The sequence below is a fragment of the Ceratotherium simum genome, chromosome X, assembly GCF_057802395.1.
Source record: "Ceratotherium simum simum isolate JZ-2026a chromosome X, ASM5780239v1, whole genome shotgun sequence".
Taxonomy (NCBI): domain Eukaryota; kingdom Metazoa; phylum Chordata; class Mammalia; order Perissodactyla; family Rhinocerotidae; genus Ceratotherium; species Ceratotherium simum.
In genome coordinates this window covers 16,650,337-16,794,515 of record NC_141940.1, presented here as the reverse complement: position 1 = coordinate 16,794,515, position 144,179 = coordinate 16,650,337, and the positions used below count along the sequence as shown (strand labels likewise).

The 144,179-nt window shown below is 40.6% G+C and overlaps 2 protein-coding genes and 2 pseudogenes across 5 annotated transcripts; 2 read left to right on the top strand and 2 right to left on the bottom strand.

Annotated features, from left to right (window-relative positions):
• Positions 1-3,667: 3,667 nt before the first annotated feature.
• LOC101407298 (myosin regulatory light chain 12B pseudogene) lies at positions 3,668-4,531 on the bottom strand (annotated as a pseudogene).
• Positions 4,532-55,740: 51,209 nt separating this feature from the next.
• On the top strand, positions 55,741-109,406 carry INTS6L (integrator complex subunit 6 like). Of its 4 annotated transcripts, none has more exons than XM_014796209.2 (18): positions 55,741-56,193; positions 56,335-56,412; positions 80,063-80,212; positions 81,024-81,113; positions 81,351-81,534; positions 81,798-81,926; positions 84,174-84,337; positions 86,562-86,714; positions 89,769-89,901; positions 96,404-96,498; positions 97,497-97,607; positions 99,850-100,068; positions 100,969-101,092; positions 102,118-102,260; positions 103,885-103,987; positions 106,676-107,050; positions 107,938-108,031; positions 108,413-109,406. In XM_014796209.2, the coding sequence occupies exons 1-18, from the start codon at positions 56,083-56,085 to the stop codon at positions 108,519-108,521; spliced, it is 2,565 nt and encodes an 854-aa protein (XP_014651695.1). In that variant the 5' UTR covers positions 55,741-56,082; the 3' UTR covers positions 108,522-109,406. The 4 variants fall into 4 exon arrangements, with proteins under 4 accessions (XP_014651695.1, XP_004441674.1, XP_087282803.1 ...); XM_004441617.3 differs by having other exon boundaries at positions 103,885-104,119; XM_087426677.1 differs by lacking the exon at positions 97,497-97,607.
• A 10,802-nt stretch (positions 109,407-120,208) lies between these two features.
• Positions 120,209-126,034, top strand: LOC147911754 (integrator complex subunit 6-like). Its single transcript, XM_087427540.1, has 5 exons — positions 120,209-120,421; positions 122,050-122,152; positions 124,731-125,105; positions 125,486-125,579; positions 125,962-126,034. Exons 1-5 carry the CDS (start codon positions 120,209-120,211, stop codon positions 126,032-126,034), a joined length of 858 nt encoding a protein of 285 aa, XP_087283666.1.
• Positions 126,035-142,011: 15,977 nt separating this feature from the next.
• The window catches only part of LOC147911753 (integrator complex subunit 6-like), a 4,510-nt pseudogene continuing 2,342 nt past the window's right edge, over positions 142,012-144,179 (bottom strand).

Sequence of the window (144,179 nt, the reverse complement as noted above, 5' to 3'; positions counted from 1 at the left end):
CCCCTATCTTTCAAATCTGGCTTTAAGCAGAGCAATAGAATAATTACAGTTAAAATTATGCCAGAAAGGGGGCCAGCCTGTGGCGCAGCGGTTAAGTTCCCGCGCTCTGCTTTGGCCGCCCAGGGTTCACTGGTTTGGATCCCGTGTCGACATTATGCGCCGCTCCTCAAGCCATGCTGTGGCGGCATCCCATATACAAAATAGAGGAAGATGGGCACAGAAGTTAGCTCAGGGCTAATCTTCCTCAGCAAAATAGGAAGATTGGCAACGGATGTTTGCTTAGGGTCAATCTGCCTCAAAAAAAAAATTATGCCAGAAAGATGGTAACAAGGCATAGTTGGAGGGGAAAAAATGGGTTGGACAAGGAGAGGCTTTTTTTTTCTTTTTTCTTTTTTTTTTTGGTGAGGAAGATTGTCCCTGAGCTAACATCTGTGCCAATCTTCCACTATTTTGTATGTTGGATGCTGCCACAGCATGGCTGATGAGTGGGTGTAGGTTGGCACCTGGGATCGCAACTGCAAACCCTTGGCTACCAAAGCAGAGGGTGTGAACTTCACCACTAAGCCACCAGGCTGGCTGAAGTAGAGGCATTTTACAGTCATCTCCTCGACCATTTCCCGAGTCCAAGTTGCCCCCCTGTCTTACTTGGACGACGGTGACAGCCTCCTCACTGGAAGCCTTCTTGCTCTATTCTTACCCCTCCATTCTATACACAGCAGCAAGGCTGAATTTTTAAAAACACAAATCATGTTTCTTTCCCGCCTAAAGCCCTGTGAATTCACACTTAGGCTCCACCGCAAATCCTGTTCGTGTGGTGTTCTCTTGTGCTCTCCCAATGATCCTGCCACATGTGCCTCGGGAGGAGCCACCCCTTTTAAATGGAAAGCCTCACCCTGATTGCCTTGATCATCTCATGGGACCTCCTTCTCGTCGTTCAGACCTCAGCTTAGTGTGATATCTCAAAGAGGCCTTTCCTGACCACCCTCTGCCACACTTGCTCAGTTCTGCATCACACAGCAATTATTTGATATTGCTTATTGTCTGTCTCTCACTGGAGAATTTGAGCCCCTGGAGGGCAGTATCCTTGTCTGTCCTGTCCCCCAGTTATCCCCAACTCTTAGAACAATGCCTGGCACATAAATGATAAATATTGATTTAATGATGATCAAGGTGATCCCACTATATTTTCCCCTGTCCTTAAACACACAGTGATTCTCCATCTGGTTTTGTGACACTTCATGGTGACTTGAAGGTTGTAAGTGGAAAAGGGACCCAGGTGTGGACTTGTGTACTTGAGAAGCCTTGGATAAGTGCCTTGGCTTTTCTGAACTTCAGCTCTGCTGAAGCCCTACTTACTTTGAGGGCTGTGAGGATTAGATAATAAATGTGAATGCTCCTATGAACTGCAAAGCACTGTACCAGACTACAAGGAAAAGGAAGCGAGGAAACAGAGATTTGCCTACTGCACCAAACTGTAAAGCACAAATATTAAACGATATTTAAATGCATTGATTTTAAGCAGACAAAATACCAATACAACGCTTTTAGGAGAGGGAATAGGTGTTGAACAACATTGGGAATTTTTTTAATGGATTTTTTTCCTTTTTTAAAAATTTTTTCTCAATATTTCTCAAATTGCTTGGCCTTGAGGATTTCAAATGAACTCACAGCACCCTTGCCTGTCTGATTTTCAGTCCTTCCCTGCAGTCTACACTACATGAACTACCTTCAAACATACAATAGTATTGCTTATAATCTGCTGTCTTCTATTTTTTTTACCTGGGATAGAATTTTCTGAAATTCTGTTTAAATAATAATTTACCCCAATTTATTATTTTATTTTGTTTTATTTTTTTAATTTATCTTTTGTCTGTGGCCCTAACCACTAAGTAATACTGCTTCTCTTCTGAAGCAAGGTCTACGATATATGGTAGTATTCCTTGTGTTCGAGATTGTAAATTGTCTTCCATTATCCATTCTTACCAGTGCTATTTTGTATTTTTAAGTCACATGCAGCCAGATTGAATCATACTTGCTTTTTTTAAAATTGAGATATAATTGACTTATAACATTGTATTAGTTTTAGGTGTACAGCATAATAATTTGATATATGTATGTATTGTGAAATGATCACCACAATAAGTTTAGTTAACATCCATCACCACACATAGTTACAATTTTTTTTCTCGTGATGAGAACTTTTAAGATCTACCCTCTTAAATTTCAAATATACAATACGGGATTGTTAACTGTAGTTGCCATGCTGTACATTACATCCCCAGGATTTATTTATCTTATAACTGGAAGTTTGTACATTTTGACCCCCTTCACCATTTCACCCACGTGCTCACTCCCCACCTCTGGCAACCACCAATCTGTTCTCTGTATCTATAAGTTGTTTGTTTGTTTTAGATTCCACATATAAGTGAGATCATATGGTATTTGTCTTTCCCTGTCTGACTTTTTTCACTTAGCATAACGCCCTCAAGGTCCATCCATGTTGACACAAATGGCAGAGGATTTTCTTCTTTTTTATGGATGAATAATAGTCCATTGTTTATAACACATCTTCTTTATCTATTCGTCCGTTGATGGACACTTAGGTTAGTTCCATATCTTAGCTATTGTAAATAATGCTGCGATGTCGTCTTTTTTTTTTTTTTTACCTGGAATAGAATTAACTGAAATTTTATTCAAATAATCAATTACTTCAATTATTTTAAATTTCAAAAGTGACTACAGAATTATGTTATAATGTAATGGAAATGTCTTGACTCTTTTAGGCACTTGGGACTTTTCATAGAGACAGCACGGCGGTTCCAGCACTATAAGGTCTGGAGTTAGGTGTCCTAGGTTGGAACTCCAACTCTCACCTACTAAGAATGACTCTGATCAATTACTCAGCTACTCGGAGCTCGGTTCCCCTATTTGAAATGCAAGGTGAATGAAAACCTATCTATCTCACAAGGTTACTGAGAGGATCAATAAAAATTGTATATATGCAGTGCTTCACACACAGTAAATGTTCAATAACTATTCTTTTCTGCAGAATGTTGCCTCTTCTTAGAATCTTAGATCAATAAGATGTTTAATATTTTCTCAGGTACATTCTATGTTTATCATTCAATAATTTAAACATCTGACGACTTAGAGGCCTGAAAAAAAGGCGTAACTAGTTTTTACTGCATAATGATGTTAAAATGTACTTAAATGTTTTGAAGGCCACGGTCCCATATATGTGAAATATCAGTTTTACCATGAAATCTGAATTAATGAAGTTGAAAACTTTAAAAAAGGGCTATCTCCAACTACCCCTGATTTGTTTATCTTGCCATCATAGTCCATGTGAGTCAGAATAATCTTTATTTCAAAATATCATTTTCATCATATGAAAATATAAAAGTCCAGCAAGACCAGAAATATGGATGTATTTTCCTGGGATTTCACGTTTGTTGATTTTTATTTGCAATCTCTTTTTCAATATAATTTACAACCTCATCCCCATTTCCAGTCTCATTGTACAAGTGCTAAGTGGCAGAAAGGTCAGGAATAAATACATAAAAAAAAAAGGCAAAGCTGTGAAACTAAGCTACATTCAACAGGTTTATGAGGGTGGGAGTAAGTGACTGGGAAATAAAATAGAGTAAGACACAGTAATTGGAAGGTTTTAGTTAAAGTTCTTTCCATGATCTTTATCTTTCGCTCAGTGTTTAAGGATGCGCACGAAGTCAATGTAAATGAAATTTCTCTTTTTGTCAGTAGTCTCTGTACAGCTCATCTACTTCCTCATCTATAAACTGATCTCTCATTGTTGGCAGCTCTCTCAGATAATCTTCCTGAATGGTGCCTGTTGCTTCTTCATCAAAGCAAGCAAAAGCATTTCTTTTTTCTCAATGGATTGTAATTAGTCTTTGGGTGGTGAACATGATGTAATCTATGCAGAAATCAAAGTATAATGATGTACACCTGAAATTTATATAATGTTATAAACCAATGTTACTGCAATAAAAAAAAGAAAGAAAATAAAAAAGGAAATATAATTTCTCCTTGTGATGAGAACTCAGGATTTACTCTCTTAACTTTCCTACATACCATACAGCACTGTTAACTATAGTCATCATGTTGTACATTACATCCCCAGTACTTATTTATCTTACAACTGAAAGTTTGTACCTTTTGACTATGTTGCAAAAGAATTTCTGATGACATCTTCTGCATCTGTGCCGTTTAACTTCTCACCAAACATCGTGAGGAGCAACGTGAAATTTATGGGCCCTGGGGCCTCATTCATCATAGCATTGAGGTATACATCAGTTGGATGCTTTCCTAGAGAAAAAAGCATATCACACAAATTTTTCTTGTTGATGAAACCATCTTTGTTTTGATCAGTCATGTCAAAGGCCTCATTGAATTCCTGAATCTGTGGCTGGTCAAACATGGCGAGCACGTTGGATGCTGAGTGTTGAAAGTACTTCTTGGTGGTCTTAGTCTTTGCCTTTTTGCTTGACATGGGGGCTGTTTAATTCTGGGAATCTATCCTTCAGAAGTTGCAGTCCATCTTGTCCAAACTCAATCTCATTAAAGCATAAATGAGTATCGAGTAAGCCATCATGGAAATTGTTTCGTTCAACAGAGCCCAATGCCAGACACTAGAACCAGGGCTGCCCTGTGCCCTAGTTTTTTAAGTTCCTATCAGTTGGATATGAAACAAGATTGACAAAAAGGTGGTACTTGCCGAAGCTGGGTAGTGGGTACATGCGAGTTTGTTATACTTTTCTTTCAAATTTGGTGTATGTTTGAAAATTTCTATAATAAAAATAGGTTAAAATATGCCCTCCCCAAAAGGGCTATATTCCAATGCTTTTCAAGCTCTTTTTAAAAAATAAACAAAGACTCCTTTTATTTTGCAAATAAAAGCTTAGGTGGAACCCTAATACACAAAACAAATCAAAGGCAAGCTGCTCTGTCTGAAGCTGGGGTGAGGGTGGTGACTAGAGTCCTGCCTTCTGGCCTCCCATCTACACCAGCAGAGAGAGCCCTTGAGCCACTTCTGCAGCTTGCTTGCTACTCAAAGGGTGGTCCAGGGACCAGAGGCATCGGCATCACATGGGAACTTGTGATGCCGAGGCCCCCATCCCAGATCTACTGAATCAGGACTTGCATTTTAACAAGATGTCCCTAGTGATTCAAGTACACATTATAGTTCGAGAAGCACAGCTTTGTGGTAGCTTGAGGCTCCAGAAGTTGACATAAGTGAACTTTATTTTCCAAATGAACTAATGAATGCTCACAATGATGGGCACAAAGCCACACAACCAGCAAGCGGGAGAGCCAAGGATAGCAGCTAGGTTGCCTGACTTTCAGGCCAGGCATTTCTGCACCGTTTTGTCAATTGCACCCTGTGGCAAATCCCCCTCTAGTCCCCAGAGAACAGGCTCATGCTTTGTTTCTGGGACCAAGCCCCAGCCTTATGCCTGGTGCCTATCACAGGGCCCCTGTCTCATGTCCTTGCATCTAAATCCATGACTTGCTTCCTTACCTAACACCAAGTTCCTCCAGAGCTGGGGTGAAACCCTGTCCCCACTACTCTCCACTCCCGACACATTCCTCACCCCAGTCCTTGCTAGAAACTATCTTTGGTGAGTCTGGAAGCCTAATGGGAAAAGTTCTAGGAGGGTAGACATTTGGCATTGTGAAGTTCCCCGGCTGGATTCCAGTTTCTGGGGAGGACTGGGATGAGCAATGTGTGGACTGCTGCCTCCTTCTCCTGCTCCTTGGTTAGAACCCTCTTTGGACATGTGACTATCAACTGCTTCTGCTTCTGCCGAAGCTGTCAGGCAAGGCAGTTGCCACTGAGAAGAAACACTTCAGCCCTGTTCCTTCTAAAGACCATTTTAAAATATAATGGATACACCAGAATATTCTTAAATAAAAAGCACTAGTTTCTTGATTCCTGATCCCAGAACCATTCCCACTGAGGCTGGGAATGCTTGATGTAGCCCTCGTATTGGGCCACACTGGCCTGGATAAAACAAAGAGTAGGGGTTCATAGTTGTTGTGGTGTGTCCTGACCCAGGACTGCAGGAATGGATTCTTCTATAAAGTCCTGGCACCCCGTTGCCAGCAACAAGCTGGCACTGTATGTGTAATTGAACTCTCCATACACATCTGAAATGCAACAGTCTACCAGCAGATGGAGGTGAGGAGGGAAGAAAACAAATATCACACTTTCTTCCCTCCTCCTGGGCTTCATTCTGTGAAATTTAAACGTCTGAGTCCTTTGCCTCAGGACTCTCAGAACTCACTCAAGTAGAAGGACAGGCTGGGGAGGAGCCTTCTGCCTAGTACCAAGGTATATTTTTCTCAGCATGAATGGGATGTGAGTATGTATCAGGCGAGGAACACGTTACATTTTGAAATGACTTGAAGCTTTTTTGGACATGATTTGCTGGAGACAAATGATTCACGTTAAAGAACTTCTGTGAAAGCCAGCCCTGTTGGTCTAGTGGTTAAAGTTTGGCACTCACCACTTCGGTAGCCCAGGTTCGTTTCCCGGTCGCAGAACCACACCACTCACCTGTTCAGTTGCCATGCTGTGGCGGTGGCTCACATAGAAGAAATAGAAGGAATTACAACTAGGATATACAACTATGCACTGGGGCTCTGGAGAGGAAAAAGAAAGAGGAAGATTTGCAGCAGATGTTAGCTCATAGTGAATCTTTCCCTGCAAAAAAAAAAACTGCTGTGAGTATTTTCAAAGCTCAAGTCCGTGCACGTGTTCAATCATGGAAGTAAGAAAGAAGCCAGCAAAATGTGAATGTTCATGGGGTTCTTTCTATACCTTTCCTAGACAGAATGAGGCTATCTCATATACAGTATCCATGAATGCAAGATGCATGACTCTGCTGGGGAAGAAGACAGAGGTTCTCACGATTGTGAGATGAACTGGAGTGGGTTATTACCAGCCAGCTATGGCTGCTGATCAGCAGAAGCATCCTTCATCTGTCCAGTGAGGTTTTAAGAATTTGAGATAAATCCCAGGATATTTTAGGTGTTCCTGACGGATTTCAGCACACAAAGCAGAGTGTGACTGGGGACATGGACTGCTTAGAGTTATGTCCCTTGTTGTCTGTGTCAGGTTACTAGAATAAGATAGAAGTGGCTGCTGAAATCTCTACAGCCCCTAGATGAAGCTTAGGAATAATGATCCTTTAACAAGAGTCATTTCTGCAGGCCTCTGTAAATTATGTGGGCCTACTAGTATCCTGGAGGGGATAATAAGTGCTACTCTGAAAAAAAATTCTTTCCTCACCACCTTGCCACTTCTCAACAACTACCAAGAATGAAAGACTTCTGGTTTCCATGGATCCTAGAAGATGTTTGTGAAAACTAACTCCATTATTTCAAATCTCCTTAAATGTCCTGGATTAAGGGTGTCCATTCTGAACTGGAGTCTTGGCAAGGAAAGGGGCAGGCTAAGGATAAGAAGGACAAGGGTCAGGAGTCTGGGAACAGGTTAGCTAGGTCCTCTGCTCTAGGTATGAACCAGACTGCAATTTTCGTCTGAGGCCCAGAGTCCTCTTCCAAGCTCACTGGTTGTTAACAGAATTCCTTTCCTATGGTTTTAGGACTTTCTTGCTGGCTGTCAGCTGGGGGTCACTCTCAGCTCCTAGAGGCTGCCCGTAGTTCCTTGATAAGTGGCCCTCATACTTTTTAACAAGAGAGCAATACAAAAGGCTTGGACAGTGGAGGGAGGGTGAGGACCTCCATAAATCTGCTCCTCCATAAAAGCAACGAAAACGTGGCAGAAATTGTCAATGTGTTCAGAACTCTGGAAATTAATGAAAGGCTTGCAACAATCTGAGATGCTTTTATCCAAGAAAAACTGCTGAATCTCAGTAACAGCAGGGTTTATGGCTTTTTAACTTGGACTATTCCCATCCCCTTCTCCCCAGCTTCATGGGAGCCTTAAAATCCAGCAGCCTCGCAATCACTGTAGCTGTGAAAACCATCGACCTGAAAAATGAACAACAACAACAACAACAAAAAGCCAAAATAGAAACAGCCCAAATGCTCTTCCACTAATAGTGATTATCTCTGAGTCGGAAGTGAGATTAGAGAGCGTTTTGCTTTTTACTTTATAGCGCTTCTATACAATTAAATTGTTACAAGAGTGTTACTTTAAAAATAAATAACACTAATAAAAATAAAACAGAGGAAGAGAGGGTTTCTTAAAATGCTTTAATGATTAAGGCATGGTATATGGAAATTGTACAGGACTATTTATGACTATTTCTAATATATGACCTATACAAAACTTTGACATTCTTTTTATTTGATGTGCCATCTTTTTTTTTTTTTTTTAGTATATATATATTTTTTTATTGATGTTTTAATGGTTTCTAACATTGTCAAATTTTGGGTTGTACATTTTTGTTTGTCCATCACCATATATATGACTCCCTTCACCCCTTGTGCCCACCCCCCACCCCCACTGCCCCTGGTAACCACAGTCCAGTTTTCTCTGTCCATGTGTTGGTTTATATTCCACATATTAGTGGGATCATATAGTGTTTGTCTTTCTCTTTCTGGCTTATTTCACTTAACATAATACGCTCCAGGCCCATCCATGTTATTGCAAATGGGACAATTTTGTCTTTTTTTATGGCTGAGTAGTATTCCATTGTATATATATACCACATTTTCTTAATCCAATCGTCAGTCGAGGGACACTTAGGTTGCTTCCACTTCTTGGCTATGGTGAATAATGCTGCAATGAACATACAGGTGCATAAACCTCTTTGGATTGTTGATTTCAGGTTCGTTGGATAGATTCCCAGTAGTGGGATGGCTGGATCATAGGGCATCTCTATTTTTAATTCTTTGAGGGATCTCCATACCGTTTTCCATAGAGGCTGCACCAATTTGCATTCCCACCAGCTGTGTATGAGGGTTCCTGTTTCTCCACATCCTCTCCAACATTTCTTGTTTTTTGTCTTGGTGATTACAGCCATTCTAACGGGCGTGAGGTGGTACCTTAGTGTTGTTTTGATTTGCATTTCCCTGATGATTAGTGATGTTGAGCATCTTTTCATGTGCCTATTGGCCATCTGTATATCTTCCTTGGAGAAGTGTCTCTTCATTTCCTCTGCCCATTTTTTGATCAGGTTGTTTGTTTTTTTGTTGTTCAGTTGTGTGAGTTCTCTATATATTATGGAGATCAACCCCTTTTCAGATGTATGTTTTGCAAATATTCTCTCCCAGCTGGTTGGTTGTCTGTTCATCTTGATTCTGGTTTCATTTGTCTTATAAAAGCTCTTTAATCTGATAAAGTCCCACTTGTTTATTTTTTCTTTAGTTTCCCTAGTCTGGGTAGGCATGTCATCCGAAAAGATTCCTTTAAAACCAATGTCAAATAGTGTGTTGCCTATATTTTCTTCTATGAGTTTTATAGTTTCAGGTCTCACCTTCAGGTCTTGGATCCATTTTGAGTTAATTTTTGTGAATGGCGATAGCACAATGTCCACTTTCATTCTTTTGCATGTGGCTGTCCAGTTTTCCCAACACCATTTATTGAAGAGACTTTCCTTTCTCCATTGCATGTTCTTAGCACCTTTGTCGAAAATTAGCTGTCCGTATATGTGTGGTTTTATTTCTGGGCTTTCAATTCTGTTCCATTGATCTGTGTGTCTGTTTTTGTACCAGTACCATGCTGTTTTGATTACTATTGCTTTGTAGTATGTTTTGAAGTCAGGGATTGTGATGCCTCCTGCTTTGTTCTTTTTTCTTAGGATTTCTTTAGCTATTCGGGGTCTTTTGTTGCCCCATATAAATTTTAGTATTCTTTTTTCTATTTCTGTGAAGAATGTCACTGGGATTCTGATTGGGATTGCATTGAATCTGTAGATTGCTTTAGGTAATATAGACATTTTAACTATGTTTATTCTTCCAATCCACATGCATGGGATATCTTTCCATTTCTTTGTGTCATCATGGATTTCTTTCAATAATGTCTTGTAGTTCTCATTGTATAGGTCCTTCACCTCCTTGGTAAGATTTATTCCTAGGTATTTTATTCTTTTTGATGCAATTGTAAATGGTATTATCTTTTTGAGCTCTCTTTCTGTTAGTTCATTATTAGCATACAGAAATGCAACTGATTTTTGTAGATTGATTTTGTACCCTGCAACTTTGCTGTAGTTGTTGATGGTTTCTAATAGTTTTCCAACAGATTCTTTAGGGTTTTCTATATATACAATCATGTCATCTGCAAATAGTGAGAGTTTCACTTCTTCGTTACCTATTTGGATTCCTTTTATTCCTTTTTCTTGCCTAATTGCTCTGGTCAAAACCTCCAGTACTATGTTGAACAGGAGTGGTGAGAGTGGGCAGCCCTGCCTCGTTCCTGTTCTCAGAGGAATGGCTTTCAGTCTTTCCCCGTTGAGTATGATGTTGGCTGTGGGTTTGTCATATATGGCCTTTATTATGTTTAGGTACTTTCCTTCTATTCCCATTTTATTGAGAGTTTTTATCATAAATGGATGTTGTATCTTGTCAAATGCCTTCTCTGTGTCTATTGAGATGATCATGTGGTTTTTATTCTTTGTTTTGTTGATATGATGTATCACGCTGATTGATTTGTGGATGTTGAACCATCCCTGCGTCCCTGGTATAAATCCCACTTGATCATGGTGTATGATCTTTTTAATGTATTGTTGTATTCGGTTTGCCAATATTTTGTTGAGGATTTTTGCATCAATGTTCATCAGCGATATTGGCCTGTAATTTTCTTTCTTTGTATTGTCTTTGTCTGGTTTTGGTATCAGGGTGATGTTGGCCTCGTAGAATGATTTAGGAAGTGTTCCATCTTCCTCTATTTTTTGGAATAGTTTGAGAAGGATGGGTATTAAATCTTCTTTGAATGTTTGGTAAAATTCACTGGAGAAGCCATCTGGTCCTGGACTTTTATTTTTTGGGAGGTTTTTGATTACTATTTCAATCTCTTTACTTGTTATTGGTCTATTCAGATTCTCCATTTCTTCTTGGTTCAATTTTGGGAGGTTGTATAAGTCTAAGAATTTATCCATTTCTTCTAGATTGTCCAATTTGTTGGCATATAATTTCTCATAGTATTCTCTTATACTCCTCTGTATTTCCGTGGTATCCGTTGTAATTTCTCCTCTTTCATTTCTAATTTTATTTACTTGAGCCTTTTCTCTTTTTTTCTTAGTAAGCCTGGCTAAGGGTTTGTCGATTTTGTTTGTCTTCTCAAAGAACCAACTCTTTGTTTCATTAATCCTTTCTACTGTTTTTTTGGTCTCAGTTTCATTTATTTCTGCTCTGATTTTTATTATTTCTCTCCTTCTGCTGGCTTTGGGCTTTGTTTGTTTGATGTGCCATCTTTGACATTTCATTTTGTTGAGAGACAAAACATGTTTCTAAGAGCTTTTATAGATTCACATTTGACCTTTGGTTCCTGAATCTACTTTCCCTATAAGGTTCTAAGTTGGTCAACTTCAAAATCTTTTACCACAGTGGTTTTCAGGGACATAGCCATAACAAGTGGGGTGAGAGCTTTGTACGGTATAGGGCTTTATCTGTCAAGCTTGCTCTACTACTCTTTGTAAAAATAACTGAGTTAACTCAGCTATAATCTTAAAAGCTAACTAGAAGCCATCATAAGCAGGTTTTTGTTCCCGATGTTATAGCCCAATCTGGAGCCTAAAACTGTTTTTGACAGTGCAGAGTAATGCATCCTGTGCCCAAGAGATACATTAGCAGTAAGACTTTAGGTAGCCACCAATTGTGATAATGTCCCCACGATTATTTAGGAAGCCATCTGTGTGAATGAGCCTAGGAAAAATCCTGCCATGAATAAAATCCCCCACCTCTCACTCCAGACACAACAATTACCCATGTTTTTTTGAGGCAAAGAAGTAACCTGCAGGGTTCAAATTCTCCCCATAATTATTAGAAAATATCTCTGCTTGAGACCAGGAAGTAACCCCTGTGATCAAATCTCCCACAATTATCTGTTAATCATGAATGGGATTCAGATGGTCTTTGATGGCCCTGAAATTGTAGATATAATTTTGTGCTAATGTGAATTTGAGAGAGTGTCCATTGCTTTCATCAGTTTCCTAAGGTAGCCTGTGGCCAAAAGAAATATAAGATCCACTGATCTGAGAGTTTCCTGGATTGAGACTAGGAAATAACAGACTGATAAAAGACATTCTTTCACCTCTACCTCCCCACAGATTCTTCAAAGATCGCTCTGAGTCTGGGGTAATCCCTGTACCTTCAGTTTCTTTGACATCATCCTCCAGGCAGAGGATGGAAGCACTGAGGGGAGAGCTGGAGGCAGGAAAACGTGACAAGACAGAGGAGTGCTTCCAAGCTGCTGAGCTGAAAGGGTCTTCAGGAGAAGGATCTATCCCAGCTTTGAGAGTAACCCCAGTCTTCACCAGGTTGTGGAGCCTAGAGGAGAGGGAAGCTGGATGTTTCTGCATGTGAGGACCAGACAATGAGTAACTGCCATGTTAGGAACCATCAGAGGTCCAGTTTCTATAGCTGGATTCAGGGGAATTGTCCCTGGAGCTCAGCCAAGATAGGACCAGGGGCCAGAGCTGAGGGAGATAACCTGCCAGTCTAGAATGAAATGGACTGGAACAAGGCAGCAGCATCATCTACAGGGGGAACTGAGTGGAAACACAAGTCCAGAAGTCTCAGTCCTTGGCTAACTGTGTGCACTTGGGCAAGACCCTTAACCTTCTGAGATCTCAGCTCCTTCTCTGCAGACTGAGTTTTGGACTAATGACACTCACAAGCATGTAGCATTTAGAGTTTCAGGTCTAAAGCCTTTGTTTATGTCTCTAAAGCTCGGAAAAGCCCGACTTAGGAGCTAATTTGTGCCAAGTAAGATGTGACTAAGCTGATCACCCATATAGTCTACTTACCTGGGAACCTGAGATGCCTCACACTGTAGTAGAGTAGATTTTGATGTCTCAACTGCTATCTCAAAGTGTTCGGATTTGAATGAAATGCCAGGCAGGAAAGGGCTGGAAGTAAAATGATGCTCTGAGTTAAGCCAGAAAATCATTGTCTTAAGAGGAGAAATGAAGGCATTAATCCCTTTGGTGGAGGCAGCAGAATTGATCAGAGGGAAACTGGGAGAAGATCCTGTTTGGGGGTGCAGTTTTATCACATGGGTCAAAAAAACCTTTGTGGGATGATTCTTGGTCAATCTATGTAGAGGATCACGATAGAGACTCACCTCTACCCTCAAAGCTGAAGGATATATTCGTGGAGCATTAAACTTCAGAATAAGTGGATGAAATATATAGGAATAGTCTCCTGTGTTACTGGTAGGAATGTCAATTGCTCCAACCCTCTTGGGGAGCAGTTTTCAAATATTTAGTAAGAGCCATGAAACTGTATATACACTCTTACCTAGCAGTTCCCATTTTGGAGACTCTATCCTAAAGGAAATGATCCAAATGCTTGAAAATTCATTGTGCACAGATTGTCATCAGAGTGCCACTGATCTTACCAGAATATGGGAAAATGATGCACAAAGTATGAAAAACAACTGATGTTCACTGTAGTCCAACTCCACCCCACTTCCCCAGCCCCCACCAGCTGTCCAACATCCACACACAGTATTCTTTCCACTCATTTACTTGCGAAAATGCCCTCTAACATAATGTTACTATCTCATCTGCATTATGCCAAAGGCACTCACCCCCTTCCTAAAGGAGACAATTCAAAGTTTCATCCTTGTTTTACATCAAGCTTAAAGTGCAGTACCTCTTGGTCATGATCCTTCCTCTTGTTCTGGATGTGGCACATCATAATTCAAAGATCTACAGTTAAAGGATAACATTAACCATCCCCAGCAGTCCCAATACAAGATGAGAGTAAGATGACAGAATACCTGCAATACGGTTCCCATCTAGAAAGGAGGAGAGGAGAAATCGCCTTTGGTGGTCACCCCTGAGTTGTCGCATATCTCACATTCTGCTGGAGAGGAGAAGCAGGGACTCCTCACTCGGACAGAGGAGTGAGTTTCTTGGGCGACGTTTCTGTTGCCCCTGGTTTCTGCTCTCTGGGAGGATTGACCTTGTCCATTTTCTTCGTGGCCACATCTGAGGAGAGAGCTGGGAAGGAGTCCCCTTCTGGGGGTGTAGCAGCCTGCTTCCTGGTGGTAGGCTAGGCGCATGATGGGGTAAAAACTCACACGTCCTTGATGGTGAGGCTGGAGGTTTCTCCAGCAAGATGACCCCTTTACCAACTTAGGAGGTTGGGGATCTCTTTGCTTCTGGTCAATTCTATAGACTGATAACTAAAGTGGACAATTACCAAACACTAAAGTCCAGACTGGGTGGTTTTGTCTCTTAGCATCAGTCCTTGTTGCTAAGCCCATTCCCCTGGCTCTGAGCTTAATGACCTCCTTGGTTTCTGCTTTAGGATAATTCAAAACAATAGCTTGAGATGGAGAGGCTCCATGGGGATAATTGGTATTTTTCCTAGGCAGGGAATGTTCAGCCTAAGGTGCTTGGGAAAGGCTGGGAGGATCAGGGTCTGTTTCCTCCTAGGTCTCTGCCTTCACTGGCCCTACCTTCACCTTGGGGCAGATAATTGGGCTTTGTCCACCTTGCACAGTTGTCTGACTCAGCCATCTTGGAGTGTAGACTGCAGGGCTTCTATTAGGAAAGTCGTACTTTCTTCCCTCTCTGCTTTCAGATAGATCAGCTTCATCACTCAAAACTTGTCTTTTCCTTGTAGAACCTTTCTAAATGCCACAAGGAGAAACCAAAACGCCTATATCTTAATTCTCTACAAAACCCCATGAGGCCCTAACCTCTCTAGGCACACAGTTTACAAAAAATGACCACTTTGAAGCCATCTAACAAGGTTTGCCCATTTTCCCAACTCAAGATAGAGGCCTTTTCACTGCCAACCACCCAACCTTGCCTTAGTCAATTCCACATTGTTTGGCTTGCCCCTTGCCAGACCCCACTTCTAGGGACCAATTTCTGCGTGGGATTGCTTCAGTTGCCTATGACAGAAAAATCTAATCGCTGTGTTCTTGTGATAAGCTCAACTGACTGGGTGTTGAGTAATGCTGGATGATGAGGTGGGGGTGGAGGGGTGAAAATTTTCCATACTTCAATTCTAGTCTTTTTGATGCCTGCCAGTGCTTCTTATGCCCCAATATTTGGGCAGCTTGGAAGTGTCAGTGCCCTTCAGCCAATGACCACCAGGAATACACCTGTAAGAACAAGTTTTTAAGAATGAACACCATGGGGGAACAATGAAGTCTTTCATTAACAGAAGTGTGATGGGGTTCTTCCAAACTGGTAAGACTAAAGGGGAAGGGGGGCCAAAAAGTGATGATATTAGTAAGCAAGTAACTGAAAGATTGGATCTTGCAGTCCAGTCTGGATAAGAAGTCATGTCATAGAAAGATAATTTTGAGGGCAGAGGGAGAGGAGGACAGGTGTCAACAGTGTCCAATACTGTGGAGATGACCAAAAAGAAAAAGACTGAATTTTGTCAAGACCAATATCAATTGTGCAATGCGAGTAGAAGCCAGATTGCAGTTGAGGAGTGGATGGGAGAGCAAGATGTGGAGGCAGCAAATATAGACAATTCTTTTGTGAAGTGTGACCTTGAAGGAAGAAGAAACGGCAATAGCTAGAAAGAGACAGAGTCAGCGGTGGTGATTATGTTGGTGTTGTTTTGATGGGAAAGACTGGAGTTTATTTAAATGTTGATGAGAAACATTAAAGAGTGAAGAAGGGGTTGAAAATAGAGGGTAAAGGGGGGAAATGGAGGAAAGGTCAGGAGGGGATTCATTCAGTGAGTCAACAAATGTTTGAGGGGCTACCATATTCCTCATACTATATAGGTCCTGAAAATGCAGTGGTAATCAAAACCCAGAGCACAGATGGTGAGACTGGGCTCAGAAGGAACAACTCCTCTTCCTCTCTGACAAGAAACAAGGAGGCAAGGATGGCTGCTGAAGCGGGTGGGTTTTTAGTGGTGTGAAGGTGGAAAGCTGAGGAGCCTCCTGACTAAAAATGTCCACTTTCCCTGAAGAATAGGAAGCAAAGTCCGTTTATTACGACTGAGGGTTACAAGTTGAGAAAGTTTCAAATAGTTCCTAAGGGGCATGGAAAAATGTGATGGTTAATTTTATGTTTCAACTTGGCTGGGCCACAGTACCCAGATATTTGGCCAAACACTAGTCTATATGTTGCTGTGAAGGTATTTTTTAGATGAGATTAACATTTAATTCAGTAGATTTTGAGTAAAGCAGGTTCCCTTCCATAATGTGAGTAAGCCTCATCAACTGAAGGGCTCAGGAGAAAAAGACTGAGGTCCACCAAGGAAGAAGGGATCCTGTCAATAAACTGCCTTTGGACTCAAGCTGCGACATCAGCTCTTCCCTGGGTCTTCAGTCTGCTGGCCTGCCCTGCAGAATTCCGACTTGCCAGCCCCCACAATCATGTAAGCCAGTTCCTTAAAATCTCTAGATAGATAGATAGATAGATAGATAGACAGACAGACAGGCAGATAGATAGATAGGTAATAGTTAGAGATGGAGATATATCCTATTGGATCTGTTTCTCTGGAGAACCCTGACTAATACAGAGAGAGACTGGGACTGCTGGCTTTGGATCAGAGAAAGACTGCTGGATGGCATCAAGGACTGAGTCTGGGTTGGAGACTATGAATTTGTAGTGGCTGGCACCCGCCCACATGGTTGCAGGATTTCCTCTTGCAGCACTCAGCAGTCCTAGAGTAAGAAGGCAGAAAGAAGGCAGGTGCAGTTGTATTGATCCAGGATTGGGGTTTTCTTCTGGGAAACTGTAATGGAAATATAAGGGGGATAGGGAGTCACTGAATGATGTACCACAGATCCAGTCTGGATTGGGAAGGAACTGAAGACAGAAAGGGGTTAATTGACTAGGAGAACACAGAAGGATCAGGGAGCTGAAATCTGGTGAGATTAAAAACCCAAAACAACAACAAACAGGTATGTTATGGGTTGAACTGTGTCCCCTCCAAAAAAGATATGTTGAAGTCCTACTCTTCAGTACCTCAGAATGTGACCTTATTTGGAAATAGGGTCTTTACAGAGGTAATCCAGTTAAAACGAGGTCATTAGTGTGGGCTTGTCTTGACATGAGTACAGCCATGTTTGGCCGCTCCGTTGACCTACAGCCACCAGCACAAAGAGAAATATAAAAGCTGCTTTCTGCGTGGTGGGAACTGGCCCTTCTCTCACGGAGGGAGTTGCAAGTTGTAACATTTCAAGGCTCTTGGAGCGTCGTAGCACGGGATAGACTGGCCATCTGTGCCGGGCTGGGACGATAACCAAAGAGAACAATGCATGTACACAACTACTGGGCTCGGACGTTAGCCAGGGGGCTCAGTGCACGTACGCCACTGATAACCATTTTGTGCATGGAAACACTAAATGCTTGCTCTGCAAACTCTGTAATTGCTTACTCTGAAAATTACTGATGGTATAAAAACTGCTGGAAACTGAGACCCGGTGAGAGTTCCACCTGTGGAAGGGACACCTTGCCCAGGACGTGTGATCCTTGCCCAGCCGCGTCGACTGACAGGGCTCTCCCGGCAGTGGGGCGTGGATGTTGTGAGTAATTGATTTGATGTGAAGTAATTGATTTGATATGAAGTAATTGATTTGATGTGTTCTCTTTCCGGTCAACCTCTTTCCGGTTGATTTGTGTCATTTCTCTTCAGCTGATGTGGGTGTTTTCCCTTTCCAGTCGGGCTGATGTTTCTTCCCTCTTAATATTTGACCTATTTGGATCTGTTTGCAGACTATCGCCTTTACTATCCTCTATATAATAAAATATACCTTCAGTCCATTTGTGTGGAGTGGAAAGTGTCTTTTACGTCTCTGATCGAATCCCCGAACCTCTCATAACAGGGCTCTAATCCAATATGACTTTATATGTCCTTATAAAATGGGGAAATTTGGACACAGAGACAGACATGTATAGAGGGAAGACAATATGAAGACACAGGAAGAATGCCAAGTGAAGACAGAGGACTGGAGTGATGCATCTATACTCCAAGGAACGACAAAGATTGCTGGCAACCCACCAGAAGGTAGTAAGAGGCAAGGAAGGAATCCCTTAGAGGTTTCAGAGGGAGCATGATCCTGCCAACAGTTTAATTTCAGACTGCTAGCCTCCAGAATGTGAGGCAATAAATTTCTGTTATGTAACAGACCCAGTTTGTGGTACTTGTTACAGTAGCCCTAGGAAACTAATACTAGGTATATGGAGAGAAAGGGAGTCAAAGAGCCTGAAGGATAAGACTTGATTAGAGAGTAGACTCTAATTGAGTCCAGACCCCTGAAGCAGTTAGGAAATCTTGAGAGGGTATACAGAATAATCAGTTCCCCCGGGATTTCTGAAAAACCCAGGTTTGTAGAGGGTGATGCCAAGTAACTAGGGGGCTTCATTGGACCTACTGGACTCTCCTATCTCAACCAAATCTCGCTGGTGGTCCTAGGGCACCCCAGAGCTAACCAGGGGTTCACAGCATAAGACCTCCCCAAGGTAACTGTTTTGAGATCAAATGAGCACTGTATTGCTTTCACCAAACATTGCTACAAGGTCGTTTTGTGTGAAACTGTAATGGCAAACAGACTTGTGGTTCACCATAGGGTGACTTCCTTTGGCTGTCACTAGGCAACAAATCAGGATGGATCCATCTGTAGCCAATTACACGCTCTCCATAAAAAGACACTTTCTTCAGGAAAGAAACCTAAAAGTCCTGTACAATACCATACTCACAGCAGAAATCCTTTACTTTGCTAAAAACACTTTCACCTTTTGGAATTTCATCAAAACGAAGGCCAAAAACTTCATGCCATACATTGGGTTATGAGGGTAGTTAAGACATTTGTTATTGTATGAGAAGTGTCTGATTTTGTTTTGTAAAGCTAGGGTGGCAGGTGACCCATTTCATTGACCTACTTTCAGTATAAATAGAAAGTGTCAACTAAAACCCGCCTCATGTCAGTTGCAGAGATCTGTCTTTCAAAATTAATGTATTAAGGAAAAACATTGCTTCAGGTTTCCTCATAATCAACAACAAATGTCTATTGGACATCGACTCCAAAGATGAATAGGACAGTTCCTGCCCACAATGGTATGTGCTACAATCTTGTTGGGAAGACAGTACATGTAAACAGAAAGATAGTAATACAAAGTAGCATAGGGATTATCTGATTTAATACTTACAACAATCTTGTGAGGGAGGTACTATTATTATGGCCATTTTACAGATGAGGGAATCAAGGCACAGAAAGGTTAAGTAAATTGCCTAAGACATCATATCTACCAAGTAGTACCTCCAGTGTTTGAGTCTAGGTCGTCTGCTTTCAGAGTCCACAGTTAAGACTACACTAGAGGAAAAATGAATGAGTCTTTGAATGGCAGCCTCTCAGGTGTTCTAAGTCTTGAACTAGGATGAGAGGATGGACAGTTGAGAGAGAAAAGCCTTTTGAACAAAATTGCACATTCGGGTCCATAGTGGCTATATACTATGGATAACTTTTGCAAAGTACACTAGGTTTTATGGAAGGTCAGCCAGTACTAATCAATTATTATAAAAATCCCCAGACATAGGTGAGCTTGACAAAGGCTCTAGGTCATCCATACCTCAGTGGAGACTCTCTGGCTTCTTGGCTTAATCATTTCCATCATCATCCTCTGACTCCACTGTGATGGTCTGCCATCTGGCCAGTTGAGAAAATATTACAACTAATAAGGGACATGGAACCTTACATTTACATTTAAGGAACAGTAGCTATTATGTATTGCACACTATCGTATATCAGCCTGTTTGTATCTATTGTCTAAATCTTCATCAAAAACGTATGGAATTAGTATTATTACTCCATTTCACATCTGAGGAAACCGAGGCACAGAGAGGTTAAAGTACACACGGCTAGCAAGTGGTGGCTAGGACCTGAACCAGGTCTAACTGACTACAGTCTGTTCTCTTAAATGCCACACCCTAATAAGTTCTGTATAATACTGAATGAGAAAATTATGTCTACATGTCAATCGACCATGTTATTTTATATTCCTATTAATGTTTATACTTCTGTTCTGGATATATCTGTTAGATGTCATTGCTCTAGGATTCACTGTCATTAATTTTTGTTGAGAAAACAGAACTCCCCTATTTCTATATTATATGGCGAACTTCTCTAATTTGAGCTAACTCATTCGGTTCATCCACTCTTCCTATTTAGGGGTGCACATGTGTATGTGTATGTGTGTGTGTGCACATGTGTGTATGTGTGTGTTAAGCAATAATTCAGCTCAGGATATCTATCAAATGAAGGACTGTATCTATAACAGCCTTGCATTTCTAGAAGCCATGGCTGTGAAAGAGCTACTGCACACACATACACACACACAAGCACACACGCAAACACACACACATGAAAAAACAACTTGTGTCAAGTCAGCAGAATCATCCTTACCTTAAGGCCAATTGGGAAGGTGGCTTTGGGAGCCCCACCTTGCTGGAACTCATGTAAAGGGAGTGCTGGGAGAGGGAAAAAGTCTCTGACACAAAAATAAAAATTACTGGGGCTCATAAAGTGAGACTGTAAAGTGGTGAGACTGGCTTCCCCGGCAGCCACCCTTCCCCAGCCACCCTCAACCATTCTGATCTGTGACTCCTTTTCCCTTTAAGACTATCTTGGTGTGCACTTTAACTTGGTTTTTTTTCTGGATTTGAAAAATAGACTGCAATGATCAGAGAAGGCCTTGTGAGGTGATTTTCCCAGGCTCCTGTTAATGATAACTTAAAATGTTCTATCACCATCTATTCTTCTCCAGTCCCACCACCTCCATCCTAGCCCAGGCTCTCATTTTCTCCTGCCTGAATGATCACTAGCTGGCCTGGATGACCACAATGACTCCCACCTTCCATCCATTGCACACCACATACCGATAACAGAGTAATTGTCCTTAGACATTATATATGACACTCACTTCCCTGTACTAAACTTTTCAGTGGCTCCCCGGATTTCCAATAGCAGAAAGTCTAAACTTATCTGTTAGCCTATCAAGACCCTTCCCCATCAGGCTTCATCCTGGCCCCCACCCACCCTTATTTCCCACAACTCCTAACATACCTCTTCTACTCTGATCAGGCCTGTCCTATTGGTGTCCCATGAACCCAGCAAGATCATTCATTCACAAATTGTCATATTACAATGAGATACTGTATTAATTTCATTCAAAAACGTATTGTAGGCCTACTTTGTGCCAGGATCTTGATAAGATGCTAGATCACAAAGGTGAACAAGACAATCTCTAGCCATCTGGTGGAGGCAACAGACAGCTGAACAGGCAATCTGATTGTAACATGATAGGTGGTGTGATGAAGGAGGCCCAGGGAGCTGTGGAAGCCCAGAGGAGAGGCACCTAACCCAGACTTGGGAGAGCTGGGAAGGATTCAAGAAGTGATGTCATAATCCTGAGACATGAAGAATGAGTAAGAGCTAGCTAGGCAAGAACCCAGTGAGGGGAAGTGACAGTCCCAGCAGAAAGAACAGCATTGACAAAGGCCTCGAGAGAGATCCTGACCTGTTCACAGAAGTGCAAGTAGGTCAGCCTGGCTGAAGGGTTGAGAGTGAGGGGGGAGGCAAAAGTGTTATGAGAGCACACAACAGGAAGCATTTAGTTCTGCCCATTGTGTGTATGTGGGGGGCAGAGCGTGGAAGGAATCAAAGAAGACAACAGAGACATTGAGAGTTTGAATATGTTTCAGATATCTTTGCATTGTGCATGTACCTAGCACTCTCTTGGGCACAGAGAAAGCACTTGGGAATTGATTCTTAGTTGACCATTCTGCCTCTTCACCTGTTAGGCCATTTAACAGGTTCATTTTGGCCAAGGGATGCTGTATCAGTTACGCTGTAGTAACAAGCCAAAATTTCAGTGGCTGACTACAACAAAATTTAATTTCCTACTCTCACAAAGTCCATTGCAAGTCCAGGTGACACTCTGGGGCAGCTTTCCTCCATGTGGTAACTCAGTGATACTTGCTGCTCTGATTTTGTGGCAATTATGTCACCACATATGCTTCCATAATCACTATGAGAAGGAGAAGAGAAAGTGGAGGGTCTCACACAGGCAATTAAATGCCCCGGTCATGAAATCATCACTTCATCTTTCATGGGCCAGAATGAGTTACACAGCCCCTTCCAACAGCAAAGGAGCATGGGGAAGTGGAATCCTCCACTGTGCTGAGAAGGAGAAGAGAACCAGTTAGACTAACACCAGTGAGGTGAGTGGTAGACTTCTCTTAAATAGATATTATTTGTGATTATTGTGTGCTAAGTCGGTCTGTTGGTTTTTCTGTTCAGAAAGCTAACTACTCAAATGTTTGGGCTTAGATGGTTTTGTTATAGTTGTTACTTTTCCTGACTGGAATCTATGCCATCATCTATTCTTGAGTTTGAGCCAACAGTGCTAAGTCATTTGGCAAAGAGATTACATTGCTTGAGCCACAGTATTAGTGAAGTTGTTGTCACCATTTGGAAAATGTGATTTGTACATGGTGAGACTGAAACGAGACAAACAGCCAAGTGGCAGACCCAGGACAGACCTACTACATTGCCTAGGTCTTGGTTACCTGATCAAGATTTTCTTCATTTGTGTCTTTTGATGGGTGGTTCAGCTATTTCCTTGGATCAGACTAATGTGCAACCTAAGTCACACCCATTATCCAGTTCTATCATCTATATTTCCTATGTACAAACTCTACAGAGTAACCTATACCAGACATATGTCTTGGTGTGTGTTCCCAGAGTGGGTATGCAACATGCCAGGCCCTGAGAAATGGCTTTAAGAACTTTTTGAAGATATTTGCAGGTTATATGGAAGAATGATAAAGGCTGGTTAACACTAGCTTTCTAATTCACCCTAAATATGGGTGCTTAACATATATTGATTATTGGAACAATAATATATCCTTTTTTGTCCATCATAGTAGGAAAGGTTTAAAAGTTTGATAGTATTGAAGAGGATGTGGACAAGCCAGCACACTTGTGCTGAAAATAGAAATTGATAGAACAATTTCAAAGAGCAATTTGAATATCTGTTAAGGGATAACTTTTTAGACCCTATGATCCAACATTTCCAGTGCTAGAAATTTATCCTATAGAAATATTGCCCCAAATGTGCAAAGATTTATGTACAAGGATGTTTATTGCAGTATTGTTCATAATAGAAAAAAATGGAAACAACTCAAATGTCTGTTCATAGAGGAACTGAGAAAATATACAATGGTGCGTTATTTTTAAAAAACTAAATGGATCTACATGTACTAATATGGAAAAGTTTCCACGCTGTATAGATCAGTGAAGAAAGAAAGTTAAAAAATAGCATGAATAGTTTGCTTAAAAATTGTTTTGTCTTAATAAATGCTACTATACAAGAAAAAAAAATGTTTGGAGGAATATGTACCAACTTAGTAATTATCTTTGTAGGGTTGGGACTATGGGACACTTTCACTTTCTATAATACTTCACTTTCTATCAATACTTCTGTAATGATAGAAAATTTTGGAATCAGGAAATGATATTAAATTTTTGCTAATTTAAAAAACAATGTAAAACCTTCCTCCAAGAAAACATATAATAAAATTCTTTGAATAAAAGCTGACTTCTGAGAAAATCCTGGTTTACTCTATAGCTCAGGGAATAGATTTGACAGCTGTTAACTTGAGCAGCCAAGTGTAACAGAGCGGAGCTTAGCAAAAGGCTCTGAGCAATTAAAGCTGCAGAATACTTACCAGCCATCAGAATTTCTGATGGAACCCAGGCCTTTGCACTGTCGTCTTTGATCTGCTCTCAGGGCCTGACGTTCTAAGCACTTAGCACTTTGGGGACGAGAGCACAGTTCTCATCAGACTACACTCTTTAAAACTTTCTGTGGCTACCATTTGCCTACAGAATTAATCCAAATCATTTAGCACGGCATCCAAGGATCTATGCCATTTCCCAACCCTAAATCCCAACCTAGTCAAAGGCCTTATACAGCATAATGTTTAAGATTTCTAGATCTAGGATTGAATTTTCTGTCTCATCTCCATTTCAACAAAGCCTAAACTGTTTGTCTTTCAAAGCCAAGTTCACCGGTCCTTTCTCCATACCCTGCCCTTCCCTAATCCCTATCAGAAAGCATTAAACTCTTTCCCCTAAACTCCTGCGTGGCTGTGTCTATACTGCTTTTATGGCACTTACTTATACTTTCTTACAAAGTAGTTTTTTTTAACAACCTCCCTAATAAAACGTCAGCTCCATGAATGTAAAAATCCCCATAGCATGCAGCACATTGCTTGCACATGCCAGGCTGATAGTAAATATTTATGGAATTGAATGATAAACGAATGAATTTCCCTTTTAACAACCGCCTGCCAATTTTCACATGCTGCCAGCAAGTGGCAGTAGTCCCCTTTGGCTCTTCTACAATTCAGCACACTGCGGCTCGTCAGAGCCTAAAATCATTCTGCAAGTAGAGCAATTCGCAGTTCAAGATCACTTGCCAGAGTTGAAAGTGCTGAACTCAGAGTCAGGTAACCTGGCCTTTTAGCCCCAGATCTGCCACTAACTAGATAGGTGACTTTCAAGCCAGTTACTTCATTTTCTGAATCTGTTTCCCTGTCTTCAAAATGAAGGGGGTAGGATTGGATGATTTCCAGAGTCTAGCATTCTATGATTTTCATACTCTGCAAACTCAAGATAACTAGAGCTATGAGATCCTTGGATAGTTGCCACCATCATTTCTCATCCATTCTAGAATGTACTTATGATAACAATATGGACAGAGGCATTTCCTTAGAAATCCTCTCCAAATGTTCTTTCCTTGTTTGGATATAATGGGACTCACCAGAGCCCGACCATTCCAACTCTCTGATTAGTGTTGACTTTCAGCAGAAAACTGAGTAGTGATCCTTAGAAATGCGGGAAAGAAGAAGATGAGGGGAGGAAATTCAGTTCAAGAACCATGGAATCAGCCAAAGCCCCTAACGGTGGAGAGGAACTCTGTTGTATTTATTTTGAAACCTCTCTTTTTCTTCTGCATAAATGTGTTTAAAAAGTTATATTCTGGGGAAAAGGAGTAGTTATTTTTTATCACTACTATTATAATTCAGCCTTTTAAATTTATTAAAACCACAGTTCTATAAATCAATAAAACACTGTCCCTGCCTTCCCAGTTGAGCAGACACGAGGCCAAGAGAAGTGCAGGTAGGCATAAGGAGAAGAGAAATTCTTATTATCTAGGTCAGGTTTTAAAGGCAAGAAGGGGAAAAGGGCTACCTAGTTACTTAGAAAAAGATGTCCATAAATAGGGCTTTATATTTGGTTAACAGATTTAATGGATATTTCATTTAAAGTTTGGGTACTCATAAAGTTGTAAAAAAAAAGATATATTCTTTTGAACAAGTTGAATTTGGGGGTCCGGCCCCATGGCCTAGTGGTTGAGTTCAGCATGCTCTGCTTCGGCAGACCGGATTTGGTTCCCGAGCACGGATCTACACCACTGGTTGGCAGTCATGCTGTGGTGGCAACCCACATACAAAATAGAGGAAAACTGGCACAGATGTTAGCTCAGGGGAAATCTTCCTCAGCAAAAAAAAAGAAAAAAGAATAAAAGGTGAAATTGGTGTAGGAGTCTGATTCTAGCTCCAAGGGAAAATATTTGCCCTTTCTCCGTTACCTAGTGGCAGAGGGTGCAAATTACAAGAACAATGATGAAATTTGGAATAAGGGTCACCTCTGAGAGGGAAACTAAAAGGTGGGAAAAATGTTTCCTAGTTACAAGGAACAACAGCTTTAACTTGAGTTGAGTCAATGATATTAATGCATGTAAAGGAATAATATCTATAGAAGACAGCATGAGAGAGAGAGATTTTGTTTGCGCATGTGCAGCACTAAGGGGAGAGAAACTGAATCTCATAATATTAAGTGAAATAAACCAGATTTCAACCTCTATACACAATATGATCCATTGTCTTTAATTGTAGTGTATACACATAGAAAGATTAATGGCAGAAAATATACAAAATCACAGTGGCTATGATGGAATTATAGGGAATAAGGAATTTTTACTTTCTTCTGTATAATTTTCTGTATCATTTCAATTCTCTATGGAAATTGTAGAATTTTTACAATGTAAAAAGTAAAATTAATGTCAAGGCCTATTATGTTAATAGTGAAAAAGGCAGGTATGATTGAAGTTCTCTGGATCCTTGAAGCCCATCTTGCTGCCCAACCTGCACAGATTCCTGGGGTAGGATGTGATCACAAAGATGCCCCGGGAAAGAGCCTACCTGGTACTGAATGGCTAAGTAGTTACATCTCCTGGTAAACTGGCCTGCACCATGTGTGAGGTGAAAGGACCCGTTGTGTCCCTTGAGCTGAAAGGGATTTAGGCTAGACGTGGGCCTAAGGTAGGCTTAAGATTGGCCTGCTTTTTTCTCCTTGGCCCACTCTTGTTTCCTCTTTGGGTAAGGTCAAGATTGCCTGCTCATAACAGGAGCTGGTCCTGGTCTGTCTCGTCATAACAGCCACATGAGATGCAGGGGTTAAGGGAGAACATGAAGAGAACTTGCACCACACCAAGGAGCTGGCCCCAGTCCTGTTCTAAAATCACTTTACTGCTCCCAGAGAAAGCTCTAACCCCTAGTAGAGGAGGGGAAGGGGAGAAGCAGGAGCTGTCACACTTTGATGACAATCCCAGTACACACATACCATACACTCACACACACACCTGAAATAAAACATTCACAAACAATACCTTACAATCAGGGCTGGCTTCCTAGGCGTGTGACCTGTACGGTAGCACAGGGCTCCATGCTCGGGCCCCATGCTTGGTTTAATGCTCTGCTGTCGCTGACTTGAAATTCTTAATAATTTTATTTTTGAACTTGTGTTTTGCAAGTGAAGTCAGATGGAACAGTGGAGCATGCCTGTGAGCAGATGAGATCCGGGCACTATATGTGTCTGCTGCCATTTCTTGCTGCCCCATTTGCATGTAGCATCTGTGATGCCCCATGAGCACAGAACTCTAGTGGACCCACAATGCGTGGGAGTTCAGCAAGACTCAAAGTGAGGACAAGGTCGGTGTGTTGCATCTACAACTAAGGAAGGTGGGGGAGGGGTGGGGGGGTGGTGGTGGTGACAAACCAAAGAGGCCACACTTTCCTTTCGAACCGGAACTTGTTTCCAGTGCAGAAAGAATGCAATAGTGTTCTGAGAAACATGAAGATCAAGGAACCCTATCACATCCTATTGTGTTACTTTCCTGTATTAGCTAACCACTTATGCTGAAAATGATGACATAGAAGGAAAGGGAAAGATAACCCAACCCTTTCCCCTTCATCCTTCCTTACTCATCAATAATCTGAAGGTAGAGACTGTTGGTAGAATGCATGTCTATCAAGAAATGAAATAGTTTTTTTTTGTTTCGTGATGAGAATATCAAATCATCATGTTATACACCTGAAAGTAATATAATGTTATGTGTCAATTTTACTACCTCAATAAAAAATAAATTAAAATTAAAAAATTAAAAAAGAAATGAAATAAAATCAGTTGAATTCATTATGTGCAGCATGTCCACTGTTCTAGCAAGAACGAAATACATACTATATATGGATGTATGAGCTACAAAATATGAATTATGTCATTTTGGTGATTCTGCATGTAAGTTAAATGGTCTTACATTTGCATTTTAATCTGGCATTGCAAAACATAAATATGTATGGTAAAATTCATGTTAACAATTTTTAATTTTTTTTACTTAGGATGATAATAGATAAATAGCAAATAAAAATATTATAAGTCGAGAGAGACTGCAAAAGAAAGGAAAAAGCTTTCTATTTGAATACCTTTAACGACACTCCTTTCCTGCTTTTTGATCATGGAGTCCCACATTTCCATTTTGCACTGGGCCCTGCAGATTCTGTAGCCCGTTCTGCTTATAATGCATGAGGCCGTGTGATGCTTTCTACTCAGGTCTTCTCTATTTGTTTTTAACTGTTGCTCATGATCCACTAAATTGATTTCATGACCCCTAAAGGGTTGTGATGGACGGTTGGAAGAACACTGCCCCAGAGGTTAGAGTACATGGTTAACATTCCCCCAACATATTTCTCCTCAACTAAAGCAAAGGGCTTAACAGCCAGGCCTGGGGTCAGTCAGAGGTGGTATTGTTCCCCATTGGGGGAGATAATCAGAGGTATCAGAAAAGTCCTGCCAGCACCTTCACAAGACTGCTTGATTAATTATTGCCATGGTTTCTAGAACCAATGAGATGGGTAATTTGGTCCGCCAAGGCCTTATACATATGTCTCTTTGATCTTACCTCAGAAGTCTCTGTAATCCATCAAAGTAATGCTTCAATTAAGTTTATCCCAAAGCTATCCCAGGTAGTAGGTCAAGAAATCACCCCCTATTCTATTTCCCATCTAAAATCATGCACGACTCTATGATCCAAACAAGGTCATCAGATAGGATTATACAATGTGTGCCAGATATTAGCATCTCACAGAGGAAACTATATTTCTAACAAAACTAATACTACAGTGGTTTAGAGCATAAGGTTAGGAGTCAATTAGATGCAGATACTAATCCCAGCTCTACCTCTCTCTTGCACACGTGACTTACTCTGTCTGAGTTTTGATTTCCTCATCTGTGAAATGGGAATGTTAATACCTACCCCATAGTGTTGCTGTGAGGATTAAATTAGTTAATGTTTGCAAAGTTCCTAATAGCAGTTAGTAAATGATAGCTGTTCTTGTTGTTGTTGTCATTTGTATTTCCAACATAGAAATTAAGTAAAGTTATCTACAAAAAACATCTTCCTTACTCAACTTTCATCCTGAATTGTTCAGTCCAGCCAAAAAGGTCTTTCTTGAGCACCTGTTCAGTGGTTCTTAATCAGGGGCGACCTTGCCACACCAGGGGATATTTGGCAATGTCTGGAGACATTTGTGGTTGTCACAACTGTGGGGGAGGTGCTACTGACATCTAGTGGGTAGAGGCCAGGGATGCTGCTAAACATCCTCCCCCCACCCCAACACACAACAAAGAATGATCCAATACAAAATATCAATAGAGCTGAAGATGAGAAACCCTGCCCTGGCTGAAGCCTGGACCAGCATCTATAGGGAAGAATATAGCTTCTTCAACACCTCCAAAATTGGATTACTGCAACCCCATGGCTCCTATTTTCCAAAGTTCCCAGAGCTATCAGAATATGTGGCACATGGTACAGTATCAAAGAAGAATATCTATAATTATCTGAAAAAAGTTATTAAAATACACCTCTTTTCTCCAACTACATATCTATGTGGGTCCTGATTTTCTTCACATACCGTAACCAAAACAACATATGGCAACTGATTGAACACAGAAGCAGATTTGAGAATCTAGCTGTCTTTTATTATACCAGACATTAAAGAGATTTTCAAAAATGCAAAACAATGCCATTTTTCTCAGTAATTTTTTTGTTTTGGAAAATGTAAAGTTTTTAAAAAATTCATTTTACCAGTCTTGAGAACTACCTATACTGGATATGAAATTAAAATTGCAAATCATCACCTACCTGGATTACTATCACACCTGTGAATCATCATTCCAGAGGGAAATATATTCTAAATAAGAATCTAACTGACTTTTATCATCTGTTTTCTAGGGATAGATACACTGGAGTGAGAATATGAGGATTCCTGGAAAATGTGTAACTGGAACTGTTTTGCATAAAAACAGAAGAGTATTCCCATAAAAACGGTTAAAAATTTTAAGGAAGGGAATTGATGCATAGAAGGATAAATATGTAAGAATGGAAATTTGAAGTAGAAAATGATGAGACAAGGCTAAAAAGTGAAAAGTGAATTGAAGCTGTATCTTAGTCTACTGGTGAAACTGGAGTCAGAGTGAAAGTTAACCAATGGGAAACTATTCAAATGGCCATTAACAGGAGGATGGATAAACAAATTGTGGTGTATTCATACAATGGAATGCTATTCAGCAACAGAAAGGAGTGGACTGCTGATACACACAACATTGGATGAATCTCAACAACATTATGATGAGTGAAAAAAGCCAGACACAAAAGAATATATACAGTATGATTCCATTTATATAATGCTAAAGGAAAGGCAAAAATAACTGATGGAAGATAATGAAACTGTACACTCAAGATCCATGCCTTTTACTGATTAAATTGTATATCAAGAAAAAAATAAAAATAAGTTAAACCAATGGATCAACCACACTTTGGAAGAATCTGTCACTGATTTCAACTAAGATGCTTGTTTCTTTCCAACTGAATGGTTGAAGCAAGGCTGTCACCACCTGTGGTCTGTTCTTGTGCACCTGAGGCAATCTGCCCCACCCTAGAGTATTTCTAACCTTACATGTATATGCCCCAGTGTCCTACCATGGAGCTTTATATGATTTCTCACTCTCAGAGTACAGAGAGGCCCTGGATGGGGGAAAAGACTTGTTTCTACAGCAAAAACATCCCAAATCATCTACTTCTCCTCACCTCCACTACTCCACCTGGAGTACACGAGGAGCCTCTCGTGGACTCCCTGCTTCCCATCCTGCCCTGCTACAATTATTTGTCTACACAGCAACTGCATCAATCAGATCATGCCATTCCTCCACTCAAACCTTCCAGTGACTTCCCACCACATTCAGGAAGAAATCCAAGCTCTTTCTTCTCTCCTACAAAGCCCTGCATGAACTGGTCCTGCCCTCCTCACCAGCCCCTCTGCCACTTATTGTTGTGTTCTGGCTACCCTGACCTTCTTTCAGTTCAAAAGCAGCAAGTTCTTTCCTGGCTCTGGACATACAGAGGCTGTTTCTTCTGCCTACAAAGCTATTCTCTGTCCCTCATCAACCACTAACTTTCACCCATTCTACAAGTCTGCTGGAATGCCACTTCCTCAGAGAGGCCTTCCCTGATTCTCCAGTCTGTTAGGTTCTCTTGTGATTGATTCTTTATAGTACATCACGTTCTTTTCTTTCATGGAACTTCTCATGGTTCATAGTTATATACTTATTAGTGTGTTCATTTGTTTATTGTGTGTATTCCCTACCAGAATACTGTTTTTCCAGGGTCTAGCACTTATTCACCAATAAATATTTGGTTAATGAATGAATGAATGCTCTCATCCTGTTAACTACCTAGAAAGGGCTTTATAATGGAGCTATAGCAGTGGCTGTACCCACTCTATCTCCACCCCACAATTAGAAGCCTGGCAAGTACCAAGATGTACCAGCCCAGCCTGATCACGTTGCTTCTCTCTGCTTTCTCACTATTTTAAACTAAATCCTGATCAGGTCTCAGCGTTTTCTATTTTCACTGTTTCCCAACAATGGCTGCACAATGGGACTATTTGGCAGCTTTTAAAAATACTGATACCCTGGGCTCCCCTCCCCCAGACATTAGGTTTTAATTGTTCTGGCGTGTGGTCTGGGCAGGTGGATTCTTTTAAAGTTCCCAAGGTGATTCTGATGTGTAGGGAAGGTTGAGATACTACATTAGAAAGAATACTGCAAGATACACCAAGGCTTGGACATCGGTGATTTTTAACAAGCCCTTCCCCTTGGCTGAACACTTCAACCCTAACCAGAGGTTCTCAATGTGTGGTCCTCTGAGTGCCTAAATCTGCTGAAGAGCTTGCTGAATGCAGACTTCTTGATTCTACACCCAGAGTTTGAGATGAGGCTCGTGAATCCACATTGAAACAAGCATCTCACGGCTCTTAGGCACACTACAGTCTGAGAACCTTGAGTTCTAGAGATTGGCCACTCCCCCCCAACTAGGGGTGCAAAACCCCGCTCTAGGTGATGTAGTGGTTTAGAAAAAGAAAGAGTAAGTCAAGGACCTCACAACATAGTATGGGAGAGGAAAGCTGGACATGAATAGCTCAAAGTCAAGGTACAGTAAGGGGAATGCCATGGCAGAGATATTTAGGTAGAAAAATATGAGGGGCTGGCCCCACGGCGTAGTGGTTCAAGTTTGGCTTGCTACACTTCGGTGGCCTGGGTTCACGAGTTCAGATCCCAGGCACAGACCTATACCACTCACCAGCCATGCTGGGGTGGCGACCCACATACAAAATGGAGGAGGATTGCTACAGATGTTAGCTCAGGGCTAATCTTCCTCAAACAAAAAAAATATAGGGCCGGCCCTGTGGCTTAGCGGTTAAGTGCACGTGCTCCGCTACTGGCGGCCCGGGTTCGTATCCCGGACGCGCACCGATGCACCACTTCTCCAGCCATGCTGAGGCCGCGTCCCACATACAGCAACTAGAAGGATGTGCAACTATGAAGTATAACTATCTACTGGGGCTTTGGGGGGAAAAAATAAAAATAAAAAATAAAAAAAGTGAATTATTTTAAAAAATATATATATATATGAAATTACTAATATTCAAACATTTTAAGGATGGGCAAAACTTTAATAGGTGGAAATAGGGCTAGAGAGGGGCAGGTTCTCACACCCTCCCCATCCCCTTTTCCTGGTCTGGTACACTGGGTCTCAATAGTGCCAGGTCTTAAGTGTGGAGCTTTCTTCTCTCATGTGTCATATGAGAAGTATATGTTTAGTTATTAAGAAATTTCCAAACTATTTTCCAGAGTGACTATACCATTTTACATTCTCATCAGCAATGTATAAGTGATTGACTTTCTCCGCATCCTGGCAAGCATTTGGTGGTGTTACTTTTTTTTTTCACTTTAGCCATTCTGATAGGTGTACTGTAGTGATATTTCATTGTGGTTTTAATTTATACTTCCCTAATGGCTAATGATGTTGAACATATTTTTATGTGCTTATTTTCCATCTGTATATCCTCTTCAGTAAAATATCTATTTATGTGTTTTTCTCATTTTCTAATTGAATTGTTTGCATCTTTACTGTTGAGTTTTTAAAGTTGTTTATATATTCTAGATACCAGTCATTTGTTAGATGTGTGGCTTGCAAATATTTTCTTTCAGTCTGTAGCTAGTCTTTTCATCTTTTTCACAGGGTCTTTCACAGAGCAAAAGTTTTTCCACTTGATGAAGTCCAATTTATTGGTTTTTTTCTTTTATGAATCATGCTTTTGGGGTCATGAGTTAATTTTTGTATAAGATATGAAGTTTAGAACAAGATTAATGTTTTTGCCTATGGATATCTAATTGCACTATTACCATTTGTTGAAAAGACTATCTTTCCTCCATTGAATTGCTTTTGTATCTTTTTAAAAATAATCAGCTGGCTGTACTTATGTGGGGCCATTTCTGAGTTCTTTATACTGTTTCATTGATCTCTCTCTCAACTAACACCACACAGTCTTGATTACTGTAGCTTAACAAAATATTAGCAAATAGAATTCAGTAATAAATAACAATTCTACACCATGAAATTGGGTAGGCTGGTTCTTCCCGTTTCATTTTTTTCTCAAAATTGTTTTGGCTATTCTGATTCATTTCCATTTCCATTCAAATTTTAGAATAATCTTGTTTATATCTGCAAAAAATCTTGCTAGGATTTTGAATTGTGTTAAATCTGTACATCAATTTGAGGAGAATTGAAATATTTACTATGTTGAGTCTTCCAATCCATGAATTTGCTCTCTCTCTCCGTTTATTTAGATAGTCTTTGATTTCTCGATCCGTCTTGTGTAGTTTTCAACATAGAAATCCTAGTCTTGTACATGTTTTGTTAGATTTACACTTAAGTATTTCATCTTTGAGCAATTGTAAATGGTATTGTATTTTTAATTTTGGTGTCCATGTATTCATCGCTAGTATATAGAAATGCAATTAATTTATATGTCTATCTTGTATCTCATGACCTTAATGAACTCATTTATTAATTCTAGGAGTTTTTTTGTAGATTCCTTGGGATTTTCTACATAGACAATCATATCATCTGCAAACAGAGACAGTTTTACCTCTTCCTTTCTGATCTGTATGCTTTTTGTTTCCTTTCCTTGCCTTATTGCACTGTAGAGAACTTCCAGTACTATGTTAAACAGCAGAGGTAAGAACAGACACCCTTGCCTTGTTCCCAAACTTAGGGGGAAAACCTTCATTCTTTCCCCATGAAGCATGAGTTAACTGAAGGTTTTTTGCAGATGTTCTTTATCAACTTGAGGAAGTTACCCTCTATTCCTATCTTTTGATTGTTTTTTAAAATCATAAATAGGTGTTGGATTTTGTCAAATTTTTTTCTGCAGTGATTGATATGATCATGTGATTTTTCTTTTTTAGTCAATTATTATAGGGAATTATATTGATTCATTTTTTAAAACTACTGAACCAGCCTTGCATTTCCGGAATAAAACTCATTTGGTTATGGTGTAGCATTATTATATTGCTGGATCCTATTTGCTAATATTTTCTTGGGTATTTTTGCATCTAAGTTTATGAAGGATATTGGTCTACAGTTTTTGTTTTTGTTTTTGTCATATCTTTGTCTGGTTTTGATATCAGGGTAAAGCTGGCCTCATAAAATGAGTTGAAAAAGTGTTCCCCTCTTCTATTTTCTGGAAGATATGGTGGATTATTAGTGTTAATCGTTAGTTAAATGTTTGGTAACATTCTTTAGTGAAACCATCTGGGCTAGGAGATGTCTTTTTAGGGAGATTTAAAGTTATAAATTCAATTTCCTTCATTGTTACAGTGCTATTCAAATTATCTATTTCATGTTGGGTGAATTTTTGTAGTTTGTGCTTTTCAAGGAATTGGTCCATTTTTTATCAAAGTTCTCAAATTTATGTGTGCAGAGTTGTTTATAGTATTCTCTTATTTTCCTTTTAATGGCTACAGAGTCTGTAGTGACATCCCCTGTTTCATTCCTGATATTAGTCATTTGTGCCATCTTTTTTTTGTTGACTCTTGCTAGAGGTTTGTTAATTTTATACACTTTCTCAAAGAACCAGATTCTTGTTCACTGCCTTTCTGTAATGTTTTGTCTATTTTCAACTTCATTGATTTCTTCTCTTTATGATTTCCATCTTTCCCCTTGTTTTGGGTTTATTTTGCTCTTCTTTTTCTGGGTTCTTAAAGTAGGAGCTTAGATTATTGATATTATACTTTTCTTCATTTCTTTCTTTTTGTTTTATATGTGAAGACTTTTATTTTTTTTCTTTTTTTACATTTTTTATTTATTGCAGTAACATTGGTTTATAACATTGTATAAATTTCAGGTGTACATCATTATACTTCTATTTCTGCATAGATTACATCATGTTCACCACCCAAATACTAATTACAACCCATCACCACACACATGTGCCGAATTATCCCTTTCGCCCTCCCCCCTCCCCCCTTCCCCCTTCCCCTCTGGTAACCACCAATCCAATCTCTGTCTCTATGTGTTTGTTTATTGTTGTTATTATCTACTACTTAAGGAGGGAAATCATACGGTATTTGACCTCTCTCTGACTTATTTCGCTTTGCATAATACCCGAAATATCCATCCATGTTGTCACAAATGGCTGGATTTTCTAATGTAAGCATTTAGTGCCATAAATTTCCCCTTTAACACTGCTTTAGCTGGGTCTCAAAAATTATGATATGTTGTATTTTCATTTTCATTCAGTTCAGTGTATTTTTTAATTTCCCTTGAAACTTCTTTGATCTATGGATTATTTAGAAGTCTGTTCTGTAGTTTCCAAGTGTTTAAAAACTTTCTTGTTATCTTTGTCTTATTGATTTCTAGTTTTATCTCATTGTGGTCAGAGAAAACTCTGTATGCTTTTAATTCTTTTAAACTTGTTGAGGTTTGCTTTACAGCCCACAATATTGTCTATCATGGTATTAAGTTCCATGGGTGCTTGAAAGGAATGTGCATTCTGCTGTTGTTGGATGGAGTATTCTAGAAATGTTGATTAGATCTTTTTGGTTGATGGTATTGAATTCTTCTATAGCTTTGCTGATTTTGTGCCTGGTTGTTCTATCAATTGTTGAGAGAGGAGCATTGAAGTTTCAACTATAATTGTGGATCTATTTTTCCTTTCAGTTCTGTTGGTTTTTGCTTCACAACTTTCTCAGCTCTGCCGTTTGGTGCATACATTTAGGATTCTTAGTGGACTGGCTCTTTTATCATTATGTGATGATCCTCTGTCCCTGATACTTTTCTCTGTTTTATTGTTCCTGCCTTCCTGTAGGTTATGTGAACATTTTTAGAATTCTATTTTAAGTTATGTATAGTGATTTTCAGTGTATCTCTTTGTATAGCTTTTTAGTGGCTGCTCTAGGTATTATATTATACATACATAACTTATCACAGTCTGCTAGTATCATCATTTTACCAGTTTAGGTGAGTGTAAGAACTTTATATCCCTTTATCTTCCCCTTTTATAATATAATTGTCTTAAATAATTGACAACCAGGTCAAGGTAGTATTGTGGTTTTTGCTTCAACCATGGAACATAATTTAGAAAACTCAAAAGAAGACAAAAATTCTATTGTATTTACCCATATTTTTGTTCATTCTGTCATTCTTCCTTCCTGATAATCTGAGATTCCTTTTATTATTTCCTGTCTGTTTATAGACGTTCCCATAACCATTCTTTTCCACTGGCATCACATTCTCTTAGTTTATCTTCATCTGAGAATGTCTGGATTTCACCTTCATTCCTGGAAGATATTTTTGCTGGATATAAAATTTTGGATTTCCAGTTCTTTTCTTTCAGTAGTTGAAAATGTTGCCACTTCCTTCTGTCCTCCATGGTTTCTGATGAGAAATTCACTGTTATTTGAATTGGTTTTCTCCTATTGGTAAGGTTTCTCTCTTTTTGATTGCAAGATTTTTGTTTTGTATTTAATTTTCAGAATTTTTACTGTGATTTGTCTTGGCCTGAATTTCTTTGGATTTATCCTGTTTGGGGTTTGTGCAGCTTCTTGGAGTTGTAGGTTTGTTTACTTTGAGGAATTTTGGGAGTTTCACCCATTATTTTTTTGAATAATTTTTCAGTCCCTTCCTCTTTCTCCCCTGTTGGGACTCTATTGACATGAATGTTAGATCTTTTGTGATAGTCCCACATATCTCTGTTATACAAGTTGTTTTTTTTTGGTTTTTTTTTTATAATTTTATTTATTTATTTTTCCCCCAAAGCCCCAGTAGATAGTTGTATGTCACAGTTGCACATCCTTCTAGTTGCTGTATGTGGGACGCGGCCTCAGCATGGCCGGAGAAGCGGTGCGTTGGTGCGCACCCAGGATCCGAACCCGGGCCACCAGCAGCGGAGCGCGTGCACTTAACCGCTAAGCCACGGGGCTGGCCCTCTGTTATACAAGTTTTTATAAAAGGAAAATTTTATTGCTCTATTTTCAACTCCAATGCTTCTTTCCTCTGTCCTGCCCATTCTGCTGATAGGCCATCCACTGAATTCTTTATTTTTGTTTTTATATTTTTCAATTCTAAAATTTTCATTTACTTTTTCTTTATATCTTTAATTTCTTTTCTGGGATTTTTCTATTTTTTATTTCTTTCAAATATATCCACAATTGCTCCTTGATGCATTTTTATGATGACTCCTTTAAAATCTTTGCCAACTAATTCTAACATCTCTGTCATCTTGATGTTGGCATCTACTGATTGTCTTTTTGCATTGTTAAGATTTTCCAGGTTCTTTGTATAACAAGTGATTTTTTTTATTGAAACATGAACATTTTTGCATTATGTTGTGAGAGTTTGGCTCTTATTTAAACCTTATGTTTTAGCTGGTTTCTTCTGACACTGCTCTGGCAGGGGAAGGGGAGACACTGCCTCCTTACTGACAGGTGGAGGTAGAAGTCCAGGTTTTCCGCTTGGGCTCCATTGACACCTGGGCTGGTTCCTCATTGCTGTTATGCAGGGATGGTAGTTCTGGCTCCTCATATGGTCTCCACTGATATTTGCTTGGCTGGAAGAGGCTGGGGTATCTTGTTACTGTTCCTCACATGGCCTTCACTGATGTTGGGGAAATGTGGGTCGTATGAGGTGACTTATTTTCCCCTGAGCACTAGTAAAGTCCTGCCTCTTCACTAGGCCTCCCCTGACTCCACCCTAGCAGGGGGATCGGGATGCCTTTTCACAGCCTGTTGAGGGTGGAAGTCTAAGTCCCACACTAGGACTTCACTAGCATGGGTGGGTTGGGGCCACAGTGTTTTCTGTGGGGTTTGGCTGGAGTAGAGTGATTATTGTCTAACAGGTTTCTCTCTTGCTAGGCTGCCCCTCCTCCTGTCCTTTGGCTAGAGAGAGCAGGCTTTCCTGTCTGTGCCTTTTCGCATTTGAAGTTGCCAGCTTCTCCAGCACCCAGTCTAAAATATAGGAGGGAAAAAGAAAACTGAGAGAATTCACCATTGCTTAGTTCCTTGCCTTCTGAGTTTCCTACTCCATCTGCCTTTTTTTCTCTACCTTTCAGTGTCTTCTTGGGTTTGTTTTATAAATAACGTCCAGAGTTTTTAGGTGTACTTAGTGGGAGGAATAGGGGAAAGTACACTCCATCTTTCTGGAAATGGAATTCCCCAAATGTGTTTTGAAATTCAGAATTTGGGGGATTTTAAGATGGTAATGTGATGCACAGTGGTTCTCAAACATGAATGTGTATCAGAATTGCCCACAGGGCTTGTTAAAGCACAGTTTGCTGGATGCATCCCCCAGATATTCTGATTGGGTAAATGTGGGATGGGGCTTGGAAATTTGCATTTCTAACAAGTCGTAGCCAATACTGCTAGTTCAGGGACCACATTTTAAGACCACTCTCTTAGGGATATCTAGCCCAATAATTCTTAACTCTGGATTCTCATTAGAATCACCTGGTGAGCTTAATTTTTTAAAAAGAATGTCCAGGCACCAAGTGTCCCCTACATCTCAGATACTTTTATTCCATTGGTTTGAGGTGAGACCTGGGAATTTGGTAGTTTTAAGAGCTTCCCAGACATGAATGTTCATAGCAGCATTATTCATAATAGTCAAAAAGAGGAAATAACCCATATATCCATCAACTAATGAATGGATAATGAAAATGTGTTATATTCATACAATGGAATAATATTCAGCCATGAAAAGGAATGAAGTACTAATACATGCTATACCATGGATGAACCTTGAAAACACTATGTAAAGTGAAAGAAGTCAGATACAAAGGGTCACATATTATATGATTCCATTTATATGAAATGTCTAGAATAGGCAAATACATAGAGCCAGAACTTAGATTATTGGTTGTCAGCGCTGGTGGGATTGGGAGGAAATGAGGAGTGACTGCCAATGGCCATAGGGTTTCCTTGTGGGGATGATGAAATGTTCTGAAGTTAGAGAGTGGTGATGGTTGCACAAGCTTGTGAATATGCTAAACACCACTGAATTGCACTCTTTAACAGGATGAATTTTGTGGCATGTGAATTCTATCTCAATTTTTAAAAATTCCTCAAGTGATATCCAACATGTTCCAACAACTGGAACAACGCAGCATCATAACTCACACGAAGTTGCAAATGCTGACAGGAATCACAGAGATTTTTAAATGTCCACATAAAGAGTTTATATTTATTTCCCTAGGTCACAAATTTCGTTTTCTAAATTTTTCTGATTAGAAGAATCACCCGAGAGCTTGTTAAAAATATAGAGTTCCAGATCCCTTTGGTGAGGACTTAGATTCTGGGTTATAATTAGATTCAGGTCTGGGATGGTGCCTGAAAAATCTGTTCCTTTAACAATACCTGGAGTGATTTTGATGTTCAAGCAAGTATGGGAAACAGTCTTAATGATGGGGAGCCACGGAAGGTTTTTTCTCTTTTAATTGAAAATTATGTTATTTTCTGAAATATCTCATTGTTTCAGTAGCTTATTAGAGTTAATTTAATCAGAATTTTGATTTAGCACACATGTTTGCCAAAGAGCAATTAAGCGTTCTTATATTTCAGCTATGTTAAACAATGGGAAATGGGCTGTGTATTTGTAAAGTCCATTGGATGTAAAGTTTAATTATGTGTCTGTAGTCAGTTCCCATAGTTAACAGATGTGAATTGATGTCAACTGTGGATTTCTAACTGCTTTCTCGTTGTTTCCCCCATCTTGTTCCTTTGTCCTTTTATTCATGTGTAGCACGTTTCTAACAGTAACATCATTTATGCAGTGTTTTTCAAAATGGAAAATATCTTTCCTTTCTGATAATATTTTTAAAAAAGCTTTTAACTATAAAGAAAAAAATTAAAGTTCTCCATAGACTTGCCTACATCCCAGAACTTCTGTTAATGCTATGGTATATACACTTCCAGACACTCTATGCATATATACAAAAATGAAAGCATACTATACCTTTTGTCTTTTTCACTTAATTTGGCGAACATCTTTTCATGTCAGTGCTTTAAAGAGCTACCTTATCTATGTTAGTGACTGTATGGTGTGTAGGTATATACTATAATTTACTTAACTAGTAACATTTTGAGAGACAAGTTGTAATCCATTTTATTGCTAATGTGGATTTTTTTGCCTTTGGAATAAATATTTAAACATTTAAAAATAAAACCACGAGGGGCTGGCCCCGTGGTGTAGCAGTTGGGTTCGCGTGCTCTGCTTTGGTAGCCCGGGGTTCACAGGTTCGGATCCCAGGCACGGACCAATGCACCACTTGGCAAGCCATGCTGTGGCTGCGTCCCATATAAAGTAGAGGAAGATGGGCACGGATCTTAGCCCAGGGCCAATGTTCCTCAGCAAAATAGAGGAGGATTGGCAACAGATGTTAGCTCAGGTCTGATCTTCCTCACAAAAAAATAAAACCATGAATGTACTAGGAGAAAATATAGAACATTCTTATAACCGTGGATTAGGGAGAGCTTCTTAAACCATGACGAGAAACCCAGAAACCGTAAAGAATGTCAATCAAACTTGACAGCAGAAAAGTTAAAACTTTTAACTGACACCATTAAAAAAAGTTAAAACATGTATTAACAGATTGGATTAAATAGTTAAAACACACGACAGAATTAATAGTCATATTATGTATAAAAAGCACATAGAAAGTATTAAGAAATATTCAAAATTCAATAGGAAAATGGATAAAGGATATGAGCCAATTCATGGGAAGGGAAATATAGGGGGCCTGTAAACATGAAAAGCTGTTCAACTGCACTAATTAAATAAATACAAATTAAAACAACAATGCAGTAGCATTTTTGCCTATTAGGTTTGCAAAAATTTTAAAAATTAATAGTACCCTGTTTTGGCTAGAGTTTGGGAAAATTGGCTAGAGTTTGGGCATTGACATATTATTATGAGGGTGAAAATTGGTACAACCACATTAGGACAATTTTGCATTCCCTATCAATATTTAAATTGTCCATAGTCTATGATCCAATGGTTGCATTTCCAGGACTCTAACCTACAGAAATGGCACAAGTACATAGAGACATTTGCACAACTGCACTCGTTGCAGCACTATTAGATAGCAAAATGTAGAAACAACCAAATGTTTTTCAATAGGGAAATGGTTCAATAAATTATGGTGAAATGCTGTGCAACTTTTAAAATGAATGAAGTAGATCTACAGGTGCTGTCATGAAAAGATAACCAGGAAGTAATGTTTGGTAAAAAACAAAACTGCAGAACGATTTGTGTGCTGTGATCCTATTTTTGTAAAAAATGTTTCTTAAACATATCTGTATCTATTTTATATATTAAATCTATTATATATATCTATTATATATATATCTATTATCTATTATATATGTATCACAAACACACCCCTAGAAAAATGTCTAGAATGTAACATAGCAAATGTTAACAGTAATTACCACTTGTGAGTGAGACATTCACTTTTTTGTACACGTCTATATTGTAACAAATCTGAATTTGTTACAATGAACAAGCAAAGCATTATATATATATAATATTCCAAAATATATATATATGTATTCATACATGTATTCCACATGGAATTATATAATCCTGTCTGGAAGTTGTGTTTCTGTGAAAGTTGATGTTTTTAGAGCAGGCAGTAGGAAAATGATTAGAGATGGGCGTTAGTTTAATCTGGAGAGAGACAAGTACTAAGGAAAATGATAGATGGCATAGAAACTGTAGAAAGGAAAATCTATAGGACCTGACAACTAATTATATGTAAGTGGAGAGAGAAGAGTGAGTTAAAAATAGCTCAGTCCCTGAAAGAACTTGGAGATACCATTAACCTGGGTAGGGAAGCTAGAGGAGCTAATTTTGAAGGGGAAATCATAACTTCAGAGTCTGGACAGATGTATTAGTTATCTATTGCTACAAAATAAATTACTCCAAAACTTAGTGGCTTAAAATAACAATAATCATGTATTATTTCTATGGTTTCTTTGGGTTGGAATTCAAACTAGGCACAGTAGGGAAAACTTGTTTCTGCTTCATGATGTCTGCACTCTCAGCTGGAAGATCCAAAAGCTGGGAGCTGGAATCATCTGATCACTCTTTCACTCACATGTCTGACAATTGATGCTAGTGTCGGCTGGAGGCCTAGCTGGGACTGTCTGCCAGAACACCAACATGTGGCCTCTTCATGCGGCCTGGCTTCCTCACAACATGGTGGCTGTGTTCCAAAAGTGAGCGTCCTGACAGAGAGAGAGAGAGAGAGAGAGATCCAGGTGGAAGCCATATTGCCTTTTATGACCTTTCCCTGGACATCTCCCAGCATTGCTTCCACTGCATGCCATTGGCCAGTGCAGTTGCAAACCCCTGTCCCTAGATTCAAAGGCAGGAAGCATAGACTCCATCTCCCAGTAGGAGGAATGTTAGTCACATTGTAAGAGCATGTGGGTGAGATAAATACATAGGTATGGCCGTCTTCAGAAAATACAACCTCTCACACTACATCATACCTTAAGGTGAATTAGATTATTAATGGCTCAATGGATTATCACTTTCAGAGAGATTTGCATTTAACTAAGGACTCCATGCCTTAACCTAAATGAGTAAGTCACTAAAGGTGGGGAGGCTACATCATTAAAGGTGGGAAGCACGATTTGAGGAAGAGTGCTTTAGTCTTCATTATTTTTTTTAATTTTTTTTATTTATTTTTTCCCCCAAAGCCCCAGTAGATAGTTGTATGTCATAGCTGCACTTCCTTCTAGTTGCTGTATGTGGAACACGGCCTCAGCATGGCTGGAGAAGCGGTGTGTCGGTGCACGCCCGGGATCCGAACCCAGTCCGCCAGCAGCGGAGCACGCGCACTCAACCGCTAAGCCACGGGGCCGGCCCCTTAGTCTTTAATATAAAAAGAGGTAATATAAAAACAAAAAAGACTCAAAGGTCTTTAATATGGCATGCAAGGTTGTCTATGATCTGGCTCTTGCTGAATTCTTGGGTTTAATTTTCCAATTATTCCCTAACTCACACCTTAAATACAAGGTATGCCAAAATGCAAAGTATGCCAAATTTCTAGAAGGTTTATCAAACATACTATCTTAGGTCAGGTTCCCAGAAGCAGAGCCAGAGACAAGGATCTGGGTCCTTGTAATTTACTGAGGGAGCGCTCTCAGGAAGAAGGGAGGGAGGGAAGCAGGAGAGGGCATGGAACTGGCTAAGCAATGATATGATCTCATTTAGAGTCTAGCTTTGGCCAGATCGCGAAAGCTGTGAAGCACGAATGACACCACAAGGTGATCCTCCTCTGAGGCCAGGGCGCTGTGTCAGTCAGTCATTGGCTGCAGGTTGGGGGAAGGGAGGTGGGCAGGCTGCCCATGTGGCATGGTGCCTAACCTCCAGGCCAAGGCAGCTCCTACTCCTGAGGGCAATTTTCCAGAGAAGGGGGAGCAGCTGTGAGCCTTTAGCAGCCCACATTCGCAGCAGCTGTGGGACCAGTGTGCTGGCCACATAAATGGGCCCTGGGCCAGCCACCAGCAGGGGCCATCATGCACCTTAATCTGTTTCAAGGCCTCAGACCCTGGCTGGTACTAGTCCTCTGTCCTGGGATACAACTGCCTCTCCTTTTCTTCACTGATATCACCTCCTCCAGGAGGCTTTCCCTAACTAGCTGGCTACAGCCTACCCGTTTGTGCTCACATAGAACCTTGTGCAACTCTCTCACTAGCTCAGTGTTTACCACATTGTACTGAAAGTATCTGTTTATATATCCAGCCTTCCCTAGTGGAGTAGAAGCTCACCAAGGCAGGAACCATGCCCTGTTCACCTTTTTGCCACGGGCACTTAGCAGAGTGCCAAGCAGAGTAAGCCTAAGTAAATATCTGGTGACCTGAACACCAGGTAAGTGACTTAGGGGGCAGTGCAAGGCCAGCCAGCTCTGCTGTGAAGAGCTCTTCCGTCCCCATGTGGTAGGAGGGAAAATGGGACAAATTAAGCGATTTATGATAAATAAACTAGCTGTGGGGGTTCTTGCTACACCTAAGTATAAATACGGTTCTACTATTGTTACATTTTAAAGGACATGTTCTAACATGGTTTAAATATTGTCAATTTTTAAAAAAAAATAGCCTTAAGAAGTGGGAAGAATTATGCAATCTATGCATTAGCAGGAATAAAAATCTTTCTTTTTTGATTAGTAGAAATGGCTTGGTGTAAGAGCTGTTGAAGAATTTTTCACAGCGCTAATACTCCTCAGAAGTTAAAAGGTAGTCAGTGGTATGGGCTACCTAAGATGCAAAAGGCCTAAACCAAGGGGAAAGGAGTGAGATGAATTTGAATAATATCTACAAGGTGAAAACTCACCAGCACTTGATGGCCTGGTGGATGTGGGGGAGGAGAGGCGGAGGGCTCCAGGTTGCTGGAGGCAGGAGAGGCCGAGGCTGGCCGTGGCAGGCACTGCCTTCCGCAGTGCTGTACTTGGAATCTCTCTCTGTGTATGACGTGCACCCGTGGAGCTCCACACACAGAGTGATGATGCTCTTGCCTTGGAAGTTCCTGACTGAAGTTCCATACCACAGGGGACATGAGGCGGTGGCCTCAGGGTGGAAGATATGAAGGGGAAAGGCTGAGATTCCAGGACCTCAGCCCAGAGGCTCCTATGTCCTGACTGGTGACAGGAAGTTACCCAGGTGGCAAAACCCACTGGGGAGCTTGTCTGGGGGCTGCCCTGGGCCAAGTTTCATCGCTAGCTATTTTTATTTTTAGCCTCCACCACCTCTCAGAGCAACCAGGTCTATAAATGTCCCTACAACTTGCTGTGCCTGGGCCCAAGACAGAAGGCAGCAGCTACAAAGGATTGTGCTAGGCCTTGTGCTGGGCACTTTGCTGCCCTCGATTGGCAGATGCCTGGATCTCAGGTGCCCCAGGTTACCTCCTAGGGTGCTCACCTCAATTCTCTGGGCATCCCACCATTGCTGCCACCCCTCACCAGCTCTCCTCCCAACAGGGTTTAGAAAGAGGGTTCCCTGAGCACAGGTAAGTCAACAGGTGTCAGTAGGCAGATGACAGCCCACCCAGGTCCCACACAACCCCTCAGGATGGGTTATCCCAGGCCAATGTTTTGGGGAAGGAGAGGGCAGTCTTCAGGCCTGTGGTGCTGGCTGGGGCTGGTGGACTCGCTCACGCACTCCTCTCTCTTCTGGCCCCTCTGCATCCTGCTGGTGAGCTGCTTCCATGCTGGGCTGCTTCTAATGCGTGTCTGGGCTCTTGGGCATGCAGCACACACCCTCTCATTCTAGTATTGTTCCTGCAGAGTGGGGAAGGAGAGCTTGGGCTCTGGAGTCAGGCAGCTGAGCAGCTGAGGGACCTCAGTTTTCTCCCCCGGAAAAATGGGAAGAAAAACAATAGGCCTTACTCCCAGGACTGCTGCCCTGAGATCAGGTGTGCCAAGTGCCGAGCACCTTGCCTTGCACGTAGTGCTTAAGAAATGAAGCCCTTCCCTGCTGAATTCTACCAAACATTCAAAGAAGACTTAATACCTATCCTTCTGAAACTCGTCCAAAAAATTGAGGAGGGGGGGAAGCTCTCTAACTCATTCTACGAAGCTGACATTACCCTGATACCAAAATCAGACAAGGACAACACAAAAAAAGAAAATTACAGGCCAATATCACTGATGAACATCAATGCAAAAATCCTCAACAAAACACTAGCAAATCGCATACAACAATATATTAAAAAGATTATACACCAGGATCAAGTGGGATTTATTCCAGGGATGCAGGGATGGTTTAACATTCGCAAATGAATCAATGTGATACACCACATTAATAAAATGAAGAATAAAAATCATATGATTATCTCAATAGATGCAGAGAAAGCATTTGACAAGATACAGCATCCATTTATGATAAAAACTCTGAATAAAATGGGTATAGAAGGAAAGTACCTCAACATAATAAAGGCCATATATGACAAACCCACAGATAATATCATCATCAATGGTGAAAACTGAAAGCTATCGCTCTAAGAACAGGAACCAGACAAGGATGTCCACTCTCACCACTCCTATTTAACATAGTACTGGAAGTCCTAGGCAGAGCAATCAGGCAAGAAAAAGAAGTAAAAGGGATCCAAATTGAAAAGGAAGAAGTAAAACTGTCACTATTTGCTGATGACATGATTTTATATATAGAAAACCCTAAAGAATCCACCAAAAAACTTTTAGAAGTAGTAAAGGAATACGGTAAAGTTGCAGGATACAAAATCAACAAACAAAAATCAGTGGCGTTACTATACACTAACAACAAAGTAGCAGAAAGAGAAATTAAGAATAAAATCCCATTCACAATTGCAACAAAAAGAATAAAATACCTAGGAATAAACTTAACCAAAGAGGTGAAAGATCTGTACACCGAAAACTATCAAACGCTGCTGAAAGAAATTGAAGAAGACATAAAGAAATGGAAAGATATTCCGTGCTCTTGGATTGGAAGAATTAACATAGTTAAGATGTCCATACTTCCTAAAGCCATCTATAGATTCAATGCAATCCCTATCAAAGTTCCAACAACAATTTTTACAGAAATAGAACAAAGAATCCTAAAATTTATATGGAACAACGAAAGACCCCGAATAGCTAAAGGAATCCTGAGAAAAAGGAACAAAGCTGGAGGTATCACAATCCCTGATTTCAAAATATACTACAAAGCTATAGTAACAAAAACAGCTTGGTACTGGCACAAAAACAGACACACAGATCAATGGAATAGAATCGAAAGCCCAGAAATAAACCCACACATCTATGGACAGCTAATCTTTGACAAAGGAGCCAAGAACATACAATGGAGAAAGGAATGTCTCTTCAACAAATGGTGTTGGGAAAACTGGACAGCCACATGCAAAAGAATGAAAATAGACCATTACCTTACACCATACACAAAAATTAACTCAAAATGGATTAAAGACTTGGATGTAAGACCTGAAACAATGAAACTTCTAGAAGAAAACATAGACAGTACGCTCTTTGACATGGGTCTTAGCAACATATTTTCAAGCACCATGTCTGACCAGGCAAGAGAAACGATAGAAAAAATAAACAAATGGGACTACATCAAACTAAAAATCTTCTGCACAGCAAAGGAAACCATCAACAAAACAAAAAGACAACCTAACAATTGGGAGAAGATATTTGCAAACCATACATCTGATAAGGGGTTAATCTCAAAAATATATAAAGAACTCATGCACCTCAACAAGAAAAAAACTAACAATCCAATTAAAAAATGGGAAAAAGACATGAACAGACATTTCTCCAAAGAAGATATACAGATGGCCAACAGGCACATGAAAAGATGTTCAGCATCATTAATTACCAGTGAAATGCAAATCAAAACTACAATGAGATATCAACTCACACCTATCAGAATGGCTGTAATTAACAAGACAGGAAACATCAAGTGTTGGAGAGGATGTGGAGGGAAGGGAACTCTCATACACTGCTGGTGAGAGTGCAAACTGGTGCAGCCACTATGGAAAACAGGGTGGAGATTCCTCAAAAAATTAAGGATAGAACTACCATACGATCCAGCTATTCCACTGCCGGGTATTTACCCAAAGAACGTGAAAACACCAATGCGTAAAGATACATGCACCCCTCTGTTCATTGCAGTGTTATTCACAATAGCCAAGACTTGGAAGCAACCTAAGTGCCCATCAAGGGAAGAATGGATAAAGATGTGGTATATATACACAATGGAATACTACTCAGCCATAAGAAACGATGAAATCCAGCCATTTGTGACAACATGGATGGACATTGAGAGTATCATGCAAAGTGAAATAAGTCAGAGGGAGAAGGTCAAATACCATATGATCTCACTCATTAAGTAGTAGATAACAACAACAAACAAACACATAGAGACAGAGATTGGATTGGTGGTTACCAGAGGGGAAGCGGGGAGGAGGAGGGTGAAAGGGATAATTCGGCACATGTGTGTTGTGATGGATTGTAATTAGTATTTTTGTCGTGCACATGAGACTATGATGTAATTATGCAGAAATAGAAGTATAATGATGTACACCTGAAATTTATACAATGTTATAAACCAATGTTACCACAATACACCAAAAAAAAAAAAAAGAAGAAATGAAGCCCTCACAACTCTAGTGTTTCCCCCCAAAACCTGCCCGAGGAGGACAGCTTCTCCCCACTCTGAGACTTATATTTATACTCTACTCGGCCAGCTTGTCGCCTTGCATGCACACTGACTCTTTCCCCTACTTTATTTCTCTCCATAGCATTTATCACCATCTGACATACTAAGATATTAGTATGTCAGATATTACTAAGATATAAGATATCTTATTATAAGATATAAGATAATACTGAGATATTAACTTGTTTATTTATCCTCTGTCCCCAAGAGCAGGGATTTGGGCCTGTCTTGTTAACTGATGTATATCTGGCTCCTGGAACAATGCCCAGCACATAGTAGATGTTTAATAAACATTGGTTGAATGAACCCCCCTCCAAATATTCTTCTCCACTCCTTTGTCCCCTGTCTCTGTGAGTGGCTCCATAATTTCTCTATTGCTTAAGCCAGAATACCGGTTCTCCTTGACTCCTCCCTTTTCCACACACCCCATATTCAATCAATGGTTGAGACCTGAGTATCCTACCACCTAAGGGTACCTGGCATCCATGTGCTTCTCTCCATCCCCTTGTCACCACTATAACTTGGCACACTTAGATTAAAGTAATAGACCCCAACTTGTCTTCTGGATTCCATTTTTGCCCTCATCTAATCCATTCTCCATGCTGAAGATAAAATGATATTACCAAAACACGATCTGCTGAGAATCCTTCAATGGTTTCTCACTGCTCCCAGGATAAAATTACAACTCCTTAGCAGAGCCTACTAGGCCCTGCCTGACCTGGCTTCTGTTCACCTCTCCAAACTCACCTCTAGCCACCTCTCTCGCCATCCTACTCCCCGCCCCCAGCTCCCCTACACTCCAGCAATAAAGAACTTTCCTTTTTTTTTCTAATGAGTCTCTTTCAATGACTCTCACCCACCTCACCATTCCCTGTCTAGAACACTCTCCCTCCTCCCTTGCACCATTCCTCACCTCCACTAGCCCTCCTTCACCAGGCTACTTCCTACATTTCCTGAGAGTGACAGCTCCAAAGTCATATCCTTCCAGAAACCTTCTCTGTATGCCCCCCTCACCTGTCCACCCCTCTAGATTAAACACTCCTTCTCAGTGCTCCCAAAACACCACAGATTTCCTCTCTCATAGAACTTAATATAACGTTGCATCTACTCTTTTTTTTTTTTTTTTTTGATGAGGGAGAGTGGCCCTGAGCTAACACCTGTTGCCAATATTCCTCCTTTTGCTTGAGAAAGAGTGGCGCTGAGCTAACATCTGTGCCCATCTCCCTCTATTTTTATATGGGACGCCGCCACAGCATGGCTTGATGAGTGGTATGTAGGTCCATGCCCGGGATCCAAACCTGCGAACCCTGGGCCGCCAAAGTGGAATGCACGAACCTAACTACTATGCCACCAGGCCGGCCCCTTCATCTACTCTTTTGACTATTTTCCCCACTAGAATGTAATCTATGAGCATATGGACTATATCTACTCTTGTTTTTATGTAACACTATTATATAGAGCTTACTCTGTGCTAAGAACTTCTATAAACTCTTTACAAATATTAATTCTTTCAATCCTCATAACAATCCTATGAGATACTATTGTTATTACCATTATACAGATGATGAAGCTGAGGTAGAGAGAGGTTAAGTAACTTGCCCAAGGTCACATAGCTAGTAAGTGGCAGAGCTAGGATTTGAACCCCCAAGTCCAAGCTCTTTACTGCTACAATATGCTGTTTCCCTTGTTCACCAATGTTTCCTCTTTGCCTGTCATATAGAAGGTCCACCCAAGAAATATTTGAATAAAAGAAAGAATGACTAAATGAATAAAGATAGTGGAAATAATAAAGTCCTTTGTGGAGCAGTGTGAAGAAAAGAGGTAGCCACAGACCGAGGCAGAGATTAAGTTTAGGAGTCAGAGAAGTTGAAAGCAAACAGTCCAAGGGGTAAGGAAGACGCCAGGAGAAGTGGCAGGTGATGAAAAGCAAGGTGGCGGGGGCAGGGGGAGCTCAGAAAGGCAAGTGACAAATCGCTCTGCAGTCAACAAAGGAAAATATAGAACAGACCATTGGATTTGGCCAGGAGCTGGCCCCTGGGGACCTCAGAGCAGTTTCCAAAGAGTGCTGGGGAGAGAAACCAGATTGCACAGACTTGAGGAGGGAGTGGGTGGTGGAGAAACCAGACAGTGAGAGTTTACTCCCCTCTGAGCCACGAAAGGCAGGATTTGGGAGGGGGTAGTAATCAGTTAAGTAAGGTCTTTTTGTCAAGATGTGGTCATTAGGGCCTGCTTAAAGGCAAAAGGTAACAAATCTTTGGAGAGTGAGGAGTCAAACCATCCCTCACCAAAACAAAGGGTCTGCTGTATGGTGGTGGACCACATCACGGCCAACTACACAAAATGTAAACATGGGGCAAAGTATGCTAACATTTGTTGCAAAGGGAATGAAGGCCAGGAGCAGTGCTTGGTGGGAATTCCTTCCTGAGAGATGTCTGGTAACTCCAGACATGAAGTAGAAAAGTCTGGAATGGGGGAGTATGGTGAGGAATTAAAGTGAATTGATTTAGAGGCTACTAGTGAAAGAAAAGCTGATAAAAAGCAGAGACATGAAGAAGCAAGAGGAAACTATTTTCAAGAGCTCACGAGTTCAAAAAGCATGAGAAAACCGGAGAGAAGACAGGATGGTTAGTGCAGGTCATAGAGCTGCAATGGAGAAAAGAATTCTGTTAACTGGCCAGAGGCCTGGCCATGAAAATGGGCCTGAAATTTGGAAGCACTTGGGAAGAGGATTTGGCCGAGGGAGCCAAACAGCAAGCAGTGGCCCAAAAAAGAGCCATTTCATAAGGAAGTGTGAGTAGCACAAAATGGAAGCCGCAGAGGCTCTCGGGAGGAGGAGGGGTCAGCTCAAGGGCTTGGCCTGAAGGGGTCTATTGGGACCCAAATCCAAAAGGCCCTGCATCCACAGGGACAGGGAACTAGGCCAACCGCTCTGCTCAGGTGGGGGATGGCAGGCGGCGGCAGCAAGGCAGGGCTGGGAAAGGAGAACTGAGAAGACAGTGCAAGAGTGGCAGCCATGGCATATTCAACACTTCTTTCACCAGACATTTATGGAGCAGGTACTTCGCACCAGGCGTTGGTTATAGGCTCTGCCTGCTCTCCAGGAGTTTCCATTCCAGTAGGAGACTAAGCCAAAGCACAAATTAACCTACAACACCAGGGGCTGATGTTCTGTAGCAGAGAAAGACGTAGAAAGGGCTCTGAGGGTTTTAGTGTTGATGGAGAGGTCTACACACACTCTAGCATAATGCAGGGTTTCCTTTCCTCCAGGAAGTGAAGAAGAGAAGCTTCATGCTGAGGGCTTGGGGTTTGGTTTAATCTGAATCAGCTCATACATGCACCAGATGGTTATTTTTTGTATCTTGTCACTTTTGTAGTTTTATAATGAGACACGGGTATTTTTCAGATTCTATATTTACATCATTTCAACTCCATCTGAGCTTATGCCGAAAAGGATCAATAACACGCCTGTTAGAAAAAACATACACTAAAAGGCATTCACCTGCATGGGGAGCACATCCTGAGGGCGGTCCCGTGGGTCCTGCGTGCCCTCAGCTTCTGCAGCACCGGGTGACTGAGACCATTTGTGCTTCCCTAACACTGGTAAATCATTTCTGAAAACGGTTTCAATAGTATTCACCTGGGAGGTCTTTTTTTTTGATTACTTTGTAATCAAAAAAATTGTGATTTTTTAACATATTACATTTTTAACATAAAAAATGTAATTTTTTAACATAATCTCTTTCCTGATTATAAAAGTAAAGCACACTCATTGTAGAAAAGTTGTGGGGAAAGTATAAAGAAGATTTTGTTTATGTCATCTTAAAATACCATTTGTGAAGTGGGGCATATCACAGTGCATATATATAAATTTATAATACATAATATTACATGGTTATCATATCTTATTCTATAATATTTATGTTTATAATTACTTATTTAAATAAATATGTTTGTTTATATATATAAATATATAAATAAGGACTGTGATATGCCCCACTTCACAAATGGTATTTTATATATAAATATTTATTATATATGTTTACTTATTATTTTATTTAACATTTAATATTTAATTAATTTACTATATTTATTTATATATTTACAAATAAATATATATTTATTACTATTTATATATTTATTAAAATAAACATTTATATATTTATTAATATTTAATTAATTTATTTACTATTTATTTAATATTTTATATATATTGTATATAACATATAACGTATTTATATTTATTATATTTTATATATTATACATTTATATTTATTATAGAGATATCATACATATATATGTAATAAAATATAAACGCCTAATAGGAAATCTTGTCCTCCTTCAATCAAAGGATAATTTAAGCAACCAATCAACCCCATGCATTTATCTGGTGGGCTGAAAGTGGTATATTATTTCTTGGAGTTGACTTTAACAAAAACTGAACTAGGCAAAGTTTGTTTCCAGGTAATAATCCCATCCCCACCTAATGTTAGGCAGAATTCTTAGATGGTTCCCATGATTTTCACCCAGTGGTGTTACTTCCTATATAATCTTCTCTCTTTGAGCGTGGGTGAGACCTGTGACCTGCTTCTAGTCAATAGACTATGGCAAAGGTGATGGATGGCACTCTCATGATTAAGTTACATTATACAAGGCTCCATCTTAGCTGACTGGAGTCAATGATGTCCCTGCTGGCCCTGGAGAAGCAAACAGCCATGCAGTGAACAGACTATGGAGCAGGCCACATAGCAGGGAACTGCACCTGCAAGTAGACCTGAGGGTGGCCTCCAGCCAGCAGACAGCCACAAGGAAACGAATACTGCCAACATCCTAAATGAGCTTGGAAGTTGATTCTTTCCCAGTTGAGCCTCCAGATGAACACACAGCCCGGCTGATACCTTGATTGCAGCCTTGTGAGACTGAGCAGAGAATCCGGCTACACTATGTCCAGATCCCTGACTCCCGGCAACTGTGAGGTAATAAATGTATATGTTGTTTCAAGCTGCTGAATTTGTGGTAATTTGTTACAAAGCCATAGAAAACTAACACACCAGCCCTGACCAGTCCCGCGCTTTTAGCACCCTAGCCCATGTAGGCATTACCCTTCTCCAGTATTATTCGTATCAGAACGGAAATGGGAACTTCTAGTGTCTTTTTCATCCTTATCTCCCCATTAATTCCCACCAGGTGTTATCCCACCAGACTGGCCTGAAATACGCCATGCATATTGTTATCTCTGGCTGAATTTTTGTTCACACCATTCCTTCCAACCCAGAATCCCTCCCTTCCCACTTTGTGCCTCATCCAAGAAACCTTCTGAACTTCTAGAACCATTGCTTCCATTGCATTTTTTATTTGCATCACTTGTTTGTCCCTGATTCATATACTGCCATGTGGCCTCTTCTGAAATCTTATTTTTCTGAAAATATTATTGAATGTGTATGTGTGTGTATATATATATATATATAATACAAACAATATATAAAAGATTATGTATATTATATATATATATCTTCTGTCTTCAATGAAATCATAAACTCACTGAAGCTCAGGATTCCACATGGTGCATAGCATACTTCTAGGAATACACACCTCCATATGTTAAAGGAAAACAGTATGGAGATTTCTCAAAAAATTAAAAATAGAAATACCATATGATCCAGCTATCCCACTACTGGGTATCATGAAATCAACAATTCAAAGAGATTTATGCCCCCCTTTGTTCATCGCAGCATTATTCACAATAGCCAAGATGTGGAAGCAACCCAAATGCCCATCAACAGATGAATGGATAAAGAAGATGTGGTGTATATATAGACAATGGAATACTACTCAGCCATAAAAAAGACAAAATTGTGCCATTTGCAACAACATGGATGGACCTTGAGGGTATTATGCTAAGTGAAATAAGCCAGACAGAGAAAGACAAATACCATACGATTTCACTCATATGTGGAATATAAACACATGGATAAGGAGAACTAATGATTTGAAAGGAAGTTGTTTAGTTGTTACCAGAGGGGTAAGGGGTGAGGGGAGGGTGAAACTGGTAAAGGGGCACATATGTATGCTGACCGATAAAAACTATAATATTGGGTTTGAGTACAATGCAGTCTATACAGAAACTGATACATAATAATGTACACCTGAAATTACACAATGTTATAAGCCAATATGACCTCAATAAAATAGTTTTATTTAAAAAATGTGTTACATGAAGTAGTCAGCCAAGCGTGGTTGGCCACTTATTGAGCCTCTCCATAGAGCCAGACCTAAAAGCCTCCCTCACCGTTGCCCTAATCTTGCTGAGCTGCACTTTTCTTTACTGAAGATTGAATATAATACCATCTACCATAATTATTTCAAAGATTACGTGGGCACCTGGCACTTCATAGGTGCTTAATAAATGTGAGTTTACCCTGAACCTGAGTTGGCAAACCTCCATGTATGAAGGCTGTGCAGACACAACAGTGGGTGGAATTACCACAGGCAGGCCAATACTTCAAAGAGCTCAATAAACTGAAGAAGCTAGTACATTAAAGAAGGCCAGTTTAGGTAACTGAGTTTAAGCTTTAGTTTCCTTTCTAAGTAGATAGATATACATGGAATGCAAAGCCAGTAACTCACTTACAAATACTAATCAAGAGTGGGGAACGATCTAAAGGAATGTGAGTAGGTCTTGCCAGGAAAGAAGTTTGCTGCTTCTGAAATGTTTTGGTCTTAGCCACTGGCAGGATTGATCGATTGCAGTTAGCAGAGCGTTTTCTGTGCAGCCTGTCCAAGCATCTGCTTCTGTGCTTCTGTACAACTGTTGCTCAAATTCACTCTTCCTTTCAAATCATCATCTTCCAAGAGCAAGAGAAAATCCACCCAAACCACCCTAAGTATCCTAACAGCTTCCAAGTCCTTTAAAAGATGGTCCTTAACATTTCCCCTTACCCCCTGCCTGGGTTCAAACTTCAACTCCCAGGGTTCGCACAAGTCCCTCCCCTTGCCCTGTCATCTAATGAATATGCAAATACCACATAATTGGCAGCCAATGGCGTGGGTTCTGGTCACATGGTGCCGATGGTAGGTGAGCGGACAGAAGTTGTGTGTCGGTGACCAGAGACAGCTCTCAGTCTGGGGCGAGCGCTTGAGTGAGCGCGGACGGGTGCTTGGGCAGTAGTCCCTGCGGCGGCCGCGGCAGCAGTAGTGGTGGCAGGAGAGGAAGGGGGAGGTCCCCGAGGGCTACACACGCTCACACTTTCAAGTTCCCTTGAAGGGAGAGGAGGTGGGGCTGCAGAAAGAGGAGGACGCGAGCAGTTCCATCCGTCCTGTCCCGTCTCCCCCTCTTCCTCTTGCTCCCTGCACCCTGGCTCTGCGAGAGTTGAGGGTTCGGGTGGCAGTACGCGGCAGTGAGGGCAAGAGGGCCAGGAAAGTGGGGAGCGGAGCTAGGGGTACAGGGGAAGATGCCCATCCTGCTGTTCCTCATAGACACGTCCGCCTCTATGAACCAGCGCACTGACCTGGGCACCTCCTATTTGGACATTGCCAAAGGCGCTGTGGAGTTATTCTTGAAGGTAAAGGGAGGGGAGCGGAGAGATGGGGAGACCTCCCGAGGGATGGGGGGGTTGGTGGATTTAGGTGCTTCTGTAACGTTTGTATCGCCCCCTCCTCCCTCCTTCCCTTCGCGGCCCCCTCCGTCATCCCTCGTCCCGCAGCTGCGCGCCCGGGACCCGGCCAGCCGCGGAGACAGGTACATGCTGGTCACCTACGACGAACCCCCGTACTGCATTAAGGTAAAGGGGCCATCAAGGGGGGTGGGGTGGGCGGGAAGCGGGAGCAAGTCGCCAGAGCTGCTTACCCCCTTGCCCCCACCCGAGGCGGTCCTGCGTCGCCCAGCGGGGCGTGCGGGGCGGCGGGGGGGGCGCGCAGAGGGCGGGCGGAGTGGTGCAGTCGGCGGCTTCCGAGGAGCTGCTGCGCCCAGGGTCGGGGAGAGGGGACGGGGGAGGGGCAGCCCCGGGGAGAAACCACAGGAGGGCCGAGCCGGTGGCGGCGACGACCGCAGCCGCCTGGAAGATGGCGGACATTTTGCTTTTGTATGAGCCAGAGAGGGAGACTGAGGGCGCTGCTGAGATGGAAAGGAGGGAAGGGAGGGAGGAGAGGGGAAGGAGGGCCCGAGCCCCGGAGGGAGGCTGCGGGGCGGGCCCGCCCCTTCGGGGCGCACCACGCGCGGCTGCGGCCCAGGGGCCGGGCGGAGCGTGCGACTCCGCCCCGAGGTCCTCTGCGCCCGGCGCGCGGGCTTTCCTGGAGCCCGGGCTCCTCCTCCGGCCCCTCCTTCTTCCCCCTCCTCCCGCTCCTCGCTGCTTCTCCTTCGCCCCCTCTTCCTCCTGCTCCCCTCCCCTTCCTGCTGAGAGCGTGGCAGAGCCAGCCGCCGGCCTTCAAAGATTAGACTACTGCGTTTGCACTTCTGTGGTCTCTGACCCGCCCCCACCCAATGGAAAATCTGTCCGCCGAGCAAGCCTCCCAACCCCCAGACCCGGCGAAACTCTTGCCATTTCTTCTCCAGAATTGGTCCGGTTAAGCCAGGCTCTGTTACCTTAGCTACTGTTAGTGTTTCATTGGAGACTCCACCGAAGCCGCGATGGGGTGGGGCGGGGAGATGCCCAGTCGGAACCCACAAGGGGCAGAGCTTTTTAGAGACCTGGCCTACCTATTTACATCGTAAATTAGGTTTGTGTTGGCCACGTAGGGATTTGTCCTGGGAAAAGAAAGGAAGGAGAGGACTCGACTGCGCGCAGTTATAATGGTCAAATTCGATGATTTGATTCACAGGATTCTGACCTACAGGAGAAAAGTGGGGAGGACTTAACCTCCGTGGGATAGTTAATTTATGTTCCTAATGGTGAGGAGATAAAGAACTGCTTTGCCTGCAGTGGCCCGATAAAAGAGAACGCAGACTATTAAATCAACCTGCTTAAGCCCTGCTTGCGTATTGAAATTCAAAAAATATATTACCATAATCCTTGACGTCTTTTGCTAGACGCCCTCTTTTTCTCAGAATTGTCTTAATATTGCTGGGGAGGCGCAGCCTGGACGTGTTGTAATCCATTGCAGCAGCGTGAGGTGTTTAAAAGAATGGAACCTACCAAACTGAATCGTTGGCCAGAGGGAGTGTTCCTTCAGAAATAAAACCAAAGGGAGGCTTTAATTTTGTAACTCGTAGCTTCCATTAACAGTTTGGCTAGGAGGTTCCCCTTAAAACTGTTTTGGTTTCCATGCTTTGTTTTCTGTTTTTGATTCATCTATTTAGAAAAATCGAGCAAGTAGACATCTTTCAAAATGCCATAAGCTTTTTAAAAATGTCAGTTTGTCGAGAGGGTGTGACTGTTTTTTCCACATAGAAAAGCAGATGTTTGTACATCCTAAGTCTGCAAGTCTACACCCTTTGGGTACTAATACAGATAAGAACCCGCCATTTGTACTGTGGCCATTTGAAGTCCTCCTTAATTCGAAGTAGTAAAAAGGATAAATTACAAAGCAGTGTGCCTTTTTTTTTCTTTAAAGGAATAACTTAGTTAACATTTTTCTGAATGCCAAGCCTCCTAGTTTAAAAATGGTTTTTGATCTATAAAACTTTCATGGCAATATCTACAGAATCTTTGGAAAGGAAAAAGAAAGTCGCACTCCCTCTTAACAACTGTAATTACATCTTTTTACCTAGCATTTTAATCACAGTGTGCGTATTACTTTGTGTTCTGCTTTTTCCACCTATTTTGTCTCATGAATTATTCCGGATTTCGCATAGTCTTCATACTTAAAATTTTAGTGGCTGTGCAACTTATCCATGGTATTTTAGAGGCTCCAGAGAGTTCTATGAACAGAGGGGAAAAATTGGATTTTGTTTTTAGTGGAAATTTCATCTGTTAGCTCTTTTTATCTTGCCATCTTATATACTACATTTTTTCCTAAAGTAAAAACCATTCTTCCAAATTGAATTTGATCTTTTTTTCTTCTGTAGGTCAGGTATGGGAAGATACTTCGCGTAATATTTTTAATTACTAATCATTCATTATCTTCTTATTTAGTCTTCATGCTTTCCCAAGGTTCTTTAGGTTTTTCATGTTAATCTAACGTGATAATTCCGTGTGCTAGGAAATGGTTAATAACCTTAGTGATGTTCTTGTCATTTTGCTATCTCTACCTGAATTACTAATGATATGCCAGATTTTGGTAGCCTTGTCTTTTTCTGAGTCTCTTTGAGCCACTCCCTCTTGCCCGCCCCCAACCCTTCCTCAGCGTGTGGTAACTATTTGTTCTTTTGCTTTTGGGATTTAGCCATTTTGGAAGATCTGAAATTTTAGAACATCTGGTGAATTTTCCTTAAAATTTAGTCTAGTCTTTCACTTGCTAATAGCTCGGAGCCATAAATGTCTATTTTCTGTCACACTGCTTATCAAATAGGTCTGTCTTTGATTGTCAGCAGGCATCTTAGTTCCTACTTAAAACTTCACTCTTCATTAGGAGCCTGGGGTTCTTTCAGCAGAGTTAGATGCTAAGAGTTTTATTTGTAGCTTATTTTTCTGAAGAATAAGGTGAAGTGTATTCTTCAATTTCTCTATGGTTGGAGGGCCATTGTTTATCTCTTCTCAAAATAACTGCTTGTTTCTCAGGTCTTGGTTATATCCAACACTGCAAAACAAATTCTTATCCTACTAGAAGATTCGATTCTATTGGTGGTGTGACAGACATGAGTTGTGCATTTGGTGGGGAGGGCTTTTTTTCCTAATAGGCGTGGAACTATTCCCAGTATATCCACTTACAAGCTCTGACAATAAATCTTGTTGTGAAAAGTTACTGTGACTGGAATTTTTCACTAACATATACTGTTGAGTATGTGAATATAGTATTTCACCTAGGACTTAGTAACTTCTTACTGAATACCCCTTAGGACATGGCTATGTGCTCTTTTAAAATTAGTCATACCTGTTGTTTGCAGTCAGCTTTGCATGGATGGAATTAAGTTTGATTTGGGGACCATATAAAAAACATGAAATGCAACCATTTTGTGCTGCATGAAACGTGTTGCTTCGTAGACAAGTTTTATACATAGTGTCACAAGTGTTAACATTACATTTATACAATGGGATCTTTAGTGTACACAGCTAGGATGAAACCCAGTTTAATACTTTAAAATCTCCAGTGTATCCTTATAAGACTAATATGTGGTTTTAAAAAGTGGAGTTTTTTTATATGATAGTTCTTAATAGCTTTGGCTGAGGTTCTGCTGTTTCGTATGTTTTGTTTTGCTATGAATCATAATTTCCTTTTATTCAGTGAATAGCAGAGGTAAGCTTGTCACTACTACTAACTCAAAGCACTTTGAGGGCACTGAGAAGAAAGTGAGCCATGAGACTGGGGTGTATAATAATATAAGTATTCAGAATAGTTTGGTGTCTGAATCCGCATTCTTAAAATGATTTCTTTTTTTATTGAAGGAAATGCTTTTTTAATATAAACCGAGTCACTTTTCTAGAAATAGCTGAAACACATGTATAAATAATGGACAGAAGTTTTTTTTTATGAATAGGAAGAGATGTTTCAAAGGAATGTCACAAGTCTGTAATTTGAAAACATAGAGCCTTTGAAAACGTGAAAATTTCCCTTGAGTGTTGCTTTTTCACATCCTGTAGCTAGCTTTGCTTACTGGTATCTGCATGCCTTTGTCGACATGTATCAGCAAAAGGCAGCATTTTGGCTTATAAATTTAGGAAGTAAACTTATGCTTTTTATGATCTGTGTTCCAAACATTTATTGGTATTTGAACTAAAGCATAACTTTTTCATATGCCCATGAGTATATTTTATGGGCTTTATTTGGAAAAGAGTGACTTTTAGGGGAACCTTGCATTGTGTTTGGAAGCTAAAGAAGTGCTTTTGGGTGAAACAGTAGCCACCTGGCCTGTGAGAGCAAACTGAGACGGTGGAAGGTGCATTTAAAACTCAAAATGCCACCAAGGCAATGCGGTGACTTTTGTGATGAGTTGTTTCTCCCCTGATCTTGCTTCCTCTTCACCTTCCCCATTGGCCATTTGAAGCATGTGATTATAGTTATTTTGAAATAAGAAAAGGGGAGAGAAACCATCAATAAAATGAAAAGGCAACCTACTGAATGGGAGAAGATATTTGCAAACCATCTGTTGGATAAGGGATTAATATCCAAATATATAAAGAACTCATACAACTCAATAGCAAAAAAAAAAATCGATTAAAAAATGGGCAAGGGATCTGGATAGACATTTTTCCAAAGAAGACATACAGATGGCCAACAGGTACATGAAAAGATGCTCAACAGCACTAATCATTAGGGAAATGCAAATCAAAACCACAATGAGATACCACCTCACACCTGTTAGAATGGCTGTTATGAAAAAGACAAGAGGGGCCGGCTGGCGGTGCAGCGGTTAAGTTTGCACGTTCTGCTTTGGCGGCCCGGGGTTCGCCTGTTCAGATCCTGGGCGCAGACCTACTCACCACTCATCAAGCCGTGCTGTGGCGGCGTCCCACATACAGAAACGAGAAGGATGTACAACTATGACATACAACTATCTACTGGGGCTTTGGGGAGAAAAAAGGGGGAAAAAAAGGAAGAAGGTTGGCAATAGATGTTAGCTCAGGGCTAATCTTCCCGAAAAAAAAAAAAAAGATAAGAAATAACAAGTGTTGGAGAGGATGTGGAGAAAAGGGAATTCTCATGCACTGTTTGGGGGAATGTACACTGGTGTAGCCACTATGGAAAACAGCATGGAGGTTGCTTAAAACATTAAAAATAGAACTACCATATGATCCAGCAATTCCACTTATGGGTATTTAGAGTTAAGTGTGTCACTTAGCGACTGACATACATTCTGAGAAATGTGTTGTTAGGCAATTTTGTTGCTGTGTGAACATCATAGAGTGTACTTACACAAACCTAGATGGTATCGCCTAATACACACCTAGGCTATATGGTATTCATCTTATCAGACCACTGTCATATGTGCGGTCCATCATTGACCAAAACATCGTTATGCACACGTGACTCTATCTGAAGAAAATGAAAACTAATTCAAAAAGATATCTGCACCCCTATGTTCATTGCAGCATTATTTACAATAGCCAAGATATGGAAACAACGTAAGTGTCCAGTGATGGATGGGTGGATAAACAAGCAATAGTATGTATGTATATACAGTGGAATATTATTCAGGCATAACAAAAGAAGGAAATCTTGCCATTTGGGACAACAGGGATGGACCTTGAGGGCATTATGCTAAGTGAAATAAGTCAGACAGAGAAAGACAAATACCATATGATCTCTCTTATATGTGGAATCTGGAAAAAAACAAAACCAAAAAACCGAGCTCATAGATACAGAGAACAGATTGGTGGTTGCCAGAGGTGGAGGTTGGTGTGTGGGCAAAATGAGTGAAGGTGATCAAAAGGTATAAACTTCCACTAATAAAATAAATGTCATGGGGATTGTAATCTATAGCATGGTGACCATAGTTAATAATACTGTATTGCATATTTGAAAGTTGCTAAGAGAATAGATCTTAGAAGTTCCTATCATAAGAAAAAAGAAAAAAAATTCTGTAACTGTGTGTGGTGACAGATGTTAACTAGACTTATTGTGTTTATCATTTTGCAATGTATACAAATATCAAATCAATGTGTTGTACACCTGAAACTAAAATAATGTTATATGTCAATTATACCTAAATAAATAAATACTGAATGCTTACAGACTTTTATCCAACCTATGAATTAAGTATAGTTTACTGGAAAGAATTTTAGGAGTGAGGTACTCTGCCTGGTAGCTCTTTTCTTTTATACAAGAGTAGAAGATGGAGGAATTACAACTTTAGTGAAAGCTTATACAAATAACCCTTTATCACTTATATATACACCACTATTTATCTGTACTTTTATTTGTTGTTTTGTTTTGCAGTGAATAAAATTTTCCTTGTTAAAAAAAGGGAAAGAAAAGGGGAGAGTTATTAGTAGAAGACTAGAGCTGTGGCAAGGGAGTAATGCTATCTTCAGACCAGGCACCAGCTGGAAGATGACTGGGGAGTGCTGACAAAATGATGGAGTCCTGTCTGTTCTGTATCCTAAACCTCTCTTGTCTCCATTCATTCTTATGGGCTCTTCCTTTGTTTCAACCTTCATCAGTCCTCACCTGGACCAATGTTGCAGCAGCCATGCAATTGGTCTCCCTACCTCTGGTCTTGCTGTCCACTGATTCTTCTCCCTCATTGCCACTAGATTGATCATTTAAAATGAAATGAAATGAAATGAAATAAAATAATAAAATAAAATAAAAATCATTCCCTTACTAAAAATTCTTCAGTGGCTCCCTATGACATATGAGAATAAAATCCAGACTTCTTAGCCGGACCGCCAAGGCCTTCGTGCTCTTCTTACTTTTCCAACTGTGTCTCTCCACTCTCTTCTCTTCTCCTGGACCTCAGGCTCCAGCCACAATGAGAAATTAGGCTGTCTTCTCCAAACTTACTATGCCTGTTGTTTCTGTGCCATTGCATATGTTGTTCCCTCTGCCTGGGACACACTGGTTGGCCTGACATGCCTCAGATCTTAGTTTTGCATTCTCAAAAGTCATCCTGCCCCTCTGCCCCACTCCTACTCCAAACAGTGTAACAACTTCCACTGTGATCCCTTAGCACTTTGTCAAGACCTTAACTATAGCAATTAGCATATTATATGGTGATTATCAGTGTTCATGTTGGCCTCCCTAATGTGAGCTCTTTAAGGGCACATATTTGAACTTCTCTATATTTGTACCTCGAGTACCTAAGGGAGTGCCTAGATTTTAGTAGATACTCAATGAATACTCAAATGAAAACAAGATTTCAAGCAATATGTAAGTGTGAAAGCTACCCAGTCTCCCCCTCCCCTCCCGTTTCCACTGCTCTTCCCCAGAGGGTGGTCACTGTTAACAATTTGATATGTTTGGTGTTTATTACAGCAAGCATTTTCACTTAGGTTCAAGTTTTTTCTTTTTTTCTTTTTTTTTTGTGAGGAAGATCAGCCCTGAGCTAACATCCATGCTAATCCTCCTCTTTTTGCTGAGGAAGACTAGCTCTGAGCTAACATCTATTACCAATCCTCCTCCTTTTTTTCCCCAAAGCCCCAGTAGATAGTTGTATGTCATAGTTGCACATCCTTCTAGTTGCTGTATGTGGGACGCGGCCTCAGCATGGCCAGAGAAGCGGTGCACCGGTGCGCGCCCGGGATCTGAACCCCGGCCGCCAGTAGCGGAGCGCGCGCACTTAATCGCTAAGCCACGGGGCCAGCCCCAGGTTCAAGTTTATAATATGATGGAATTGTATTTTTACAAGACCAATGTACATATGCCACCTTTATTTTGTTTATTGAATTATAACTTATATATAGTAAAATACATCAATGTTAATCATGCACTGTAAATGATGCATCATTTACAATGATGCAAAAATGATGCATTTTTACATCTTTATACATTCATGTAGCCACCACCCCAGGCCAAGGTACAGAACATTTCAACCCAGAAAATGCCTCTTGCTTCTTCCCGCAATCCCTTACTCCCCTGCAGGTAACTGTTGATCTGACTTTTATCACCACTGTAGTGATACGGTCAAAATACTGTTTCTGAAAGATAAGTCTGACAGTGGATTGCTGCTATAGAAATCTAGGCATTCATTTACCATATGTTCATTGAGTACCCTCTCTGGACCAGGCTTTGTTAACAGGCCTAAGGTGACACCAAGAAAGACCTGGCCCAAGGGGAGATCAGAATGGTAAAAGACATGGTCCTAGTCATTGGAAAAAGGTGACTGTACTAAGGTATGAGAGATGTGGAGAACAGTGGGCTCTTAACCAATGGATTGGAGGTGAGGGAGCGAGGATGAGCAGGACATAGTAAGAATTCTTTTTATCTGGTCAGGATTGTAGCTAGTTGAGACTGGACCACAACAGGGCTTTGAAAGCTACAAGCTGGAGTTTGTATATTTCTCCTGTGATGTGATGAAGAGCCGTGAGGTGGAATTGAAGAGAAATAGGGGGAAGCTGTCTGCGTGCTTGTTTTGTTATTATTGTGCAGAAGCATACATTGAGCTGGGCTGGGGAGAGGGGAGAATGAAAGGTGGGGGAAACCGAAAAGATGTAGTTGAAATTGCCTAGTTTTGCGTGAGTACTGGCCACCTGAGAGCTTTTGGCCTTGAGGTTGGGTTTGGAGTGGGAGGATGGCAGAAGGGCAAGGCACACGTAAGGAAAGGGCAAATATTGTCCTTTTCAGTTTGCCTTTGCTTCACGAAGGTAATTAGAACTGCTCTGGAGACAGGGTTCTTAGTTTCACAGAGTGGCCAAACATGGCAGCTGGTCCACATCTCAGGGAGAAATGTGCTCTCCAGAGAAGGACAGGATTGAAGGACCTGCTGCATGGGGGGAGGGGGCAGGGATGAAGAAGGGAACCCACTGGTTTAAGTCCTGAAATGAAAAACTCTTTGTAAACATAGCTTCCAGTTCGAGTGTAAATGAGAGATCCAGACAGTCCCTTTGCGTGCATATTGGAAGCTTGGAACATGCTATCTCCTGAATACAATGTTCTAAACGGTGATTAGGTTCCCAGACCTTCCTCCCCAGGAAAGCCTTTTTAACCCTTAATGTCGCTTAGCCATAGAACTATTGTGTCTGTTATTGTTTCTACTGGGAAATGGATTTGGGTTTCCAAGGTGATTTGTTAAAAACACATCCTTCCTCCCTTCTTCCTCACAACTCCTGCTGGACTAGTGGTCCCAGTGAGGGGTGGGGACACTATAAGGGCTCCAGCAGAGAGCGTGAAGGGCTGAGGTGGCAGTGAGGGTAGGCATGGCTCTTCAAATATGCCAGTCACTCATATTTTAGATTGGCTATATTGACACTGTTCAGTACAGCATTCACCAGGCACATGCAGTTACTGAGCACTTGAAAGGTGACTACTCTGAATCAAGATGTGCTGTAAGTGGGGCCTGCCCGGTGGCTTAGCGGTTAAGCGTGCGCACTCCGCTGCTGGCAGCCTGGGTTCGGATCCCGGGCGCGCACCGACGCACCGCCTCTCCGGCCATGCTGAGGCCGAGTCCCACATACAGCAACTAGAAGGATGTGCAACTATGACATACAACTATCTACTGGGGCTTTGGGGCAGGGGGGGAAGATGTGCTGTAAGTGTAAATTAAACACTCGATTTTGAAGATAGTACAAAATTATATAAAATTTCTCATTAACAATTTTATATTGATTACAAGTTTAAATACTTTTTTATATATTGAGTTAAATAAATTAATTTCACCTGTTTCTATTTTTTTAATGTGGCCACTTCAAAATATAAAATCACATATATGGCTTGCACTGTATAGCTGTTAGACAGCAGTGTTGGTATATATTCTTTCTCAAGATATTTATGATGTTCATGTCCTAGAAATTGTTTCTGAAAGCGGATCCTTTCTTTCCAAGTTCTGTTTAAAATGAACACCGACTTAATGGACTCATTTGTGCATGAAAGGTTATCATACAGTTCAGAGTTGATGGGTTGATAATCCTTGGCCCTGGGGCAAAATATGAAGGCATCCTATTCTTGTTTGTATTGAAAGCCAGTTTGGTTGCTTCGAGTTTTGGATGCAGTTGGTAATCTAACTGGTTGGGTTGGAAGTTTTTCCTGAGCTAAGTACAATAGAATATATATGTGAACTCCTGCTACAACTACAGTAACTCAGAATTCTGTTTGTAATATGTGCTCACCAGTGGCACTAAATGTTCCATGCTATTACTGTTATTAGAAATATGTAACATATCCCTTATTAGGTTTACATAGCTACTTGGCCCAAGAATTCCCAGGAACAGTATTCATTAAGAAAAGTAGGATAAAGGATAAATTCTCTAGCTTGGCGTGGTGTAAAACCTAAGAAACAAAGGGGGGTTTGTGTCACTGCTTTTGAGGAGGCCTTTCTTGATGTTCCTTCCCTAGCAGAGCTCTTGTTTTATATCATGGGAAGTCATCAGTGGCACTAAAAAGAGGGGGAAGGTGCAGGACCACACAACAGGAGGGCTCCTGTGGTTAGTACTTTCTCTCAACTCAGTCCTCTTAATGGGGATTACAGAAGTGACTATGTTATTTTTTGTTCCTGTGATGGCTCCCATTTAAGGAATAAATACAACGTTTAATTCTGGGGGGTGAAAGTGCAGATATACTGGTGAATAGCATGTATAGGAGGTGGAACCATTTTAAATAGCCTTAGTTTTGGATCCTCCTAAAACCCATCTTGTAGTCAAAGGTTTTATCTGGCTTTTACAGATATGATTTGACTTATATCTACTTCCTTGTAATAATGAACAATAATATAATAGCTTTCTAATAATAGCAGCTGACATATATTGAGTAATGCTTATGTACAGGGCAATGTGCCGATGAATGTAAAGTGCTTATTTCATTTATCTTCCTAACCAACCTAAGTCATAGGTACTATTATTATCCCCATTTAACAGATAAGGAAACCCGGGCCCAGAGAGGTTAAGCAACACAGCTGAATAGTAACCCAGGTCTGTTTCTATTCCAGAGTCTTCAGTAATGAGCCACTTCACTTTTCCTATCAGTCATGATAGAACATTCCTTTTAATAACTTCTCACTGGTATTTTCTCATTATGATATATGTCCTGGAACCGAATTTTTTAGACAGAATTATCATTCTATTATTTATAGTTGCTTTTGGTGTAACAGTGCTTGGTACTGTGGCAAGCACTCAGTGAATGAAAACTATTACTGCCAGTGTTACCATTTTTATTATTTCTCTGACTATTTCTAGGTGAATATCATGATGTATTTGTTTGTGAAACACTTTGGCCTTTGATGTGCCACACTTATGCCCCTACTCAGGGACAGATGTGGAATTGTTGGGACTCTTAAGTTGATGGAGCTTGAGATAGTATGTATATGTTGGAGGTGGAGTTTGAGGACTGATGGTTTACGCTGAGTAGGCCTTATAGGAAGAGTAGTGGGCTTGAAAAAGCAACAGGGGAGTCTTGGGCTATCTAGTGGCCTCCAGAAACTGATTTGCCATCATCACTTTATCAATCTCCTGATCAATGTTTTTCTTGTAGGGAGAAGAAAGACATTCAGTGTACTCCACAGTAACCATTTAGTTTCTTCTAATCCACAAGCTGTGGGGAGGCAGGAGTGGTTTTGCAAAAGGCCTGAATGCACACTACTACCTTTGCAGAGTTTTGTGTATCAACCCGTGCCTCACCTAATGGTGCCATCCTCATTTCATCCAGATCTCCCATTCTCCTCAAGCCACGCCCCTGCCATAGCCAGATAGTTTTTTTTCCTTCCTGCGTAATTAAGGTGGTAAGGGGTGGATTTCAGAGAAGAAATGGAGACATTGCCAACTCAGCCACTGAACCAGAGAAAAGTTATATGAAGACTTTTGTGCTGATGTGCCAGATATTCATAGAAAAAATAGAGTTCTGTTATCTTAAACCATATTTGCCTGATTATACTATTCATTAATGACAGTTACTCTTTCATTATTGATATCCCGTAGGTCGAATAGTTTAGTAAACTTAGTACCAAGAGCCAAACTCTGGATTTGAATTTTACTGAACAAAAGACTCAACATTTATGTTTGTGCAAGTAAGGAATAGTACTAGTGAGAAAAGTGTATATGATTTATTAAGGTCTTAAGATTTACTATATAGCTACTTGGGCCAATTTACTAATCTTTATTCTCTTTGCTCTTGACTACTTTTTGAAACTGTTAATACTCCTTCCTTCCAGAAACTTATCACCTCCTCTGTTTTGTCTCTTCACCCCTCTCTCTCATGATGCTTGCCCTATCTTCCAAATTCTATCCCTTGGTGAATGCACCCTACTCACTCATGGTTTCAAACATTCCTTCTGCACTGATGCCTCTCCATCTTCAGCTTCTCACCCAGGCCATCTCTAGCTGACTACAGAACATCTCTACTTGGCTATCTATCCTGCCATCAGCCCATAACTAGCATGTCAGAAAGACCTCCTTATGGCTCTAAAGCCTATCCCCTCTTCCATATTCCCCATCTTTGAGTCGTCCAGGATTGAAAGCTAAGCATTATTCAGCTTTGATCCTGTCCTTCTGTCTTCTTCTAAGGCCCATCTCTCATCCTTTTGAAGTGTCTCTTATGTATGTTCCTTCAACTCTATTTCTGCTGCCATCACTTTAGTCCAGGTCCTGACCTTTTATGCTTTGACCACTATAACAACCTTCTACGTGGTCTCCCAAGTGCCTCCCAAATTCCTACTCTCTACCCACACCAACTGGCAACTTTCTAAAAAAGCTGGTTTCATCACATTGCTCCCCCCTCCCAAGCCTTCAGACTCCCCATGCCTGTGGATGCCATTCTGAGCTCTCTGGGATCTTCCCCATGGGTCTGTCTACACTTATATCCCTTCCTTTCCCCACAGGAGGCTTGCGCTTCAGCCAGACCTGTCTCTTCCACCCCCTGAGTCTGTCTGCCCATTCCTGGTGCCTGCCCTTAGAACATCAGTTAGCCAAAGGAAGAGGAGATACAGGGCCAGGAGAGCTGGAAGTGAACTGAAAGCATTCCATTAAGGATGTGATTTGAGGGGCAGGATGTGACAGAAGGTGCTTTAAAGTGCTATTATAATGATGAGAAGTTGCAGAAGGAAGGAGGAGGGAGCTGGAGTATGACCTTTAGTGGTTGATTAGCCTGAACTAGACCAAGATGTTTTGATTTAAATTGGCCTGAAGTTGCCTGGAGGCACTGCTGTTTAATCAGAAGCCCCAGTCTCTCTTTGCATTTGTCTCTGCAAAAGGGAGCCCACATAGCTAGACAGTAGACAATAGGATTCTAGGGAGAATATCTAGGCTTTAATACAGCCGTGGAATTAGAAAGTTGGGAGTCCCTCCTGTTTTGTTTCTTGTAGGAGAATGCTGAAGATGTGAAGAGCAAAGCTCTCCATTTTTCTCAAAAGCTTACGTATGTGTATAGACATTGTAAACTCCATTTCATAGTGATGTTTTTGAGCTATATGTTAGAAGTCTAAGTCTAGGTACTTTTATAAAAATCAGATTTTAAAAAGTGGTCCTAGAATAGCCTGTCTGGTAGATCACACCATCCACTGTCATGTAAATCTGGCAAATTGTGTCACTTTAGCACCTCCATAAAGAGTGCTGGACTAGGAGGCAGGAGACCCGGGTTCTTAGCCACAGTCTGCTACTGATTAGATAGATACATGACCCTGGGCAAATCACTTGACCTTTTATGGTCTCAATTTTCTTATTTGTAAAATAAAGGGATTAGACTAGATTATTTCCACTGTTGCTTCCAAAAAAGTACAGGAGAGAATTGTATAACTGAAAGACAGGAAGTAGAATAATTGAGACATGAATTCGGGGTGATTTCAAAATTGCTCTAAATTTTAGAAAACAGTCCCTGTACGTGTTTAATGTGCTATAGCACACGCTTCCTGGTTAAATCGGTAAATGTCGCTCCATTTTATTGGTAAATGTCACTCCATCTTGTTGGTGTCGGTTCTGTTTGCTGCTAACAGTTTAACATTCAGGATGGATTCCTAACACTGGTTACCTCTAAAGAGTGGAACTGAGAGTTTGGTGAAGAGATAGACTAACCTTGTATTTCTGTTGGGATTTTTATCAATGAATGTGTGTTACTTTTATAATGTAAAAACAGTTCATAAAATTGTTTTGAGAGAATTATTTTTAAAAATTCATCTGGAGGAAAGAGATGCTATATAATCTTTAGAAAGTAATGAATGGCCGTTCTGCTATCTCCTGTGTTCAACTGTTTCTGCAATGTTTGGGTGGCCTAGTCTCACTCCTGTCCTTGTGTATTTTTACAAGGCCCTCTTTGTTAATTTTTATTTTGTGTATGTGTTCATAAAAATATCTCCTATCAGAACTCAAAATCTAGACAATTGAACATATGATCCACGCAGTAGCTTTTTTTTCTAATAATAGTTATTGGTCAGTAGGTACAGTTGAAATGGTCTGAGGGTGAGAGAGGAAACAACATTTATATCTGACCGAGTCTGGCAAATTTTTTGCAACTCCAAGGTATTTTTCCTCCAATAACAGTGCAATTAACTCTCGGACAAAGGAGAAAAGTTTCTAAAATTCGGTTTCTACATGTTAGCATCCTCTGGTGAGGATCAAATTTCTTTTGATCTTATCGAGCTTTCAAGTGAACTCTGAGAGGGGTGCTACTTCATAATTTTATCCTAATTCCCTGGAATGGGAATTGGAAGCTCATAAATGCATTTTGCGATATTGTAGACTAATCCTTATAACTGTTTAATCTACTAAAAAAAACTCATACTAGGTATTTTAAAGTGACTGGTAACACAAAATGGTGAACTTTGTATCAGTAGAATCAAACTGTGAATTATTTCTTTGCCCAGTTTACTTAAAAATATGTGGTCATGAGAGTCTTGAACCATCTGCTGAGAAAACAATTCAGTAGGCCACAGACTGTCAGATAAGCTTCTGCAATATATTAGGAGGTCAATTTCTTAAGAACTTTGTTAAAAGGTAGAAGACTCAAGTGAGCTAAAATTCTTTTATGTTGTCTTGACTGGTAGTATTTCCTGAAGCGTGTAGATGAAAATTGGTGGGCTGGAGCACAGAATGATAGCATTCAGAGTTCTCAGGGAGAGAACTGATGTAATCAAATAAAATGGGCTTTGAGCATTTTAGCAAGTTCAGGACACTAAAAAGTGTCCCTGGGGAAGTAACTTTGACAAAAAGGAATCCAAGAAAACTGGTTATTCTTAAAACAAGTAATTTCATAAGAAAAAGCTATATTAGTACTCATAAAGCACAGAATAATAGAATGCCTCCTTTGAACTTAGAAGTGTATCAGTACCTTGAGTCAAGTGAAAACCACAAAAAAAGTGAAATCAGGCCAAATTGCTAGAGTATTAAGGGAAAAAAATTGCATCAGATAGGGTCAGAAAATATAATGCAAGAAGAGAGTTTTAAATGGAGGTAGAAGAAGCAAGACAATTCCATTCTTTTAATGATATGGTATCCTCGTAATGTGTACTTCACAAGTTTAACAACTTCCTTTATAGGTGTACTAGCTGTAAACACTTAAAAGACATTTGAACATTTTAAGGTGATTCAGCTGTCACAGTGTTCTGTTTACCTAAGAGGGCAAGAAAACCTTGTCTTATATCTATCAGAATTGGAGTCCGTTTTAGTTGTGAGAAGAAAATTCTTGAAGTTGAAAAGTTTTCACTCGCACAAATATTCCGTATAAGGCTAAGGGCAAAGACCAAGGGAAAAGTCATTTGTCTCCTCAGGAGACAGAGTAGATTGGAAAAGCAGGGCTTCTTATTTTTCATGTCATTCTGCCCCACTGGTCAGTTTACCAACGCAAAAACAGTTTGGGATGACAAAGATGATAGAATGTTAAATTGGAGAAGAAAACCTGTGGGTTGAAAAATGCTGTTGAAATTGATTTATTCAAATTGTCTGCGTTGTTGCAGAGCAAGTTTCCCCTAAACTTGTGGAGAGCAGATGGAAAAAGGAAAATAGTTTATCTTTCAACAAGAGAAATGATGGCCCTGCTAAATTTAGACTCTTTGGCTTTAACTTGCAACATCTGGGAAAAGACTCAAATCTGTTAATCATCTAGTGTGTAACCACCTAGAAGAAGAGCCCAAGGTCCAGGATAGCCCTCTATATGGGATTATTAGGGGCAAATATTACCAGGCTGATTTCATTTCCTTTAATAAAAGATAAAAAGTGGTGTCAAGGAGAGGGAAGCAACATGTATTGTCTTTGGATTCCAGCGAGGCTTTTTATTCATTGTGAAGGGCTTGCTAACAAGCCATGAAGCCCTGGACTGAACTGAACTGCTGTTCAGGGGACTGTCCGAATAGGATCTTGAGTGTGAGTGCCCCAAACGGGTCAGTACAGTGGCTCAGCACCAAGTCAGAGGGACATAGCAAGTGGCGCTCTTCCAGTCAGAGGTTCTGTCGCTGTGTGAGAGAGCCTGGCTTGTGATAATCTATAATATAGAAGGATGATTTTTGCTCTTTGAAAAGATTCACCACCATTCCCTTTCAATAGCTGTCATCCTAAAGAATTTTAATTATTTGTTGATTGACAAATATTCGGTTTACATAGTTTTTAAGGGGCACTTCTCTTGTGGGAGGGAGATGCAGCTGCCCTAAATATGTTTTCTAGTTACATTGGATGGGGAAATGAATAGTGTGTTCATTATATTTACACATTATGTATGTCTAACAAGGTCATTTGTATTTTAGAAAAAGATTACCAGTGACCTTTAGAGACAGAGCAGGGGTTTTCAGAATGGACTCTGTCACCACTCCCACATCCCCTTCAAGGACAGTTGATCTGCTTTTATCTCTTTTACTTGTTTATACTTCCTGGCAAGGTTTCAATGGAGAAAAGGGTTCTTCTATTTTAAAAAATAAAAATCAATGAATCAGAGAAATGGTCTGGCCAAAATGGGCTGAAGTTCAGGAAGGACAAGTATTAGGATGCTGAGGTTTAGGGGAGCCACTAAGTGGCACCCCCACCTTTCCCTCCTCCATTGAAACCAATGGAGAAATGAGACACAGGAGTTAGCCAGAGTTCTACATGACAGCTTTATTCTTAATAAAAGCTAGACTGGAGGATGGAGCCTAGCTGTATGTTCACAAAAAGCTTCCGAATAGTTCACATGTTGACAGACCTCCCCTTAGGTCTGTTGTAGGGGCAGAGCCTACCCCTTAAGCACCATATGTCAGAGGACGTACCAGAAAATTAGAAAGAGCTTTAGCAACATGCCTAGAGGGAGCATGCCAGTTTCCTGTTGCCAAACCCACTAGTCAGATAAGAAGATGCAAATAAGGGTGCAGAGGGTAGTAGAAAATATTTCTTTTAGGCTTTGCCCTTCTGAGGAAGGAAGTGCAAATTCTATCCTTTCTGTGGTGATATCAGTGGGGAATAAATGGCTAGTGGCCAGTCAGTAGAGCTGGGGCAAGAACCCAAGTCGTTGATAGAGTGAAAGGCCCATACTTTTGCTGTTGGTATTCAAAGACGTTTTTAGTTGGCCATACAAATTGAAACCAGGCCTGAGTTAACATATTTATTAAGATATGAGGCGTTTTCTTTCTGTGAGTCAGATTTATATAAAGGATTGGTACGAGGTATGGAATTATAGGATATGAAAACTGGAAGGGAACTTTGAGTTGGTTTTTCAGCATTTTCATTGCTTAGATGAGGAAATAGCCCCAGTAAGGGGAAAACAACTTACTCTGGACCACTTGCTTGCTAGTTAGTTACAGTCAGGAATAGACCAGAGTCTTCCAAGTGCTAATTCCCTGCTCCCCACACTCAACTGGTTTGCGGTTAGCCATCAGGGAAAGTAGGCTTAAATTAAATGAAATGTGGATGGGCCGGCCCCGTGGCTTAGCGGTTAAGTGCGTGCGCTCTGCTGCTGGCGGCCCGGGTTCGGATCCCGGGCGTGCACCGAGGAACCGCTTCTCCGGCCATGCTGAGGCCGCCTACCACATACAGCAACTAGAAGGATGTGCAGCTATGACATACAACTATCTGCTGGGGCTTTGGGGGAAAAATAAATAAATATAAATGAAATGTGGAAATTCCATTAAATTTATGAACTTTTAAGCTATAGAACAAGACATGTCTCTGAGGTGAATATGTGGGATAGGTAGAAGAATCTCTAGTACAGTGGTTTAAATTGGTGGCCTCTAAAATCAGGCCACCTGGGTTCAAATCCTGGCTGTGTCATTTACTAGTTGTTTGACCTGGACAAGTTGCTTATCCTCTCTGAGCCTCAGTGTGCTCATCTGTAAAATGGAAATAATAATAGCACCTACTTCATAAGGTGGTTATGAGGCTCAGATGAGAAGGATACATATAAAATACTATGCTTAGCATAAGTGAGGTACTGACACATAGGCGCTGATAAATACTACCTATGATTATTATTTATCACCATCACCATCATCATCATCATCATTTTACTTCTGGGAGACTTTTAAAACTTAACCTGTGAAGACAATAAGCTCTTAGTTTAGAATTTCGCTTGAGCTGGCCCTGTGGTGTAGTGGTTAAGTTTGCATGCTCCAATTCAGTGGCCTGGGGTTTACAGGTTTGGATCCTGGGTGCGGACCTACACACCGCTCATCAAGCCATGCTGTGGTGGCATCCCACATACAAAATAGAGGAAGAGTGGCACAGATGTTAGCTCAGGGACAATCTTCCTCAAGCAAAAAGAGGAGGATTGGCAACAGACGTTAGCTCAGGGACAGTCTTCCTCACTGAAAAAAAAAAAAAAGAATTTCACGCATCCCAGGTTACTTCTTTGTCCTAAGCCTCTATCCTTTAGGTCTCCAAGAGGAGGGAGAAAAGTTTTGTAATCATCTTCTACTCTCTCTCCTTTAGGCCCATGGTCTGTCTGTCACCAAGTCCTCTCTTCTTTGTTTAAAATGTTTCTCAATTAACCCCTTCCTCTTCATTCCCATCCTAATTCGGGCCCTGATTTCCTCAGGCCTGGATTACTGTTTAAGCCTCCTAGCTTCTTTTTCCTAAGTACAGTTTCTCCTTCTCTTCTCTGTCCTATATGTCACCGCCAGACTGACCTTCCTGAGACACTGCTTTGATCCTGTTTCCCCCTGCCTTAGAATCTATAATGAGTCTGTTGTCTGCCGAAGCAAGGCCGAGCTCTCCTGCCTGACGTTCAGGTTCCTCTGCAACATCTCTGTCCAATAGATATATCATGCCAGCCATACACAACATTTAAAATTTTCTAGTAGCCGCATTAAAAATTAAACAGGTGAAACTTTTAGTGATATATTTTGTTTCATTGAAAATATTCAAAGCATTGTCATTTCAACATGTAATCAACATGAAAATAAATAAGGAGATATTTTCTTTTTGTGTGTGTGTTCTAAGACCTCAAAATCCCATGTGTATTTTATACTTACATTATATGTCAAGTCAGACTAGCCACGTTTCAAGCCACATGTGACTAAGGGTTACTGTAGTAGTGCAACTCCAGAGTGTGGCTCGCTACCACTGTCAACCCCACAAACAAGACATACTAAGTCTTACTTCTTCCTGGTTTGTTAAAACAAAATAAGGCTGGTAATCCCATGCCTATTTTATAGAGTTGTCATAAGCAAATGTGAAGTGTGAAAGTGCTTTGTAAGCTGTCAAGCTCCATAAGAATGTATGGATGTTGTTATCAGGAGTAAAGGTTTTGCTGACATAAGAGTAGGATATCTTTGGAGTAATTTGAAAGAAAAGACTGTATTAAAAAGGCAAATAGGGGGCCGGCCCTGTGGCCTGGTGGTTAAGTTCGGTGCGCTCCGCTTCGGTGGCCTGGGTTTGTGGATTTGGATCCTGGGTGCGGACCTATACCCCTCATCAACGGCCATGCTTTGGCAGTAACCCACATACAAAATAGAGGAAGATTGGCACAGATGTTAGCTCAGGGCTAATCTTCCTTAAGCAAAAAAAAGAGGAAAATTGGCAACAGATGTTAGCTCAGGGCGAATCTTCCTCAGCAAAAAAAAAAAAAAAAAAAGGCAAATGGGCTGTCCTGAATTCATTTAGGAAAAAAATCAACTCCAAGCAATGAATGAAGAATATAAACATATACTTTCTCCCATTCACTCTTCATAATTATCTTTCTGGAAGAAATTTGTCACATGAATAAGTTTCTGTAAATATTTATATTAATCTGTAGGCCTTTTTTCCCCTTCAGCATTCTGAGGAATACATTTAGGGACATTTAGTTCTTCTCTTGAAGGAGCTAGACTGTCACCAAGAAGTTTATTGTTTTGGGTAGTGAATGTAGACCATACACTTTGTAGTACTGATGTAGGAGTAGCATTCAAATTTCTTGTATCGTCCAATTTACTGCAAAGAATTGGAGTTGACCTAAAAACAGGATGCCGGTGATTCAGGTGCAGAAACAATTTGTAAAATGCTTTCAATCCACATTATAAAGGAAATTTTAAAGAGCAGTTATTCTGACAGATACAGTAGTAAGACTGCTAACAATCAGGACACATTACTTCAAATATTGATGAGTTATAGGGTGTTTGCTTAAGTCGTACTCAAATCTTATCCCAGCCCTTTACCAAATGAAGTAGTCCACTAATTTTTCTTTAGTCATGCCTTGCGCTATCTTCTGGCTATCAAGAGTTCAACACTTGTGTGGATGTAACTCTAAGTTTACAGTGTGGAAGAAAGATTGCTAAATGAAGTAACTCTGAAAAAAAAAGTCAACTTTGTAAAGTGGCTTCTGGGTGAAGGACCCCACCATTCACAGGTCTACCCAGGCCAGAAACCTCAACCTAACGTATGACCTTTTCTCCCTCACCTATCCCTCTAATTAGCTACTAAATTCTTAGGACTCCACCTCGGAAATACTTCTTTAATCTGCAACCTCCTCTCCATCCCTAGTGCCCTCGATGAAGCTTTCATTACTTTTCTCATAAGCTATTACAACATTCTCCAAACCAGTTTCCCTGCCTCAAGCTTCAGCCTCCTAGCCACCCCACAATTTATTCTCCAACTCCCAGCAGAATGATCTAGCTAAAATACAGATCTGATCATGCCACTCCTCTAATTAAAAACCTCAAGTTATTATCGGGGCCAACAGATAAAATTCAAAGTACTGAGCATAATGTACAAAGCACTTTACAGTCAGAGCCCAACTTATCAGCCTTGCCTCCTGCCATGTACCCAGAGCAATGATAATCAAATTACTTGCAGTTCCCCAGGAAGCCTATCCTTTTATGAACTCCCTGTTCTCTTCCCTTGGCCTGCCCCGTCCGCTCCTCATATCAGTGTGGGGAGTCCCATGATCTTCTCTTCATGCCGTTAGCTTCCTCAAATGCCCCATCTTCTGTGAGAAGCCCTCCCTAGATTGCTGGTCATTTGTTCTTTCAGTCGCCATAACTGCATTCCTTATTCCTTTGTGGCAGGAGCTCCTCAAGGGCTCATTCCTCTCTATATCCCCAGCATGGAACATTCTGTCCAACATAGCATAGTTGGTCCGTAAAAATCTGTTGAATAAAGAATTGGGGCTATCCCTCCCAACTGTACACCTTTCTCTTCTACCACAAAGAAGAAAGCTAATTTTTGAATTCAGTGTGATTTGTAATCACCTGCTGATATTTCTAGGTATTTGATGAGAACAATTTAAATCATAATCCTTCCTTTTAACTAAAGTTTAGTTTACCTGGTCCGGTAAGATTTTCCTTGGGCCACAAAGAATTATTCTCATGCCCTGCTTTCTCCAAGTACTAAAAGTCGTATATACAATCTGGCCAAAGGAACACGTGGAAAGATTTTACCTTAGGATATGTTAGGGATAGTTAAGAAAAAAAAAACTAAGCACATCTTTTTTTTTATTGAGAAAACACCGTATAATTTTATTAATAGGAAATGCAGCCAAAATAAACTAAAAATAAATGTTCACGTGCATAATGACTTAGTACTGACTTTTGACAGAACTGATATTTCTTATGTTTTTCTAATTTTAGAAATATCAAATTTGATTTTATCTCTTAAATTAAGTTGGTCTTTTGTCATAATTATCTCTAGTCTTCTCTTTAGATCTTTTAGATCTTTAATGCCTGAATGTAGGTCTTATTGTTAATGGTCACTGCTCTGGTTGTCACTAATATCTGTGAAATGTTAAGAGCACATTTTTTTTTTAAGGGTTCTGATCAGTTTTTTTTTCCCCAAAGCCCCAGTAGATAGTTGTACATCATAGTTGCACATCCTTTTGGTTGCTGTCTGTATGTGGGACGTGGCCTCAGCATGGCCAGAGAAGCGGTGCGTCAGTGGGCGCCCGGGATCCGAACCCCGGGCCGCCAGTAGTGGAGCGCGAGCACTTAACTGCCAAGGCACGGGGCCGGCCCCTAAGAGAACATTTTTAAGCACATCTTTAATTTCACAGAATCCCAGACTATTGGACTGGAATGGATCTTAACCAGGACCACCTTCACCTTGTATGGTTATGCAGGTTGTGCACTGTTCAACCTTAGGGGGCGCCATTCTTATGGATTACAATGTGAATGACTCTCCCCCAGGGCTGTATCATGCACAGCCTTATACGGTGTCCCTGTTTATCTAATCCTCTTCATTTTCAGATAAGGAGATTTAGGTCCTAAGAGCCAACAGGTTTGCTCAAGGTCACACAGATATTTCATGGTAGGGTGCAGGCAATGATCTGCCCCTTTTCTGCCTCTCAGTCGTTCTGATCTAGACTGCTTCAGGAGACTATGAAACTTGAAAAGATAATTTATGGTTGTATGGATAATGGACAGTATGCCTTCAGCTAAACATGAAATAGAAAGCATTCACTTTATCTCGGTATTGTTTGCTCTTGCTTCCCACCTCCAGCTGTACTGGCCTGGTTGGCACGACTTCAGTATTTATCGTATCACACTGCTGCCCTCAGGGCTACCAAGACTCGGGTGGTTGTCCCACCAAGTTGCCAGGCTCTACTGTCTGCTCTCTCCCTTGCTGGCCTACTCCTCCACGACATGCTGTTAGCTGCCATCTTCTTTTGGCTTCTTTTCTTGGCGTTTTGTGCTGCTTTGTTTTTATAGCCATCACTGACCAGTCAACATGATTCTTTCCTTCTATTCTACAAACCATTCAATCACAGCATGTTGGCTGTTGACCTTGAGCCTTTGATTCTTTGCTGCTGTTCATAGCTGCTGGGGGTACCTAGGGGATGCTGCTTTTTTCCCAAAACTTTTTTGTTTCTTTTCTTTCTCGCTTGTTCTAGATTTGGGGCTTTCTGAATGCTTGACGATGCCAGAAGGCTTGTCTCCAAATAGTTGTGGCTCTATTCCTGTAATTCCCCCTTTACTCTATTCTTTAAAGTGAAAATATTGTTTGGGAAGAAGCATCTTGGTTAGAAAAGTTCATGTAGCTCAGACACTCAGTAGCTAATTGTCTCTATCAAAGACAATGCATTTAAATAATTACTCTTTCCTCTCCCCCTTACTCCAGCGCATCATCAGTGTCAAACTAAGGTAAATATCCAGGTGTTTTGGTAGGTTTGATTGAGCCTGAATAGAAAACTGGACTTCTTGAGCCAAAGCCCTCCGACCATAATGGATGATTGCATTGTTTGTATCTTTGCTCTTGATCATTAATGCTGGCAGATCTTTCTGAAACTGACTACTTGCTTTAGTTCCACTTGATCAGTCAAGAATTAGAATAGAATAGAATTAGATTAAGGAACTATTAATTTGTTAGAGGTTTGGTACTTGCTGTTTAGTGGTTGTTTGCACTTTATATATTGTTCATTGTATAATTGGGAATTTCTTTGTAAATGTTTGGTTTTCAGGCTGGTTGGAAGGAAAATCACGCAACATTCATGAGTGAACTAAAAAATCTTCAGGCTTCTGGACTGACTACTCTTGGTCAGGCTCTAAGATCCTCATTTGATTTGTTAAATCTCAATAGATTAATATCTGGAATAGACAATTATGGACAGGTAAAAAAAATTTTGAGTGAGTACAGCTAATTTATTTTGGTGACTTGGGGTAAGAATTTAAAATTGGGCATGGTTACGTTTTCTGCTACTTTTCGTAACTTCCAAAAGGAGGTTCATATATCTTTTAAATACACACTTAAAAAAAATCCCTCCTTTTTGGGGTCTTGTACGTGGCTTGATCATAAAAGAGTTGAAATTTCCTACCCATCAGATGGTCAGATATCTGAGAATGGGATGAATACATTGCTGAGAAATACTGAAACCAAGACTATTGAAGAAAAACTTTCAGTGTCCTTAACTCCCTCGTCCCTCTCAATTCAATGAAAAAGCTCTAGAATAAGAGGAAGGCAGAATAGCATTTGCTGCTGCTACCATTGTCCTTTCCTACTGTAAAAACTCTGCTCCCAATAACCAGAGTCACTCTCCAGGTTGCAGAGCGTACGTCACTAATGTCCGCCTATCTGTGCCTGGATTTTGACTCAGGTGAATGGATTCACGGGTGTGGATGATGTTGCCATGACAATCTCTTTAATATCTTTTATGATTACTTGGAAAGCAGAGGGAGAGGGGTATTTGGATGTTATAGTTTAGGGAGTTCTGAATTATAAGAATTCCTGAGTTTATTCTGAATGTTACCTTTTCAGGGATTGTTATTTTGATTCCCACCCACTTCAGTCCCTAATCTTTTCCTTCTTATTTATCCAGGCAAATTTTATCACACACTTGAGAGATCACTGGCAACACAAATGTAAAAGTGTAAATACAATTTTATTACTTTACACGGTTCTAATACTTTTTAAATGTATTTTAGGGGAGAAATCCATTTTTTTTAGAACCATCTATTTTAATTACCATCACAGATGGAAACAAGTTAACAAGTACTGCTGGTGTTCAAGAAGAGGTGAGATTTCATTTTTTAAAATTTCGTTTAAATGGCAGAGAACATGTAGCTATTTCTGTGGGAGGCATAAATTTCCAGTTACGAATAAGTTTGATCAAACCTTCCATCTTAGTAATCCTTGAAAGATTGCTTCATTTTATTGAGTACATGAAAGAAAAGTGAACCCTTTAACTCTTTCCCTTTCTTCGTTTTTGTATGGGTTGTTATGATGAAACTTTTCGAATTTTGCCTTATCAGCTTCATCTTCCTTTGAATTCTCCTCTGCCTGGAAGTGAACTAACCAAAGAACCTTTTCGTTGGGATCAAAGGTTATTTGCCCTGGTGTTGCGTTTGCCTGGATTGGCTTCTACTGAACCAGAGCAACTAGGGAGTGTACCAACTGATGAATCTGCCATCACACAGATGTGTGAAGTCACAGGAGGTAGTGGCAATATTTAATATTTCTAAAGGAAGAATTCAGGACAGCAGAGTATAATTTTTCTGAAATGCTATATCCAGTCTTTACATGTTTTTTTTTTTTCAGAATCTTTTAACTCTGCTGCTTAAGCTCAACATTAGTGTAATGTTTGCTGCCAATGTATTTATGATTATTTCAAGTTACAGTTTAGGATTTCAAATGCTTGTATTGTTAAATAGTATTTTATTTGATCAAACTTGTACTGTTTGTTTTTCCTTCTGGTATAGGTCGCTCCTACTGTGTTAGAACACAAAGAATGTTGAATCAATGTTTAGAATCTCTAGTTCAAAAAGTTCAGAGTGGTGTAGTTATTAACTTTGAAAAAACGGGACCAGATCCACTTCCCATTGGAGAAGGTACAGTAGATGACTTTTTCTGCCCTAAAGTGTTATATGGGAGAATGGTCTGACATTGGGAAGACAAACTAATCATAATAGACACAGTCTTCACTGTCCACACACATTCAAGTGGTTACATCCACCCAAACAACTACCATTCATTCATTGCCTGTGTATGTCAGGTAGCCAAATTCTAACGACTTTAATTCAATGTCAAATCTTCCTGAGAAAATTCTTCCTTTTCCCTACCCATTTCATACTACCTAGTCCAAGTCTTGGGATGACACTGAATTATTCACCTCCCTATTCACAAAATATCTGGAGATTCACTACAGAGTGCCACTTAACTAGTAATCTGGTTTTGATCTTGTGAGCGCCAAATGTGCCAAGCTATCTTTATGAAATCCGTGTTACCGCACATCAGCAAGAGATTGTGAATGTTTATCCAGGAACTGCTTTTATTCCATAAGATCCTATATCAGTATTTTCCTGGCCACTTTTTAACTGCAGAGCCTTTTCTCTTCAGATGAGATTTTACAGGAAGTTCAACATCTCAAAAGAGATGAAAGCAGAGCTCCTTTTGTATAGGGGAAGGGACCTTCTCCCTCAAATCGTATCGCAAGGCTTCCTCGCAGCACTGTTAGGCTATTGCTTCTGCTCATTCCTGCCAGTTCACACACATACATACATGTGTGTACCTAGACTCCGTCATTACCATGGTGCTTGTCTAATCTGATCCACACATTTTAATTGCCGTGGCCACAATCAGTGGTAGCTGCCTAGGGAAGCAAAGGGAACAAGTACACAGGGGCAGAAAGACAACACATTTCAGTCTGAAGCAGTGGATCATGTACTTCCTGACCTTTTTGCTGTTTAGTTCCCAGAATCCTTTGAGAAGCTGTTGGAAAAATGGAGACCCCTTGCCCTAGAAAAATAGGCCACACACACACAATTTTTATTTAATTTCAGGGGTTTCTTGGACTCCAATTTAAGAAGACCACCATAGAAGACTGAGGCTTCACAGCTTATGTTAAATTAAATTAATCATAAAGGAAGAACATGTTATATCGTGAATGACTGACTGCTCAATCCCTAATTTTGTGTTCATTACCTTAACGTGACCTGGGAACTTTCATACTGAAAACCTATTGGATTCGATGTCATGTAAATAGCTCAGATTTTCTTTCTAGCTTCATTTCCCCTTTGTCCAGAGTTCTTAACTTTTGAGATTGTGATGAAAGCTAAGAACTCTCTCCTCAGAGAAATGCGCATCCTCAGAATTGTGAGCTCAACTTCAGGGGGGTCTCTTAGTCCCTGGAAGCTATTACATGTCCTCCCTAGAGCTCCATGGAGCCCAGTAAATCTCCTGGTCTAAAGTAATTACTCGTTTAAAGTAATGCTTAAATAAATAAATCAAATGACCTGTCATTTAAGAAAAATGAGATTCAAATTATTAAAACATATCTTTTACAAATATAATTTAGACTAATGAATCATTGCATTAAAGGTTTATGTAACTCTGCCTTGCCCTGTTTTGGGGGCAAATGAAATATGCTAGTTTAAATAATTAAAATGCATTCTGGATACATTATTTAGCATTATACAGTGCCCAGTTTCCATGGAATTTGAATGGTGGATGGCAAAACTATAATGAATTAGTCCACAATAAACTGGATGCATTTGCTTTGTGTTCTGTTCCCCAACTATATACATGGACTGTATCATCACATTCTTTCTACCTTTGCGTGAATTTGGATAGTTTTTATTTTGCCTTTGTGGTCATTGGGTCTCACTGTTTAGTAAAGAATACTTTTTTCATCTAATTGGGAATAGGAAGAAAATCTAAATAGAATTTATGACCTATTTTGTCAGATTCCAAAAATGTAGAACTATACCAGGCATGAACAATTTCATTTGCCTAATTTGGAAAATTAACTGTAGTGGTTTGGTGAGTTTAATTTGTGTGTCCAAATCTCAGAAAATGTAAAACTAATTTTACAATAGTTTTCCATGTAACTACACATCTTGGTTGTAGTTAAGGATGAGGGGGGTGCGATGTTGGATTAGAGGGGATGGATTAGGTGAAAGAGTTGCTGCAAAGAACATTCAGAAATTTTAGTAGAGTTGCTTTTTTTCTTCCATTTTTCATGAATCACTGTTTTGGTTTTGTTTTGTACTTTGCTTTGAGCTGAAAAACTTGGACAAGAACATCAGCAGCTGTAAAAAGAAATTCATGCCTTAATCTGTCTTTTGTTTCACTTTTAGATGGACTTATGGATGCATCTAGGCCAAGCAATTCGTTTGCTGCTCAACCATGGCATAGTTGTCATAAGCTCATTTATGTACGACCTAACTCTAAAACTGGTGTTCCTGTTGGACATTGGCCAATTCCAGAATCTTTTTGGCCAGATCAGAATTTACCTTCACTAGTAAGTGTCATAAAACAAAAAGGTAAACATCATTCTGGATTTTCGATTTGCTGATTACAGTGAACCTTTTAAAATAGCTTTGAGGTTTTTAAGCCATGCCTTCTGTCTCTTGCTGGAAATCTAGCTTGTACTCAAAAGCAAGAGAGGACTTCTTTTCTCTTCTGGCATTCTTTCTTCCAGTTGTCTTTGCCAATTGAACTGCCCTCTTTGGATATTAAAGCATTGTTATCTTTGATGCTATTGTGATCTGTGACTTGGTTTTTGTTTCAGAGTAGCTGACTTGATTTACATGGTAAACACAATGGCTAAAAAGTGCTGACGTTGATTTTCACGTACATCCTCAGGAAATTAGAACTTAGGTGGCACCTTGTATAGGTTCTGGAAACATATTCAAAACAGAGGTCATTCTACTTCCTTTTAGGGAGTCGTTAGACACCTAATGGAGCTTTGTGGAACTACTTTTCATTTTTTGCAATCAATGGACTTGTGTTCCTTGGCAATGCACCTTTCAATGATGGGTAATTAAACAATATTTTTAAAATGATCTCTAAGCAAGGACTTGTCTTTTTGTTCACTGCATTTGGTAGGAGAGGATTTGATATTGTAGTTGGTTGCTCCTGGTACGGGATGAATTGACTTTTGTGGGGGAAGGGGTGGTGTCTAGTAAAAAGGGAAGCCATATGAAACCCACGCTCCCTTTCATCTTCCTCCCACCCGCCAGCCAATAGAAAAAGGCCAGAGTAATCCTTCTTGTGTGGGGGGAGGAGGCACAAAAAGGTCACTACTCCTCCAGTTTAGTGCCTCCTGGTTCAGCTAATCTATATTCTGTCTAAGTTTTAGAAAATTCTGACATGAACTGCATTTTCTCCTGGATTACTATTTTTAGGTTCCTGCATTTTTTCAAGAGTAGCCATGAAAGGCCTGAATGTCCAACTGAAGAGCCATTTCAGCCCCTGCTGTGAGTGAGGGTGAAGTGCCTCCTCCTTCCCTCAGGGCTCCAAGGTGGCACACTTGCCAAATCTCAGTGCCCAGTTACTCTCAGCCCTTTCAAACCCCAGAGTCAATGTTTTAGTTACGAATTTGTAGTAATGGGGCTTCACTCATGTCCTTATCGCTTTTTTATAGGTTTAAATCTAATAAGCCAGAGATATTTCTGAAGCTTAATTAAAATTAAAATCAGGAAAAACTGGAATAAAAGATATTCGAGGTAACTCACACATAGCTCATGTTACCATTCCTCCAGCTATAAAAGCACATATGAGAACTATTTTTCTCAGCTCCTAAAACATGGTGTAGGTTTGTAAATTATAAAGGCAAATGAACATGTTTTTCCCTATTATAAAGGACACAGAGATGTTTTATCGTGTTCATATTGGCTTTACAGATCTCTCAGCAAGAATAGGTGGAGCCATGTCTCACCCTTGTCCCTGGGATTTGTCCTGTCTCCTTATCTGTCCATATTGCGCTTGCTGCCACCATTTCTCTCTCTGGCGCTCTCCATTCCCACAAGCTAAACCTGTTCCTAAAATGGCTGCTCCATCAATCTGCTCTGGTACCCCAGGCACATAGGCCTTTGCAGCCCGACTAAAAGCATCCCCAGCTCCAGCTGTTCAAGGCAAGCATATGGGTGTGAGAAATTCTGTAAAAATTCAACTGAAAAAAAAAAATTCAACTGGGCCCTGGAGTTGTGAGTGGCTCGTATTTGGTCTCTCTTGCCCTTTCCATGCCATTACAATTTTTCATCTTGATTGTTAGTGGCTCTAGCTCTGTCATTGCCTCGTTAGACATCTTCATGGATTTCTTCTTTCCTGGCAGTATCTGGACTATAACCTCTTGGTACAAAGGAAGAAAGAGCAGGTAAGGTTTGGAGGTCGCAAAGTGGATCTGAAATTCAGAGTTCATCCTACGGATCATAATGACTTCTCAAACATATTCAAAGCAGTTTTATTTTTTATTTTTACTTTTTACTTCACTGAAATTGTAGTTATGAGTGTTATAATTTACCTTTCCTCTTCCCAGTGCTGAGTAGATGATAGAGATAAAGAATCTGAGTCCCCTCCTCCCATGGAAGCCATTGGTGATGCCTAGAGATCAGAAGCCTTCTTTCTCAAAACACTACTCTGTATCTCAGTGATGGTTTAACAGAACATGAAAGGGGTTGCAGAATTGTCAGAAATGTGAGCTTGCTTGATAACAGACCATGTTTTCCCCTCTTGTTTTTTAGCCTCCACGAACATCTCATCCTGTTGTGAGGTTCTCCTGTGTAGATTGTGAGCCAATGGTAATAGACAAACTTCCCTTTGACAAATATGAACTTGAACCTTCACCCTTAACTCAGTACATCCTGGAAAGAAAGTCTCCCCATACCTGCTGGCAGGTACTTATCCTTACCTGTTAGCCAAATGTCTGTAACCACTCTGGGATCTGGGAATTGTTTTAAGAAGTTTCAAAGGTTAATCTGGGAACAATTAGGCTGAGTTTGTTAATAACGTTTCTCACTAATACTATTAAATAAGCAATGGGGCCAAGAAAATAATTTCAGACTGATATGAATCATTAGCCTAGTGTCCATTCCCATTTAAGATAGTAGAATCTGGTGAAACCTGCGTATTTGAGGATTTGGAGGACTCCCCTGAAGCCTATCCAGGGACCCCAGGTTAAGAATCCCTACCCAAAAGCATGTCATTCTATTCAGCTATGGCTTCTGCAACTGAAGCAAGGTTCTCAGCCCTTAGTGTGAACTTGACAGATTAGAAGTACAAGATATTTTTGACAAAAAAACCATAAGCCCTGAAAGTACTGTCTGTATTCATGTAATGTAATCCAACTCTTCTTCCTGTAGTACAAACCACATTGGGGTGTGGAGTGGGGATTTTACTTGGATGAGGCAAATGCACACACACTGGCTCTTCCAAGTGTTAGACTTCAGCCAGGAGGGCTTGCTGATCTGTTAACAGACTCACCTTTGGATTTTAGTTTGTAAAAATCCAGACATGGCAGTCACAGCATTTTTATTTGGATAGAATAAAAAAGTCCTACACATTAAGGGTGTTTGTTTTATTTCTACAGCACCATATATATTTTCACAGCACCATGTAGCAATCAATAATTGTTAGGTTCTACTTACACAAGGAACACTTTCAGACTGCCATCTGTTCTGTCCCAAAATGTGAGATTATTGCTACTAGTTGTCTTTAAGCTACTTGAATTCTCCAAAGATGCTAAAACCGGGTAGGAAAAAAGGAACAGACTTAAAGCAAGGCTGTAAAAGTCCAAGAAACAGAGCAGTCTCATAAATATAATATTGAAAGAAAGAAGGCAGACATAAAAGGTCACATATTGTATGATTCTACTTTATATACATTGAAAAAGAGGTAAAACTGCCTCTGCTAGATGTCAGGATAGTGGCTTCTCTTCGGGGTGCAGAGTAGTGACCAGATAAGGACATGAGGGAGTTTCTGGTCATATTCTATTTCTTGATCTGGGTGCTGATTACACATGTACTTTCAATTTGTGAACATTAATTGAGCTATACACTTATAATTCATGCATTTTTTTGAATGTATGTTTATATTTCAATAAAATACACCAAAAAATGTGCCAGAAATGTAGAGATATAGATAATAGAATGCTAACTTAAAATCAAGATAGGAGGTTTGAATTTATGGGTTGAAAAAAATTTTCAATAAAAGCAAGTAAAATTGCAAATTCTACTTTTTCCCTAAAATAAACCCTGTTTTCTATATAGCACATTCGTTGTAAATCTTCTCCAGAGAAACTTAAGAAATCCTGTCCTCACTCCCTGCACCATCTCTCAAATATACCATATGGCTTTCTCTTGTACGTTATGTTACTTTGGTTTAGAGTAGTTTTAATGCAATGAATTAGGGGAAGTGGAAAAGAATAAGATGAACCAGGAGCCAGGAAATTTGGCAAAATCATAATGGAGACTGGATTCTAAGCCTAGCTTGGCCACCAACTATGTGGTCTTGGATCAGACACTTACTTTCTCTAGACTAGACAGTCTCTAATGATCCCTCGGAACCCCTAAATTCTATGAATCTGCAGGTGATAAGGAATTTGGAAAAACTCAAGGGACTTATGGGAAGGAAGGGAGGGAGGGAGAGAGGGAAGAAAGAGAGAAAGAGAGTGAGAGAGGAATAAAACCCAGTGCTGTTCCTTTCATGTGAATCATAGGTCTGACCCTTGAGGGCTGTATGTAACTTTTTTCTCCTTTATGATCATCCCCCCCACTTTTATTATACACACTTAGGAAATACGGGGAAATCCAACATGTTTTATTTCAGTTATCTGTTTCTATGAAGGTTCAAATTAAGACATGAAATCTAGTAGATGAGTCATGTTTTAGCACAACTCATTGTTTTGTGGAGTCATAAATTACATAGGAAAGATTTATCCTTAGCTATAACTAAATATAGCAAGAATTTAGTGACCTGGTAGGTGATATTGCTGGTACCAGGAATTAGCAAGGTAAATGGATTCTGTTTACCATCAGAGTTTGACTTTTGTTTTAAGTGATCCTGCTGAAGGACTTTGGAAAAGGCAAAGGTCTAGGTCTCTAAAAGTATATACTGGTGCCCTGATTTGGGGCAAAGAGTGAACAGGGAACACAGAGAAAACATGGTGGCTAGAGGACTCCAGCACAGCATGTCAAGTGTATGAGACCTGACAATATAATACATATCAAATCAGGAATATCAATAAGGAATAAGATGATAGTCATATGGAATAAAGATTAATGTTTTCATCTTGATTGAAAGTTTGCTCTTCCAGCATAATTTACAAGAGAAAATGCCTTCCAGATTGAACCAAAGCATCTCCTTGCTATCTCAAAATAATCAGCACCAGTGGCTGGCTTATAATAGCCTACTTAACAAATATTTATTGGATGAAAAATGAATAAATGGGTAGGGGAATGGTGCATCGAAGGGAAGTACAACAAGATTTAATAGTAGTACACATGAGGAGTGTTAGCATGATCTCTTAAATTGGCTGTGTTTTTGTGGGACCATGTTCCGTTTTCCTAGAAGTCTCCACTCTGGTCACCACTTGTTCTTTTGAGAAGTCGGTTTCTTTTAATGTGTGGTATCGCTTAGCCGTATTTCAGCCTTATTTTCCATCGTGCTAACCAAGTAAATATTTGGGTATTGTTGATGTAGCCTGTGGTCTCTGAATGGTTATTGCACAGTACAGTTTCATTTTTTAATATAATTTATAAAAGAATTGCAATCTGAACATTCTTATTTAGTATGATGTATTTTGACATAACCCTAGGTTAAAAGCTCTATTCCCATTTTTAAATGACGTGCAATTAAATTGTGCCATAGATATCACTGTGGAATGTTGTCGTGAGTTTGGTTTCATATAGAATCCTTATTGTCATAACTGCGTTACTTCATGTTCTTTTTAGGTATTTGTTACTAGCAGTGGGAAATACAATGAACTCGGATATCCATTTGGTTATTTAAAAGCCAGTACGACTTTGACTTGTGTAAACCTCTTTGTGATGCCCTACAACTACCCAGTTTTACTCCCTCTTTTAGGTAAGTAAAGCGTGTACCATTTAATCATCTTTAATCATCATTTAATCAACAAAAATGAAGAATAGTGGACTAAGCATTTTAAATGTAGTCAAAGAGTAATTGATATTAGGATATATAAAAGCCTAAAAAGGATAGAATTTGCATGCTGTTTTATGTTTTGTTCATTTTCCTCTTGTTATTTTTACATCAAACAGAAAAGACACTTAACCTCTGGTGTGTGATTCTTCCGCTGTTCTTTACGTTGCGAGCTCCAATGCTGTGACCCCCCGTCCCCCAGTTTTAAGTGCACTTGGCTTTTTCGTAGACTAGCTTGGGCCAAAAAATACCATTGATTGGGATTAAAGCTCCAAGAATCTAATGGTTTTCTTCAGAAAATAAGGCTTCGGTGGGGCTATTGGCCTGTGCTCATTCTTCCACAAAAGAATATTAAATGCTCTTGAGGCATCTGTTTTAGGTAAGGTAACAAGTTAAGGCAATAGGTACAAGAGTAAATTCTGCAATAACTGTAGTTGTAGAAGCTCTGGTTTCCATGGCAAAATTCTAAAAGGAACAACTCCAGAAGCTGTTACTCAGATATCGCTGAAAATGTGTATGGAGATTTTTTCTCATTTAAAGAACCACATCTATTTAGAGTAATACAGTACCACGTGCTATCCTTCTAGTCTGTAAAGTTTCGAACATTTTTATTTGGTAAGGTTTCTTAATTTTTGTGAAAAGGATCAAACTTTTACCGAGTTTTAATATAGTCATTAGAAGCCTAAGATTTTTAGTGCTATAAATGCTGTATGTATTAAATGTACTGAAAAAGCAATTCTTTTAAATGTTGCAAGTTAAGAAGGTTAAGAATGAGTCATCATAAATATATTAGCATGATTGTTTTGGATAGCCTATCTACTTTATTTTGTAGTCCAATCTAAAAATATCCTCTAATGGTGGTTACCAGAGCGGAAGGGGGGAGGGGGGAAGGCAAAAGGGGTGCTTCGCACATGTGTATGGTGATAGATGGTAATTAGCCTTTGGGTGGTGAACATGATGTAATCTACACAGAAATCGAAATATAATGATGTACACCTGAAATTTATATAATGTTATAAAGCAGTTACCTCAATAAAAAAAAATAATAAAAATATCATCTAAGAGGTGATTGTCACTAATATAAAATATAAGTTATGTCTTTGAGATTAATAAGACTACCAATAAAAAAGTACTTATATTTTGTGGATTTATTTACCACTTTTTCTTAAATATACTTTTATGACCTCAGTTTTCACAATTATAAAGTGAAGGTTTAGACTAGGTAATCTTTGCTTAGACTATTAGTATTATTTTTCTGTTTTAAGTACACTTTTTATTTTGAGATAATTGTAGAGTCATATGCAGTTGTAAGAAATAATAAGAGAGAGAGATGACACCAAAAGCACAGACAACAGAAGCAAAAATAAACACATGGGACTATGTCAAACTTAAAAACTTCTGTACATCAAAGGGCACAATCAACAGAATGAAAAGGCAACCTATGGAATGGGGAAAAATTTGCAAATTATGTATCTGGTCGTTTTGGGGGGGGTCTATTTTCTGTTATTCAGGTTGGGTGAGTCCTATTGTTCTATTTTCCAGTTCACTGATTATTTCCTCTGTCACTTCCATTCTGCTTTTGAGCCCATCCATTGAGCTTTTTATTTTGGTTATTGTATTTTTCAGTTTTAAGATTCCCATTTGGTTCTTCTTTATATCTTCTACTTCTTCCTTTCTATTTCTTTACTGAGGCTTTCTATTTTTTCATTTGTTACAAGCCTATTTATAATTGCTTGTTGAAACATTTTTTATGATGGCTCTTTTTAAATCTTTTTTTTTTATTTTTTATATTTTTTGTTTATTGCAGTAACATTGGTTTATGATGGCTCTTTTTAAATCTTTATTTGATATTTTTAACATCTCTGTCATTTCAGTGTTGGCATCTCTTGATTGTCTTTTTGAGTTTGTTTTGAGATCTTCCTGCTTCTTGGTATGATGAGTGATTTTCAGTTGAAACCTGTACATTTTCAGTAGTGTGTTATGAGTCTCTGGATCTTATTTAAACCTTCTGTTTTAGCTGGCTTCCTCCCACATACTCTGGCAGAGATTGTGAGGTACCACCTCATAAGTGCCAGGAGTGGGTAGAAGTCCAGGTTCCCCACTTGGCCTCTGTTGACACGGAAAGGGAGGGGGCTCCTTGTTATTGCTATGCAAGGGTGGCAGTTCTGAATCCTCACTAAAATGATACCTCCCTGGCTGGGAGAAGTAGGAGTTTTTTGTTACTTCTCTCCACATGGTCTCCACTGACACCATAGGGGTGGAGATGGCCTCCTTACCTCAGAGCAGTGGAAAAGTTCTATAGAACTATTATGGGCCGAATTCCAGGATCTCAACTTTGGTCTAAATTCAGCCTGCCTTTTAGTTATATGAAAATGCCCCTTACTAGAGTATCTGGTCTCCCGTTAGAACTTGAAATGTATAGCACTTAACAACAAGACCCACCCTCTAAACCTGGCCTTTGCTGGTCTTGCAAGTAATAGAGGTCAGATGTGGACCTGGCATAATGGCTAAAAGGAAGGATTCAGTTCTTCCTTTGCCTAAAACCTGTGCCTAAGTTGCCACATGTTGCCTATTCCCAGACTCCCCTGTACTATGTAAGGTCAAATCCTGGCACTGTCTTCCTGGTCACCTCTTAGTCTGTTTCACTCTATTCTCCAAATGCGAAGTTCCCCTTCTCTCCGAAATATCTTCTGTCACCAGAGAGACATGTATGACATTTGTCCCTGGTACTCCTTAACCTACTACTCCAAGAATCCAACTCTGCCTACAACATCACCATCCCTTTGCAAACATCCCAAACCAGAAACCCCAGAGGCATCTTTGATTCTTCCTCCTTCCCTAACCGCACACATCCATTTGAAGGCCATCCCATCCTTGACTCAGTTCCCATTCTGCCCTTTGGCTTCAAATATCCATTTCCAGGCTTTTCTATAACCTGTCTTCCAAGGAGCATAGGGTTTTTCACACGCTTTGAGGCTGGAGGTCCTTGTGCCTCTGAATCCCAAACTTGGGTTTCATGTTGAGGTTCTGAAATAGACACTCTCAACATTTCCATCATTACTTCATTTTCTGGGTTGTGTAGCCTCCATAGTCGTTAAAAGTATGGATTGTGGGGCATAGCTGCCCTGCTATGAATCCTCGCTCTGCTGCTTGCTAGCTTTGTGACTTGGGTAAGATACTTAACCTCTCTGTGCCTCAGTTATTGCATCTATAAAGTGGGGATAATGACAGTACCTACCTCAAAAGGATTTAGTCGGGATTAAATGAATTAATACAGTTAAATTGCATAGAACTCACCTGGCAAATAGTAAGTGCTCAATAATGCTATTAGTGGTGTTATTACTATTGTCATTATTAATATCTGTGTTATCTTAGTAGCTCTTAAAGACACTGCTATTCCATATTAAGGATATAATATAAAGATAAAGGACAAATTTGCAGTTTTAGTGGGCAGGGCACTAGGTAAAAAGGTAAGTTAAGTCACATACACTTCATAATGTCCGGAAACATCACTATATTACTGCATATTACAATAACTGTCCATAAAGGCAACCTCTGTTTTCTCTTTATTAATTCAAGATTTCCATCAAAAGTAGTTAACAAAGGTTTAAGTATTTAAGCACTAAAAGTTGCCTGGGATAGATAAGTGAGGCTTAATTGGATCAATAAGCCGTCATAAGAATCATGTCAGTTGGGTGGTAACCAGATTAGCACAGTTGGCAAGAAGATTATCTCTCAATTAGGAAATTATTTTTTCCATTGAGGGCCAATAACTACAGAAATTAGGGCATTTGTAGCAACTTTTCTTTTTTTCTTTTCTTAAATGTACCACATTCAGTTCACCTGTTTTATTTGTTGTAAGTTAAGAACTGGAGACTCGCATAAAAAATAAAATTCAGCTCCATGTTAAGACCAGTTACAATCAGGAGGAGGAAGAGAATAATAGAAAGAGGATAATTTAATGTGTGTTAATCACCATAGAGCCAGTGCTTCACAGCTTACACCATTTTTTTCATTTTATACAGTGTTTTCGCGTACGTAATCTAGTTCCTCAGAACAATCCTGTGCGGTAAGGCAGTTATCATTAAACCCATGTCATAGCTGAAATGGAGGCACAAAAAGGTGAAGTGATTTCTCACAGCTCACTCAGCTCGGTACGTGGCTGAGCTCGGACTCAAACCCACATCTTCCTCCTCTTTGAAGCTGGAAATGGGGAGAAAGGAACTGGAAGAGAAAGTATCGGTAGTTTTTGAGGTGTTGGCAGTATCATTTTACTCTCCTCTGCACTCTCATCTCATCTTTCAGACGTTGATTAGCTAATGATTTACGATATCTTTACCGCGTCATCCTTGAGACTCCATGTGAATGGAAATCTAATACCACGGAAATAATTGTCTGAGCTACAGAGATAGTGACTAAAGCAGTGTCACCCCAGTAGCTCTCTACCCTTAATCTTGACTGTGGAAGATTTTCTTTCTTCTTCCCACCCCCATTAAAAAAATATCTGACAAGAAATAATTAGACTAAATTGGCTCCTGGGTAGAATCATTGCAATTGGCATTGTTAGAAATATTAAGACTATTATTGACTCTCATTATCTAATCTATTTATATCTAAATGTCTCTCCAGTCTTGTGGTATTTAAATTTGTCAGTTAGTTTCCAAAATCTGCCTAATTCTCAGCAGACTCCGCATAAAGACACAGTATAACAGAATATTTCCAAGATTTCTCATTCCTTTCTGTCAAAATATGAATGGTCTTTAAAGGACTTGCATGCTACAATGAGCCAGAAATCTCTTCAGATCCTTTTTCTCTTTGTTCTTTCTACCATGTACCAAAAGAACAAAAGACCTACATTTTATGACTTTGTAAATTCATTTAAGTTAGTTTCAGGAGGAATGAATAATTTATTATAGAAGTAAAAGGAAGAAAATATGTAGTTGCTTTCCTTAACTACAGTAATTCAGAATTTCAAAGAATAGCCCTACTTGTAGAGAAATTACGCATATGGCATAGGGATGGTTTTGTCCCTGGAAGTAAAGCATTTTTTTTAATAAGAGCCAATAACACCTGAAGAAACAAAATAGTGGATGAATTTATAATATTTTTGGTGTTTACAGTAAGTGTAGCAAGTTCATGTTGATGTCTGGGGTTATCGATTTTGAATTATTATATTAGAAAAATATATTTTCTTACCCTCAGAAGGAAATAATGACATGTTTTGGAAATTTTCATGTAGTGTATATAATGCATTTAGATTATTAAAATAATTAAAGTGTGAAAAATAGGGCGTATCTGCTTATTTAAGGAAATGCACGTGGTATTCAAGAAGCATATTTAGTTATACAGAGTTTTGAACTTCAACTTAACATCTCTACTTGCCTTTACTAGTGCCATCACCCAATTGTTAACTAATATTTGAGAGATTCAAAGTTTGGCTGAAAATGCCCGACATTGAAATCAAAGGAATGAATAGGGGACAAATACGGCTAAACAAAGTATAGGCTGATTAAGGAGAATCCAAAACATGATTTAGAGCTTGCCGTCATTGCCCAGACGTTAGAGGCTTAGCCTTTGTTCTCATAGACTTTGTAAAGTCTCTTACCGTGCCCTTCAGCAAAAAGTATAACACTATTTATTTATTTATTTATTATTGAGATGTAACTGACCTATAACATTACATTAGTTTCAGGTGTACAACATAATGATTCGATATTTGTATATATTGTGAAATGATCACCACAATAAGTCTAGTTAACTTCCGTCACCACACATAGTTACAAATTTTGTTCCTTGTGATGAGAACTTTTAAGATCTACTCTCAACAACTTTCAAATATGCAATACAGTGTTATTACCTATAGTCACCATGCTGTACATTACATCCCCAGGTCTTATTTATTTTATAACCGGAAGTTTGTACCATTTGACCACCTTCACCCGTTTCGCCCACCCTCCCACCCCTTTGCCTCTGGCAACCACCAATCTGTTCTCTGTATCTATGAGTTCATTTGTTGTTGTTGTTTTAACATCCTCTATTTAAATAAAAGAAATATTCCATCAACCAGTGACCATGGATTTCCCCTCAGGTGAAAATTTCTACAGTAGAGTTACCAAGATGTAACAGGTCCGAAAAATATTTCACATGGATAAGAGCCAGTGTTTTAATATTATATTTTATGTAGTTTCACAGACAGAAGAGGAATATGTAAATTGAGAATTTATTTCATTTTCTAGAAAAATGCTATATATAATTTTGATAAATAGTACCAAAAAAGACAATCAAATAAACTGCAATGCAAGGTTCATCTAATGTAATTAAAACTTGAGATTTCTAGGAAATGTTATAGTAGATGTGGGTGGCTTGATTCACGTCTTGGCATTTAGGACTGGAATTATGTAATATTTTATTTGGTTTTCTCTTACAGATGACTTGTTTAAAGTTCACAAGCTTAAGCCAAATCTGAAGTGGAGACAGGCTTTTGACGGCTACTTAAAAACTCTGCCTCCATACTACTTATTAGTATGTATTTACGTGTATATATGTATTAACTGTATCAATGATGATTCTTGTCACAAGAAATGTCAATGAACCAAAAACTTTATCCCTGAAATGAGATATTTCTTTTTATTTATAAATATTTGTGTCACCATTGTCTTCTCAAATTATGTAAGAGCTTGCAGATGTCATGGCGGCACAAAAGAGAACTGCTTTCTTTATTTTATTTCTTTTAACTGCCATGGTTATTTTTATAAAACACATCTAGGTTTCTCTTATTAAAACTAACGTTATGAAAGTGTAATTTTGGAATTTAAGAGAAATAAGTCTGGATTCATGCATTATATCAACTTCCCTTTTTAACTCTAGAAATTCTCAATATGGGGTATCCCTCTGAAAAAAAAAAATTCTGAGGACATTGTATTTACTTGGTCCCTGTTAAATGTGTCCTAGACACAGCTTGAAGTAGGGGCACTGGTGGGGGAGATCCAAAAAGAGTAAAAAATTACTTGATCTCATTTGGGTTCTTACAATTTGAGAAAAATATTCATGATGATTTTGAACTGATCATATAATCTAAATCAAGATGATCAAAATCATTTCAGAGGTGGATGTGGTAAACTTTAAGCCAACTTTCTAGAGGTGAAAAGGCAGATGGTACCATTGGTGTCACTGGGAAGAGAAATTGGGGTGTGTTAGTATTTACCATGGCAGGAATGGGGTGCATAATAAAATGCAATGTGAACTGATTTTCTGACTTGGGTACTAAGACTGAAAGCAATTTACCTGTTTGAATTTGCTATTCCTTGCTCTTCTTATCCCACTCTCTTCTGATTGTTTTACTCTCTGCTCCTTACCTCTCTGCTATTTTCATTGCCACTTTTTAATGTTCCATGTTTGGTTTTATGTGCAGCACCTTGACTTCTAAGAAATGAATCATGTCCCTTTGCCCCTTATAACTGAACTTTGAGTATTTTAAGATTTATTCTATTCTTACTGTTGTGTATTTTGTTTCCTTATAGCCATTAAAGAAAGCACTAAGGATGATGGGAGCTCCAAATCTGATATCAGATAATTTAGATTGTGGACTTAGTTACAGTGTTATCTCTTACCTTAAAAAACTCAGCCAACAGGTAGTATTGGTAAAAACAAACAAACAAAAATCCTTTGCCCTCAGAAGTGCATTTCCTTATTCTTTAGTGTAATTGTAATTTTTCAAATTAAATGTGTATATATTTCTACACTTTATGGATTAGTAATAATGTGATTCTCTATGGCTTCTAGCTTCACCATTAAACTGCAGTTAAGGGTCTGTCAGTATCATTTGATGCTGTGCCATTTCTCCTTTCGCTTGCCAGTTTGTCCTACCCACAAGCTGGTTGATATTTTGTGGCCTAAGAGGGGCAGAGGCTTAATAGAATTATCTCGTGGGTCACATTTTGTCTATCTTCAACCTAGTTTCTCCTCAAATCACATTGGGCTAGAGCATCCTCCCTTTTTAGGTCAGCACACTGAGGCATGGTGTGATGAAATGACTTGCCTGAAATTAGTTTTTAGGCAATAAATATCCGTATGCTTTTTCTTGGAGAGGGGGAGATGAGACCAGTGTTCTTCAAACTGGAGGTTGATAGGCCCCAAGGGGACCTGAAGAGTGGAGTTCGACCTCCTCTCTTCTTGCCCTCCATCTGTTCCTTTATACCCCCACCTCATTCACCATTATTCACCTTGTCCCTTGCCTGCCCCTCTCTATTAGTACCTCATCCTCCACTCACCCCTACTTATCATACTTCTCACCTCTACCTAGCCCATTCTTGCAGGATGGAAATGTTTGAGAACTACTGAGTTAGAGCTTTACTGCCATGCGAATGTGTTATGTTATATGACAAATTAATGCAGCAGCTTCCTTTTCTTCTCACGCACAAATGTATTCCCAGGTAGGGAACGGTAGGAGCATTTGCAGTGATTATAATGCTTCAAGTTGGATATGTTTAGAAGTCGGGCCTTTAGAAAACAGAGAGTAGTAAGCAAAAACGTGTCAGATTTCACTAAAGAACCAAAATGACTCCACAATTGGGAAGCTGACACACCTTCCTAGGAACTGGCAAAAACTTAAGTACGATCTGGAGTTTACCAGTTCCTACCAGTCCTGTGGGCTCAGAAATGCAGAAGAAAGTAAAGGCAAACCCAGATTTCTGATCTACCGAGTGTCCCCTTAACCCCTTTTCCTCTCTGCTAATAGATTTTTGTTGTTGTTAATGTTTTGTTTTGGTTATTTATTGATTGATCTATTGATTTATATTTTTTATTTGATGTTTACCTTAGGCCTTTAAGGCTGTGTCGGCAGGGTATGGCCACAAGGAAGAATAGTGAACAGAGTTGAAACTCATGCAGGTTCTGGGACCTTCTGGGACACATTGCTTGTATAGTTTTATAAATGGGCTTTCAGGACCATTTATGGAAACAGACCCTTCATTTGCTCTTATCCCTTTTTTCATGACTTAATTTTTTTAAAGATAATAAACATACTTAATTCCAATAAGTAGCAAAAATTAATGAATATCTCTGATCAAACCACAAGAAATTCAAAATTATTTTGGGCTTACTGGACATTGGTGGAATTTCATCTTTTAGAGACAAAGAAAAGATTATTACTAATTTATAATAGCTCTAATTACTAATTTAATAACTCTATGTCACCAGTGTTCCTTGAACCATCTCAGAATGTGGGTAAATCAAAAACTATGCCCAATATATTGCTACAATACACTCTCAAGTAATATTTACCAATATGGTATAATAGTATCTTTTAAGAGGACCTTTTTGTTGTTAGTAAAAAACTTATTGAGCACATATTACAAATTATTTACTTGGTAATATTTGTTAAATTAAACATTACTTTTTTTTGGATGGTTCAATATTAAGAATAAACAGTTTAATTTTTTTCAGATATAAGGCCAATCTATGTAATCTGAATTTTAGCGCTAGTTTACATTTATAAATACAAAGTCTTAAACCTTTATGTCTGGGTTCGAAATGAATATGTTGACTTAGACTAGATTTTACAGTAACAAAATGTGATTTTAAATGTCTATGAATATAATTCTTATCCATGGTTTCCATTCTCTCCATGATTCAATCATAATTTTGACACTAGACAAGAGAAAAAAATGTATTCTTATTTATCTTTCTAGCCCCCCCTCCCCGTTTGCTGTGGTAGTGCAGAGAAGCACAGGAAAATGTTTAATTATCCGTTTTTCTGTGATTTGCAATTGAAAATTGTTCTGTGGGGTTCTTAAAGTATTGTCTTTCTTAAGTAGTAAAAACACCAGTGATAATATAGATCACTTCATAACATACTATGTACTTTCATTTTAGACCAAACTAGAGTCAGAACGAATACTAGCCTCAGTGGGGAAGAAACCTCCCCAGGAAATTGGAATCAAAGTGAAAAATCATTCTGGAGGTGGCGTGTCCTTGACTCACAGTAAAAATTTTAGAAAACTATTGAAAGAAATCATAGGGGAAACTGCACCGAGACTGACAGAATTGAATACCAAAGAATTTGCTGGCTTCCAAGTAGGGCTCTTAAACAAGGTAAATTGTGACATAAATAGTTTGTATTTGCTTGAATTTGTCAGATACATTTATGTCTTTCGTATTACTTTAGTTTTGAAATCCTTACCATCCTGTTGGACTTCATCATTATTAATGGACCGGACTAGGAATTGTCCTGCCAGCAGACGCCAATATGGGATTAAATGTACAAGATATGTTTGAGGGGTAATGTCTGTGAAAGAGAAAGGGGATAGGGAACAGGAGTAAGCAGGGGGAGGTTTCAGGCCACAATGCTGATCTAGTAGCCATGAGAGGAGGGGGCAAGGAAGGAGGATTGGATATGAAGAGCCTCAGGCAGCAGTGCAGCTTGTAGAAAAAGTCTTGGCCAGCCTAACAGGGACCTCTGGCACCAAGATTTCCCATAAAGGAGGTCCATGTTGGGCAGAAGTGGCCAGGCCCTAACACCCCCCACCTTTCGCAGTCACTGGCGGGTGGCAGCCTGGGAAGAGCATGGCCTCGGCTCATGTGCTGCAGCGGATCCCTAAGGCACTGCAGCTGGAGGCGCTCAGCTAACTGCACTGCTTGCAGGATCAGCCACTGCTTCCTGGAGGGAGGTCCCAGCAGCTCCCCTCCATGGCTACCAGAGGAATGCATCTCGATTGCAAGCAGTGGGCCTGCAAGGTGCCACAGGCATAAATCTCAGGATTTGGTGTTTTAAATCACATACTTCAAAAAGGATATTCTCTGTGGCTTTAATGCTTTGTGGGTGTATTAGAATTCAGAACAAGGCCAACGCAGGTAAATTTTCCACTGGGAAAATTCTACTGAAGTTAGATGTATTGAGTATCCCTCTCTTCGCTAAGATAAGAGGGTTAAGAATTACATTTCTATATTAAAAGCCTCAGGAGTAACTGAAATTATTTGTTTCATTTCAAATAGGATTTGAAACCTCAAACATACAGAAATGCCTATGATATTCCACGTAGAGGTCTTTTAGACCAGTTAACCAGAATGAGGTCCAATCTGCTGAAAACACACAAGTTTATTGTTGGACAAGATGAAGGTAAATGAGCAAAGCACTTTTTGTTGATTAGGAAAATGTCCAGCCTGATTTACACGAAGGTGTTTATTACATAACGAATAGGTTATTTTGCAATACTTTTATTTTTGGAATGCCTGTTTTCACTGAATCCCTACGTCTACCCAGGCACAAGTTCATTGTTCTCAGGTTTAAGGAGAAATGTGCATTAATCAGTGCATATATTAATCATCGTGCTTTAGCTCTTGTAAGCCTCAAAACAGCCCCATGAGAAAGATAATGGTTTTATGCCCATTTTATGGACATGGGAACTGAGAGTGAGCATTTTGGTAGTTTGCCCAGACTTCGTGAGTTGGAAAGTTGCAGAACCCAGGTTTGTCAGATTTGGGAAATTGCACACCTCAACACTATCCCGCCTGGCCTACTGTGATGAATTCAATCCAGAATTCCTCATTTACATGAAAAGAATGAACCTGATAGTGTTCAGGATAACTGGTGATGGTGTACAATTCCCCTTTATTCCATTTTGTCCATTTTGAACAGGGTCATTTGTCCATTAAAATGAGCAAATTTTAGCCTGGCCAACCTCTTGAAATTATACACGAAGTTTTGTGGGGAAGGACGGATTTTTCTAGGAAGAGAGCCTGTAGATTTAATCAAATTCTCCAAGAGGGTAAGGCCCACTAACCAAAGTTCTCTGGATGATAAGAGAAAACCACAGAGCCTAGGCTCTTCGAAACACAGAACAAATACGGTGTTTTGAGTTGGGATGGTGGTATAAGGGATATCAGCCCATCCTCAAACCTCGTTTGAAGAGTAAGGGAGTTGTTCCTGGCCTAGTGATTTGAGCTTGTAAGCAGTAGTGATGGTAGACTGAGTAATGAGTGGGATGAAGAGAGATGATTTTAGATCCTAGAATGCTAGATTCGAGATTTTAGACTATTGGATGCTAAGATACACATTGCTAAGCCAAACTATGATCATGTCCTCTCAAAAGGACCATACACTTCAGCTGTATAACATCTGTTTCTTTTCCGGTGATTTTGCAGATTCCCTTCATAGTGTTCCAGTTGCACAAATGGGTAACTATCAGGAATATCTGAAGACATTGGCTTCTCCACTTCGAGAGATTGATCCAGATCAACCAAAAAGACTACATACTTTTGGCAATCCATTTAAACAAGATAAGAAGGTAGGATACTCATTTCTATCTCTGCCTAAATTGTGATATTCATGCTATAGTTCCTTTCGTCTTGACAAGATGGATATAAATCAGAGGTTCTCCTTCTGTTTGTTTAAAAGATAAAATATGACTCCAGGGCTCTTTGTGAATGGAAAGTGGTAGCCTCCTGATGCAAGAGTGTGTTGGTTGAATAAAATAATAGCTGACATTTATTGAGTGCCTAGTAGAAGCTGGGGTCTTAAATCATCACATTTAATGCTCATAAGCGTTCTTCAGATGAGTATTACTATCTGCCCTTTAATAAGAAGAAATCAAGGCTGGCAGTGGTCAAATGGCTTACCCTGTCTGACACAGCTGATAAGAATCAGGCTTTGAACCCACATCTTTCCAGCTCCAGAGTGTATTCATTTCCACCTCCACACACTAATTCCTTTAATATTGAGATCACCGTTCATTTCCTCTCTTTCCATTATTCAGATCTTTAGTGCTCTATCTAGACAGTGATGAAGTGCTTCTCTTGAAATATGAAGTACTAGGTGATGTTGCTTTATTTGGTTTGTCCTACTAGAGATCTAAATATGTGTGTGTGTGTGTGTGTGTGTGTGTGTATGTGAAAGATATACTGACTTGACCATTGAAGCAGGGAGACAAATGGGAATTATATCTGCACTCGTGAAAGAGACCATTGGTATTAAGGTGCAGACTGTGCAATAATCTCTTCCGTAACAATACTAGACCGTGAAAGGTATTCCACCTCACCCCAATCCTCAATCAGTTGGAGTTTTTCTTAATCTTTCTGTGTCTTGGTTCCCTCACTTATAGCACAGTGGATAATTATTATACCTAACTAATAGAGCTCTGTGGAGTATCGAGTTAGCACATGTATGCCATTTAGAACATTACCTGACACATAGTAAATGCTCAGTGAATATGTTTTCCCCTTTCTGTACTATTTTGCTTTGGAAAATGCCTTGGAAAAGTCATTTATCATGATTTTATTCAGATAATGGGAGCGCATATTCTTGGGTTATCCTTGGATGAGAGCAGCTGTTAGCTAACTTTCTATACTGGTGGCTCTCATCTTTTATCTACCCCCAAGAGTGAAAAGCCCCCTCCTTTCTGTCCAGCACCAAGGTGGACATATTTGAATCTCTCTGAGGTTGCCATTGGGGGCATTACATTTTCCATCTACCTGCCCTTCACCATCTACATGCAGCATTCTGTACAGTGATAATCAATATTTCTTAATGAGTTTAAAGCACAAAACACACAAAAATGAATTATTTCCCATACCAAGGGTTGATTCAAAATCGTTTGTACTTCTTCAGAAAGGTAACTGTGGGTTTATTCCAATTTTGATTGATGAAAATTGCTTATTTCCTAAGCTTTCTGGTTAATCATGATTGTACTATGTTTGACCTTGGACAGCACCTTATATTTTAGTTTCCTCCTTGTTCCACTTACACTGGGTTAAAATTGAGTAGCATTTTCTGAACAGAGTCCGTGTGGGCCCTGGTAAATCTTTGGCCCATGATTAAGACCTATATGGGTGATATAATGCATGATTGTGTCTGCCTATGAAGAGTGCTTGCAGTGTTATGTTTAATGGAATGTGTTCATTGATGTTTTTTAGGGAATGATGATTGATGAAGCAGATGAGTTTGTAGCAGGGCCACAAAACAAAGTGAAACGTCCTGGAGAACCCAACAGTCCTCTGTCATCTAAGAGAAGGCGGAGTATGTCCCTGCTGTTGAGGAAACCACAAACACCACCTACTGTAACTAACCATGTGGGCGGAAAGGGACCACCCTCAGCCTCGTGGTTCCCATCTTATCCAAACCTCATAAAACCCACCCTTGTACACACAGGTATAGAGTAGTGGTTGTGATTTCCTTATGGCTCCTAGAGGACTAAGACACTAAACAATTTTATTTTCCTTTCTATTCATTTATTTTGTATTCAGTTCCTGTTCATTAAGTAGACCATTATTAAACCATCGATGTGGTAGGTACAAAGGGCCCTGTGGGGAGCAGAGACCCTGTTTCAAGGATCTCAGTCTATATGAGGGGGGAAAATATCCATATCTATATAGTAATTAACACAAGATGGAGAAATGGAGGTGTGAACATGTTTGCTTTGCCAGGGCAAGGCCTAATGAGATGCAGCTATTTGGCTTTGCTGCACAAGTCAGAATGATAAAGCAGGTTCCTGAGGCGGTAGGGGCAAATGGGATCAATAAAGAGATGGGTCTGCACTGGCTCTCTATGTCCTCATCTCCTCTTCATGCTCTAGCCCGGTGCAATCTGGCCTTGCCTCCTCCACTCCACTGCAACATCTCTCATCAAGGTCCCCAGTGTCTGCCGCATGTTCCCGTTTCTTCTTAGCATTATTTGACACAGTCGTTCACTCCCTCCTCCGTGGAAACTTTCTTGGGCTCCCAGACACCACAAATTCCTGGTTTTCTTTTCCCTTTAATATAAAGGAGACCCCTTTCATCCTCTTTTTCTGGCTTTTCCCTTCCTTTCCACCTCTAAATAGTGCAGGGACCCAAGGCTCGATCCTGGACCCACTCCTTGTCACTGCACTCTCTCCCTAGGTGATCCCATGCAGGCTTGGGGCTTTAAATAAGATTTACATGTCAACGACTTGGATATTTATACCTTTAGACTACAACTTGCTCCAAACTCGAGACTCAAATTTAACTGTGGACATGGTATCTCTACTTAGGTGTCTGACAGACATAAAACTCAGTAGGTTTCATGTGTTTCAGCTGAACTCCTGACCTCCCCTCCCTTCAAAACAACTCAACCTGCAGCCTTCCCCAGTGCAGTTAAGGACACCATCGGGTGGTAACACTGTAACAGCCAACTGTCCACAGGTGTGGGGGTTGGGAGGGTGGAGAAGCCCTGGATTGTACTGTTTGCAGATTTCCACAGTGTAAATAATGCCAACATTATCGATGTCAAGCTATCAACGTGAGGTCACTGAACCAGATCGGGAAGAGCTGGACACAGTCCACTCTCATGAGCAGTTGTGCACTGGCACCTGCACCCCCCTGGCACAATTATTTACCTAGTGGTTCAGGTGAAAACCTTAGAGTCACCATTGTTTCTCTTTTATTCTCTCACTTCCATCCATTAGCAAGTCCAGGCCACTTGACGACCAATAAAAATCCTGCACCCTACCGTTTCTCTCCATTCCTCTAGTCTATGCTGCCATCATCTGTCACCACACTACTACAATAGCTTCTTATCTGATTTCCCTGCTTCCCATCTTCTCATTTAACCCATTTTCTGCCCTGCAGCCAGAATAATCATGTCAACATGGAAATCAGATCACGCCATGTCTATCCTGAAAACCCATCATCAACTTTCTTATGCACTCAGAACAGAATCTGAACTCCCCACTATGGTCTATAAGCTCTGCACGACCTGGCCCTGCCACCCTCTCCTAACTCATGTCCTGTGGGTCTCCTCCTTGCTCTGTCTGTCTGTGTCCTTTGTTCTATGGTCCCGGCTCAGCTCCTCCTACAGGCCCTGCACTTGCCCTTGCTGCAGCCTGGCACTCTTCCTCTGTGTGTGCACAGGCCGGCTCTTTCTCTTCCTCCAAGCTCTGCCCAAAGGACACCTCCACAGAAGGCCCTGCTGGACCATGCGGTCCATGGGGGCTTCCTCTCCTGCTCTCTGTCACACCCCTGCTTGCTTCTTCCCTAACATGAATTCAAAATGTAATTATTTTATTTGCTCCTTGCGCACTTACTGTCTGACATCCCCCATGAGAATGTGAGTTCCACAGGGGTAGGAGTCGTTTCTGTCTTGTTCACTGCCCATCCACCAGCTCCTGGCACAGTGCCTGGCACAGAGGAGATGAGTAAATGAAGTAGAGGTGTCAGACTTGGAGTAAAAAGAAAGCCACTTCTTTGACACAGAAGAGAATAGTGAGAATCATAGACAGACAAGGATTTTTGGTGATCGAGTACATGTAGAGCCTTCAGACCTAATGGCCACCTCTGTTTTCTTAGAACTTTTGATGTAGAGAGGGGGGAGGTTGAGGGGGGCTTACATAGTCTGGTGTCAAGCTCAGTATAGCATGGCGTTTTATGGGTAAATTATAGAAATCATGATATCAAGTGAGACTTGCTGCTTTTCAGCTTGCCACTAGACCAGGAGTGCCAGGGATCTGAGAATGTTTATTAGCTATACTATCTTACTTAGTTTCCATGTGCATTCATAGTGCCATGGAGAGAAAAAAGTGGTTTTGCCATTTTACCTTCCTGAGCTCAATTTGAGGGGTCTCAGACTCCATCTGGTACATCCTTTTGTTTTATGAAACAATTTCCTCAAAACTGAGGGGCACCGGGATCTACCTGTGGGGTTGATATAATGCACCTACCTCACAGCTCAACTTCTTAATTTGATTTTCAGATGTTACTGTCATTCATGAAGTCCATGAGGAGAAGATGGAAAATGGTCAAACCCCACCTGATGGCTTCTTGTCAAAATCTGCTGCACCAGAGCTGATGAATATGGCGGGAGATGGGATTCCACCCAACCCATTGGATTCTCTGTCTGATGACTTCATGAGTCTCAGGAAAGATGGCCTGATTCACAAACCTGGTAGTAATGCACTTGTGGGAGGAACCAAAAACTGTACTGTCTCCGTAGATGATCGAAAAGTCTCAGTAACATCTACTTTAGGAGCTATGCCAAATAGATTGCAAATAACTCCTGCTATGGCACAAGGAATCAATGCTGATATAAAACATCAGTTAATGAAGGAAGTTCGAAAATTTGGACGAAGTAAGTAGTGAAAGAACATCTATCAATAATGTAATGGGAGGTCTCTCCCATTCTGTGATTCAGAATAGCCTCAAGCCATCTCTTCAGGTGCATTTTTGGGAAGTATTGGGTTTTCACATAATCTAAAGCGATTCCTCTTGCTTAATTAAAAAGACCCAGCACACCTTTTTCTCTTTTTTTCCTTACTTGTTGTAATAGTTTCCTTTTGCTGCTGTAGCAAGTTACCACAAACTTTGTGGCTCAAAACTGTATTATCTTACAGTTGTGGAAGTCAAAATTCTGAAATTATTTTCACTGGGCTAAAATGAAGGTGTTGGCAGGCCAGCATTCCTTCTAGAGTCTCTAGGAAGAATCTGTTTCTTTGCCTTTTCTGGCTTCTACAGGCTGCCTGCATTCCTTAGCTGATGGCTCCTTCCTCCATCTTCAGGCCTGCAATGTTAGCACCTTCTGTCCTCCCTAACCTCGGCTCCCATCCTTACATCTTTTCTCTCTGACTCTAAGTCTACTGCCTTCCTTCTATAAGGATATTTGTGATTACATTGGGCCTACATGCATAAACCTGGATAATCTGCCCATCTCAAGATCCATAACTTAATTACATCTGCAAAGTCAAGTCCCTTTTTCCTTATAAGGTAATATATTCACGGGCTCCAGAGATTAGGGCCTGGACAACTTTGGGGCCATTATTCAGTCTATCACGTTTGATTATTGTTTACAAGAGTTCCCTTAGTAGTTATGTGCAGATGTTTTGATTTGAGTGTTTAAATTACAGACTATGTCTAACTTTTCGCCCATGAAGAATGATTACTGAGGATGTGTAAAGAATGAATTTTACTTCCCATTCATATTTTTTAAAATACTGAAGCTTTTTCTTTAAATATCTGCAGAGTATGAAAGAATTTTCATTTTGCTTGAAGAAGTGCAAGGACCTCTTGCAGTCAAGAAACAGTTTGTTGAATTTACCATCAAGGAGGCTGCAAGGTGAGTGCAAAGAGGAGCTCTTTTTTTTGTTTTTAAGCAGTTGTGCCCAACGCAAGACAAGGCGAAGAATAGGCTCTGCCTTGTTTTTCTCAAACCCTGGCCCTCACTCACAGTTAAGGCTGTCTCCAGAGGCATTTAGATTGATATTATCTGAGTCCAACTCATTCATCCAAGTCTATGGAACCTTCTATGCTCACCACAGTCTGAGGTGGGCTTGGACCCTCGGTTGGCACTGGTAGTATGTGCTAAACCCTATCTTGACATGAGGATACATTTTCTATTCCCATGGAGATTGTCAGTTCTACTTTGTACCCTGCATACTGCCTTGTACATAAGTGCTTTAAGTATCTCTTGGTTAGTAAAATTTCTCTTTATTTTTAGGTTTAAAAGACGAGTCTTAATTCAGTACCTTGAGAAGGTACTAGAAAAAATAGATTCCCATCACCTTCTGAACGATGTCAATCACATCAACAGCAGATCATCATGTTAATGCAAAGACCAAGGAGAAAAAAGGACAAGTTGTCTGTGCTGTGGGATGGAGCAGCATATTGTTGAAGCTTCCTAGAATGTTTTGGTCAAGGGAGTTGTTTTCCAGGGGCTAAGAAAAAGCAGTGGACCTTTTTCATTTTGTGATTCTCTGACAGTAAAAGCTGGCTTTTGCCCCAAGAGTTCTCTTCGAAAGTATTAATTTGTTGTTTTGTTGTTTCTTTTCTTCATTGAGGAAGATGATCTTATAAATTCAGCAGGTTAAATGCGGTCAACACTGCCACGCCACCACAGGTGATAAGGGTTCACTCATTTGAACTTTGCCGTTCCAGGCCTTTCCCCAGTGACTAGGGGCCACCAGCAAGTGGAGCACTACTTGCTGTCCTTACTACGTCCTTGAGAAAGAATAGGTGTTCAGAATCCAACTGGTAATCTTGTGTGTGCTGAACAAAGTTTTCAACAGTTCCTAGCTGTGCCTTTTAAACCATGCGATATTCAGGACAGTTTGAATCAAAGAGTAAGAAAGCTGCTATTCAGGTAACTTATTTCTCTGTGGGAGGGTGCAGGGAGAGTCACCAGGCAATCTACCTCCAACTCTCTTCTATTTTGTCTAGAGACATTACCAAGTGCACCTGAGGCTGCCCCAACCCCTGACATTTGTTCTTGCATGTGACAACAGAAAGGCTTCAGGTGGACTTGTATATTCTGTGCTTTGGAAGCACTAAAAGAAAAAATTATGTATATATTTCCTTTAATGTTTATACAAAGGTTTATATGGAGCAGTATTGTTATGTTTGTATTAATCTGCAGAAATTTAAGTGTACAAAGAGATTTTGACTTTGCATATATAAAATAAATCATTTTATTGATTTTCGCAACTTCGTTAATACTAGAGAAATTTCTAGTTTTGTCTTTCTTGTGATTTGTTATTCCTTTCAGGAAAAAAAGTGCACATTATTAAATTAAGATGTTAACATAAGGGTTTAAATTTCAAAACGTCACTCACAGAACTGAGTGATGTTGGTGAAAATGGCAGAGTAGGGTACTCTGGGGTTGGGTCAATCCCTCTCCAGAAACACTGAAAACACAGGAAAAAATGGTCAGAATCAAGTTTACTGGAACTTTGGAAGATATTCAAAGGTTTACAGCAACCAAGCAAATGCTGAATCAGGAGGCAAGCCATTGAAACATGATAGGAATGTTTTGTGGCATTTTAACTTATTCTTGCCCATCCCCCTCTCTGGCATAGCCGTGGTCTTAAAGATGGCAGCCTGCATCAAGGTGTGGGTTCCTGGTTCTGCAAGGAGGAGAGTGGACCTTATTCCCAAGGAATTGTGTTTGTCCGTTTGAACCTGTCCCGGGGGCTCCCTGAAGGACTGACACATGCGGATCGATTGCTCTTGTTTTCACCTCACTCTAAACTCTCTTAGGATGGAGAAGTGGCTATGTGGAGGATGTTCCTCAAAAACATTGAAAGGCAAGTGAAGAAGCTGCTCCTGCCTATGGCAAACAATAGACATGCCAACATCCTGGAAGGAAAAACTGGGGAGTGGGACACTTTAGGGAATAAGGGCATTAAAATGCTCCCAAGTATACCTGGGTATCTAGAAAAACGTGCTTGCCCGGGGCAGGACTCAGAGTCAGAAAAGACCTGAAAAGGCCATAAGATTTCACCTCTGGCTAATCTTTAGGCTCAGCACAGTAATGGATAGAACAACTAGTCAGAAGATCAATAAGGAAGCAGTGGACTTGAACAACACCATAGACCGATTAGGTCTAGTAGACACCTATAGAACACCCCACCCAACAACAGCAGAGTACATATTCTTCTCAAGTACTCATGGAATATTCTCCAGGACTGACCATATAGTAAGCCACAAAACAAGTCTTAATACATTTTAAAATATTGAAATCATACAAATATCTTCTTTGACATAATGGAGTCAAACTAGAAAGCAATAACAGGAGTTGGACCCTCACCTCACACCATATACAAAAATTAAAAATAAATCAGTACCTAAATATAAGAGCTAAAACCATAAAACTCTTAGAAGGAAACTTTAGAGTAAACTTTCATGACCTTGGATTTGGCAATGGATTTTTAAATATGACACCAAAAGCACAAGCAACGAAACGAAAATATAGATAATTTGACTTCATCAAAATTAAAAGCTTTTGTGCATCAAAGGACTATCAAGAGTGAAAAGACAACCCACAGGATGGGAGAAAATATTTGCAAAGTATACATGTGGTAAGCATCTAGTATTCATAATATAAAAACAATTCTTTCAACTCAACAACAAAAAGACAATCTAAGGAAAAACAGGCAAAGAATTTGAAAAGACATATCTCCAAAGAACACATACAAGTGGCCAAGAAGTACATGAAAAGATGCTCAACATCATTAGTCATTAGGAATTTGCAAAATCAAAACCACAGTAAGCACTTCACACCTACTAGGATGGTCACAATCAAAAAGAAACAAAATAACAAACATTGAGGATGTAGAGAAATTGGAACCCTCATACATTGTTAGGAATGAGGTACTGATACATGCTACAACATGGATGAACATTGAAAGCATTACACTAAGTGAAAGAAGCCAGACAAAACAGGGCAGATATTGCATGATTCCATTTATATGAAATAGCAAGAACTGGGAAATCCATAGAGACAGAAAGTAGACAACTGGTTGTGAGAGGCTGGGGAGTGAGGGAAATGGAGAGTGACTGCTAATGGAGTTTACTTTTAGGAGAGTGAAAGTGTTCTAGAAACAGATAGTTCTGTGATGGTTGCACAACCTTGTGAATGTACTTTATGCCATTGAATTGTACATTTTAAAATAGTAAATTTTATCTGTAATTTACAACAACAACAAAATGGTCCAGAACAATCCAGCTACCATCTGATGCCACTTGATGTCATATGGAGCAGAATGACTGCCCATCTCAACCCTGCTCAAGTTCCTGACACAAAATTATGAGATGTAATAATGTTTTTTAAAAAAAAAATCACTGACTTCTGGTTTTTGGTCCCACACGTGAGGAACTTGGAAGTTGCCACTTCATCCCAACAAGTAAAGGGCTGGACAGACTGAAAAATCAACTCTTCTTGGATCCGTAAGAGAGGGGAGCACACAGGGAAACCACTACCCTCCAGTGTTGGAGAGTAAGACAGGCAAACAACAGGGAGTCATGGCTGACTGGAACAGAGATTCATGACCAGAAACCACTGTGAGAACCAGTGCCTGGGTAGGAAAACCTGAACTATAACTGACAAATTGCTGGGCAGTGTGAACAACTCTGAGTTAAAAAATCCAGCTTTTGGTTGTTAAGATGTCAGTTCTTCCCAACTTGATTTACAGATTCAATGCAATCCCAATCAAAATCCCAGCAAGTTATCTTATGGCTATCCATAACCTGATTCTAAAATTTATATGGAGAAGCAAAAGATCTAGAGTAGCCAACACAATATCGAAGAAGAACAAAGTTGGAGGACTGACACTAACTGACTTTAAGACTTACTATAGGGGCTGGCCCAGTGGCGCAAGCGGTTAAGTGCGTGCGCTCCACTGTGGCAGCCCGGGGTTCGCCGGTTCAGATCCTGGGAGTGCACTGACGCACCACTTGTCAAGCCATGCTGTGGCGGCGTCCCATATAAAGTGGAGGAAGATGGGCATGTATGTTAGCCCAGGGCCAGTCTTCCTCAGCAAAAAGAGGAGGATTGGCAGATGTTAGCTCAGGGCTGATCTTCCTCACAAAAAAAAAAAGACTTACTATAAAGCTACAGTACTCAAGACAGCGTGATATTGGCAAAACAATAGACAGATCAATGGAACAGATCAACAGATCAACTGATCTTTGACAAAGGAGCAAAGGCAATGCAATGGAACAAAGATATTCTCTTCAACATACGGTGCTGGAACAACTGAACAGCCACATGCAAAAAAACAAGTTTAGACACAGACCTTACACCCTTCACAAAAATTAACATGAAATGGATCACAGACCTAAATGTAAAATGCAAAACTATAAAACTCCTAGAAGATAACATAGGAGAAACCTAGAGGACTTGGATGTGGTGATGAATTTTTAGATACAACACCAAAGGCACAACCCATGAAAGGAAAATTGACAAACTGGACATCATTAAAATTAAAAACTTCAACTCTGTGAAAGACAACGTCAAGAGAATGGGAAGTCAATCCACAGATTGGGAGAAAACATTTGCAAAACATATTTGTGATAAAGGACTATTCTCCAAAATATATAAGAACTCTTAAAACTCAACAATAAGAAAACAAACAACCTGACTAAAAAATGTGCCAAAGGCAGTACGCTCTTTCACATCAGTCTCAGCAGTACTTTTTTCAAATACTATGTCTACTCAGGCAAGGGAAACAAAAGAAAAAAATAAACGGCCAAAGAAAAAATATATAGACGGCCAATAGGCACGTGAAAAGATGTTCAACTTCACTAATTACTAGGGAAATGCAAATCAAAACTACAATGAGAGGCCAGCCCAGTGGCATAGCGGTTAAGTTCGCGTGCTCCACTTCAGCAGCCTGAAGTTCATGGGTTCAGATCCTGGGTGCAGACCTACACACTGCTCATCAAGCCATGCTGTGGTGGCATCCCATATACAAAGTAGAGGACGATTGACACAAATGTTAGCTCAGGGACAATTTTCCTCAACAAAAAACGAGAAAAAACTACAATGAGATAGCACGTCACTCCTCTCAGAATGGCTATAAGTAACAAGACAAGAAATAACAAGTGCTGGAGAGGATGTGGAGAAAAGGAAACCCTCATACACTGGAGCAGCTACTACGAGAAACAGTATGGAGATTCCTCAAAAAACTAAAAATAGAAATACCATATGATCCAGCTATCCCACTACTGGGTATTTATCCAAAGAACATGAAATCAACAATTCAAAGAGATTTATGCATCCCTATGTTCACTGCAGCATTATTCACCATAGCCAAGACATGGAAGCAACACAAGTACCCATCAACATATGAATGGATAAAGAGGATGTAGTATATATATACAATAGAATACTACTCAGCCGTAAAAAATACAAAATCATCCCATTTGCAACCACACGGATGGACCTTTAGGGCTATTATGCTAAGTGAAATAAGCCAGACAGAGAAAGACAAACACCGTATGATTTCACTCATATGTGGAAGATAAACACATGGATAAGGAGAATGGATTAGCGGTTACCAGAGGGGAAAGAGGTGGGGGAGGGTGAAAGGGATAAAGGGGCACATATATATGGTGACAGACAAAAACTAGACTATTGGGGGTGAGCACAATGCAACCTATACAGAAACTGATATATAATAATGTACACCTGAAATTACACAATGTTATAAACCAATATAACCTCAAAAAAGCAATTTAAAAATAAATAAATAGGGCCGGCCCTGTGGCTTGGTGGTTAAGTGCGCGCGCTGCAATGCTGGTGGCCCGGGTTCGGATCCCGGGTGCGCATCGAGGCACCACTTCTCCGTCCATCCTGAGGCCGAGTCCCACATACAGCAACTAGAAGGATGTGCAGCTATGACATACAACTATCTACTGGGGCTTTGGGGGGAAAAAATTAAATAAATAAAATCTTTAAAAAAAAATAAAAAAATAAATAAATAAATGGGCCAAAGATAACAGACATCTCACCAAAGATTTTATACAGATAGCAAATAAGTATATGAAAAGATGCACCACATCATATGTCATCAAGGAAATGCAAATTTAAAAACAACAATGAGATACCACTACACTCCTTTTAGAATGGCTGAAATCCAGAACACTGACAACACCAAATGTTGGCAAGGATGTGGAGCAACAGAAACTTTCATTCATTGCTGGTGGGAATGCAAAATGGTATAGCCACTTTGGAAGACAGTTTGGTGATTTCTTATAAAACTAAATATACTCTTGCCATATGATCCAGCAATTGCTCTCCTTGGCATTTACCCAAAGAAGCTGAAAACTTATGTCCTCAGAAAAACCTACACATGGATGTTTATAGCAGCTTTATTCATAATTGCCAAAACTTTGAAGCATCCAGGATGTCCTTCAGTAGGTGAATGAATAAATAAACTTGTATATCTAGACAATGGAATATTATTCAGTGCTAAAAAGAAATGAGCTATCAATCCATAAACAGGAAGGAAACTTCAATGCATATTACTAAGTGAAAGAAGACAACATGAAAAGGCGACATACTGTATGATTCCAACTATATGACATTCTGGAAAAGACAAAACTATGGAGACAATAAAAAGATCAGTGGTTGCCGGGGGTTGGAAGGATTGAGAAGAGATAAATAGAGCACAGAGGATTTTTAGGGCAGTGAAAACACTACGTATGATACTATAATGATGGATACATGTCAGTTTATATTTGTCCACACCCATAGGGTGTACTACACGAAGGTTGAACCCCAATGTAAACTATGAATTTGGGGTGATGATGTGTTAATGTAGGTTCATCAATTGTAACAAATGTACCACTCTGGTGTCAGATGTTGATAATGGTAGAGGCTATGCATGTGTGGGGCAGGGGATATATGGGAAATCTCTGTACCCTCTCAATTTTGCTGTGAACCTAAAACTGTTCTATAAACATAAAGTCTAAAAAAATTCACTTACTGCAATGGACTAAATGTTTGTGTGACCTCAACTTTCAGGGTGAAATCCTAACTCCCAATGTGATGGTCTTACGAGGTGGGGTCTTTGGGAGGTGATGAGGGTAGAGCCCTCATGAATTGGATTAATGCCCTTATAAAAGAGACCCCAGAAAGCTGTCTTGTGCTCTTTCTGCCATGTGAGGATACATTGAGAAGTGAACAGTCTGTAACCTGGGATGGGACTCTCACCAGAATCAGATCATGCTGGCACCCTGATCTCACAGTTCTACCCTCCAACTGTGAGAAATAAATTTCTATTATTTTTAAGCCACTGAGTCTATGGTATTCTATTATAGCAGCCTGAACTAAGACGCTTACAATCAATAATATTATTTATTTGTGCTTTATTTGGAAATGTTGAACTGAACAACAAGGAAATTGCAAGATAGAATTCAAAAGAGTTCCTATCTACAATATGTCAGCACAGAGAAAACTACCAGACTCTAGAAGCAGATGGTACGATGAGGCTTAACAAGCTTTAGTCAACCTCCTGCCTATATCAGTCAACTGGAGATGCAGAAAAAGTAGGGGATATATATGTTATTGTTATTGTTGCTGCTGCTGCTGTTACAGAAAATTGGCCTGACCTATGTAATTGTGGCATGTGGTTAAGAAGTGTCGATAAAAGTGCTGTAACCTCAGCTGAAGTAAAGAGGAAGACTAACAAGCTAAAACCCACATACACGGTCTAGAACCCCATAAGAACGGACAAAATACATCTCCATCCTTGTTGCCTCTGACCTTGGTGACAAGGTGTCTCCAGAATCCAGGGCCCTGCTTCACGGAGCTAAACACAAACACCTGGCCCAAAAGAAACAGAAACTGAGGGAGAATCCAGGGAAAGGTAGAGGAACTGTAGGCCCAGCTGCTGCTTCATGCCAAACGGTGAATTAGCAGAGCAGCAACAATGTGTGGGAACTACAAAACGGTGGCAGCCCCTCTTCTCATCACACTCTCCAATCTCCAAGACCCTCCCTGTGGCACACTCTTAACTGGAAATATACAGGAAATGGAAGTGTCTGTAATGAGTCACCTAACCAAGTTAACACATTACAACCAGCACTTCTTGTCGTCTTGGTACCCATGAACACCTCTTTCAACTATACCGAGTCCCTAAATGAAGACAATAACAAAATCATATTCCTGCCTAACATGATACAAGTTTCCCCGCTTACAGCTGATAACATGTTAACCCTTTTCCTAAAGAGGATACAAAGTTTATTTATTTATTTTTTTTTGCTGAGGAAGACCGGCTCTGAGCTAACATCTATTGCCAATCCTCCTTCTTCTTTCCCCCAAAGCCCCAGTAGATAGTTGTATGTCATAGTTGCGCATCCTTCTAGTTGCTCTATGTGGGACGCCGCCTCAGTGCGGCAGGAGAAGCGGTGCGTCAGTGCGCGCCTGGGATCTGAACCTGGGCCGCCAGTAGTGGAGCGCATACACTTAACCGCTAAGCCACGGGGCCGGCCCGCCAAAGTTTAATTTTTGCCTTTAGGTCTTATTCATTCTTTTGCTGCCTAAATCACACCCTGCCTTTAATATCCTGTATCTTATATACTGAGAAATACAATTAACTCTTACTAACACATCTTATGTTAGCAGCTAAGGGAATGAGAGAGTGTCAAAACCAAAAATATTTGGTTAATATATATGTAAATGAATTCACGTAAAGATAAAGAAGTAACATAATTATTGCAGTCCTTGTTGCCACCTATGGTTATCTGGTTACTTTTCTCATTACCCATTCCATATTCCCTTAGCCCTCAGCAAGCACCTTGCTTGGTGATAGTGCTGTTCCTGGTAGGGTGACCTGAACTTCCACTCCTGAGGTTCAAGGCCATTAGCAGTCCTGAATGGATCAGGTAGTTGTAGTTCCCACTGACCTTAATCAGTGGACTTGGGAGCACTGAGAGGGGCCCTCCAGGCTCTCCTGCTTTCCAGACCTACTCCTTCTTACTCCCACTAAGACTGAGGGTCCCTGAATCAATCAAATCCCAGACTCGACTTGGTTAAAGATCCAAAAACTCGTGCATGAAGGGGAGGCTTCTTGAGGAAGGACCCCTCTACACTGAAGAGTTTATATTGTTACTCTTTCTTCCATTCTTACCCAAAGGGTAAGGCAGCCCTTTATTAGGATGACTGTACACTAGGAAAGAGAAAGAATCAGATTTCTCGATGATGACGGGACCCCAGCTCTGAAGTGACACTAATTTCCTGGAGACATAAATGTCATTCTGGTCCTTTTGAGAAACATTTGGCTTACCACTGGGTCTTAGTAGAGACTGGATGCTGGAGCATGGGACACCGAGCTCCCATGCCACCTGAGCTGCCCGTCCTAACCTGGGTGTTTTCTGACCCACCAAGTCACAGCGGTGGGTATGCAGAGAAGCAGCCCATTATCAAATGGAAGGAACTGGTACAAGCTGGGACCCGAGCAGGCCCTGAAGCCACAAGTACTTCGCATGAGGAAGTGGCCCCAAACCCATGGCTCTGACTCCTGCTGCATTAGCTTCTCTCTCTTGCTTGGAAGAATTCTAAGATGGTCCCCGTGACCTTTGCCCTCTGGTGTTACTCCATCCTTATAGTACAGGACAAAAGTGATTTTGCAGATGTAACTAAGATTCCTAATCATTTGACCTTCATATAGTGGGATTAGTGGGAGCGCCAAGCCTACTCTCTCGAGCCTTTTCAGCAGAGAGTTTTCTCCATCTGGTAGCACAAGCAGATGAGGTCGTTATGAAGCACGGGAAGAATTTAATGTGTCGTTGAAGGCTTAAAGATAGAGAGAGCCACGTGAAAAGCACCTGACAGTGACCTCTAGAGTTGAGAGTGAGCCCTAGCTAACAGCCAGCACGAAATCCAGGACTTCAGTCCCATAGAGCAAGTACCTGGATCCCGCCAACAATCCAAATGAATTTGGAAGCTCATTCCAGCCTCCACCTGCCAGATGAGAACACAGCTTGGCTAAAATCTTGATTTCAGCCTTTTAAGACCTGAAGCACAGAACCAAGTCAACACTGTACAGATTCTTGAGCTATAGAACTGTGAGGTAAGAAACAATAAATGGGTATTGTCTTAAGCCACTAAATTTGGGGTAATTTTTTAAGCCCCTAAATGTGGGTAATTTGTTACACAAAATGAAAAACTAATACATTCTCTGAATTTGCACCCTTATCCTCACGTGGATTTCACTAAAACCAGTTGGCTAGAGAAGCAATACGTGAGGTCTGGACTATAGGTAGTTCTTCACAACATGCAGGCACTGCCTATATTAGTTTTCTTCCAGAACAAAAAGAGAAACTGTATAAATAATTCACAGTCTGATTCATTGGATTGATACTTAGTTTAAAATGCAGCATATATGAAGTGGTACTTATGGATTGGTGGATGTTTTTTTCTTTTCTGATCATAAAGCCTACATGTAGTTGGCATTTGTTATTTGCTTACATTTAGGTCTATGATCCACTTTGGGTTAATTTTTGTATATGGTGTAAGGAAGGGGTCCAACTTCACTATTTTGCATGTGGATATCCGGTTCTCCCAGCAACATTTGTTGGAAAGACTATTCTTTCCTCATTGAGTACTCTTGGCACCCGTGTCAAAATTCCATTGACCATAAATTAAGGGCTTGCTTCTGGACTCTTAGGTTTGTTCCTTTGACCTATATGTCAATCCTTATGCCAGTACACATGGTCTTGAAAATTGTAGCTTTGTAATAAGTTTTGGAATCTGGAAATGTTTGTCCCCCTACCTTGTTCTTCTTTTTCAAGATTTTTTTTTTTTTTTTGCTCTTTGGGGTCCATTCATCTCCATATGAATTTCAGAGTCACTTTGTCAATTTCTGCAAAAAACTAGCTGGGATTTTGATAGGGATTGTGTTACATCTGTAGATATACTTCAGGGCTAACTAAAATTATTTGCCTCATTTAAAGCAGGATCTGAAACCTCAGACATATAGAAATGTTTGTGATATTGCATGTAGTAGTCATTTAGATCAGTTAACTAGAAGGAGATTGATCTGATAAAAACAGACAAGATTTTGTTTAGGACATTTGTTGATTATGAAAATATCAAGTCTAGCTTGCAGGAAGGTGTTTACTGCATAAGTAGGTTATTTTGTAATACTTTAATATTTAGAATACCCATTCTCACTGAATCCCTACATGTACCCAGGTCCAAGTTTATTTTTCTCAAGCCTAAGGGGAGCTGTGTGTTAATCAGCATATACACCACCCTCTCCATGCTTTCTTTCCTGTAATCCTTAAAACAGCCCCAGGAGGTAGATACTGTTTTATGCCCATTTTATGGAAACAGAAACTTCCAGTAAGCTTTCAAGTATTTTCCCCAGGTTTAGCCAGTTGGAAAGTGGCAGAATCTAGATCTCTAAGATTCCAAAGACTGCACACCCAAATACGATATCACACTGCCTACAGTTATGAGTCCAGCAGAGAATTCCTTGTTTACATGAAAGTAATGAAACTGAGAGTATCCAGGATAGTTGGCATCAGTTTATAAAGCCTCTTTACCCCATTTTGTTGATTTTAAGTGGGATCATCTGTCCATTAAATTGAGACGATGTTAGGCTGGACACATCCCTGAAGTTATACACCAGGTTTTGTGTGTAAGGGGGGTTTTGGGGGAAGAAAGTCTGTAGATTTCATCCAATTATCCAAAGAGGTAAACACCCACTACCCAAACTTCTCTGGATGATAAGAGAATGTCACAGAGCCTAGGCTCTTCCAAACAGGGGACAAGTATGGTCTTTTAGTTGGGATGGTGGTATAAGAAGGTCAGTCCATTCTCAAACCTTGCTTGAGGTATAAGGGAGTTGTTCTGGACCTAGTGATTTGAGCCTATAGGCAGGAGTGATGGTGGACTGAGTCATGACTTAGATGAGGGAAGATGATTCTAGATCCTAGAACATGATATAGATCCTAGATATGAGATTCTAAATTCTGTTTGGCACCGTGGTACACATCGCTAACACAGTCTATGATCATGTCCTCCCTAGAGGATCGTCAATTTGAGCTGTATAGCATCAATTTCTTTTCCAAGGATTTTCCACTTTCCTATCGGAGTGTTCTACTTGCACAGATAATTGACTATGCGGAACGTCTGAAGACGGCTTCTCCACCTCAACAGAGTAATCCAGGTCAACCTAAAAGAGTTTATACTTTTAGATATCTGTTTAAAAATGATAAAAAGGTAGGAGAACAATTTCTATTTCTGCCCAAATTGTGATATTCTTGATATAATTATTTTCTTCTTCAAAGAATGAATATAAATCATATGCTTTACTTCTATGTATTTAAAATATAAAATATGACACAGGGATTCTTATGTGAACAGAAAGTGGGAGCCTTCTGATCCAAGAGTGTATTGGTTGAACAGAAATAATAGTTGCCATTTGTTGGACTAGATCTGGTGTTTTAAATGATCACATTTAATGCTTATAGCTGTTCTGCAGGTGAATATTACTATCCGCCCATTAATAAGAAGAAATCAAGGCTGACAGTGGTCAAATGCCTTGCCCTGAGTGACACAGCTCACAAGAGATAGAGCAAGGATTTGATCCACATATTTCCTGCTCCAGAGTCTATATTCTTTCCCACCCCCCATAGTAACTACTTTGCTATCGAGATTACAGTCTACTTCCTCTGTTTCCATTATTCAAGTCACTAGTGCTTCGTCGAGACAATGACTAAGTGTTCCTCTTGAAACATGAAGGACTAGGTGATGTTGCCATAATTGGATTGTACTCATGGACATCTTAATGTGAGATGTGTGTTGTGTGTGTGAGAGAGACATACTGACTTGACCATTGAAGCATGAAGACAAAGGGGATTACATCTGCACTCATGAGAGAGATGATTGGTGTAAAGGCACAGAACATGCAATAATCTCTTCTGTAACAAAACCAGACTTAAAGTTATTTCACCTCACCCTAAAACTTCTCAAACAATTGAAGTTTTTCTTATTTTTCTGTGCCTTGGTTTCCTCCTTTTTAACAATGGAGATAATAATCACACCTAACTCATAGGGCTTGGTGGAGGATCAAGTTAACACATGTAAAGCATTTAGAACAGTACTGGTGGAAAGTAAATGCTCAATGAAAATGTTTTCATCCATTCTGGGCTCCTATTTTATAGAAAATGTCAATGGTTTGGGAAAATGTTTTTATCACAACTGTATTCAGATAATGTAGGGGCATATTCTTGAGTTATCCTTTGATGAAAACAGCTTTTAGATAACCTATTATACCCTTGATTTCATGTTTTATCTACCACCAACCCTGAAAAGCACTCCGTATACCCACCCAGCTCCAAGGATGACATTATTTGAATCTCCACAAGGTTAGAGGTGGGGAGATTTACATGTTCAATCTATCCTACCTGTCACGATCTACATGTCTCATTTAATAAAGTGTTAATCAGTATTTGTTAATAGATTTAAAGCACAAAAGGGCAAAAAAGGCATTTTCTTTTTTTTCTCTCCTAACAAGGGCTGAAGCAAAATGGTGTGTACTTCTCCAAAGAGACAACTATGTTTATCACTTTGGTCATTGAGAGCCACTCATTCCCCAGCATTCTTGTACCATGTCTGGCCTTGGACAACACCTTGTGTTTTACCTCCTCCTTATTTCACTTAGACTAAATTAAAAATGGATTGCATTTTCTGAGAACAGAGTGTGTGTTGAGTGATGTAAATCTTTGGCCAATGATTAAATCTTATATCAATGATATAAATGCATGGCTGCAAATGCTTATGAAGACTGCAATTTCACAATGATTAGATTTTGTCTTGAATGGAATATGTTCACTGATGTTTTTCAGCAAACGAGGAATGATGAAGCAAAGCAGTTTGCAGCAGGGCATCAGAAAAGAAAGAAACGTCCTGGAGAGCCCAAGAGCCACTCATCATCTAAGAGAAGGCAGAGTATGTCACCATGGTTAAGCAAACAGGAAGGAGAGGGGGAACTCCATGTCTAGGGCTCAGCGATGTCAAAGGAAGTTTATGGTCATGTTCTTGAAGGATAGACAGATAGAAGCATGTTTGCAAGGGGAGGGGCAAAGCTCTAGTCAGATCCAAGCATTTGGAGTTGCTGCAAGGGTTAGAATAAAGCGGGTTCTTGAGGCAAAAATAGATGATGGGCTCAACAAGAGGATGGATCTGCACTCGCTCACTGCATGTCATCACCTCCTGTTCATGCTCTAATCTAGAGCCATCTGCTTTTTCCTACTGTACTCCAATGGAACTGTTAGCATCAAGGTCACCACTGTCTGCTGCACTGTGGCATTAATTTCTTTTTTGGTGAGGAAGATTGGCCCTGAGCTAACACCTGTTGCCAATCTTCCTCTTTTTGCTTGAGGAAGATTGTCTCTGAGCTAACATCTGTGCCCATCTTCCTTTATTTTGTATGTAGGATGCTGCCATGGCATGGTTTGATGAGTGGTGTAGGTCTGTGCCCAGGATCTGAACCTGTGAACCCTAGGACGCTGAAGCGGAGTGAGCCAAACTTAACCACTGTGCCACTGGGCCGGCCCCTCGTATTAATTTCTCAGCAGCATGTGATACAGTTGTTCAGTCCCTCCTCTATGGAAAACTCCTGGGATTCCCAGACACCACATTCTCCTGGATTCCTTAGCCTTTTAGTAGTGACTCTTTTTGCTTCTCCCTTTTCTGTTTTTTTCCTCTCCTTACCCACCTCTGAGTGTTGTAGGGACCCAAAGCTGGATACTGGGCCCTTTTCTCTTCAATGCACTATCTCCCTAGGTGATCCCATGCAGCCTTAGAGCTTTAAATGTGATTCACACTGTGAGAACTCTCGCCTTTATACCTCTAGACTACAACTTGCTCCTGAACTTCAGACTCAAATGCCACTGTGTGCATGTATCTCCAATGAGTGTCTAACACATATCTAAAATTCAACTGGTTCTACGAACTTCTGACTGTCCCCCTCTCCACAAATACTTGACTTTCAGCCTTGTCTATCTCAGCTAATAACACCATCCATCAGGTATAACACCCATAAAGGTGTAACAACCTGCTGTCCAAGGGTATAGGGGGCACAGGAGGGTGGAGAAGCCCCAGTATTTAGAGTTTGTGGATATCCATAGTATATATAGTCCCACCATGGCGTAGTTCAGGCTACCAACATGAGGTCACTGAACCACAATCAGGAAAGGTTGGCCACACTCCACTCTTGAGAGCAGTTGCTGAACACCTACACACAGCTGGTACTATTATTTACCCACTAGTTCAGGCCAAAATACTTAGATTCACTTGTGATTCCTCTTATTATTCTTTTATTATTCTCTGACTTCCAAATCCCTTAGCAATTTGATGCCCGCTATAAGTCCTGCACCCCACCGTTTCTCTCAATCCCTCTAGTCCATGCTGCCATCATCTGTCACCAAACTACTACAATAGCTTCTTATCTGATTTTCCTGCTTTCAATCTTCTCATCTAACCCATGTTCTGCCCTGCAGCCTGAGTGATCATGTCACCATAGAAATCAGATCATGCCATGTCCATCTTGAAAACCCGTCATCAACTTGCCTATGCAGTCAGAACAGAATCTGAACTCCCCACTATGGTCTATAAGCTCTGCACCACCTGGCCCTGCCACCCTCTCCTAACTCACGTCCTGTGGGTCTCCTCCTTGCTCTGTCTGTCTGTGTCCTTTGTTCTATGGTCCCAGCTCAGCTCCTCCTACAGGCCCTGCACTTGCCCTTGCTGCAGCCTGGCACTCTTCCTCTGTGTGTGCACAGGCCGGCTCTTTCTCCTCCTCCAAGCTCTGTCCAAAGGACACCTCCAGAGAAGGCCCTGCTGGACCACGTGATCCATTGGGGATCCCTCTCCTGCTCTCTGTCACATCCCTGCTTGCTTCTTCCCTAACATGAATTCAAAATGTAATTATTTTATTTGCTCCTTGCGCACTTACTGTCTGACATCCCCCATGAGAATGTGAGTTCCACAGGGGTAGGGGTCATTTCTGTCTTGTTCACTGCCCATCCACCAGCTCCTGGCACAGTGCCTGGCACAGAGGAGGATTAGGAAATGAAATAGAGGTTTTAGACTTGGGGTAAATAAAATTTACCATTCTGAGACAGAAAAGAGAGACGAAGAGGATGATATACTGACAGAGATTTTGGGTGTTGGTGTGCAAATGTTAGACCCCTTGACATCAAGTGAGACTTTCAGCTTGTCAACTTGTAAAGGGCATCAAGGAGACATTAAATCTTGAGTGCCGGGGCTCTGTGAATGTTTCTTAGTTAATTACACTGCCCAGCTTGTTTCTGTATTTATCCATAGTGCCAGGAGAGAAAAAGTGGTTTATTGTATGATCTTTCCCAAGCCCTGTTTGTGGGATCTGATATTTCCAGTTGGTACATCCTATCTTCCTGCTTTTTGAAATAAATAGTTTCCTCAAAACTTCAGAGCACAGTTATGTCCCTGTGGGAGTGGTAAAATGCACCTACCTCACAGCTCAATCTCTTAATTTGATTTCCAGATGCTACTGTCACCCGCAAAGTCCGTGAGAAGAAGACAAAAAATAGTCAAACCCCACCTGATGACTTCTTGTCAAAATCTGCTGCACCAGAGCTGATGAATATGGCGGGAGATGGGATTCCACCCAACCCATCAGATTCTCTCCCTGATGACTTCACTGGTCTCAGGAAAGATGGCCCAACTCACAAACCTGGTAGTAATGCACTCGCAGGAGGCCCCCAAAACTGCAGCGTCTCTGGAGGTGACCCAGAAGTCACAGAAACGTCTTCAATGGGAACCGTGCCCAATACATTGCAAATAAGTCCGGCTATGGCAGAGAAAATTAATTACGATATAAAACATGAATTGAGGAAGGAAGTTCGGAAGTTGGGACGAAGTAAGTAGTAAAAGAATGTCCATGCATGAAACCATGGAAAGTCTCTCTCAACTTGAGGATTTAGAATAGATCCCACCCACCTCTTGAACTCATCTTTTGGCTGAATTGGTTTTTTTAAAATAATTTAGGATGGTTTCCCTTTGATTTTGTCTGGAAATTCGTGGTATACCTTGAACATTTTTTTGTTTTGCTCGGTTAGTGTTTGCAATAGTTTCCTCAGTAGATCTGTGCAGGTGTTGTGATTCAAGCGTTTAAAGCACAAACACTATGTAACTTTCTAGCCCATGAAGAATGAGTACTAAAGTAGTAGATACATTAAGATTGAGTTCTATACCATCTTCCTATTTTTAGAAATACTGATTTTTTTTTACTATCTTCAGAGTATGAAAGAATTTTCACTTTGCTTGAAGGAGTGCAAGGCCCTCCTGCAGTTAAGAAACAATTTGTTGAATTTACCATCAAGGAAGCCGCAAGGTGGGTATAAAGAAGAACTTTCCAAGTTTTTTGATCAGTTGTGCCCAATGCTGACCAAGGGCGGGAACAGGTCCTGCCTTATGTTTCCCACACTCTGGTGCTCCCTCATAGTTCCTGCCGTTTCCATAGGCATTTAAGTTGGTATTCTCTAGTCTAATTCATTCTTCCAAGCCCATGGTACCTTCCAAGCTCACCATAGTCTGGAGTGGGCAAGGGCCCTCAGGTGACAGTCTTGGTGTTTTGCTAGACCCTATCTCTCCATGAGGATGCATTTTCTATTCCCACGTAGATTGTAAGCTCGATTTTTGTATCCACTACTGTGCCTTACACATCATAGATGCTTTCAATATCTTCTGGTTAATTAAATGCCTCTTTATTTCAGGTTTAAAAGAGTAGTCTTAATTCAGCAACTTGAGAACTTACTGGAGAAAACACCATCTTCCCAACAAAGTTAATCACAAGAAAAACACATAACTGTGTCATTGCAGAGGCCAATGAGAAGCAAGCACACAATTTCTATGATGTACTATGGAATCAGATATTGCTAAAGCCTCCTAAAAATGTTGTAGTCAAGAGAATTGCCTTCCAAAGGCCAAGAAAAAAAGCACTGGAGCCTTTTAACTTTCTGGTTCTCTGTCAGTTAAAGCCAGTAAAAAAGAATTTCCTGTGAAAGTATAGTTTGTTGTGTGTTTGTTTCCTTGTTTGTTTTCCTACCTGAGGAGGGGGATGTCATTAACTCATCAAGCTAAATAGTATTACAGTCCTGGCGTCTGCAGCAGGTCCCATGGTTGGAGCTGGTATTTACAACTGCTTTCTTTCACCACCCATGTCTTATTCCTCTTCCCTGAGACAGCGCCTCAGCTGGTCATGGTTCTTTGCCTGGTAGGATGACTCAAGCTGTAATTGCTGAAGGGTCAGGGCCGTTAGATGTCTTGCCTTAAATAGATTGTTGTAATTTTCCACAAACTTTAATCGCAAAACATGAGAGTAGTGAGAAGCTCTTTAGACACAGCGGTCATACTCGTCCTTAGCCCCTTGTGTAGTAGGAACCCAAGTTCACTTTGATTGTCAGGTTCCACCACCCCAGTCAGTGTGGGGTCCCCTTCTCTGCCTCGTGATTGAGAGGGATGAAGAGACCAAAACGGCTAGCTGGCAGTTTCAATTCCCTTTCCATGGAATCACTGTTGTGTTCTGTGGTGAAAGCATTTCTCCCTTTGGAACTAAGACCTCTGGTTCGGCACAGCCTAAAGCAATAGGGATAGGAAGCATTTTTGCTAGTGGATCACTAGGGATAAATAGTGAGAGGAGGCGCTTCCATTTCCGGGCCTTGATCTCAAGACCTGTGAATCCTGACTATGGGAGAAAAACCAAACTACGTGGGATGCTGCTATACAGCAAATACTGCTTCCCAGAAGTCATTACTTCTAGCATAATCTCCATCCCTGCCACCTTGGCCACTTTGTTCTTGAGCCCATTGGGTGTGATACAAATGCTAGAGAAAGAGGCTGATTGATATGTAGATAATGGGTACATTATTCAGTAGATTATTAAGATACTGCTCTGCTAAGGTTATTCTTCACTGAGAACTCTCATAAGACACTAATGTCTTCACATCGTATGTCCATGTGGGCAGGTCTATCACATATCTCTCCCCCAGAGTTCCTTCTCACAAATTTTCAATCTTACATCCTCAAAGTCCCTGGCCACAGCCAATGAATCAGATACAGCCTATGCGTGGGTATACACTTGCACCCCTGGCCATCTCTCCTCCAGGCAGAATGAACAACTAGGTGCACTGCTCAAAGTTCTTCCTTCTGGAAGAATTACCCTTCACCACTGTCCTTCAGGTCTGTTCCAGAGTGGGGCTGTAGTGCCACAGCTGTCCAATTTTGACTTGTGTGGTAGGCAAGAGTTACGGACTGAATGTTTGTGAACCCCCCAAATACATATGTTGAAGCCCTAACCCCCAATGTGATGGTATTTGGAAATGGGGCCTTGGGGAGGTAATTAGGTTTAGATGAGGTCATGAGGGTGTGGCCCCCATGAAGGGATTAATGCCATTATAAGAAGAGAGTAGAGAGCTTGCTCTCTCTCTCTCTCTCACTCTCTCTCTCTCTTCCATGTGAAGACACACTGAGAAGGCAGCTGTTTTAGTCCATTAGGGAAGCTATAACAGAACACCATAGACTGGCTGACTTAAAAACAACAGAGATTTATTTCTCACAGTTCTGGAGACTGGGAAGTCCAAGATCAAGACACTAGCAGATTCGGTGTGTGGTGGGAATGTGCTTCTTGGTTCACAGACAACTGTCTTCTCACTGTGTCCTCACATGGCTGAGGGGGTGAGGGAACTCTCTGGAGGCTCTTTTATAAGGGCACTAATCCATTCATGAGGGCTCTGGCAAAGGCCCCACCTCAAAGTACCATCACACTGATCTAGAGAGGAGGAGCCATCCCTCCATCCTCTTTCCCCCCCGCCCGACTCCTGGCACCCACCAAGGACAGTCCCTCCCAGCCACTGAGCCAAGCAAGACAGGGCTCCACCTCAAAGTACCATCACATTGGGGAATAGGATTTCATATATGAATCTGGGATGGGGGCACAAATATTTAGACCATAGCAGGGCCATCTGGAAGCCAGGAAGAGGGCCCTCACCAGACACCAAATCTCCTAGCACCTTCATCTTAGACTTCCCGCCTCCAGAACTGTGAGAAATAAATTTCTCTTGTTGAGGGCACCCAGTCCATGATACTTTGTTATAGCAGCCTGACCAGACTAAGACAGCAAGATTCCAGTTATGCCCTCCCAGATTCACACCCCTCATACATTCCATCAAACACTACTATGACTACTGCTGTGGTGGGATTTTGTTGATGTAATGAAGGTCCCAAGTCCTTTCCAATTTGGATAACTTTTATTTCTTTTTCTTGCCTATTTGCTCTGGCTAGGACTTCCAATACTATATTGAACAAGAGTGGTGAGAGTGGGCATCCTTGTCTTGTTCCTATTCTTAGAGGGATAGCTTTCGGTTTGTCACCATTGAGGATGATGTTGGCTATGGGTGTGTCATATATGGCCTTTATTATGTTGAGGTAATTTGCTTCTGTACCCATTTTATTGAGAGTTTTTGTCACAAATGGATGCTGAATCTTGTCACATGCTTTCTCTGCATCTATTGAGATCACCATGTGATTTTTATTCTTCATTTTGTTAATGTGGTGTATCACGTTGATTGATTTGAGTATATTGAACCACTCTTACATCCCTGGAATAAATCCAACTTGATCAGTGTATGATCGGTGTGTGTATAGTTGTATTCAATTTGACAATATTTTGTTGAGGATTTTTGCTTCTACATTCATCAATGATATTGGCCCATAATTTTCCTTTATTGTTGTCCTTGGCTGCTTTTGGTAACAGGGTGATGTTGGCCTCATAAAGTGGGTTAGGAAGCACCCCTTCCTCTTCAATGTTTTGGAAGAGTTTGAGAAAGATACGTGTTACTCTTTGAATATTTGCTGGAATTCACCAGAGAAGCCATCTGGTCCTGGACTTTTGTTTTTTAGGCAGGTTTTGATTACTGTTTCAATCTCTGTAATAGTGATTGGTCTATTCACTTTCTCTATTTCTTCTTGATTCAGTTTTGGGGGGTTGGATGATTCTAAGAATTTATGCATTTCTGGTTAGGTTATCCAATTTGTTGGCATATAGCTTTTCATAGTATTCTCATATAATCCTTTATATTTGTATGGTATCCATTGTAATCTCTCGACTTGCATTTCTGATTTTATTTATTTGAGCCTTCTCTCTTTTATTCTTAGTGGGTCTAGCTAAAGGTTTGTCAGTTTTGTTTATCTTTTCAAAGAAGCAGCTCTGAGTTTCATTAATCTTTTCTGTTGTCTTTTTAGCCTCTAGTTCATATTTCCATCCTGATTTTTATTATTTCCCTCCTTCTACTGACTTTGGGCTTCATTTGTTTTTCTCTTTCTAGTTCTGTTAGGTGTAATGTTAGGTTGTTTGAGATGTTTCTTGAGCTAGGCCTGTATTGCTATATGCTTCCCTCTTAGTACCACTTTTGCTGCATCCCATAGAGTTTGGTGTTTTCATTTTTATTTGTCTCCAGGTATGTTCTGATTTCTCCTTTGATTTCTTAGTTGATCCAATGGTTGTTCAGTAGCATGTTGTTAGTCCCCCTGACCTACAGTCTCCCATGTGTTCCTATTTGTCACATGACCCTGAATCCAGAACATCCTCTGCTCACTCTCCCTCCCTGACAGGAGCTCCCAGGGGAGGGAGGGCCTAGCTCTCTTCTGCCTCTGCCTCTGCCTCAGCTCGTCAGCTCTGATGACTCTCAGAAAATGCTATCCTGTCAGACAGGGCTACACTTCTCCCCCCTCACCTAATCCCTGGCCCATAGGGGGAGGTTTGCTCTCTGTGTGTTCCCCAAGTTAGATCACTGACAACCAGTGAATGACCCACCTTGAACTTCTCTCTGCCCCAGAGCTTGTAGCCCCTCCTAGGATCTGAACATCACTATTTCCTATATGCAGCACCAACCCTGGGGAGAACATTGACTGAGTACTTGACACGTGCCAGGATTGGCTATGCCTTCTTACCTTCATGCTCACCTCAATCCCACGGCTGCCTTATGAGGCAGGGGTTATGATTTCCACTTAACACCTGAGGAAACTGAGCCTCCAGAGACCATGTCATTGTCCAAAGTCAGAGTGCTGGTTCGCAGCTGAGCCCAGATTTAAACCTGGGTGTCCTTTACATCATTGCCTGTGCTCTTAAGAACCATGCAGTGCTGTGAGTGTACTTCACAAAAGGGAACCTGGATTCCTCACTAAATTGAGATCTAAAGACTAAAAAGTGTGAGGATTTTGTTTTTGTCAAGTGAAGGAGTGCCTGCGAAGAACTCCTTTCATCTCAAAGTACGACATGATTCTCTGCACGGTTCAAGAGACTGCAGCATACGGTTAAGTGCTCCTAGGCATACATCTGAATTAGTGTAACCTGGGACTAGTCAAAGCAGAAAGGATGGCCTTACTTCTGAAAGTCTGCGCCTAAAACAACAGTCTCCTCTCCAGGCAAGTGACCCAGGAAACCAATTCACGTGAGACAGCGAAGAGTTCACTTAAAGCCAGATCTCATTCAGGCTGGTCTTCCTGCCTCTCAAGTGCGTGTTGACCTGTGGCATAGCTCCCTGAACCTTTAGAGTGTCTCCTTGTGTGCTTTAGGTTCACCAGAGTCTGTCTCCATGTAGTTGTCTCACAGCGCTAAGGAGCCCACCCATCACTCATCATCACCCTCATCATGAGCCCACAAATTTCTGAGTGCCAGCTGTGTCCAGGCTCTGTGCACACACCTGAGTGTCTGGCCTCTTCCGCTCCTCCTTAGGATCCATGGAGTAGAAATGATGCAATCCATTTTCCGGTGAGGAAATTCAGGCCAAGGAAGATGAGGTGACGGCCAAGGTGGCACTCTCAGTAAGTGGTAAAGACGACTCTTATTGACTAGGGACAGACAACCAGGAGGGCCGCTGGAGCCAGATAATACTCTTAGGAGCCTTGATGAGGAGAGTGAAATTAACCTGGGTGCTAACCTCCCCACCCTGCTTCCATGACAAACACAGCCTGAGGACTGACAAAAGAGCTTTAACATTAAGGGTAGATCTTCTCCGAAGGTCAGAAATCGGGGTCCCACATAGTTTTGCCCACAAATGTGCAGCAGGTCTCTGCTTGAAACTGATATTCTGTTTAAAGCCGACTCTTACAACTGTTTTATCCAATCTATGCTATGTTTTAGTCTTGGAAACAGAATTAAGGAGATTCTGAACCAGTTGTTTCAGAATACGAAACCATGTATACCCTGGTCTTTCCACTTGTGAGAGCTCCACATTCTCTGCGTGCTTGTGCTATAGATAGGTACAAGTGATTCCTGGGGACATGTACAACAGGGAATGTGCATAGTCACCTGCTACCAATGCCCATAGAGCAGTCACAGTGGGCTGCACAAGGAGCTGTTTTGAGCCCCTTTAAACATATCCTTCAGGTTCCCAGAGAGGAAACGGGGAAGGGGAGGGCAAAAGGTGTAAAAGGGCACAGGGGTGTGGTGAGGGAGGGCAATTATACTTTGGGTAGTGAACATGATGTAGCCTACTCAGAAATCAAAAGATAATGATGTACAACTGAAATTTATATAATGTTATAAACCAATGTTACCTCAAAAATTAATTAAATAAAAATTATTTTTTTAAAAAACATATCCTTCACCCCAGCCCCTGGCAACCACCTTTCTACTTTCTGTTTTTATAGTTTGACTACTCTACATTTGACATCTCCAGAGGTATCTAGAGATGTATCATGTGTCAGAATTTCCTTTCTTTCTGAGGCTAAATAATACTCCATTGTATGTGTATATCACGTTCGGTTTATCCATTCATCCATCCATGAACGCTTGGGTTTCTTCCATCTTTTGGCTAATTTGAATAATGCTGCTGTAGACATGGGTGTGCAACTATCTCTTCCAGAGTCTGCTTTCAGTTCTTTTAGATGCGTGTTTAGAAGTGGAAGTGTTGGGGCCGGCCCTGTGGCTTAGCAGTTAAGTGTGCGTGCTCCGCTGCTGGCAGCCCGGGTTCGGATCCCGGGCGCGCACCGATGCACCGCTTCTCCGGCCATGCTGAGGCCGCGTCCCACATACAGCAACTAGAAGGATGTGCAGCTATGACAGACAACTATCTACTGGGGCTTTGGGGAAAAAATAAAAAGGAGGAGGATTGGCAATATATGTTAGCTCAGAGCTGGTCTTCCTCAGCAAAAAAAGAGGAGGATTCGCATGGATGTTAGCTCAGGGCTGATCTTCCTCACAAAAAAAAAAAAAAAGGAAATGGAAGTGTTGGATCATATATTAATTCTATTTTTTAATTTTTTGAGGAACTGCCATACTATTTCCCACAGCAGCTGCACCATTTTACAGTCACACCAACAGTGCACAAGGCTTCCAATTTCTCCGCATCCTCCCCAACACCTGTTAATTTCTGTTTGTTTTTATAGCAGCCATCCTAATAGGTGTAAGATGATATCTCATTGTGGTTTTTATTTGCATTTCCATAATTATTAGTGATGTTGAGTGTCTTGTCATATGCTGATGGCCATTTGTATATCATGTGGAGTTTTGTTTAAGGAATACAGAATTTCAGTTCTGCGTGACGAAAAAGTTCTGGAGATTGGTTGCACAACAATGTAAATATACTTAGCACTCCTGAACGGAACACTTAGAAATGGTTAAGATGGTAAATTTTATGTTATGTATTTTTGACCACAATTTTTAAACAATGCCTGAGGCCTGAGTCCCACCTGCAGAGACTGCAGTGCAGTCTAGCATTTGAACCGCTCCTTGCGTGATTCTAATGTGCAGTGAAGGTGTACAAACCACTGCCCTAGACCCGTGCCTCTGGGACACAGTGTGCATCAGAATCACCTGGAGGGCTTGCTGGGGCCCAGGTTCCTGGGCCACACCCACAGAGATTCTGTTCTGCTGGTCTGAGGGCAGAGCCCGAGAATTTGCATTTCTGGCAGGTGTCGAGGTCGTTCTGATGCTGCTGGTACAAGGACTACGCTTTGACTGGCAAGGCTATCTAGACTTGTAGTCGTCAAAGTGTGGTGCAATCTGTGTTTTAACTATCTACCCCCACCCCAGTAATTCTGATGCACTCTGAAGTTTGAGAATCACTGGTACAGACTTTTTGGCATAGTCGCACCTGAGGAGGATCCCAGCTCAGTCTCCTCAGCCTGGGCTGAAAGGGGACCTTGGTGCACTTGAGGAATCCTAGTATTGGGAAGGTTGAAAACCATCCTTTGGTTCCCAGGGGATCAGACAGCCCACACCTGCTGGATGTGAGACAGGCATGATGTGGAATTCTGAAGTGCCTGTACTCGGCCCAGACCAGATGCATCACAAGCTTCACACCATCACGTGAACTGTCAGAAGCAGGAAGATCTGTTGAATTGTCCTCACTTTCATGTTTTGTGTAGAATAAGAGTGAAATTGCCAAATCCTGTCAGACAGCCCTCTGTTGCCCCGTTAACACCCCGCAGCCACTGGAAAGAGAGAGATATTGCTTGCAGCTGCCAAGCCCTCACTCTCCCAAGTCTCAAGTGAGCTGTTAGCTGTCTTGGTTTTCCTTCTGGAAACAGAGTAATCCGTTACTGCTCTCACAGGGCTCCTGTGTGCCTGAACTTACCGTGTAAAATGACCGAAAAGGCAGAAGCATCGTCTTGTTCTTGTATTCCTCCTACCTGCATTCATTCGGGCAAATGGTTCTCGGGTGTTCTCTGAGCACCAGGCACTATCTTGGGCACCAGCGGTCAACAGCAAACCAGACGGACAGCTGCCTCCTGGCTGCTCCTGGTGTCGCATGTCTGCGGGCCCTCGGGGCCCTGGGAGGACCATGGGGCTCTGGGGAAGCTTCGCCTTCCATCATAGCTATGTTCTCTCTACACTGAGCAGATCAAGGGCATAGATACTACCTGGAGCCATGCCACCGAGGTGATGCCCGCATCAGAACTCAGCTCAGCCAGCATAGATTTTCTCGGAACTGGGAAGGAAGGACTTAGGATGAACAAGTGCTCCCAGGACCCAGGGACCTACCATCTACCAGGCCGAAGCTTGCTCGCGTGTGGATCCTGGGGCCTCAGCAATGGCAGTGCAGTTTCCTAAGTAGACGGGTGAGAGCACAACAAGCAGGCTTGCTGGGGAGTCCAAGCCAGTTGGTAGCCCTGGCCAACCCCTTCAAGGAAGAGGGAAGAGAAGGCAATATAAACAGCAGGTTTTAGCCTCTTAGGAAAAAATATGTGCAAGGTTTTGTAGACGCCAACATTTGGAAAAATATGTGCAAGGTTTCCTAGACTCCAGGTTCCCCAGGGCCCTGAGAGGTGGTCGGGAAAAGGCCTTTAGGGGATGCTGCAATCATAAGCCCAGGGGTCATCCACTCTGCATCAGGAAGCAGGCCTGGCACCAGGACTGATCTTAGGCTGCAGCTGCTGATGGGCAGGGAGGAGATTGTGGGTGGAGGCCAAACAAACAAACCTATCCTTGGACCTTTCAGCCATGAGGGACTGACCAATGCAATCACGGAAGGGGCAGTTGAAAGAGCTTTGCATGGTGAGGCCCCTGCTGTGCATCTCCAAGCACACTTGGTACCACCCACCTTTCCCATCCATTCCTGTGCTGTAGCCACACCGGCCTCCTCATTGTTCCTCAGACGTGGCAGGCATTTGTCCACTGTTAGGTCTTTGCACTAGCTCTTTCCTCTGCAAGAATCTGTTCCCCGTGTCTTCTCACCCTTCCCCTCTCTCCTTAGATGCCACCTCCTCAGAGAGGCCTTTCGTCACCCTATCTAAAGTAAGACCCTCAGTGATGTTCTCTTTGAGCCTCTGTTTCCCTCTTAGCTCTACAACTTGCAGACAATTGGTCTGTTTCCTTGTTCGGTGTCTGTTCTGGGTGGCCAGGTACTGCTACTTGTCTACCCAATATTCGTTCCCCTCTCTCCCTCGTTATTGGAACCCTGATTTTGTCCTGGGTGGGGGGCATGTGTCCTTTAAAACTATTCCCCACCTCAGACTCCTTTGTAGTGAGGGATGGTCCTTCGACAAAGTTCTTGACAGTGAAATGTCAGCTGAGACTGTCTGGGAAAACCTTTGCTTTCAGAGCAACTCCTTCCTATTTCCACTTTCGTCTCCTTTTTACATTCCCAGAGGAGTCATGATGCCTGGAAGTGGAGCGCCCGAATCCCCTGCCTTACTCAGAGCTGTGCCGAGTCATATTGGAGCCTGGAGCATGTGTTTTATGAAACTATATAATGGATACTTTTTTCCCAGAACTTCAAAGTCGTTGAAAAGATATTGAAAAATTGAAAAGTAGGTGTACAAAAACTCACAATATTGTTTTTAATTTGAATATTTTGTATACCCCAAACAGAATTTATTATTTTACTTCCTGGCTTTCACGGTCACAAACTCATCAATCATAGTTTCAAAATATATTTCTTTGCCGATCTCAGTTTTGATGAGAGAATTGCCACGTGTGGCAAGTTCTCTTACCAACTGATGATCTAGAATTTTTTTTAGCTTCTGCTTACTGAAAGTTCTTTTTCAGGATACCACTGTGACTGGTGTTGTTCAATAAAAATCTCAAGGCTACTTCTAAATTTGGATCAGACTGCACAAAGGAAAATTCGTCACTCAGTTGTACAAGATCCAAACGTGATGCTGATGTGTTGCAAAGTATTGATATTACCTCTTCTTTAAGTCAATTATTTTAGATAAAATTGTTATAGAACATATTCTCAGAATATTTTAGAGCCACATCAATAGCTTCTGTTTGTAAATCAGATGTAGTCATAGAAAGTTAACATTTCTCCAGTTAAAAATTCCAAATCTGAAGATACCTTGTTTAATTTGTCATATCTCCATTACTAATGTAAAACTGGGATCTATATAATCTTCATACTTTTTATTTGAATTGTTCTTTTCACAAATTATTTAATATTCTTATCTGGTCATTTTTACATTTCTAATTTCTCTGTTTCTCTTTTTCCTACACTTTCAAATTCAGGACATATATTCAGCTTTCTTGCTAAATCTTCACATTCATCAAACACATTTTCAAAATTTCATTCTGTAATTTTTCATAAGCAAAGAGAGCTTTGCTTCTTTTATATATAGTCATGGTTTTTGATTGTAGAGCTTTATTAACTTTGTCTACATGGTACAAAATATTATCACACACGGATAAGTTGCATAAAAGTTTGTGACGTTGCTTTCAATTTGCCATAATGTAGTATGTCATTTCATACTATATCTTTTAATATTTAATAAACTTCTTTAATTTGTTGCAATGGTGTGTTGATTGTAAGGGTCTCCTACAGCACCAATTTGATGACATCACCTCTCTGTCTACAATGAAATATTATGCAGACTTAAAAATGAAAGAAATCCTATCACATGGTACAACATAAATGAAACTCGAGGACATTATGCAAAGCAGAATAAGCCAGTCACAAAAGGACAAATACTGTATGATTCCACTCATTTGAAGTATCTAAAGTAGTCAAAATCATAGAAACAGAAATTAGAAAGGTGGTTATCAAGGGCTAGGGGGAGAGGGGAGAGGGAATTAGCGTTTAGTGGGTATAGAGTTTCAGTGTTGCAGATGAAAAAGTTCTAGAAATTTGTTGCACAGCAATGTGAATACACTTAACACTATTGAATTGTACACTTCTAAATGGTTACATGGTAAATTTAATGTTATGTATTTTTGCCACATTAAAAATAAATAAGATGAGCTGAGGAAGATTCAGAGAGAGCTAGTCTCTCCCTGCCCTGAGAGCTCCTATCAGGGAGGGAGAGTGGGCAGAGAATGTTCTGGATCCAGGATCAGGTGACAAATAGAGACTGTGTATCAGGGGCAGCCTAAGGCTGTGGAGTCTGGGGACAGCACTGGAGGAGTGGGAAGAACTTGGGGTTCAAGACAGACCTGGCTCTGAGTTGTTGCTGCTCGTGACCTTGGGCTGATTACCTAACCTCTTCGTGCTCCCATATCCTCTTCTGGAAACTGAGGGTCATGACAGAATCGACCTCCTGAGCTTGTTGTGAGGATTAAAAAATAATTCATTCAATATTTATTGGAAACGTTCTAAGTGCCAGGCACTCGTCTAGGTGTGAAATAACAGTGACCCAAACACTGTTCTCATGGATCTTACATTCCAGTGGGGAGATAAAGACACTAGACAACCAGAGCAACTGTCAGGTAACGTAAGTGTACTGAGAAGAAGTTGAAGTCAGGTGAAGAGAAGGAAAACTAGTGGATGGTACTTTGAATTTGGTAGTCAGGGAAGCCCTCTTGGAAGAGGAGACATCTAACCTGAGAAAGGAGTACAGGACCTTGGGTTTTGGAAGGCCCATCTTTCTGCAGAGCATCTATACTCTTTCCCAAGATCAGAGCAAAGGGAAAGACATGAGTCTTAGTTAAGTCTTCATGGAGGTTGTCGCTCATGTCCGTGGGTTACACCTGGTCGTGATCTTTTCTTCCTGAGTGTCTGAGCTGCTTCAGCATCAGAAGAGGAGAGACTGCTCAACAAGCGCCTACCATTGCATAAGGCCATTTCTTTGTGACAAATCCATAAAACACACATGTACACACACAGATGTATGCATATATATTTGTATTTGTAGATATACACACACACACATACACATATATACACAGACACACATATCTCCTCCTGGTTCTCCTTTACAGTTGAAGCCTAACTGACAGAGATTTTAGGACTAAGAGAGGTTCTAGAGAACAAATACTGAAGATGAGTTCTCTGAGATTGTTTCGGGTTTCTGGAATTCCTTCTTTAATCTGATTAGATTTAAAGCCATTAGTGACATTTATTCTAATTTTTAAAGAGGACTGGGAGTGCATTGCAAGAAGTAGCAAAGAAGGTTCTCAAATTATTATGTTTGGGTACCTACAATCAAGTCCTTATGAAAGGCAAGGGTATGAGCGAACAAGTACATGCTACCTGTGAACATTTTAGTCAAAATAAGGAGTATAATGGAGATGACTTATTGCTTCTAAATCTGCTGAGGAACTTAGAGAAGAAAATAAAGTGCTGAGGTCCTTAAAGTCCAACCTCAACGTCCACATAAAGGGCGCCTAGATGTGGGAAAACCAAAGCCAAAATCGAATCCTGTGGTTGACTGAATTACAATACAAGTTGAATTCGCAAATTCTCAGGGTCTCTTCAGTTAATGTTAGGGCACTAATTAGGAATGAATGGGATCCTGAATATTGGAGTGTGACATAGATGCAGACTCTGATGAAGCTGGGTCCTTTGAACCCCTAAATTCGGTGAGATGACCTGCCAATAGTAGCAAAACTTCCTCCTGTCTGAAGAGGTTATCTTCTCTTTCCTGAAGAATCTGTAATAGTCTCACCTAAAGTTGCATCCTTGCAGGGCACGGCTGATCTTCCTCAGAAGCTACATCCACCACCTCTATTTCCTTCAAAATCCTATAACAAGCCTCAAATTGCCACAGGCCAAAAAGTGTGAGGTCAAGTATGACCCTTGCAGAGGCACAGAATTCACCAAAAAGAACTCCAAAATTTTAACAATCCATATACACAAAATCCTGAGGAACTTGTGTAGAAATAATTCTTTAGGGTGTGGTCTGAAGGTCGAAGGAAAATACATTTGAATCAGACCAAAATTATTGATATGGGCTCATTAAGCTGAGACTCTGGATTCAATGTTTTTGCTTCAGGGGTTAGAGAAGCCTCTCATAGTTTGCTTGGTTGGTGTCTTTGTTTAGGCTGCTCTAGCAAAAATATCATAGACTGGGTGGCTTAATCAATAAACATTTACTCAATAAACATTTATTTATCACAGTTCTGGAGTCTGGGAAGTCCAAGATCAAGGCATCAGCAGATTTGGTGTCTGGTGAGGACCCGCTTCCTGAGTCATAGATGGCCATCTTCTTACATAGTGGAAGGGGGAAGGGAGCTCTCTGGGATCTCTTTTATAAGGGCACTAATCCCGTTCATGAGGGCTCCAGCTTCATGACCTAATCACCTCCCAAAGGTCCCACATTCTAATACCATCACATTGGGCATTAGGATTTCAATATGAATTTGGGGGGGACATAAACATTTAGTCCATTGCAGTTGGTTGACTGAAAAAAGACCCAAAGTACTTAATTAAGGAAAAATGCAAGAACTTCCTTGGTGTACTGCAGAGGAAGAAATCCGAAGGCTTAAGGAGATTGGAAGGTTAGAGTGAATTTATCACATAAGATATGTTCACTAACATCGAGAGATCCAGAGGATATGATTTCACCAAGCTGTGGTAAATTGTCTTCTAAGGGGAGCCCAGGTATCTGTGAAGAGCTCTGTGGTGACTTTTTTCTATTGTCCAGAAATTACTGTGGGCTTGCTTTTGAGGAAGGGCCATGCTACACTGCCAAATAATTATACTGTTAATTGTTATTACAACTTTCCCCAAATGGACCTGTGGCCAATTACTAGTGTGACGGTGCATGTTGGAAAGTTAAGTAATCAGAATTCTAAGAGATTATTTGATACTGGCTCTGACTTAAAACTTATAATTGGAGAACTAAAACTTCACTGTGGTTCATGGGTCAGGAAAGTGGCTTATGGAAGTCATGGGATCAGTGTGGTTTTACCTATGTCCATCTCAGTGGTTGGTCCCTGAATCCACTGTCTGATTATTTCCTCAGATTCAGAATTTATAATTAGAATAGATATATTTAGAAAATGACAGAATTCCCACATTGGGCCTCTGACCTGTTGAATGAGGGCAATTATGGTAGGAAAGGCCAAGTAGAAGCCACTAGTACTACCTACCTTTAAAGATAGTAAACTAAAAACAACATTTCGCTCTGGAGGGACTGGAGTAATTGTGGCACCATCAAGAATTTGAAAGATGCAGGGTGGTGATTTTATGACGTCCCTTTCAACATACCTATTTGTCCTGTACAGAAACAAACAGATCTTGGAGAATGACAGCCGATTATAATAATCTCAACCACATGATTATTCTAAGTGTGGCTGCTGTTCTACATGCGGTTTTGTTGTTTTAGCAATCAACTCCCCAGGCACCTGGTATACAGTATTGATTGGGCAAATGCTTTTTTCCTCCTTCAATAAATATCACCAGAAAGAGTTTGCCTTGACCTGGAAAGGGCAGCAATGCACCTTTACTTCCTACCTCAGGCTTATATCAACTCTCTGGGCTTATGTCATATTCTAGTCCTTGTAGACTTTGATTACCTTTCCCTTACACCAGCCATGACACTATTCCTTTGCATCGATGACATTATTCTGTTTGAGACGGAAGTAGGAACTAATATAAACACATTGGCAACACACTTGAAAGACAGAACATGGGAAATATCTCCACAGGTGCACTCCTCCATCTTCCAAGCAGTATAGGTATATCGTGGTCATGAAGGCAGGGATGTAGATTATGCATGGACCATAAACATGAACATCCAGTCACCAAGACTGATCTTTCTATACACACTGCTGACTTCTCAATCTGCCAGCAGCAGAGACCAACACTGAGAATCTGATATGGCACCGTAACCCTGAGTGGTCAGTCAGCTAGTTACCAGTTGGCAGGTTGATTATTTTGGTCTGCTTCAAAAGTAATCAGGGAAAGAGCAGATCTTTGTTTGTACTCAAATAAACATTTATTTTGGATAGGGATTTTCCTTCTCACCCACAGTACTTTTTAGAAAACCAGTATCTGTGGACTTAGAAAATGCCTTACCAACATCATGGATTCCACACAGCATCACTTATAAAGAAAGAACTTACTTCTCAGGGCACATGCTCATGGATTTCACTGGTCTTATTATATTCCCTATCATCCTGAAATGGCTGGTTCAGTTTGAGCTATAGAATGATCTTCTGAAGCCTTAGTTATGGTTCTACTTTGGTGGCAGTACCTTATGAAGTGGATGCAACACAATCTAGGAGGTGACAATGCTCTATCTTAGGTTCCAATATAGGGAGCTGTTTTTATAATAGCCACAATTCTTGTCTTCAGCAACGAAAGGGTGGCATTGTGAGGGCCTCCTCTCACTGTTACTCTTATACATCCAGAAGCAAAAATTTACTTCCCATCCTCACAACTTTAGCATCAGCTAGGCTGTAGGTCTTCAATGCAAATGGAGAAATGTTTTAAACATTGGAGCAAACATTGTCTCTGTTGAAATGCAAGTTGACACCACCAGCTGATCACTTTGGATGTCCACCCTTCTCAATCAATGAGCAAAAATGAAGTTCCTCTATGGTATGGAGTGGTGGAACCTGACTATCAAAGGAAACTGGGTAGCTATTACACAGGGCCTAAGGGGGAGTATATGTGGAATATCTAAAGCTCTTCTTAGTACACCCATGTCTTGTGATTAATTAATGGGAAATCACAACAACCCAAGTCAGGCAGGACAACTAATGACCCACACCCTTCAGTAACTAAGGTTTGAATCTTCCCTCCAGGCCAAGCACCATGACCAGCTGAGGTGATGCCTCAGGGCAAAGGGAATAAGAAAGGACACAGTTATAAACATCAGCTCAGACATTGTGACCTGTTGAAGAAACCAGAACTGTTAATAGTATTTACCTGATGACTTAATAACATGCCCCACCTTAGGTGGGAAAACAAAAAAAGACAAAAAAGAAATTATCCATGCAAAGGAAATTCTTAGGGCAAATACTCAGCTTTTACTAACAGAAATTTATAACATTAAAGTTCCAATGTTTTTTCTTAGCCTCCAGAAGACAGTTTTCTTAACTAACACATGCTAGGAGGATTCAGCAATATCTCTTTCCATTCTAGAAGACAGAAATCTGGTCATTATTTCTCATTGATCATGGTGATAACAGGATTATATGTTTGGGGTGTGATTATCTTTTTTGAGAAAATGGTCGAAATCTATTTTTTCTAGTCACTTCTCAAGGTGCTTAATTAAGTCTCATCTTTTAAATCTGAAAATGAAGAGACAAGTCATTAACCAAAAGATTTGCAAAGAACCTGTGATACAAGAGGCACTGTAGGGAATAGAAAGAGGAGCTTACAATGTACATGAGAATAGAAAATGCATCTGCATGGTAAGAGACAATCCAGCAAATACAAAGAGTGAATTCAGGGTCAACGCCCACCTCAAATTCTAAAGTGAATAGAAGTCTCCTTGAGCTTGGAAGAATAAGACAGACTCAGATACTATCAGCCTAAATAACTGTGGAACAACATTAACTCTGAGTGAGGACTAGGGTTTGACAAGCACAAGGCAGGGCCTGTACCCACCACTCACCCCAGCACTGCATTGGGCCCAGCTGTTAAAAAAAAATGGAGAGTTCCTCTTTACACCCACCTGGCTGTTACCAGGTAAAGGTATGTTGCTCGATGTGCACAGAGGCCAATACCATGGCACTGGATTTTGAGAAAAGAAAAGGCTTTATTGTGTGGTTGACCAGCAAGGAGACTGGAGGCAAGGCTCTCAAATCTGTGTCCCCAATCCAAGGTTTGGGACAAAATTTAAAAGGTTAGGGGGAATAGGCTGGTACACGGAGGTGCTGGCGGGGCAACTTTCTATTGGAGGGCTTTAAACATTTAGGGTAACGTGTGGAAATGGGCTTTAACACTGGGTCTTCCTAGACAATGACCCCTCGCTTCTGATGCGAGTCTGGCTTGTGAGTTCCGGTTGTGTCCCGTTCCTTTGGTTCTGTGGGGGAGAGAATCTTTGGTTCTGGGTGTTATTTCGGGTCAATGTTTTCTCCTCTGTTCATGCTCTGGCTACATGACTTGCAGTTTTGGCTCACTGCCCCTGCAAGGCAACTTTAAGATTCTGTTGATAAGATGGAGCCAGTTTAAACTGGTCACATGGTTACATGGCTACTTCCTTGATGGTAACTTCAACAAATTGTTTCCTCACTTCTAGAGGTCCTTGCACTCCTTTAAGCAATCTGAAGACTTTTTTCATATTCTGAAGATATTTTTAAAAATATACCTTCAGGGCCGGCCCCATGGCTTAGCGGTTAAGTGCGCACACTCCGCTGCTGGCGGCCTGGGTTCCAATCCCGGGCACGCCCGACGCACCGCTTCTCCGGCCATGCTGAGGCTGCGTCCCACATACAGCAACTAGAAGAATGTGCAGCTATGACATACAACTATCTACTGGGGCTTTGGGGGGAAAATAAATAAATAAATAAAATTTTAAAAATTAAAAAAAATAAAAAATAAAAATAAACCTGTAATATTTCTCAAATAGGAAAAGGAGATAAAACTCAATCTTAGTGACTCCACTACTTCGGTAATCATTCTTCGAGGGTTAGAATGTTACATAGTGTATGTGTTTTAAATACTTAAATCAAGACACCTGAATATCGACTAACAAAACTCTTGTAAACAACAATCAAGTAAGAAAAAAAGTGGGTAAAGTGTGTATTGGGACATTTTAGTCAAAGTAAATAGGAACCATCCTAAATTATGTGAAAACCCATTTCTGGCAACCTTTGAGCTTCAAGAGGTAGGTTGAATCTATTCTAAGTCACAGAAGGAGGAATACTTATCATGGTTTAATTGATGGAAATTGTTACACTTCTTACTCTGTCCAAACTGTTGAATATCCTTCATTAATTGATGTTGTATATCAGCATTGATTCCTTCTGGAATTATTGGCAATTTATTCAGCACCATTCCCAATGCAGACGTTGCGGTGACTTTTGAATCATCTGCAGAGAGAAAGCTGGTAATGATTTCTCCTACAAGTGAATTACTACCAAGTTTGTGAATCAGCCCACCCTTGCTGAGATTGGTTAAGTCATCAAACAAAGAATCTGATGGGTTGGGTGGAATCCCATCTCCCGCCATATTCATCAGCTCTGGTGCAGCAGATTTTGATAAGAAGCCATCAGGTGGGGTTTGACTATTTTTTGTCTTCTTCTCACGGACTTTGCAGGTGACAGTAGCATCTGGAAATCAAATTAAGAGATTGAGCTGTGAGGTAGGTGTGTTTTACCACT

Excerpts from the sequence above, each read along its gene's own strand:
- INTS6L (XM_004441617.3), top strand. The coding sequence starts at position 56,083 with ATGCCCATCCTGCTGTTCCTCATAGACACGTCCGCCTCTATGAACCAG. Across the intron at positions 81,535-81,797 it reads GATGTGTGAAGTCACAGGAG|GTCGCTCCTACTGTGTTAGA; the intron begins GTAGTGGCAATA and ends CTTCTGGTATAG. Across the intron at positions 89,902-96,403 it reads AGTTTTACTCCCTCTTTTAG|ATGACTTGTTTAAAGTTCAC; the intron begins GTAAGTAAAGCG and ends TTTCTCTTACAG.
- LOC147911754 (XM_087427540.1), top strand. The coding sequence starts at position 120,209 with ATGATCATGTCCTCCCTAGAGGATCGTCAATTTGAGCTGTATAGCATC. Across the intron at positions 120,422-122,049 it reads TGTTTAAAAATGATAAAAAG|CAAACGAGGAATGATGAAGC; the intron begins GTAGGAGAACAA and ends GATGTTTTTCAG. Across the intron at positions 125,580-125,961 it reads ACCATCAAGGAAGCCGCAAG|GTTTAAAAGAGTAGTCTTAA; the intron begins GTGGGTATAAAG and ends TCTTTATTTCAG.